General features: G+C 40.2%; 5 protein-coding genes across 11 annotated transcripts; 2 read left to right on the forward strand and 3 right to left on the reverse strand.

Moving 5' to 3' along the window:
• The first annotated feature begins 4,972 nt into the window (after nucleotides 1-4,972).
• On the forward strand, nucleotides 4,973-12,526 carry creb1b (cAMP responsive element binding protein 1b). The gene is made up of 9 exons (XM_026145165.1): nucleotides 4,973-5,161; nucleotides 5,237-5,332; nucleotides 5,641-5,766; nucleotides 5,889-6,035; nucleotides 6,135-6,235; nucleotides 7,275-7,429; nucleotides 8,035-8,217; nucleotides 8,398-8,551; nucleotides 8,829-12,526. Exons 3-9 carry the CDS (start codon nucleotides 5,662-5,664, stop codon nucleotides 8,971-8,973), a joined length of 990 nt encoding a protein of 329 aa, XP_026000950.1. The 5' UTR covers nucleotides 4,973-5,161; nucleotides 5,237-5,332; nucleotides 5,641-5,661; the 3' UTR covers nucleotides 8,974-12,526.
• A 3,352-nt stretch (nucleotides 12,527-15,878) lies between these two features.
• On the forward strand, nucleotides 15,879-26,435 carry ccnyl1 (cyclin Y-like 1). Its single transcript, XM_026145333.1, has 10 exons — nucleotides 15,879-16,896; nucleotides 18,643-18,717; nucleotides 19,375-19,418; nucleotides 19,798-19,898; nucleotides 20,255-20,290; nucleotides 20,401-20,452; nucleotides 21,118-21,237; nucleotides 22,105-22,271; nucleotides 25,580-25,742; nucleotides 26,137-26,435. Exons 1-10 carry the CDS (start codon nucleotides 16,737-16,739, stop codon nucleotides 26,251-26,253), a joined length of 1,035 nt encoding a protein of 344 aa, XP_026001118.1. The 5' UTR covers nucleotides 15,879-16,736; the 3' UTR covers nucleotides 26,254-26,435.
• A 2,952-nt stretch (nucleotides 26,436-29,387) lies between these two features.
• Nucleotides 29,388-34,227, reverse strand: fzd5 (frizzled class receptor 5). The gene has a single exon (XM_026145673.1). It carries the CDS (start codon nucleotides 33,547-33,549, stop codon nucleotides 31,825-31,827), a length of 1,725 nt encoding a protein of 574 aa, XP_026001458.1. The 5' UTR covers nucleotides 33,550-34,227; the 3' UTR covers nucleotides 29,388-31,824.
• An 8,552-nt stretch (nucleotides 34,228-42,779) lies between these two features.
• On the reverse strand, nucleotides 42,780-54,389 carry LOC113008142 (sterile alpha motif domain-containing protein 3-like). Of its 4 annotated transcripts, none has more exons than XM_026145332.1 (6): nucleotides 54,069-54,367; nucleotides 52,381-52,569; nucleotides 48,450-49,489; nucleotides 48,097-48,252; nucleotides 46,992-47,084; nucleotides 42,780-43,654 (listed from the first exon to the last, which is right to left on the reverse strand). In XM_026145332.1, exons 3-6 carry the CDS (start codon nucleotides 49,479-49,481, stop codon nucleotides 43,376-43,378), a joined length of 1,560 nt encoding a protein of 519 aa, XP_026001117.1. In that variant the 5' UTR covers nucleotides 49,482-49,489; nucleotides 52,381-52,569; nucleotides 54,069-54,367; the 3' UTR covers nucleotides 42,780-43,375. The 4 variants fall into 4 exon arrangements, with proteins under 4 accessions (XP_026001117.1, XP_026001116.1, XP_026001114.1 ...); XM_026145331.1 differs by having other exon boundaries at nucleotides 52,367-52,569; XM_026145329.1 differs by lacking the exons at nucleotides 42,780-43,654; nucleotides 46,992-47,084; nucleotides 48,097-48,252; nucleotides 48,450-49,489 and having other exon boundaries at nucleotides 49,496-52,569; nucleotides 54,069-54,389.
• Nucleotides 54,390-60,938: 6,549 nt separating this feature from the next.
• Nucleotides 60,939-105,591, reverse strand: plekhm3 (pleckstrin homology domain containing, family M, member 3). Of its 4 annotated transcripts, XM_026144671.1 has the most exons (10): nucleotides 105,535-105,590; nucleotides 104,472-104,603; nucleotides 104,236-104,368; nucleotides 101,358-102,440; nucleotides 92,221-93,327; nucleotides 80,054-80,199; nucleotides 79,382-79,575; nucleotides 73,466-73,529; nucleotides 63,700-63,857; nucleotides 60,939-61,971 (listed from the first exon to the last, which is right to left on the reverse strand). In XM_026144671.1, exons 4-10 carry the CDS (start codon nucleotides 101,878-101,880, stop codon nucleotides 61,809-61,811), a joined length of 2,355 nt encoding a protein of 784 aa, XP_026000456.1. In that variant the 5' UTR covers nucleotides 101,881-102,440; nucleotides 104,236-104,368; nucleotides 104,472-104,603; nucleotides 105,535-105,590; the 3' UTR covers nucleotides 60,939-61,808. The 4 variants fall into 4 exon arrangements, with proteins under 4 accessions (XP_026000456.1, XP_026000453.1, XP_026000454.1 ...); XM_026144668.1 differs by having other exon boundaries at nucleotides 104,236-104,603; XM_026144669.1 differs by lacking the exon at nucleotides 105,535-105,590 and adding an exon at nucleotides 105,202-105,516 and having other exon boundaries at nucleotides 104,236-104,603.
• Between the last annotated feature and the right edge of the window lie 10,141 nt (nucleotides 105,592-115,732).

Raw genomic sequence — 115,732 nt, forward strand, 5'->3', positions numbered from 1 at the left:
CTGACACTGACTTTAATTCCAGCTGTGTGCAAGAAGCAGCATTCATCTTTTGAATAAATCTATTCATGAAGAGTTTTCCTCTGGGACCTGCCTGAAACTTACTGCAAGAAACACCAGAACAACTAATGGATCTAAGTGTAATCCTCATGCTAAAAGTAGAAGAAAATGGAAGATAGATATATAGATAGAATTTTAAGGGCTTAAGTTAAAACTGCATATTTTCATTTTAAATGTTTTTCCTAATTTGTAGATCCCCAACGAATGAACGAGTGTACAGGCGTAGTTCAGTACATCAGACAGGCTCTTTAAGACAAACAGACTATCACAATGAGATGTTACAAAGTTGTAACTGGAGGCAGTAACTAGATAACTTGAAGAAACAAGACTTAATGTGCCCCAGGAAATATTCAGTAACACATAATTATATTACCATGTGGTAGTAAAAGCACAGACCTGTTACAGTCGAGCAGAGGTTTCATTAGTTTGAAAAGCAAGTTAAAATCCTTTTTAAAAAAATCCCCCGTGAAGTTAGATATTTAACCTTGTTATAATACATTTCTAATAATACAAGTTGTGATCTATAATCGCAGTACTTGATAAAAATTAATAAATATTTTTTTAAAAACCCCGCAGCTCCACTAAACTAACAAATCAATACAACTAACTGGGGGCCACTGGGAGAGGCAATCAAGGCTGAGGAGCGCCCAATGATGTATAAGTTTCAGATAAAACCACGGGGCTTCCAAATTAATTAGTTGACTGGACTGTGTTTGTATTAATACCGTTGAAAATATATATATTTTAAAAAAAAACATGGAAAAAAAATAGAAAGTAGCTTGTCTGTCACTAATATTTTACAGAATTTCTGTTTCCTGCTTTGTCATATGTCTAATACGGCTTTAGATGAACGCAGCGACCCTCACGTTTACAACACGCTTTTATGACCACCAGCTTTAGCTGACAGATTTTTATTGCTTTTGTTGTGTAATTATTGAATTGCAAATAAACCGCGTATTGTTTTTTTTAGTTATTTTGCCAGACGTTTCATGGGGCACGAGGGTGTCGTTGCTATCCGTTCATTCTCGGCATTTTCCGGCATTTTCCGTCTGCACTTCGTTTATTTCCGGTCAGCGTCGCCATCTGCTTTCTCGTCCTTCTCCAATCTCCGTGTTGTTGTTCCCGGTGACGCGGCGGAGGTGTAGCCTGACGCGGGCTCTTACGTGTCGGCCAGAATAAAAGTGGAGCTCCGGAGGCCTGGGAGTGACGAAGGGAGACTGTATCGGTAAGGACGAAGCGGTGTCCGGGGCTCACAGGGACGGGACACTGCCGTAGAAAGTGTCGGTCTGGTCGGGTTCGGCCCGAAGCAAACAAAGAGATCATGGCGCCGCGGTGTGTTTGTAGCAGGATGGAGGGAGGGGAGTCTGCGGCTGTTTGGGAGAAACGGAGCAGATGTGTGGCTTTGCTAGTGAACCAGGATGGGCAGAGTGTTAAGACACAACAAACGGCGGTCGGACTTTAGCTTTGTTAATACGCTCACATGTAAATGATGCTGTAGCTGACTGAGCTTTCTGCGCAAAGATTTGCGCTGTTTCCCTCCCGTTAAAGGCGCACTGAAAACACTAGCTACGATATTTGCGTTTTTCTCCGTCACTTGAGAGACTTGATTGTTATTCTTTTATATGTACATGAATATGTACGTTTACATGTATGATTGCATACCCATTTGTATCGACGCTCTTTCGTGGTTAGTGATTTTGCTCCGAGTTTGCGTCGATGTGCACACAGAAATGTGACATCGTAGGCCTCAGCGTTTGGTCGCCCGTTAAAAACATAACCCACGGGCCTGTGGATTTAACGCACATCGTGTGTCTGCGGTCTCATTACTTTTTTTAAAAAATTGCGGCACATCTCCTGGGATGTGATCGGTGTGCGTTGAGGGGGCGTTACCCGGCCATGTGGCGCTGCTGTCACACACGGAGCATCCGAGTGATTTTTGAAAAGCAGAGGGAGAAATGTGTAAAGCCAATCATGCAGCGGGGAGAAGCTACGCACTGTGTGAGATCACGGAGCTCAAAGAACAACACGTCCCAGATCAACACTCGCTGCATCGCCTGAAGTCAGGCGGGGATCACCTCTCCAAAGCTCCTTTATTAGAATCATAGTTAATGTGGGGGCTTTGGGTTAGGAGCAGCTAAGTTGAGTTTGAAGTGTGACCTCCTGATAATTGATCAGGATTTGTTAGGGAAGCCCAAGATGCCCTTCATGATCATTAACCATTTTTATTTTATTAAAGAAAAAAGAAGTTCAATAATTTTCCTTTCCAAAATAAAAGCATTTTGTGTGTGTTTGTTATTGAAGATGACGTGGGGCACGCCCATGTGTCCCCTTGGAATTACCCTGGATCACCTTTTTATGTGTTAATGAGTAGATTTGCATCTTCACAAAATAATTTCTATCCCATTGTTTGGGACATTTTTTTCTTTCATAAACATTTGTAACTTTATCAAAACCTGCCCATGCAGACAATGGTGAAAACACAATTCAGATGCACAATATAGTGTCTAGTGCAGGGATGTCAAACATAAGGCCCAGGTGCTCGAATTAGCACGGCAAAAACTCCAACCCAGCCCCCTTAACAGCTTTGGAAAATGTGAAGAAAAGCAATGATTTAATTTTAAATGTAAAAGTATTAATGGAATTAAAATAACATAAACCCTGAACATAAAGATGTCAGTTTTGATTCATCTTCAACTAACTGCTCGGCTCCAAACTCACCTTCCTGGACGTGAGGACAAGGTCGAATTTTTTTGCTGTTAGATCCTGATCAACCCTGTCTTTATTTGGGGCTGAATTTCTCATATATGAACAGTGAAGTTACTGCTCTTGGCGTGACTCCTTTATACATGCGCACAGTTGTCTCACTTTAAAAACAGAATTATTCTGATGCTTCACATATGTTATAAACAGCTGAAATAACTGTCTTAGTACTTAATAATTACTCATTTAAATAACAGTAATGTGAAAAAACAGGAAATTCCTTCTTTTTTTTATTTTATTACAGGACAGTCTTGTTTGTGAGCCCCCAGAACTTTTTCTGTAATTTTACAGAAATAATTTAAGCCCAAAAAGTTGTGCACTTCTTTCAGTTACTACAGCAGTAATTCTCTGTCTTGTAGAAAGACTGTTGAAAGTGCACTGCTTTCACTTATATTTGATATATAAAATGTGCAGTTAGACTTGTTTATGTTTAACTGCATTTTTTTGTCTTCCCCGCGCAATTGGTTAATATTGTTAACTCCCTGAAAATGGCTTCAGCAGCAAAATTAAGATGTTGATCAAGCTCTGATAATGTGGTCTGAATTACACAAACAAAATGAAATTGTTGATAATCTCTAAGAACAACCTAACCTGTGATTTGGTTATTTTTTTAAGCCTCTGTCACAGAATATGTCACTAGGGTGACCAGATGTTTCTCTGTTTTTATTCCTTATCCCTCGACCCACATCTTGAGACAGTGTCCCACATTTTCTAAAGGCTGATTTTTACTCTGTGTATATGAAGGAATGGCTTTTTTAAATTACAGTTGGAAGGAGGACGTTGGCCTGTCTGATGTCATACTCATCAGGGAAAGTCACACGTCAGCAAAAAGTCACACTCTTTGCAGATTTTGTTGAATATGATGGAAGCTACCATGAAGAAAATCAAGCGGCAATATGTCCTTAAAAAGAGTTTTTGTCTTTCTTTGCTAGTTATTTTTCAATTTCACAGAGAGGCAAAATACGGTGTGAAGCGACGATACGCGTGTCATAATTGGATAGGGCATGTCAGTCTGTGGATGCATTCAAACTGAAACCGAAAAACTGTTCCCAAACAGAAGAGCAGATGAGATAACGTGGAATAAAAGAGAATACAGGAGTGTAGAGATGATTTTCAGCCTCTTTTATCTTATTGCTCCTCACGGTTTTATTCATTGAGATTCGTAAGGCTATTGTGAATACTTTACCGTTTGACGTATGTCAACAATCCTGGCTGTGCTGTGATTTCAGCTGCATTTACATAATAACAGTAAGTGAAGTGATCACAAGTTTTCATCTGACAGGGTGCTCTGCTCTCTGTCACACTGAAACCTCTGCTCACTCTGAACAGAGCAGAGATAAAGTGTCGTGCCTGCGTCGGGAGAGTAAGGCCTTGTTGTGAAGCAGTGTTGTCTGTGGGTGTTTTCAGAGTAATGACATGGTAAAAACAACCTTTCCAGGGGAATGAATATTCAGTTATTTCCCAATGCATCCAGGTCATGTTTGTTATATGAATGTGTGCCAAGTGTTGTAGCAGATATGCGGTGTTACTTTTAGTCACTGAAACTATTTTTCCTGCAGTTTTCAGTTTTATTCTGATGTTGTTTTTACTAAAGCCAAAAATGTGAGCAAATAACAGACACAGCATTGTTATTTGGCACAAACTGATTGAGTTGTGCAGTCGGCTGAGTGTTTGACTTTTCCTCCAGTCAAACACTCAGCCGACTGAGTGGGCAAAGTTACGTGACAACACAGTAGTATGTTTGAAAGGGGATAGTACATAAAAGTATTAATGGAATTAAAATAATAAAAACCCTGATCAGAGGTTCTGAATGTCAGTTTTGATTCATCTTCAACTAACTGCTCAGCTCCAAACTCACCTTCCTGGACGTGAAGACACAGTCGGATTTTTTTGCTGTTAGATCCTGATCAATCCTGTCTTTGTTTGGGGCTGAATTTCTCATATATGAACAGTGAAGTTACTGCTCTGGGTTTGTTGGTATGTTATAAACAGCTGAACTAACTCAAAAACCTTTTTAACATTTTACTGTAAAGTTATATTTTACAATATTTACATTTGTAGTAATGTGAATAAGTTGAATGACAGAAACCTGCAGGGGAACCACTTAAAATGTATTGTGCTTAAATTTTAGGGAGAAAAGTCTTTTTTTTTTTAGATTAGCTCGGGAAATGTGAGACTGTGAAACCGACTGAAAGCAGACGCTACACTGAAAGCATGAGAGCTGAAAACCCTGTTGGCCTTTTCTGTTCTTGCTGCTGTTACCCAAAGCAGTCGTCTTTTGCTGAGCTGACAAACTCGTAGAGAAGCAGAAGAGTAGTAGCTTTGTGACGCCATTCTCTCAGAGGTATGCTGTGTTTAAATTCATGCAGAATTATTTTAAGGTCTGACCTAGTAAGTAATTGCAGTTCTGCCTTTACAGAAAAGTGACCAGGGTTTACATTCAGACATGAAGACGACAAATGCCTTCAGCTTATTGTAAAGCAGTGCGGGCTTTAAATACCGGAACATTGCACAGGTATAGAAGAAGCTCCAGGAGATTTTATTATTGATGATTAGCATCATAAAAGCCATATTTTTTTAAGAGAATGATAGTATGTTAAACCTCTTTACTCAGATGGCCAGTGGTTGACAACTGTTGTTATGTTTACTGTTATTGACTCCTTGGTGACTCATTCTGAGTCATCTAGTTTGGTGTTTTTATTTAAGTGGAAGTTTAAATTCAAACATATTCTAAGCTTCAGTCAGCTTCTGACACCTGGCGAGTCGTTTGCTGCAGCTCCCCAAAAGCTTCGTTTTAACACGTTCATTCAAATCTGTACCCAGGTTACAACATCAGGTTAGCCAATGAAGATGGAGTCAGCAGCAGAGGTTCAGCAGGGGGCAGAGACTGCTGTGACTGAGACGGAGAACCAGCAGATCACCCCGGCACAGATTGCTACTTTGGCGCAGGTATCAATCACGTGATGAAGATGATGTTGACACAATTTCCCCTACTTTCAGTGCGTTCAGTGCCCATCTTGAAGTGTGTTAAAATGCATGTGATAGCTCAGTCATATCGCCTCTGAATTTAGGTGTCCATGGCAGCAGGACATGCTTCAGCAACAGGTCCCACAGTAACACTGGTACAGCTGCCCAACGGACAGACGGTTCAGGTCCACGGTGTGATCCAGGCTGCGCAGCCATCTGTAATCCAGTCCCCACAGGTCCAAGCCGTACAGGTGAAGCTTGAGCAGTACTGTCTTTTTATTCAGCCTTAGCACAAGATCATTAGCCATGAAGTGTTGATTAATGTCTTGTTCTTTTGATTGATGCTCCAGATCTCCACCATAGCAGAAAGCGAGGATTCGCAGGAGTCTGTAGACAGTGTGACCGACTCTCAGAAGCGCAGAGAGATTCTGTCACGGCGCCCCTCATACAGGTAATTAAGACATTCAAGACAGTGGTGTTATGCCACAGACGAGTCTAAAGCTTTGGGGGAAAACTGTCAGATGGCCACTAAACCATTTTCATTTGGCTCTGTAAATTTCAGGAATCGAGAAGTAGTTCCCAAAAGTTAAATTTCTTCTTGCTTGATAAAATTGATAAAATTGTGCATATTGGTTGCAATACAATCTGCTAATTTTAGTTTGTGTGTGTGTGTGTGGGGGGGGGGGGGATATTGGTGTGCCTACAGCATGGATATGGGCATTTCTTTTATTTGTATTCCCCCAAAAACGAGTGCAAAGTGCAAACTGCATCCCGGACAGAAACAACTCCATTACGGTGCTAAACCAAGCTCCTTGCAAGCATCTACAGAGTCAGTGTGCTAACGTTAACCTAGCCTAGAACCCAAAATGATGTTAAAACTGAATGAATGCAGACCCCAGTCCAGCAGCCAGATCCTGAACTTGAAGAGCTAACAAAGGCAGTGATGAGCAGTCAGGCTGCAGCCTCATTTTCTATTTGTTTCTAAAGTAGACTCACTGTGATGCCTTAAAGTCTCTTTGTGCTGATTTTCACCTTTGCTTTGTGCTGATTGCTTTGTTTTTATACCTAAATTCTAAATAAAAGGTCATATGTGTGTCCACATTAGGATTTGTGTTGGTGTGTGGCCTCAGATTTATATTGTTAAAGGTTTATTATGAGACAAATAAGTTAAATCCAAATGTAATGTAACAAGTAGTAGTAGTATACCAAATTATGTTTTCATGGGAGCAATTGTAATAATGTAATATTACTGCATTAATATTTACAGGAAGGATACAAATAAGCAGTGAAAGATGCTTTATGGAACAGAACACTGTTTGATGTTTAAAGAGAGAGTTTGCTTTCACTTTGGTAGCTGATGTCTATTTTTAGATTTCACAGGGCACTGGCTGTCTCGCTTGCCCTGACTTAACGCTCATGCTAAGGCTGATACATTATTTTATATGGATAACTAGGATTGACAGTAAATCCACTTCTGCGTGTCCTAACAGGAAAATTCTGAACGACCTTTCGTCTGATGCACCTGCTGTCCCTCGTATCGAGGAAGAAAAGGCCGAAGAAGACTCATCTGCTGCTGCCGCCACACCTGCAATCACCACTGTTACTGTCCCGACACCCATCTACCAGACCAGCAGCGGCCAATACAGTAAGTGACATTTGGTTCAGTAATTAAATTATGTTAAGTTATTTTAGTAATTAAAAGAATATAATTAGGAATTAAAATATAAAATATTTATAATAATTAAAGCAATTTAACCATCAACCTCACTACTTCATGTGAAGTCTTAAATGATCTCCCCAGTAATACAAAAACCTTGATTACTTAATATAAATGTAAACATATTGAGGGAGATCACACTAGGATTAAAATATGTTATGTTTTCAGTGCAGTTTAAAGCAGTTTTAAATGACTTAAACTGGGTTAAGAAAGTAAAGGGCAGTTAATATTCCACATATTCATCACATCGAGGAAGACAATGAGTCTGACCTGTTTAGCTAATTGTTTTGTTTGTGGGGCAGTCCAAGAAATGTTTAACAGTTTGTGCAAGTTCATCACAGAAATACAGTTTGATGCTTCATGTTTGATTAAGCGCAAGACTCTAAAAGAAACAATAACAACTTCACAGCACATTCATCACAATGTTTTCTTTATGGGAAGACTGGGGAGCGAAGAACGATAAGAATGAAACAAATTTATAATGTGTTTTCTGTCCTTTTATTTTTCTCCCCTTTCATTTGTCCCTCAAATAGTTGCAATCACACAGGGTGGAGCCATTCAGTTGGCCAATAATGGCACAGATGGAGTACAGGGCCTTCAGACTCTGACTATGACCAATGCAGCAGCAGCCCAGCCTGGTGCCACCATACTGCAGTATGCACAGACCAGTGACGGCCAGCAGATACTGGTTCCCAGCAACCAGGTGGTGGTCCAAGGTAAGAGTGGCAGTCTATTATCCATGAGCACAGCCATTCTTCAAAGCATTCTTTTGTCTTTGGCAGCAAAGACAAAAACATTTGGATGTTCATCGTTAGTAAACAAGATAGTTAAACAATGAACTCGGTTCATTAAGAGGCCAAATTAAACATCTGCTTTCTGTCAAATTTTCCTGTTAGCTGCCTCAGGTGACGTTCAGGCCTATCAGATCCGAGCAGCCCCTGCCAGCACCATTGCTCCCGGGGTAGTCATGGCCTCGTCCCCTGCTCTTCCGACCCAGGGTGCCACTGAGGAGGTCACCAGAAAACGCGAGGTCCGCCTCATGAAGAACAGGTATAAAAAAGGAGGACTGTGTGTTTTTGTGTTTGTTTGTTTTGTAATGTCTTTGCAGTTTCTTCAAATACATTTCTACGGCTGCAAGCACCAGGAATCGCAGGGTATTCATAGCAAGTTAATAGTGATTCATAGTAGTGAGTATGTTTCAGCCCAGAGTTTGGTACATTTGAGAAGTGTTCACATTGCAGGTATTAGAAAGGAGGCTAATGAGTACCCATCAAATCCAACATGCAGAAGGAAACAAAAACCCAAATTGTGTCTTATCCTTCTACAGAGAGGCGGCCCGTGAATGTCGCAGGAAGAAGAAGGAATATGTTAAATGTCTGGAGAACCGAGTGGCCGTTCTGGAGAACCAAAACAAGACACTAATTGAAGAACTTAAAGCCCTTAAAGACCTTTACTGCCATAAATCAGAGTAGTTGCACTCCTGAACACCACACTGGGCCAAGTAGCATTTCAATACCTTTCAAATGCTTTGACTGTTTCTGTCCACCTGGCCTCCCGGTTTGCCCTTGCCTGGTCTTTATCCCCACCCCCACAAAATGGCTCAATCCAGAAGACTGTTATTACAATAAATTTAAAAAACAAAAGTTGTGTACTGTTATCAAGGTCTGATGAGAAAAACTGCAAAAGTGCTAACTGATACTTCATAGGCAATTACAATACAGATCGCAATGACAAGCATATGACAGTGGTTAACATGCTGCTTTGTGTACGAGCCTGAGTTTTATTGTCATAGTTTTGGCTGATGCCCAGATCATTTAGTCTAATGTTGCTTCACAGAAGAAGAAGAAATCCTGATATCTGCTTGTTTTGTTTTCTGTTTGTTTTTTCTTTGAGTAAATGGTTCAACTTCCAGACCAACTTGAAGATGCAAATCATTCATAATGGTTTACTGAGGTACTAACTTTTACTATCTCTCTTCCAAGTTCAAGTTTGTTTTTTTGTTTTTTTTACTTGAATCAAGGTTCAGTTGTTGAAAAACTGTTTATTTTCTGGCCTCACTGGACTCCCGTAGAGTCCTGCATTTACTATGTAAGCAATAATGCCATCTTTAAGTTGGCCTTGGAGTGTCACTGTTGTAGCTGTCGCTTGCTGTTTAATTTGCCCAGTGGTTTTGGTTTAATATCAAACTGTAAGGCAAGAACTATTTTCACTGTGTCCTAATATGTGAGTCAATAGAAACTTGCCAAAAAAGGTTTTGTTGCAGTGGCGCAAGATCACATTGAAGGCAGTCAGCTTTGAAAATGTTTACTCGCCAAAACTTTGACAAGAACACAAAGCTTGTTTTAAAAAGAAGGGGGGGGGGGCATTGGTTGATTTGTTTTTTTATTTTATTTATATACATATAAAATTATCTTGTCAATTGATATTTTTCCAGCTGTACTTTTTTTTTTTTTTACTTTCTGGAAAATAGCCAATATGTTGCTGTACCAGGCAAACCCAGTCAGTTGCAGTTAAAGGCTTTGAATGAAACATGAATTTCTACTTGATCCACTCGTTTATGTGAACCACGTTGTAAAGGGGACTCTACAGCTAATTAGGCACAAACAATCCTTTTTTGTCTTCTAAATATTTGTAATGATGCTACCAACTGCCAAAAAGGAAGAAAGTGGAGCTACGTAGGTGCAAGCAGAAAGTTGATTGCCGCAGTCGTATGTGTTATATAATGAAATGGTAATATTACAATTTTCTATTCAATGCTTTTTTTTCTCATGACGATTGTCGCTACTCCCGAAAGATCATTAGCACTGTTTTAAAGGCAGATTATTTTTGTTACAATCTAGACTAAGTTTTTATAGTTTTAGTAAAGATTCCTAGTAATTCTGGGAACATTTTACTCATTAGCTTAAGGAAAATTTTCAATTTTAGACATTAGGTATATTCATGGTTTAAATTATTAAAGTGTTGCATTTGCCAATGCACGCTCTTAATTTGGTGCGTAAAATACTCTCACAACAAAATTTTAGAGGATTAAAAGAAGAAGGAAGCAAACCCAAGTAACACAAGCGACAAACTTTTGTTTTGTTTTGTTCTTTAATCTTATTTCCATTTTGCAGTGTCTGTTAAATGATGGTAAAATCTGAATTGTGACACCACAAGATTGCGGGTCATTTCTGGATATGTAGCAGATTGGATCCTTGGTGAACTCTACAGAAGATAACGGCTACAGTAACATGAGTTTAACTCTAATAACCTGTGAAGATGTACACTCCATTGAGAGGAGATCACTTTGTGGGACTGTGTGTGGTTTTTGAACAGATATGTGTATGTATTTGTGTGTTTATTTTTTTATATTACTGTACATAGACTCTACAGCATGTGTAGAACTCATGTATTTCTGTTTGTTTGATATGGAAAAAAATGTTCTTATGGCTTGTATGAAAATCAACTTTGCATATTTGTAACATATATCAGTGTATAATTGAAAGAAATGTATGTGTGTATTCATGTTATCCACCGGGCCTACCACCGTCATGGCAGCTAGTGTATGAGAAAAGGCCTTCAATGGAGATGTTATATTTTGGAGTGTTCTTTAGGATCAGTAGTGTTTGTAGACAAAAACAAGTCTGTTGAGAAGCATTTGGGGTCCACAAGATATATCAGCTTCACAATTTTGTCATTGGAAAACTTTATTAGGTTTCCTAAACATATCTTTTGTCTATGCTCATGGAATTTGAGAATATCTTTCCCATTGTTTAGGGTGACTTTCAAAATAAAATGTATTTCATAAGAAAGCAATATTTGTTTTAACAGAACATAGTGGGGAGTTTTAGCAGTGATACGATATGTATATCAACTGTTTCTGTTCAAACAAATGTTATATTATATTGTTGTGACATAATTTTGTTATGAAAATCATTCTAAATGAGCAGAACCTCCAGCAGGTCTAAGTTAAGAAATTAAAGCACAGTTTTTATTTTTTCTTATGTCAATTCAATCTTTCATTCATTTCACCCAGAACATTACTGCAATCCTCTCTAATGAAAAGTTTGAGGCATTTTTAGTAGGAAAGATGCTGACATGAAAACTTCAAAAGCTAGAAAGGGAAATTTAAAAAATGTCCTTCAGCCCACGGTTGTGATCTTTATACTCATCAACAAGTCGTTTGGTCCACTTATTAGCATTTGGGAAGAATTTGAAAGCTTTGTTCAGAGCTTTCAAATGCTTCCCGCTCTTCATCTACACATTTGCACAACAGAGTGCGGACTTTGATTTAAAGCAATCTGTAGAATTCGTAAAGTCATAAATAATGTTCTTGTACTGCACTCCAGGGGATGATGATGATAAAGTCTGATGATCGAGAAAACCATAAATGGGCTAAAAATCTGTATTTAGTAATAAATGCATGGTGAGTGCCAGGGCTCTAACAGTGTGTTCAGGGATTGGTAGCAGTGACAACTTTTAGATACCAGTGCCATTATGATGCGACAGAGAGGAAATGCAAGAAAGTCAACCCCTTTGTAATTCAAACTTTCAGTGGTGCTTATATTAAAAAAAAAAAAATCTAGTAATAACTTTCTTTTCTGTTGATTTGATATGGTGAGCTCAACTTTGTGATGTGATTACACAATATCTTTTAAACGATAATTGTTTTGATTTCTGTTTGTGTGCCAGAATAATTTGTAACAACGGGCCTCGTTTGTGCATGTAACAGAACGATATCCATGTGTGTAAAGGTGTGTATATATAAACAGGATTTCTAGAACAGTAATAATGACATTTTTTCTAACTTTTAATGTGATGAGTTTGTATATTGCCACTTTTGCAAGTTATCAATTGAAAATGCCATGTATCATACGGTACCTTGTATAGACGGGGTTGCCAGATGAAGAATTCAATACTGTTTGTTTAAACATTGTCAAATTATAAAACTATACCAGCCCATTATTTCAAAGTGCTGTTACTCTGGCATTATGTCACTCTTTTGTAAACACTTGCTATGTCACAATAAACTGATACTGAAGATTATATATCCTATTGTTAATTGTATTAATTGTATTGTGTGTATTTTCAATCTGCTTGACTGCGTTGTGTTTAGTGTTCTATTTCTAATAAAATGGTAGCATGTCAGTTTAATAATCATGATTATCCAAGTTTCAACATGTACGAGGACATCGAGAAAGGGGTGAGGTGTGAGCGTTTCAGTGTGGCAGTGGTGTTACATCAGTGATCAGCTCTGAGCCTTGTTTGCAGTGGTGTTTGACGGGTTGACAGATGAGGTCAGGGAGGAATATGATGTTTGCAGACGATACTGTGATCTATAGTGAGGGTGAGGAGCAGTTCAAAGAGTGCCTGGAGAGATGAAGGTGGAGGTATGCACTGGAGAGAAGAGGAACAAACGTCAGTACAAACAAGCCGGAATACGTGTGTGAATAAGAGATGAAAATGGCAATGTAAGAAGCAAAAGCAGTAAAGACGAATGAGTTGAAATGCCTGGGATCAAGTATTCAAAGCAACAGAAAATGTAGGGGTGGGGTGGGTAGAAGTCTCAAATCTATTCTAACATGCATTTAAACCCATAATACGTGACCATGAACACTAGGTATGTGTAAGCCAGTTTAAACACTAAGCAAAAAAAAAAAAAAAAAGAAGGTTGTTTGCTATAAATTTAAGCTGATGGGTTTGGGGTAACTGTGGCTCAGGTGGTGGAGCAGGTTGTCTTTGGGATGTCAGTGGCTTGATCTCCTGGCTTACCGTATCAAACACACTGTAACTTAAACAATGGAAGTGGTTAGGGGAGAAAATCATTTGATGAAACAGCTGCAGTAAACAACTAATAGTCATGTGATCAGAACGCACATTGCCTGCATATTTTTCTCCCTCACAACACCAATGATCCCACACTTCTTTTCAGCATGTCTCAGTCCTTTGCATGTTTTGGTATCTGTCACTTCTGAAGCTGTTCCATCACGTTTTTGTCACTGCGAAACACTTCCATTGTTTTTCATGTGCTTTTGCAGTATTTTCTATTTGCATGTGCTTTCTTGATGTTCATTATGATTTTATTTATATAATCGCCTCAAGGCGCTTTATTTTGTAAGGTAACACCCTTTTAACAGGAAGAAACCTCTAGCAGAACCAGGCTCAGGGACGGGCAGTCATCTGCTGGGTTCAGGTTGGGGTGAGGGGAGGAAGACAGTGTGTAGTGTGTTTGACCTCTCTGGGTCACCGTACTGGCTCTTCCTGTCCATGTGTCCACCCCGAGTTGCCTATGACATATCTTTAGGGAGTGTGAGTATGTGTGTGAATGTTAGGCAGTGTTGGTCAAGTTACTTGAAAAAAGTAATCAGTAACTAATTACTGATTACTTTCCCAAAAAAGTAATCCCGTTACTTTACTGATTACTTATTTTCAAAAGTAATTAATTACTTAGTTACTTAGTTACTTTTTAAAAACACGATTTACAACCTGAAGAGGTGATAAAGTGATAGATCTGTCAGCCCAATTCTACTTTTTCTACATAATCCATCATACAAAATGTAATCAAATGGAAAAATCTCTTTTTTTAACTTGTTTTATCAGTTTTAATCTTTTAACTTTATGCATCAAGCAAAAATGTAATTATAGGCTATGCAACATTCTCTGACTGGAAGAAATTAGTTTAACATTTAAACCTATTTTCTGCACATTCCAGCACATAAAATAAAATATTTTTTGTGTTTACACTCAGTCTTTCAAATAGATGCAAGTAAAACACAGCAGAACATAAATAAAGTCAAAGACTCAGCGGTCCTGTTGCTCTATTTTCACCTATTAAGCAGCACCGCGGTAGGCGGAGGTTTACCCTGGTGCAGGTGTGCCACAGCGGTCAGTTGAAGAATCCGGGACTTTCTCTGTGAGTTTCCCATTACGTCGTTGCGCACTCGGTACTTGCTTGGAAGTTTAGGGGGTTTTTTTCGCTGTAAAAAGAAGTTTTCTTCCCACGCACGATGGACGCTAATGTTTTTGTCACTTTTTATGGAATCAAACTCAAAGTAAGGTCAGTACTTCCACGCTTTAAACGCTGCACGCTCATACTCTCTCCCACAATCGATATATGATCCATTGTTGATCCGCACACAGCTGTTGTCACTAACGGTGCACTCGCTTACGTCACTGTCGTGAGACATTCTCGCAAAAAATCACGGTTTTAGTAACGCAGTGTTCCTACGGGAAAGTAATGGTAATCTAATTACCGTTTTTGCAATAGTAATCCCTTACTTTACTTTAAAGTTACAAGTAACGCGTTACTGCCCATCTCTGGATATAAGTGCTTATGTATAGATTTGGGAAAAGAAATACTGTATAACTGTGTGTAATTGGGTGAATGAGAATGAAAGGGTTTTGAGCACTTAAAACTGAGGAGAAAGATGCTTATAGGTACCAGTCCATTTCCCATTTATAAGTAAATTCAAGTATATTGGGTATTTACTTAAAAAGTAGTTGAAGTCTGCTGAAGTATGTTTTTTAGTCTCCAGCATGAACTTGCAAAAATAGGGTTGGATGACTGACATGGCTTTCTTTGTTTGTACTTAGAATTTCATGTTTACACATTAAAATATTCAACATACACACACATACTGCTGGCAGATTGACACTAGTGTATGATTTATGTCATTTGCTTATTAAATCATTGAGCAAAATTTTAATACAGTCTGTGATTTCCCTGCTTCATCACATACAGCCAAGAGTGAGAAGGAAGAGGAGTCAGGAATCCTGTTTCTGAAACCAGAGAATGTGAATTTAAGTTCTGTCTGAGCTGCCACATTTTAATAAAAACTGTCTGACACTGGTTTTCAGTGGCCTGTAAGGAAATCTATCATCAGCTCACGGATTCATCTTTAAATATTTGTCAGGGCTTTGTGGGTTTTTTTATCCCTAAATAATAATAATAATAATAATAATACATTTTATTTGAAAGCGCCTTTCAAAACACTCAAGGTCGCTGTACACAGTAGTAGTAGTAGTAGTAGTAGTAGTAGTAGTAAATCTTCCTCTCACTCTTAGGCTTCACATTTAATTAAACAGCCATTCTTATTTGTTTAATGAATTAAGATTTAACAAATGTATCATGTTAAAAAAAATATACCACCTGACTTACAGTCCCTGCTTGCCTATCCAAATTTATTGCGTTGTTTGAATAACAAAAGATGCACTGAGTGACAGGTAGTGCAATAGAGGATGGGCTTCGGTTTTCACTGTCAAAAAAGGCTGTGGATCAGTGAAATAGGAGCGTTGTAATTACATTTCATGAGTTTAAATCTTCTTTGATAGACAGCCTTCACAACCAATTAGCAGGGTTTAAATGCTCGCCCATTGATTTATTAGCCAATAGTAATGCATGGAATTCCGAGGTGGGCGGGCTTACCACGTTCAGTGCCAAGGCTTGTCCGTTTGGGAGCTCCGGCAACAGATGGTGGCAGTGGCGTCTACCTACGGCACAAATCTGACAGGGAGGAGACTCAAATGGGGGTGTCCGGAATTGTGAATAGAGTTGGTTGTCTAACGATGGACCGGAAGAAGACTTTGTCAGTGCAACTCCATTGATGATTTCTTGGCTAGTCTTTTAGAATTTTATCCTTTTTTTCTTTGTTTTCCAAAGAAGGCCGCAAAAGCCTCGAACTGGATTTGTCGACACACTGGGCTCAGTTGCAAGAGGGCATCTCTGGGATTGCTCGGAAAGTCTCGTAAAATATGTCTGCTGGAATGTGACATTTTGAAGACGTAACACGGTCATTTTGAAGAGACTGTTTTATTTACTTGGTACCACAAAGTTGAATTGATGAGGAGCAGAGAAAAGTTAACGAACCGAGCTAACTAGTTAGCTAACATGCTATAATGCTAGTTGGCTACTTAGCATCGAAACTCTGGCATGTTGAATGAATGAATGGACCAGCTGCTTTAAACTAAGAGCGGCTTTTGTTAGGACGAGAATATATCGACTGTTACATACGCCCAGTCTGACTTTCCACTAAAAGGCAAAGCTTTTGGCTGTTTGGTCTCCGGCTGCTGCTCTACTTAGCCACAAATGGACAGGAATGCAGTTCCTGGGAATTGGTGGAGAGCAAAGATAATGTGCTTGTACTGAGTGCAGCCTGGTAATGTTTATGAGGCCGAGGGAGGCTAACCTCAGCTAGCTATATATATTTGCACTACTTGGATTTGGCTGCTATCGTGTGAAGCTTCCGCTCAGTTTGGAATGGGGAATACGGTGTCATGCTGCGTGTCTCCGGAGTCGAGCCCCAAACTGCCATCGAGACTGCCGGCAGAGCGGCTGGAGGAGTTCCAGACCAGCACCGAAGTGAGCGACGACACTGTGCCCTACCTGCAGCACATAAGCGACAGAGAGGTCCCTGATGGTAAGAGCCTGCCAGACATCCAGCACTTAACGATTCCTTTATAGCTTTAACTCCCGTTTCACTTTTCAGTATCTGGGCCTGTGAAACACTACACCCATATGTGTTTGTTTACAGGGAGGCTCATCCTAATCCACCCACTGGCACAGAGCAGAATGATCTTTGTGTGACTCCCAAGCACACACGCAAACTTTGATGACTGTATACAGGCTACATCATGTATGCACAAACTTCTGTTAATATTGACCCACGGGATGAATCGAAAGCGAAAGATCATCCAAGAACTAAGTAATAATAGTGTTTCACAACATGCACACACCACACCCACTTTGGTTATTGCCTAGTTACACCTTCTTTGTATTTATTACCATGCCAGTGGTAAAACTGGCCTTTTTAATTAGGACATTCTTGGCACCATTTATCCACTGCATTATATTGATCAAATTGGCATTACATACAAAAGTTAGACATCAAATGTGAAAACAAGCTTTTTGATATCTTGGTTACTTAGAATCAATTTCTGCAATCTACTGTGTGGGGAAACTTGAAAAGGTAAAAATAAAGAAACTGAGACACACACACACAAAAACAAACCCAAATGGCAACTGTGTTTAGTATTTTCTTTTTTTGCATGACATTTTTATGTTCACGCATGAAATTTACATATTCCTTAGGAAATAACTTCATCTTAATGTGTCTTTAAGCAGGTAGTGGTTGAACACAATGTTACAGAATAAAAAGTACATATTAAGTGTTGTACCCCTCTTAGTTTTGATGCCCACACTGTAATTTCATGCTGTGGTACAGACCCCGATCAGGAAAGTATCTCAGATATTTCTGTGTGATGTAGAGCCAAGCTCAGTCCTTATGTCGCCACTCTTTATTGATTCCCCAGCTTGCACAGTTTATTCCATTTATGAGGTTATGGACAGTTGTGAGTGCAGTTTGTGAAACCAGCTGTTGGCAGGGTGAAAGTGGGAGGGGGGAAACAGGCCAGCAATCTGTCGTGCATTCCTTATGGTACTCCCTTAACAAATGCTTCTATCACCTAATCCCTTGTATTTTATGTAATGTGCCGTCTGCATGAATTTGGAGAAAATGGATTTCTAAGTTGTGGACGTCTATGAACCAGTGCCAGCAAATCAAACTAATGACACTTGTGCTCTGTTTAATGTCTAAGTTGTTTTGAAAACCAGAGGTTTTGTTTTAAATGTAGTGAAAAGTTTTAACATAGTGCTTGTGTCTTTGATAGTCTCTGTATTTGCACAGTAAATTGAAAAAGTAATTGGACAGTAATGCCGTTGCATTTGCTAATAGTACTCGGGCAAATTGGATTTAAGGAGTAAAGGTCATTGTAATTGTAATGCTTTAATTGAAATTTTGCACACAATCCACCTGTCAGGCAACACGATTACATTTAGTTCTTCTAAGTCAGATGTGTTGGAGGCTTTAAACCTCCAACACATAAGCACAAACAGGTTCCCAGTCTCTCTAATCTGTTCTGAGCTTCATGTCTTGTTTGTCTTTAAACAATTAAAAGACTGTCTTTATTACATTATTCTCCACTATTTATGATGATGATTTACATAAATACACTGTGTGATCTTATAAGTGTTTGATGGTTTTGTTAGCTCACAACTTTATGGTTTTTCTTTTCTTTCTTTATTAATGCAGAAACAGGAGCTAAATGCTTCACACCAGCCACTAATAATGAACATTTAAATGCTTTTCTTCCTTTTGTTGTATCAGAGCTGGCCTTGGAGTCTAATCCATCGGACCACGCCCGAGCAAGCACCATCTTCCTTAGCAAGTCCCAGACAGACGGTGAGCAATCATAACATGACACTCACACAGCAGTGATTCACACAAACTGTCTTCATCTAAATCCCAGTTAACAGAAAACATGCACACATCTTTTCACTTGAGCAAATGTTTGAAATTCAGTGGTCTTTAACCTGCCAGCTCCCCTAGTTGTGAGATGATCGGCTACACCCTCAGAGAACAGCACCGGTAACTGTTGGGTGAAATTACAACACTCTATCCTGGCTGAGACCTTAGTTATAGATCCTATTGTTATAGCTGCTGCTCTGCAGATACATAAGTGTCTTTTAAAAATTCATCACTTTCTTACTGTAGAGTTTAAGACTAAGATGTATCATTTAAAAAACCAAGTTGGCGATTACTTGAAAGGGTCTCAGAAGATTTTTAGAATTTTATAAGGAAAATACAAAATAAATCACTTTTGATGGTTTGCTAACCTATGCATTATGAGTTATGTGTCCAAGACATAGTTGAATAAGTATATATGGTATTATATTTACAGAAAAATATCTAAACAAATGTAAATAAACTCTTCTAACTATAATTTATTTTACATGATTCTTGAGTGTGAAAAGGCTGTTAAGTGCTGTGGTATTACAATTAGTCTTCTGTGATTGATGCTGCTTTTAGTCTTTGTTGAACATTTTAATTCTTTTGCAGTACGAGACAAGAGGAAAAGCAACCACATAAACCATGTCAGTCATGTAAGTGTTTTGAAAATTTACATTAAATTTTTGCTTTTAATATTAAAAAAAAAATCAATCACACTAAGCTTGGTTTTTAATATCCTAATGGTGACTTTAATATAACTAATTAAATGGAACTTATGAACTTAATTTATGGGCTATTAGCTTGTACATTTCATATTGTAGAGGGCTTCATTTGCGTTTATTGCCAGTGAATGAATCACTTTCAGCGAGGAAAACATTTAAACAAAGATGATCCACAAATATTGTTAAAACAAAACAATTATAACACAGAACTTTCAAAAAATTGGAAATGTAGGAAGCATGCGTGACCGTCTGTCCCCTGAACACCAGTTAATTGTGTGTTGTATTTTTTTGTTTTTTTAAATGTGTGAAGGTGTCCCCTGGTCCACTCTCAAAGAAATACAGCTCCTGTTCAACCATCTTCATAGACGACAGCACCGTCAGCCAGCCAAACCTCAAAAGCACAATCAAATGGTGAGAATGTCTCTCAGAAACACAAACACACAGGGCTGTGTTGTCCAAAGGTCCCTCCCTCAAAACAAAGTCCTGTTACATCAGAGCATAGTAATCCTGGAGTGTTAGAAAACAGATGCGTGACTAAAGCTCATGTTGTTTCCCCTCGTTTAGGACAATAATCTGTAGTGACATTAGTCCAGTGAATGTGGATCATTATATCAGGATTATCTGAGTGTGATTAAATGAAGCCTTCTCGCTGAATGTGTCAGATATTTTGTCACACTATAAGCTCTAATACACATGCACACACGATGCTAGTGTCACACTGAGGTTGTAGCTATTAAACTAATCGGGGGGTTTTCTTTCTCTTTCAGTGTCACTTTAGCAATATACTACCACATCAAAAACAGGTATGTGTAAATGTTGGATTTGATTACTATCGTGTAACTTTTGGCAGATTATTTTATTAAAACTAGTGTGCCTGTGAAGTATATTGACTGATGTATTGCTTGTGCTGTAGGGACTCGGACAGGTCACTGGACATCTTTGATGAGAAGTTGCACCCCTTGTCGGTGAGCATGTTAATGAAATTAACCAGCTCTCCAGCTCAATAATGGTGGTAGACTCACATCGTACATGTTGATGTGAGTCAGTATGAAGACCCATCACATTTACATGTGTAGGCACTCTGCCCACTGGTCTTCTTTGGGCCACGTTTTTCTAGAAACTTCACAAGTTATTAAGAGTTGTGATGCATCACAAAAGGGATGTGAATCACTGTTTTAAAAAGAACCCATAATGAGGAAGAAAAACATCCTCTCTTGCGGTCTGCATTAATGACTTCCATTCAGTTGTAGATTTGCGATAAAGATGCAGAAGTGGTTTCTTTTCACTGCCTTACAGCGTGCTTTTGGCAGAGCTGAAGTTATCGTAGTGGAAAATAAAGAAATTTCACTGTTAAACTTATTCTACAGTTTCCATTAATAATGGATTTCAGCAGCTAAATGGTACAGCTTCTTTTTCACCAATCAATTTTCTATACTTAAGAATGTAATCATTGCATCATGCCTGACACATCCAGCTTTTTGTGGTGCGTTTCCACACAGCTTTTGGCTCCAGACTTTCAGATGAATTACTGAGCTACAAAAAAATAACCCCAAACAAACAAATGTGACCTGATTGTTGTTAGACCTTTGTTGCTTCTGTCAGACAAGTGTGTATTTTTCACCTCATGCAGAGAGAGCCGGTGCCTGATGACTACGCATATGTAGACCCAGAACACAAACTGATCTACCGCTTCGTCAGGACACTGTTCAGTGCTGCACAGCTGACTGCAGAATGTGCCATTGTCACTCTTGTAAGTGGTGTCTTGATTTATTTATCACATTTACAACAGTAATTGCATTGCACACTGCATATTTGATTTCACCCAGTGTGTTTATAATGTTTTAATTCTTTTTCCTTTTTTTATATTGTTTTTGATTTCTGTCTGGGTTTGTTTTTTGTTTTGTTTTGTTTTTTTGGATGGAGCTCATGCCATGGTGTACTTCTACAGTATCAGAATTTAATCAAACACACAAAGATCACCAAGTGGATATTAATTCAAGTTGTGCTCAGCATCGTGTTTGTCTGTACTGAAGATAACCTGAGTGACATGAACACAGCTGTGGAGGTTTTTGTTGTTGAGTACTTTGATGTTGTATTAAATGGCCACCAGATGGCAGTGAACGCCTGCATTTATGCTGTTTTCCCAAATAGCAGAAATGACAGTTGATCGTCAGTATGAAGACAAAAGACACTCTTAAGTCAGAGCTGTCAGAGTAGGATTCTCGAATTTTTCTAGCTCAATCCCTATATTTACTTTCAGTTTATATCATCCTACAGGCTGGGTATTTTGGAAAGTAGTGTTTTGCTTATTTATTATTTTCAGCTGTTGCAAAAATGAAAACTCAGTATTCTGTTTTCAAAATGGCAAAAAAACAACAACACATCTTTGTAGTTTTGCAGTGGTGCTGTTGTGGCTGTTGGCTTGTCTCATAATCATTGTTATTAGAACAGAAATACAGTGTGGTTACATACTGTAAAAGTAGTCTGGAAGGTGCATATAGGGATTTTGCTCAGTACAGATACACACACAACCAGACTATTGTTCCTGACTAATTGTAGTGAACTAGCAAAGGAATTATTAAAACCTCTGAAGCTTTTAACATTCTTCGTCCTCAAGGTGTACCTGGAGCGCCTGCTGACCTACGCTGAGCTTGATATCTGCCCCGCCAACTGGAAGCGTATTGTCCTGGGAGCCATCTTACTGGCTTCTAAAGTCTGGGATGACCAAGCTGTGTGGAATGTCGACTACTGCCAGATCCTAAAAGACATCACTGTGGAGGACATGTAAGTTGTACAAGTGATCTGAAAAATGAGAACATGGTGACTGTAAAAGAACCACTGGATTTAGTAACCTGTTTCCTGTTAATATAGTCACATCCTTGGTGAAGTCTAATTTCTGTAGAGAAGATCAATCAACTTGTTCAGAAAATACATGTTAAAATAGTAATGTCAAATATTACCAAGAATGTAAAGCAGATTTAGTGCTTTAAGTACACATATCAAGGCAAATCTTACTCAAGGGTTTAGAATAACAACAATTCAAATGAAGGAGTGAATTTATCAAGGAAATCCTTGTTTTGCTGGTGCTGACTGATCAAACAGCATACCGACTGTGGAACCAAACAGTCTTTTCATTCTGCTGTACTGGTATCTTGCAGGCCCGTGTGAAGCACCACGATCAGAGTGCATTCAGTCAAAACTAGTTTGCTAGCAGACATGCTAGAAATGAAATGTGGTAATAGCTGTTTCAAGCACTTGTAAGTGGAATGAAAAGCCAGAGAAGATGTGGGTAGAAGCTTGAATATGATGCACAATTTCAGAACATCGCTTCTGAAACATAATTGTGACATTTCACTTAAATTTGAAAGAAAGTGTTTGATAAATTCAGCTAGGAAGAAGAGCACCGTCCCCATTTAGCACCTCCTAAGGCCGTGGCACTCAGCCTGTGTACAAAGCTGATTTCCCCCTTTGGGTTTGGAAAGAGATGCCGCTGTCACTGAATCAACATTGTTCCAGATATCCTCAGGTCTGTTTGAGAGGTTGAGAGAACATACAAGTACCCAAAATCTTTATTGGGTACTTGTTTGGGTTTGTTCTTGGTGAACTCTGGGGTGCCAAAATGTGGGTTGTTGGCATGTTCAGGTGGGGAAAGCTCCAGGAAACGCACATGCAATGAGAAAATGAAGAAATGTGTTGATTTAATAATTTATTTATTTGTTTTTTGCTGTCCAGCTAGGAAAATTGTTTGTTAATAATGCTCAGTCCGCCCCACTACCATCATCACCAATAAATAAATAAATAAATAAAAGGAATACATCAACAAGGATGCACTTAAAGCAGACAGATGAAATACGGGGATGGAGAGAAGCCACAGCAATCTGTGCTGTCTGTCAGGCTATAAGAGTCGAGAGGCTGCACTTGGAAGACCCAGGCTTTATTTCCTACAATTGCTTTTCGTGTGTGTGCGCGCTCATATGCGTGTGTTTGTGAAAGAGGTCGAAAGTGCCTCCTTGTTTTTTTGTGATTTGGAAAGATGCGTGTGCGCTCTCTCTGCGAGCCCCCATCCCTCTCATACGTCTGACCTACCCTGTCTGTGCCCTGTTTTCATTGCTTCCTCTGAAGTGTCTTTGTGATCCCGGCCCGGTCTGGATGGAGGGATGGGAAGAGGAGTAGAGGGAGAGAGAGAAACAGAGACGGAGAGAAGTGGAGAGGAGGGTCTCAAGTGCTCTCACTGCTTCTACATAATGGTCCTGGCTCTCGCCCGCTCCATTAGTTGCCCCGGGAGACCAGACATCACACACACACTCACACACTCGCTCTCACCACCTTTGCTGACCAACAAAGCATCCTGGATGCTGTCTCCTTGGCGACCACCTCCCTTAGATTTTACTCGTGACTGTGATGATGAGGAAGGATGATGGAGGTTGTAGTCTTGAAAAGGATGAGCTGCGATACTCCAGCTAAGTGCCTGGATGTCTGATTACCCACGTGTGAGTGTGAGCCCTTTATAAAGATATATCAGATTCCATCTTCTGAGAGATGAGTTTTAAAGCTGAAAGCGACTGAATATAAAAGTTTGTGTAGAGAGAGGTTTGTCCTGTCTGCTTTTGTTTCTTCAAATCGTGTCGTCTTCACTGCTGCTTGCTAAACGAGCAGAACTCATCAAAATGTCTTGTTGAGAAGTTGTTTCTTACCTGTCAGTTGGACCCTGGTCCCCTTTTCTGTGAACAAGTACAAAAAGGAACTTTTGCAGTGGTTGTTTTGGGGGATTAGTTTACAGTGGCTTTTCACTAAAAAGATATTGTATACTAGGAACTTTCATATGTTGTGCTTGCAGGAGAAATTGTCTAAGCTAAATATTCCCTTAATGCACAACTGTAGTTGACTATTTACTTCAAAATATTACTCATCCACCTGCTACTAATCAAGGCTGTCGCAACAACTAGTGCTGTGTGATACTGCAAATTTTAATATTGATCCGATACCATCTAAATACAGGGCCAGTACCATCCATCCATCCGCTTCCACTTATCCTTTTCAGGGTCGCGGGGGGCGCTGGAGCCTATCCCAGCTGTCATAGGGCGAGAGGCAGGGTACACCCTGGACAGGCTGCCAGTCTGCCGCAGGGCTAACACATATAGACACAGACAACCATTCGCACTCACATTCACACCTATGGGCAATGTGGATTAATCAATTAACCCATCCCCATAAGCTGCATGTCTTTGGATGGTGGGAGGAAGCCGGAGTACCCGGGGAGAACATGCAAACTCCACACAGAAAGACCCCGGCATGATGGTGGAATTGAACTCACTTCATGCTGTGCGGCAACAGTGCTAACCACCGTGCTACCATGCTGCAATAATACAATAAAGGCAGCTTATGTAATGAAGAGACCGTGTCATGAGTTCTGGGATGAATCATCATCATTTTTGTGAATTCTCAACATAATTGTAATGATCACTAAATAACAGATTTTCAGTTTTCACAATAATTAAAAAAATCAAAACAACAACACACTGAAGTTTTTCATGAATTTTAAATGTGTCTGTCTTTAAAGCACTTCTGTCAGCTTCTGCTGTTTAGATGTGCTATAGTCTACAAATAACATAAACATGATAGTCCACACAAAAAATAGACATTTGTCATGGTTAATAAGTTGTGATTTTGTTTTTCTTTATTATATTACAATAAAAAAAAAAAATAAAAAAAAACTCAATTCAGTTGATACATACTGAACTTAAGCGACACAAAGTATCTATTCAATACCAAAACCACCAGCAATAGCAACAGTACTATTAATATTTGAATCGGTACGCCCACCTCTATCCATAACCAGCCGCTTGAAGTTTCAAAAAGCAGGTTGCAAAAACAAGTGTGATTCTGATAAATCTTTTCAAATGTCTCCTACTGTGTCACAAATTATGTAAAATGCAATTATTTTTTTTAACTTTGAGACTGGGTGACTAGGCTGTTCTTTCCTAGGGAAAAAATGGGCTCTATTTTTTACACACACTCATACCTTACAGTCCAAATTACGTCCCAGGTTTTGACTGTTGGGAATAACCCTAAGGTGTCTTCCTGATCTCTAGGAATGAGATGGAGCGCCACTTCCTGGAACTTCTGCAATTTAACATCAATGTGCCGGCCAGCGTCTACGCCAAGTACTACTTTGACCTGCGACAGCTGGCCGATGACAACAACCTCAGTTTCCCTCTGGAACCCCTCAACAACCAGCGTGCCCAGAAACTAGAGGTAAGCTTCCTTCCAGAGACTACAGAACATCCGTCTGTAATACTCATCTAACGCTGCCTCGGATTAGGAGTTGCTGGTAGATACTCTGTATTCTCAAGTTAAAGGCTGTTTATTTTGGCAACTGTTTCTATGGCATTTACAAGCAGGATTTAATTGAACTAATAAAAGTGTTAGTGATTAGTACAGTAGGAAGAACCACCCTCTGAAAACAGTCTGAGAAATTTCTTATGTAGCTTTTTTGCTCATGACCTGGATTTTTAAAGTGCAACAAAGGCTGTTTTATCATTTCCTAATCATTAGATACCTTTAATTCAAACCACCTGGTTAAATCAAAATGATCTAGTCCATCTGTGTGTGACTTTTGAGTAATTGTGCTTTGATAATGCTCCTCCAGGCCATTTCAAGACTATGTGAAGACAAGTACAAGGACCTCAGTCGAGCCGCAATGAGGCGATCTCTCAGCGCAGACAACCTGATAGGTATACGACGCTCCAATGCTGTGCTCTCATAGACTGCTGCCCTCTGACCTCCAAAGTTCAGCTAACCCACAGCCAGCCCCAGAAAGCATTACCCACAGAGTTATCAGGCAAGGACAAAATGCCACTGTATGACCTGTCCACACGGTAATTTACATTACAGCTGTAGACGTGCGTGATTGTTAAATTAAAGGTGTTTACCTTATCTGAAGCATTATCATTTGACTGTTGTTTTTACAAGTCCTTTATTTATTTGTTATGTCTATCACTTCTGAGAGAACACATTGAACATGAATGATTGAGTTCATCATCTGTCTGAAATACACTTTAGTTTCTATTTTTTTCTTTTCTACAAAAGTGTTTGAATTACTTCATGCAGCCTTAAAGGATGAAGAGAGTGGTGAGTTATATTTGTTGTTACTGTCACCGTATTCCACGAAAGACCAAAACCAGCAAATGTTAATTGTTCAGATGTGGCGAATTGTTTTTTTTGGGTTTTTTTGTTGTTGTTAATGAAGATTGAAATCATGCTTGAGTGCTATAGCAAGTTAATGTTGGTTGGTCATTTCCTGGGATTCCTTAACAGTATATAAATATAAACTTTCACCAAATGTATCTTTTTTTTCCTTTAGCCACAAAAAAAATGCAAAATGATCTTTGTTGTAAATTAGATTTAATACCAGAAGTTACTGTGGCGACTGTAACTCAGACATGTTTACTGTCGATATGTTTCGAGTACATTTTTCTGTCCATCAGGATTGAACATCCACCATGTCTCATATTACAAGACACTGAGCTGTTATCACTGTGTGGGAGCTGGCTGACGTCTTCTCAGTCAGCTGTTTTGTGACAGGAAAATCAGGAGTGCCATTTGCAATTTGGTGTTAAGTTGTGTATACCACGGGTGATCAAACAAGGCTGTTTACTGACTCTGGATCAGTATTTGAAAATTAATGGCTCCATATGGAAGTTGGGTATATGCAGGTCAGCCTCAGTATTAAGTTCCTTAGATCCTCATTCCCACCGCCCCACCCCCCGCCCCCCATCAGATCACCAGTGTTGTTCTTGTCCAAGCACCCATCCAGCCTAAGGTTTGGAACACACTACACAGATACTGAGGGGGAAAACAAACTGATGGATGCTCCCCTTCTCTTTTGCTTACTATGTAGGCTTCTAGCTGTGAAGTTTGTCTTGTTTTTAATTGAAAAAAAAAAACATTTGCAGATGGAGTATTTTAAATAAACACTAATCATGTAACAAATGTGGTTTATTGTCTTTTATATTGTGTCTTTATGATCAGCTAAGTTCTAAACATTGTTGAGAATATTGAGCCTGACTTCCCAGAGTTCAGTTTAAACACTGTGTTATAGCCGAATATTAGAAAAACACAACATGCGCCATTCATTAACCTTAGCTGGCATTATGATATCTAAATCAAAAACAGCCCACAGTTGTGAGGGAATCAGAGAATCGCTCCTATTGTAATTCCTTGGTTTTTACAGACATGCAGCTGCACGTCTCTTAACAGGTACTAGAAGCTATGAACACATCACTCCAATTTTAGCCAACTTACATTGGCTCCCTGTTAAATATGTAGATTTTAAAATTCTTTTGTTCACTTTTAAAATTATAAATAATTTGGTGCCCAGCTATCTTTCCGAACTCCTCCATTTGTACAATCCCAATAGAGCACTTAAGATCATCCAATCAGATGCTCCTAGCACAACCTAGGTGTGACCGAGCCTTTGCAACGGTAGCACCCAGACTCTGGAATAACCTCCCTGTTCATATTCGTACTGCTGAGTCTATCCAGTCTTTTAAATCATGTCTTAAAACATATCTTTGTACTTTGGTTTTTGATTCTAACTAGTTGGCTGTTATCTGGCTTGTTCTGCTGTCACCTATGGTTTCCTGCCCTGTTTTCTTATTGTTTTAATTGTCTCATGCTTTCACTGACTGTGAAGCACTATGGTCAACTTTGTTGTTTTTAATATGTGCTATATAAATACATTTTGATTTGATTCTAACCGTTACACAGAACGCAAGCAGTCCAAAGTAGAGCTGATACTTCGCACTAGGAGTACACTGAGAAACAGGTGTGGCTACATGGTTGAATTGTAAACCAGTTTAAGCAGTTTATCTACTTTTTTTTTTAAGGAAGCAGTTCAAATTGTAAACATATATATGAGGCTCTTTTTGTCAGTGGTGAAATTGAAACAAGTTTTTCTTAGTTGAGTTAGATAAATCATTCTGATTGCATAAATATCTAAAGATCATATGAAAGCACTTGTTTTCTGCAAATTTCTGTTAACTGTACTGCAAGTATAGGCAAAAGTTTGTTAAATGCATCTTTTGAATCTATCCTTTGTTGCTTTCAGTGGCATAACAATATACACTCACTTGACACTAAAGTACTACTACCAGGTTGGACCCTTTTGTCTTTAGAACTGTCTGAATTCCATATAGCAAAGATTCAACAAGGTGCTGGAAACATTCTTCAGAAATTTTGGTCCATGTTGACATGACAGCATCACAGGGTTGCTGTAGATGTCAGCTGAACATCCATGATGTGAATCTCCTGTACCACCGCATCCCAAAGGTGCTCTGTTGGACTGACATCCAGTGACTGTGGAGGCCATTTGATTACCGTGATGTGATGTTCAACAAACCAGTTCTGAGATTTGATTTTTGTGATGTGGTGTGGGATAAGATGGATTTGCTCATCAGCAATACTCAGGCTGCAGCATTTAAACAATGCTCAGTTGACAGTAAAGGACCCAAAGTGTGCCAAGAAAATACATTTCTCACACTATTACACCACCAGCAGCCTGAACCTCTTATACAAGGCAGGACTGATCCATGCTTTCATGTTTATGTTCTGACCCTACTATCCTAATTTTGCAATTGTCCAATTTTGGTAATCCATATAAATCATAACCTCAGTTTCCTGTTCTTAGCTGACAGCAGTGATACCTGGTGTGGTCTTCTGCCAGTGTAGCCCATCTCCTACAAGGTTGAAAGCTGCTCTTCTGCACACCTTGGCTGTAATGAGCAGTTATGGAAATTACTGTTGCTTTAAACTGTAGGTGGTCTTGACCATGTCTACATGCCTAAATGCTTTCAGTGTGTGTAACAGGACTGTGTGCATATTGAAAGTGAACAGATAGAATTCATACAATAGTAGATTTATTTATACAATAGCAAGTATCTTGCTTTTAGTCAGCTGATAGCTTCCTGGATTATTTAAAGACAGACATTCCCGTCAACTGTATTGTCTCTAAAGTTATTTTCACCCCCCAAAAAGTACCTGATTATACGTTGAATACTGTTGTAACACTGTATCTAAGCCACATCAAACCACACATGGTTTACTTCCAACACATTGGACTTCATTATTTTTCTGTTAAATTCTAATGTCCCTCAGGTCAAGTGCTGCATTTTCAGCTTGCTATCAGTAACAATTACTCACATACATCTGATATTTACATATGTCTGGCTGAAGGAATGAATGAAGAATGAATAGGTGTCTTGTTGTGACGTTTAACGATGTAGGGTGGTGCTACAATGTGACAACACATTCCAAGAGATCAGCAATCTATTCAAGGAAACCCTCTTGCAAGAAGTAGGTGAGACTTCGTAGAATAGTTGTGTATTTCCACAAATTTGTCATAAACAGGGCAGCAAATGGTTACACATCCACTATACTGCCATTATTAGTGAATGCAAGAACTTCCAAATCAGGTTACTGAACAACTAATTTCTTCCTAGTTGAACTTTGCGCTCTCGTGCGCACTCTTCAGCAGTCAGTTAATGTTTTAGGGCTTCATACACAGTCAAAAAGCAGTGCACAACGTTCAAGATCCAACACTTTTAATTCCATAACATGAATCAAAATCTACAGTATTTTATCAACGTCCTTTGAGGAGGTCTGTCAATGTAAAAACTGAAAAAACCCCAACATGTACTCTTTAATCTACACATCAGTTTTAGGAGCATTTCTTTTTTTTGGCATTCATCATCACTCATACAATCATTTCCTTCACACACATCAGACTAATAAATTAGAGCTATCTAGCATGTGGGACACACGGTAATCTAAACAACACAAATGACCATCAACAATGAATGGAAATATTACAGAACGTCACAGGTCCAGTCAGTTCTGCATTAGCGCTGCAGCACTCTGCACTGAGACGGATTTCATGTTGTACTCGTCCACCGTCATTCATTTTGTTGTCTTTAGCACTCTCTGTCTCTCTTTCCCATCCCCACCCTCCACACACGCACACTTTTCTGGGTAAACTGTACACCGTGCAGTGAGTGTGACTTCTGAAAGTCAGTTTTTATCAAGTTGTCAAACAGATAACTTACATTAGACCACAGATCCATTCAACATAGGAGGGTTTGGTTCTTACTTACATGAGAAAAACTCAAAATACAGGTACATTCTAAGTTCCTCAGTTAATTAACTATTAAGCAAAAGAGCTTTTAAATTGTGACATTGTTCAAAAAGAAGATTTTTCAAAGTGCTTGTTTTCTTCATCCAGCAGTCCAAATCCCAAACAGAACAAGATAAATAACAACCTGGGAAAATTTAAATTGTTACTTTTTACTTCTACAGATTTAAACTATGGATTAAACTATGTCTTGGTTATTTGTTAAACGTGGCTAGTTCAGTTTTCCAGAGTCTAAGGTGACCTTTACTGTACAGAGTCTAACCCTAACATCTGTTTGTTCTGGCAAAATACTGCTATAAAAATCACTTTGTGGTTCTCAAAGTGAGGTCCAAGGACCTCTAGAGGTCACTGAGCTGAGGTCAGGGCACCACAGAATAATCATTAATTGGTCATTTATGCTATTAATGTTTTTCAACAGCTACGAACAAAATTCAGATGGGTCTGTGGTCTAATGTTCATCTGTTGGGGGTGATGTGGGGGGTGAGCAGGTCCCCTTTGAACCAGCAGATGGGGCTGAAGTTTCATCCTGTATCTTTAACATAAACATTGTGCATTGGTTCACAATACATGAACAAAACTAGATTCCCCCCCACAGAAACTTTAGTGATTTAACGAGACAGTTAAAATGAGAAAAAGACTTTCAAAGAATTTCATCTCTGGTTTTGGGAAAAAGCAACATAATAAGGACCTTTTCCCACCTTCAGTTTGTAACCATACAAAACAATTCACTCAGACACTGACATACTACAGCACATTTATACACGAGTGTATACAGCTCAAATCTGATTTGTTTTTCTGGCGTCTTACACTTACGATTGTGGCAGTGGCATCAGCTGGTTAGAAACTAAATATATGGCATGTTATCTTTTTTTTTTTAAACACCAAATATTTGTACAATATATACATAAATAAATATGTGTTTTTTTCTCTCTCTCTGTCAGTGCTCAGGATGAGGAGAAGCATGTGGGACTCCATTATGGATCCATTTAACTCAAAGGTTAGTTCCTCAGTGACAGTCAAGTTCAGTCAAAGGTTTGAGCTCTACGTCCAAGGAAAGCAGTTCTAGCTCACAGTTCTGATATATGTCCACAATCCCAGTCTGTGTTTGGATACTGGGAGATGTGGCTGTACACGAGTCCTCTTAAAAGCTCATATATGAGGCGGAACAGCTTTATGGTAGATCCCTGATGTCAGCCCAGTTCCAGTATGTCCAGTTAAAGCAGTACTGGCCTCACTGTACATGGAGGGTGGAGCGGTGGCTTTCTGTGGCCAACAGGGACAGCATCGAGCCACAAACCTCCTCCAGGACTCTAAAGTTTTTCCCGACCAAATCCAGACTCCTGAGGTGATGCCCACCACTAAGCACATGAAATATTTGAGCATGAAGACGGCGTAGTCCGGGCCTAGTCCCAAGCGCTGGCGTTCGGACGGGCAGAGGCAGGCCAAAGCTCGCTCCCAGCCAGGCCGGTAGTGCTGCTCATACACCAGGCAGGCCACCACAATAGTGGCGGGGACAGTGTACAGCACCGTAAAGAGCCCGATGCGAATCATCAGCCGCTCCAGTTTGTCCGTCTTGGTGCCACCTTGCTTGATGATGCTCCTGATGCGGAACAGAGAAACAAAGCCGGCGAGTAAGAAAAGCGATCCGGTGAAGAGGTAAACCACAAGAGGTGCGAGCACAAATCCCCTCAGATTCTCCAGACTCTGGTTCCCCACATAGCAGATTCCAGCCACAGGGTCCCCGTCCACAGAGCTGAGAGCCAGCACCACGATGGTCTTGACGCTGGGGATGAGCCAAGCGGCGAGGTGGAAATACTGTGAGTATCCCGCGATGGCCTCGCTGCCCCACTTCATCCCTGCGGCCAGAAACCAGGTGAAGGACAGCACCACCCACCAGATGGAGCTGGCCATGCCGAAGAAGTACACCAGCAAGAAGACGAGGGTGCAGAGAGCGGGGCCGTTGGTGTCATAGAGGATGTGCAGGTGGTCGCCGCTGGCGCCACACGCCACTCGCTCGTGACCTGCCACCAGCCGGATGATGTAACCCAAGGAGACAAAGAGGTAGCAGGCAGCCAGGAAGATGATGGGCCTCTCTGGGTACTTGAAGCGTTCCATGTCAATGAGAAAGGTGGCAACGGTTGTCAAGGTGGAGATGAAGCACAGCACCGACCACAGTCCCACCCAGAAGCTAGTAAAGGCGTGCTCATCTGGCGAGAAGAAAGGCAGGTGGCAGGGCTGGGCGCAGTTGAGCTGTGGGCCAGTCTGGACCCGGCCATACAGGCTGTGAGACTCCCTCATGATGGGGATCAGCGGCTCTCTGCAGCGGCACTCCCTGTCGCACTGCGGGGGGCTCGGCGGTCTAGTCCTGCCCTTAGGGGTGGGCTTGGGGAACGGGGGAGCCAGGGTGGTGGTCTCGCTGCTGTTCTGGTCCATGCACAGGGTCTCGTCCCCTAGCTGTGGCAGCTGCTCACAGCTCATCCTCTCGGGCCACTCAAAGCCATACTGACTCATGAGAGGCGAGCAGCCCCGTTTGGCTCGTTCACACACCGAGCGGCAGGGTGGGAGCGGCTTGCGGTAGTCTGGCAGGCAGATTGGTGTGTACATGCTGCACAGGAAGAAGAGTAAGTCCGGGGAGCAGCGGATCCGGACCAGGGGCCAGAACTGGTGGACCTCCAGGCCCACCTCTTCCTGGGTGTCGTGGTTAAACTGATTGGGCATGTGGGTCAGGTTGTAACCAATGCCCCGACACATGGGCACAGTTATGGGCTCACACACCAGATCCTTAGAAGCACCTAATGTGAAGCCAGGGGAGTGGAGGAGCAGCAGCAGCAGCATTATGAGGGGCCACGGCATGTGTCTCACTGTAGATGCCATAAATAAATATTAAAATTCACAACGATTCATTTGGAGTCATTTAACGAAGAAATCTAATACAAGAGTCCTTTTACTGCATGGTCATCTCAGAAACCTGACTGAGAACTTTCTTCTTCTGGTGAATAAATCTGGACATAAACAGCCTCTTAATGGTTAAAGCATAAGCTGAAGTCTGACGGTAAATCCAGTTGATCCTGCGAGCAGCTGTCAATCATTCACCAGAGCTCCTGCAATCATTACGGAGAAAGTTCATCTCCGGCTGTCACGTTCCACTAAATTTAACATTTTGTTGTTGTTGTCGTTGTTGTTTTTTTGTTTTTGTTTTTACACCGTTTCCTTCCGATAATTCACAGACGCCAGAAAAAGTGGCATCATGAAGTAGAAAATGTCCGTGACAACGTGAACAAACACAGAGCAAAGAGCGGTTCTCCGGTGTACGACAAACGTGTGGCTGTCTCCAGCGCACGAAGCTCGGTGCGTAAAATCCACTTGTCGTGTCCTCTCGGGCTGGTTTATTCCGTCAGCAGCATTATTTTCAAACTTTTAAAAGTGTCCCCTCTGCCGCACCTGTTGCACTTCTCTAGGAGGGAAAACGAAATAAAACACGAGAATAATCCGCAAATGTTCTTCAGGGTAAAAACTTATTAGTGCAGCAGCGCGTGTCAGCCTCGCGCACTGAGCCCGAGGACGGAATAAAGTCCGTTTGAAACTGCAGCACCTCCTCACCGCGCCGAGGGTCTGCTGCATTCAAGGCTGTCGGAAATGTCACAATTTCTCCTTGAACACACCTTTCGAGTTTCTTCTTACTTGAAATGAAACAAAATCGGGTATTTCTGCCAAGCAAAGTCAGTACGGTGTCCGATTTTTATTACAGAAATGTGTTTTCAATTTTTAGACATTTTTATGTGTATAAAGTACTCCATTTAATAAAAACAAATACAAAATGAAAGAAGAAAAATAAAATTAGGTTACAAGGTTACAATTTTTGTGAAGTAGCTGCTACACACTGATTCTCGATATTGAATGGACTATTTTTAAGGGTATTTTTGTCGCCTGTCTATTATTATGCAGTTAAAAAACGTTCTTCTTGGCCAGGTTTTTATAATGAGGCAAAAACCTGTATTTCAGTGCTTTGTTTGGTCTCTAGTAAAACCCTAAAAGCACTCAGTTTTTCTTTTACAAATGAAAACGTTCTTTATATAAAGAAAACGCACACGTTGGCTTTATTTACGTATTTATTTATTAGTAAAATGTGAACTCCTTTATTTGTGTTTCCTTTTGTAGCGCAGCTCAACAAAGCGCCTGTGCGGTTAGAGCGCATGTTTGGGATTGTCCCCAGTATCGAGCAGCACATGAACGCATCAGTGAGTCATATTTATGACTTCCTGCATTAGGGGCTGGAGTTTACCGGGAGAGCTTGAAGGTATCAGATGATGGATAAGGTCTCTCCACCCACTCACACCTCCACCACAGGACCACACACACACACGCACTAAACGGACTTCTCCATTCATTTTCAGTGAAGCAGACACGTGCATTATAATCCACGAGGTTCATGCTTTATTATTATTATTATTATTATTATTATTATTATTGAATGCTCCTCCGTTTTGTTGACTTTGTTGTCATTCATTGCTTGTTTTTTCCTGACAAAACTGTAATTCTTGATATGTTTTTAATAAATATAAGTAAACTTTATATTTATTGTTGCTGTCAGTCACTTCTGTTTAGTCATTCTGTTTCCATTTATCAGAACTCACAGTTACACATATAATGTATTTAATATCATATGGCAATAAGAAAAACAAAACAGACACCAGGTTATAGTCAATAAATGATGAAATTCTCATTAATAGTTTGGCTTTTTGATGGTTTAGCATCCATTAAACTGTTTACACATTTAACTGTTATTGTTTGGAGTTGAGCATGTCATTTTTTTTATTTTCATTTTTTGTCTTGTCCTTTGTTACATATAATTATTTTTTGTTGTTCAGGTGTAATAACAGGTCTTTTGTTTACGGCCTGTTGTTCACTCCTTGCTTGGTCTACTTATGCTGAACATGCCATTAACTGTAAATGATGCACCGAAACAAGAACAACAAGAATTTACTGATCATTATTATTATTCATTTATTTTACCATGTTACAATGGACCCATATTTACCTTCCTCCCTGCCGCCATACTAAGGTGAAATTTACCCTAAAAGGACTTTTCAATCTGCACAGCTTACAATACCCGGCAACAGTGTTTAGTGTAGCAGTGTGTTTCAGTATTTCTTCATTTCTTTCCATTAATCAAAGAACAAAAATCAGTGTATGAGACAGTTTTCAAGGTGTATCTAGGGATGGATGCTTTAATTGCCTCCATACAAAGCTAAAGACGGTTAGGAGAGTGGAGCTGTCCTCTGCCGTGTGAGTTAAACAAAGTCTGCTTTATTTGGAGTTAATGAAATTAGAAGCCTTTTCTTGTCAAATAGACCAAATTGAATCACTGACCTGTTTAAACTCCAACGCCGACTGATGTTCAGGTCTCCTCACATGGCAGCACTGGGCCTTGATTAGATCTCAGAAATCATGTTGACGGAGATTTGCATGAACCTTGCATCCACGATGCACTGATCAGAGCAGACACATGAAGAATGATGTAAATGGTGCAAGTATAAAGGACACTGTTTGGAAGGAAGAAAAAATAAACACTATTAAAGTTTTTTTTTTAAGCTGTTATATTGTTACAGAGTTGTTACAGTATGTTTGGATCTTTTTCAGTCTTTTAATATAAATAACAATTTAATCTATATTTGCTTTATTAAATTAAATATCCTTTTTTAAATTGCCATCAGTTTCACACATGATGCAGTGTATCCACATCATCGCCTCAAGGTCACAATAGTAACATAAAAAATAATAATAATTTTTTAGTGAACCTATTGAAAGAATTTTTGTTCATTCTGCCGCGAAGTAAAATCAGTTCCTCATATTTGAAAGTTAAAACAAAGCAGAGCAGTTTTACTGAAGCTGATAGCAACAATGTAAGTTCTACTTTAAAAGGGGAAAACTCTGTGCGCCTGCTTAAGCAAGATAGTAATTCTAAACTGGGATCGTGGAGTACTGGACAGTTTTTTTGAAACCTGGAGTTATGGACAGGTTTCCTTGGTTATCAGAGCAGCATGCACGTGGGTGTGTAAGGGAGTGTAGGTTGCCAGCTAAGGTCTGAGAAATGCTCGCAATGAACGCACTGATATCTAAATGAAGTGGTAAAAAAAATCAGTTGTGCTCGATAGCAGATCTCCTAACGCTGCTCTCTCTCTGTAGCCACACTGTACAAAGGTCACAGCTCTGGCTGGGGGACAAAGGTTTCCAAAGGTGCGTTTGTGTGTTTTTGTGTGTGTGTGTGTGTGTGTGTGTGTGTGTGTGTGTGTGTGTGTGTGTGTGTGTGTGTGTGTGTTCAGCATATCAGCTGAGACGAGTCTTTCTGATTTACCCCTCCTCGGCTCACACTGATAGATTAAAGCAAACAATGAGGAGTTCATATGTAAAGCTGGCAAGGCATCAATCTGTCACGTATACCAAAGCACACACACAGACACACAAACATATGCATGTGATTACTTGTGCCAGTTGTGTTTGCCTAAGATTTAAGGGAGAACACACGGAGACGTGACCTGCATCACTAGATGTTCAGGTAACCACAACACACACACATCTGTACTTGTTTCACCCGCGAGGACTCTCAGTGCTTCCCACAGCCTGCTGAAGAATTTCTGTCCACAAGACAAAATTAATGTCTATTTAAGTGACTGCAATGAGGATCTCTAAGGTTGCTGTTCGATGCCATGCATCCAAAGCAGTACTTCATATGTTGCTTAGCTTGGCTTTGTATTCCTTAACCACAGTTTTCAAAGTAACCAGTGTTTTCCAAAAACATATCTGTATGATGAACAGCTAAAGTGAGGGAAACAATTCTTTGATCATCTGCTTAAAGTTTGCTCCCTTATAAAGAAATTCTCTAACAATCCTCTAATAATAAGTATTTGATTGGCTATGTGCACATGTGGCACACAGATTACAATCAGTCAGTCAGTTGATCAATTGCACATACTCCAGATCAAAATTCTTTTGTGTATAAAACACACCTGTCCACAGAGCCAACTTCTTCCACTGAAGAATCTCTCCACCACCATTGGCAAGATCAGAGAGCTGTCAAAGGATGTCGGGGACAAGATCGTAGACCTGTACAAGGCTGGCATGAGCTACGAGACCATCAGCAAGAAGCTTGATGAGAAAGTGACAACTGTCAGTGGGATTATCGGAAATGGAAGAAATGTAAAATGACCATCAATGCAAGATCTTGGCCCATGGGGTGAGGATGATCATGAGAAAGGTGGTGGTACCACAGTCACCAAGAACACCACCGGTAACACTCTCATTAATGGCACCATCAACTACTAAGTCATGTTTTGCTTGGGAATCAAGCAAACATGTAAATCAATTTATATTTTTTATGTAATGAGTTCTTTATGGATGTTTGGTTGATGTTCTCCATTAAAATGAAACAAGCATAAAAACAGGGGGTTCATTTCTTTCTAAGTGTACAAACTTCAGCAGGGGATCAAATGATGATTTTCCCAACTGTATGATCTATACTTGGTGCAGGGACCGAGCCTCAGGTCCCAGGAAATGTGTAATGACAGTGGGTGGGTTAGTGGATGCGAGGTGTTTTCAAGGAAGTATAAAAGGTGTTAAAGCCTTTACACATGTTCTCACTTTCTTCGTCTTCTTTTGTTTAACAACAACTGGATCAGCTGATCATCGCTTGATGTCAACTTTTTTTCTCAATGTGATTTTTCTGAAAACTATCGTTTTTTGTTGCATAAATGCAATGCTTTTGATCTATATATATATATATATATATATATATGTGTGTGTGTGTGTGTGTGTGTGTGTGTGTGTGTGTGTGTGTGTGTAGATATAGATATATGACAAGTTTCCATCAGAAAAATATGGAATTTCGTGACATTTTTTTTGTAAAGGCCTTTAAGCTAAAAACCTATGATAGCTAATCTGTTTTGTTTTTTTTGCTAATTCTTGTCTACAAATGTCACTTGCCAAGGACTGTAGCCATTGTGCATTTAATGATTAATTGTCTGTCTGCCTGTCCATGAATATAACCAACAATCAGTCCAATGTTTTTGTATGAACAGCAACAAGAACAAAATAACACAATCACCAGATTCATGGCGAGCCAGCAAGCAAACTGCTGTTATGTCTCTGTTACACAAGACGCAGATGCATTTTTGACATAATCTTTAATATGTCGACCGTTAATTTGGTTTATATTTGGTTTATTATCTTTAAAGAAAGACAGTCTATTGTTCTGTAAAATCTGCAAGGAGCTTGCACTTCATACCTCATAGACACAATTTTTAAGCTATTTTATCCAACTCGTTGTTTCCCCAAATCTTTAGAATTAGTTGGAAATTGCAAAGCTAGCGAATAATCCACATAACAGACCTTATAGAATAAGTTGCAATCAGCTGGAATTGTCTTTCAAAACCAATTCCCCAACAGTTTGGCAGCTCATGAAACCTCTTCTGCCTGGCTTGTCACTGGTTTGTTGAAGGCGTTCAATAAAAAAAACAACAACAAAAAAACATCTCATTAAGGATTTAAGTAGAAAACAGTGGATCTACCCTTTAACCTTGGTAAAAGCACACTGACAATCAGAGGCCTGCTGAAAGCGTCGATGTGGCCAAACGAGCGTCTGAACAACCAGGTCACTGGGAACACTGGGGCCCTGCCAGCTTTTGTGTAGCGGCTCGATAAATGTCGAGGGGGGGTACTGTGTATGTGTGCGTGTCAAAGCCATGCACTCTCCACTCATGTTGGGAGAGCAGAGGCCCGGTCCTTCCTCCTCTGTGACCGTTGTCCACATTCCCCCTCCTCCTCCTCCTCGTCCTCTTTTCCTCCTTAAACTGTCTTTTGTTTTCATTTTCGTTGGCATTTCTGCTCCGTCGTTGTTCAGTCCACTAAATGAGTCTTGACTGGCTCGCAGGCCACTGGAGAAGCACAAAGGACTTCGTTCTACTCGCTACAGTTGATCCATTGTGGGCGTCCTACAATGCACTAATTGGCGATGACAATTAAGCACGGTCGACACTCAGCTTCAATTTGCCCACTGCTCGACATACATCAGAGGCAAATGAGTCAGCCTCTGAGCTCCCAGCTCTCTCACACAATATCCATGTTCACTCTAGCAGGTTTACATGCACCTTTATTCACATGGATCTTGTTTTCTCTCAGCTCAGCTTGAGGCTGAGCTCATAATCTGATCATCGGCTGCAAACTGACACGTTATCGTTTTTCACCTCAGCAAACTGTGAATTAATTTGGAAATTGTTCACGTCACACGGCGCTTTTCGGCACATGGAGATGATCCACGTGTCACAATCTGTGAATCTTGTGCTCTCATTAAACTATTGCTCTGTAAAAAGAGTTTTATCTCCTGAGACTTTGGATGAAATACTCAAATGTGGTACTAAACTCAGCTGCCAATGCAGTGCGCAGTGTGAGAATACAGGCATCTAACATCTGGTTTAAGTTAAAGTTCAACAAATTAAATAATCCCAGTTTTAGGTTGCATTGTTTTCTACCTTATATGGAGTACAATAAGTCAGCTCAGTGAATCCTCCCTTAGTTATGCTGCAATAGACGTAGGCTGCCGGGGGATTCCCATGATGCATTGAGTTTTTCCTTTCCAGTCACCTTTCTCACTCACTATGTATTAACAGACCTCTCTGCATTGAATCATATCTGTTATTAACCTCTGTCTCTCTTCCACAGCACGTCTTTTATCCTGTCTTCCTTCTCTCACCCCAACCAATCACAGCAGATGGCCCCGCCCCTCCCTGAGCCTGGTTCTGCCGGAGGTTTCTTCCTGTTAAAAGGGAGTTTTTCCTTCCCACTGTCGCCGAAGTGCTTGCTCATAGGGGGTCATATGATTGTTGGGTTTTTCCTCTGTATCTATGAAGCGCCTTGGGGCGACTTTTGTTGTGATTTGGCGCTATATAAATAAAATTGAAATAAATTGAATTGAATTTCCAGTTTAAATGTTCTGCCCCACAAGATCTCTTTTCCACAAAGTACTGGTTTCCAATCTCTATCCCATCATGTTACCCCTCACACACCCCACACAAAAACAGATTATTGCAGGTTCGCAAAAGCTTTCAGTATCATGGCACCAGAAAAAATTCCTGGCCCAAATTTGGAATCATTCGTCGACAGGGTCTACTGCATGAAATTTGCAATTTCACAGGGAAAAATGTGCAATTATTTCATGATTTTCATTCCGGTAGAAGTTATCCTAACATCTCCTGTGTAACATTTTGTTGTGGGGTATTTCTGAGAAGACAGAACGTAGTCAAGGACTACGTTGGTGCAAAAGACATAGGATAGTCACAAGGTTAATTTGAAGGGTCGTGAGATGGTTATGATATAGAAGTTATGCTATAGACATTCACAGGTCACTTCATCAGTTAGACCCTACTAGTACTGGGTAGGACCAGTTTTACTTTCAAAGCAGTCTTAATTCTTTGTTGCATAAATTCAAAATGCTGGGAAGGTTCCTCTGAGAATTTCTGTCCATGTTGACATGATGATATCACACAGTTGCTGCAGATCTATGATGTAAATCTCCTGTTCGACCACAGTGAAGTCACTGTCATTCTCAAACTGTGACATAGTCATGTCATGTATTTACTCCAAAGTTCATTTTCACTGAAGATATACTAATGCACAGCTTCATTATCCATGGATGTATCTTAACACATTCTGAGAACAACCATATCTTTGTAAAAAATACTGTTAGCAGTTATCTTCAAGTATGACCCTTGAAGCCACACATTGATATTAAAGCCATATTAATGTCTACTGGAGGCAGGTGATGACAGGCATGACTTATGAACACATGATTTCAATCTTGCTGCATAAATACTTAAGGCATATTTGCATTTCATGTAATTTACATATTAGCAAATGTGTTCAGCATGTTTGCACACTGTATATTTATTCAGATGACTAGTAGGATACCTCTCTTTGTTTTAACAAAAAGTGTTTGCCCTCGAATTGTTTCAAGTTCCACTTTTTGTCAGTTTCCAATATTAACATCTTCTCAGACTTGTCTTTCTCCTTTCTAAAGAAAAAAAAATCAGATTGATGTCAGTAAATCAAAACTTTGCCTTCTTGCAATGAGATGACTGATTAATAAATTACCAAGTAAAAAATCAAGTCTACACTCTAATAAATAAAACATTGGTTCAAATAAAAAAAACATGTTAACGTTTTCCACTAGAATTTTTGAGTTAAGCCAACTTCTGGCAGAATAGCATTAATTCAAAGCAATATTTTTGAGTATGGTGAAGTAGCTTTTTTGGCCACAATTAAAAACATTCTTAAGTAAAATTAACTTAATAATTTTCGACTAGAACACAAAAATTTAAGTTGATCCAACGTGAATTTTATGTATAGTGAAGTTACTTTTTGGCCACAATTAAAAACATTCTTAAGTAAAATTAACTTAATAATTTTCGACTAGAACACAAAAATTTAAGTTCATCCAACGTGAATTTTATGTATAGTGAAGTTACTTTTTGGCCACAAAAAAAAACACATTCTGAGTAACATGAACTTAATAATTGTCAACAAATACACAGGAATTTAAGTTGATCCAAGATTATATTTATGTATGGTGAAGTAACTTTTTGAACAAAATAAAACACATTTATAATTAAAATGAACTTAACTGTCGGCATAAATAGTATTTATATTGGTCAAATATGATATTTTGGTTACAGTGTAGTAATGTTTTGGTCCTACAGGAGATTCTATAAGGGCATTTACCTGTTTCCCAGCAGGCTAAGTCGCTCCAAAATACAACCTTGATCAAAAGCTGTGTCTTATAACCATGACTACCGCGTGGGCAGGCTCATGCATGGTGGTGCCTGCCCACAAAGAAGTCAAGGTTCTAAGACCTTAGAAACTTGTCGATCACTTTTTTCCCCAAACGAAGGTCAGCCTTAACATGCGCTCTGTGTGCTCTTGTGTCATGACCTTCAGAAAAAGAAATGGATGTTGTGTGTATTTGTTTGAATGCGGCAGATGTGATGCCAAATACCTGGACATCAGCTAAGGGACTCGTACCTGGTGCTTAGAAAGAATAGAAATTCAGACAGATGTATTCCAATGAGTTAGACCCATTTAATTACAATAACAAACATCACAATTCTTTAACGTGTGTGCGAAGTGCAAGATTTGTGGGCTTCAGTTTCCTAGAACACAAATTGCCCGCTGAAACTTAAGGAACTGTTTATTGAAATTGTAATACAACCTACTACTTGAATCCTCTTTTTTTTTTTTTACTTTAACATGTGACAGTGAATCAAAACAAAAGATGACAGGCTGCTATACATTAAATGCACTAATTTAAACATAAAATGATCAAAGCTTCTTTCATTCAACTTTGTCAGCACTCTTACAAAGTATTCTTGATTCTCTTCTATATTTGACTTTTCACCCTCAAGATTAAGGCCAGCTAAAGAGGGTATTACACAAACTTTAAAACACACCAGTACCCTCAGAACACAGGTCATGGGAGAAATTAAACGCATTCCTTAAAAATGTGCAAATAACAGCATTTAAGACACGGCAAAACATTAACTCAGAAGACTTAAGAACAGCGCTTTAAAATTTAGTAAAACACATTCAAGTAGTGCCAGAAATGCAGGAATAATGATTTGTGAAACTCACTCACGAATGGTCTATCAAGTCTGCTCTAGAAAATACCAAACTTAAGATTCATTACTTTAGAGCTGGCTTTTTGTCCATCAAGCTCAAGGCATAGTTTTTGAAATACCTCAAAGGTAAATTTCAGCTGCTTGGGATAGGTAAGGTTCAGAGCGTAGATTACTCCCATCATCAAAGCACAGGATCTGGCAACATCAATCCTCTCCAGGATCTTGGATCCCTCAACGATGATGGTTGCAGGCCCATCACCAATGATAGCAATCTTCATGATTTGCATTGCAAGGTCTGCGTTGAGCTCCTCCTCATCCTTGTAGGAGAAATTAAATGTTAGGATGTATAAAATACATAGCTCAAGCACTTCAGGATGACGTGCATAAGGGAATGAACCACTATAGGTAGGAAAATAAGCTAAAACAGGTTGTCTTTTGTGTTTTTCAGTGATTTTACTTTGTCATTCTGTAAGTTTTAAAAGCTAAATTAAACCATAATCCACGTTTAAAATAAAAAATGTCTTGTTTTTCACAGTTTTGTTTTTCCACTTTGAAAAGAAAATCTAATAAATCATTTTTAAGGGTTATTCCACTTCTAAGTGAAATTTTATCTATTGCCATATTGTCACAGTTAGAAAGTGAGAAACATGCCTTTTGTAAACAGCACACTAATTCTCCTGATCCGGAAGCAATCCATTTGCTTTAGCAGAGCATAAACAATGTAAGTGAATAGCAGGTGCTAGCATGTTGTGTGCAAAAGTGATTAAAATGACTCAGTAATGAAAACAAATATTTCTTGGGAGCTCAGTAATCATGTTCACGGCAAATGAAAAGTGCAAAAGTAACACAGAAGATTTGCAGAAGCTGATTTAGACTTGAGACTACATTGCAGTTACGACAAACACTGCTGTAAACATCCACTGCATGGTGAATGGATATAACGCAACAGTTGAAAAAGCCTCCAGCTTCCATAAACAAACACACACAGCCACTACTATACAAGCATAGTAAGCTGCAGTAACAATGGATGGGTCTTTGATTTGTTGAAGAAATATTGCACAAATAGCATGTTGGTTTATAGACACTGGTCGGCAGTGGCTTCAACTGCTGTGTTATAACCATGTGGAGGCTTACAGCAGTGCTCTGTCGTAATGTAGTCCCAAGTCTAAATCGGCTCCTGAAAATCCTTCATGTCAATTCATACTTTTCATTTGCAGTCAGCATGATTGTTGAGCTCCCCAGGAATACTTGGTATCATTATTGAGTGATTTTAATCACTTTTGCACACAAAATGCTAGTACCTGCCATTCACTTCCATTGTTTATGCTCTGCTAAAGCTGCTGCCAGATCAGGAAAATGACTGCGCTGGCTACAAAATTTTTTATCCTGTGTGTTTATGTTGCACCTTATCACGGAAACAGGTTTCTATTCAGCAAATTATGTTCAATGACAATGGCAATAAACATCTTTGGATTGTAATTCTGAAATGCTTTTTTCTCACTTATACATGGCAATAGACATATCTTCACTTAGGGTTGGAATGTCCCTTAACTCATTCAGTGCCAGCCACTCTCAGATTTCATACCCCCCTCAGTGCCAGAGATATTTAGCATTTTCGCTGATTTTGAAGGCTCACAGAATATTTTGTTCTATGACTATGTGAATTCTGAAACCACCATGACAAAAATGAGTCTCTCTTCCCCACCCCACCTCCGAAGTGGCCCGAGTGAGCCCCAGGCTCCAGGCCCCGATAAGCAGCCGCCAACGAGTGAGCCGGTGTGTACCCGGACGCCCACCCCCAGATACAAAGAACCACCAACGCACCGACACCTGAGGGAGTCCGCCACCGGCAGGGGAAGTGGTGGTGGGTGGAGATAGGCCTCCAAACCTTGGAGGGCCCGAGATGTCCCCAGAGAGGTGGCGTCTGATACCCAACCTGACATATAGACACAAACATACAGGCACACACAGACACAGACATCCATTCCCACCCTCATGCTCTCATGTGCACTTCACACTCAATCGACGTGGAGACAGACATAAAGAGACGCTGTACACACGATCACACTCCCCAAGCGTACTCTACAAACCGGGTCTAGGTACCCCTGCCCCTGGAGGGGGGAACTGCACCCAGACCCAGGTGGTGTTACCCTTTTCCCTGCGGTGGGGAGAGGCAGACCGCCCCGACTCCGCAGCAGCAGGGAGGCCCCACACCCCAGACCGCAGTCGGACGGCCAACTCCTCCTAGCCCCCCCGCTCCAGCAGGCCGCAGAGAATGGGGGTGAGAGAAGACTCCAAACCTCCCTCCACCCGCTCATTGTAGTGTTGATGCATGTGTGTTCTAAGGTGCATTTAAAACCCAGGAGGGCATGGAGCTACCTGCCAGAGAGCAGCAGGTAAGCGCATAGTCCCTCCTGTTAGCCCTCAATGTCTACGTGTATTTAACATTGAGAGGTGGGCAACGACGCCAGGGGTGAGGTGTACACCCTGATGATAACTTGGACTCCGTGTATCGTGCCCACCCCCAAGATCCTATATGTATGTGTAATGAGGGTGTGAGTAATGTGAATGTCTAAGTTGTGGGATAAAATTGAGGCAGAGGTAGCCAGAAGGGGACGGGGGGGGGGGGGGGGGAGGGGGGGGGTAGCCTCCTCTGCACCCTAGTGACATACCCCTACTCCGAGGCCCTGCATGTGTGGGTGGTTGTGGTGGAGTGGGAAGAGGGAGGCAGCCGGAGATGGGGAGGGAAGGAAGGGAGGGGCAGGTGACCCCTCCCTGGGGCCAGCTCCCCCGCTGACCCCAGTAGGCACCCCCATACTCCGCGACCCGCCAGGGAAAGGGGGCCCAGGCCCATCCAGACCGGGGCCCAGCGCAGCAGCGCCCCCCGGCCCCACAGAGCCCGGGACAGTCCACCCAACCCCATCACAGAGAAAACTGCACCCACCCCACCATCCACTCATCTTCCAGACTACATGAGACAATAGACGCCCAGGGTGAGATCTTCCTCCACCTCTCCTGTATCTCCCCCTCCTGCAGAGAGTTCCTGAGTGGAGGAAAGCTCCTGCAAGGTGTGGCAATCTCCCCCACCGGTTGAAGAGCCCCACAGGCGGCTCGACACACCGGCGGCACCCTGCGCCAGGGATGGGCCCCCATGCACCCACCCGCCCACAACCCCGGCAACACACAAACCAGGACCCAAGGCCCGGCCAGGGCCCCGGCCCAGAGACGGATCGCCCCCAGAACCTCACGCCTTCAGAAGTTTCTAACAGGAGATACTGGTCAGATAAATCCGGTTCATGTTCACTGGAATTGCTAGAAAAACCATGACGTCAGGCTGCAGACACCTCAAGCTCGAAATGACGAGCTGGATCAAAAATCGTGCCACAATACTCGTTCTCAGTAGAGCCGACTGTCACGCTGGTGGGATTTTATCCATGTAATCAACTCCACCACCTTCTCAATTCAATAAAAAGCTCAAGAGGCGTCTATGGCACTGAGCGTTCGGATTCATTTTGACGTCTAAAGACGTCTATGGCACTGAATGACTTAAATACTCAACCCTGAACAGAAAATCCAATGAACAAAACACAAAGACCCTACAGAGACATGCATTCAAAACTAAACAAAAAATTAAAAACCAACTCAAGTACTTACGCTGTATTGTTTGAAAAGATCCTCCTCCTTCTCTCCAAGATAGACTATGAGGCAGCGAATAGCAATTTCTCTGCGCTTTTCAACTGTGTTGTCCTGATTGATAGAAAAAAATAGATGTGTTAAAAAAAAATCAGATGTAAGTAGCTTACTTCATATACTGAAAATTATATCCATAATGATATAGCATTTTTTTAAATTAAATAATAAAAAAGTTCATTTGGAATAAGGTGGAAAAGGTGATCTGGCTATTCTCCTGAGTTTCTTATTGTTTGGGACCTGCTTACTCCGCACACAGTGGGGGCATGGCTGTCTCACTCTGCGGAGACCTGAGAAACGCTGCGCTTGTAACCTGGACATTCCTTCTTCATAAGTAAAAACACTAAAATAAAGATACATTTTGTTGTACTTGTGCTCTGAACTTGTATAATAACAATAAATATCCATTCATTCAATTACAATGTAACTGGCACAGATACAGTCTTCCTCCATGTTATGTATTGTTAACGTTCTTGCGCGTGTGAAACACTTTATGTAAATCATAGAGCTTTATTTTAAAATAATAAAAAGTGTATATTGTACAGACGACATATTTTCTTCTTTTGCCCTGCCCTAGATGCAAGTGTAACCAAAATATGAACAATTTTGGAAAAAAATAGTGTTAGTATACAATGGACCTTCTTCAAAGCAGCCATATCAACATTTGAGATGGTAAATGGTAAATGGCCTGCATTTGTATAGCGCTTTTCTAGTCCATAGGACCCCAAAGCGCTTTACACTACATTCAGTCATTCACCCATTCACACACACATTCACACACTGGCGATAGCAAGCTACATTGTAGCCACAGCTGCCCTGGGGCGCACTGACAGAGGCGAGGCTGCCGGACACAGGCGCCACCGGGCCCTCTGACCACCACCAGTAGGCAAACACGGGGTTAGTATCTTGCCCAAGGATATTTGGCATGCAGCCAGGATGCAGCCTGGGATCGAACCACCGACCTTCTGATTAGTGGCTGACCTGCTCTGCCACCTGAGCTACAGCCACCCACATGAAAAAAGTAAGGCAGATGCAAATAAAGGTCTATTCATAAAGTTATTCATTATACCTGCAGAAGCATGTCCTTAATCTGCCTCATCCTCAGACCTGCAGCTCCTCCTTTTGACAGGGTCAAGGCCATCAGTTTTGGGGTGCATTGGTCAAGCCTGGCCAGAAAGGTTGATTCAAGGCTGACTGTTGTTATCCTCTTAAATTCTTCACATATCTGCAGGGCACACCAGAATAAAATACAACAAGAGACATAAGCATAAATAATTCCAAATCCAAATGTGCATTTGTAAACATTTAAATGTATTAGGTGTAAATATATGCATTTCTAAATTTTTTATTTATCTGACTTCTAGTTGTAATTTCATCAATCCCCAACACAAAAACACTGGTTTAATAAACATTTTCTCTCACCTGTACTTCGCTAAAAAGAGCAGGCCAGCGCTTCATGAAGTCACTGATGGCAGGGGCCTCTTTCACTATTTCCTCCCGACGAAGGCTGAACGTCTTGTCCATTTTCTGAGCTACCATTCTGGAGTTGTCCCTTTTCATCACTTCACTCAGTAGCTCGATTCTCTCTTTTTCCAAACTTTCACTAGTTTCACCTTGAGCATGAGGGGGTAGGTAGTTCACCTCAGCCTTCTTTGGTTTTTTGACATTCTTTGCCGGGTATTGGTCACATGTCATTTTCCTCTTAAGTGAGTTTACTTCAACTTCAGGGCAGCCGAGACCTCTAAGCTTGCTTCTGAAATTGTTCATCTTGTACTTTAGACGCTGCGCCCACCCATAGCATCCATTGAAGGACCCTGGTTCTTTCAGGCAGGGATGCTTTAGAGTCAGGGCCTCTGCAACCTCACTGATCTGCAGACTGGATGGATAAGCAGTATACTTATAAATAGCTTCTGCTAGTTTTCTAAGTATGTCAGGAAGCAGTGGAATTAAATCTTTTGTAGGGAGAAGAGTCCCATCTTTTTGGAAGCGCTCGTTGGCTGACCGAATTTGGATCTCTGTGAGGTCAGAAAACCTGGGAATCTGAAATTGAACAGGCCAGCGCTGGTAACGGTGCCCTGGACTATCTTCAGATGTGGAAAGAATCAGAGTGTCATTAGTTGACACAGATGAGGTGTCAACAGAGTCCTCCTCAGATGGATTATCAGTCACGTTGGTCACATCACTTAAGGTCAAGGTTATTGTAGGCTCCTGGTCCTGGAGAAACACAATCTTGATTGTGTCCTTGTCCTTAAGGTCAGTTGTCGAAACAAGGGTAAAAAACTCATCACCAAAATCAGCATCTTTATAGTGAAGACAGAAGTCTCTTGTAATGGAAAAGGTATCACGGATGGCTGAATAAAGGTCATCCACCGTTTCTGGGATTCCAGATGGTAGTACAACTTTACGGACATCATGATCTGCAAGGATCACTCGAAGTTGAGACGGTTGTGACATTAGGTAACCTGTAGACCAAATTTTTGACATGTTTCTGTAATTCTTAGTAACAGCGAAATAGTGCATAATATAATAAAATTTGATCTCCATGTATGGAAACTAGGAGCCAATTAACTATATGCCATCTCTGAAAATAGTAGAAAGACTGAGATTTGGGTTTGTCTTTTTTCAGCTGAAAATCTCCACACAAAGTATGGAAATCATTTATGGAACATAAATGCTGCACTTAAGAGTCATAATGGTTGTTCCGCCACAAATGTAAGAAATCAAGGGGACCGTGTCTGATAACTCAGCTGCCTCTATGACTTTCACTGTACCAGTTTTCTCAAGCACATAGCTCCTTAGATGTTCAATTGACCAAGCAGTTACACCTTTCACTATGAATCCCACATTGCCTTTCAAAACCACAATCTGGATCAACTCCCCAAAATCTGGTAGACCACCAGTGGAACCATAAGCCAGGATCATTCCACTAGTGTACTTGGTGCCTCTGTAACACACACTTTTGGCTATCTGGACACATGTCTCACCAGGAAACTTAGCCTGCAGTGCTTCTTGGATATCCTCTCGCAGCACACTAACATCCATTGTAGACAGTGTTGTAGCCTGTAGTAATGGTCTGACAGCTCTGGAATCATGTTGGTTATAAGCAAGCAACAACTGATGCTTCATGGCCAGTGACAGCAGAATATTTCTAAAACTACGAGTATGTCTGACAACACGCTTGAAAAAGCTGTGCTTTGCCTCAAACCGCATTGTCCACAGTGACACCAGAGGACCATAAGCCCTGATAAGTTCTGGATAATGTTCTAGGAAATGGTGTTTTGGAATGAGGCGTTGCTCTGGAAAAACCATGAGAAACCTGTGTTTATGCTCAGATATCTTACTGTCCAGGAAGCAAATGGTCTCCTCTGTGTGCACTTGATTCACAACAAGCTCAACAATGTCTCGAAGCACAAGAAGCAATTCCCATGCTGGGTCAGCCTCAGGGATTTTTGATCCAACCATGAGTGGCAAGAGACGAAGCAAAGCCCAGTTCTCGTGGGCATTGCCCCCCACACTTTTCCGTTGGGCAAAGTTCACAGGAACAAGCTGTGGTGCATTGGTTTTGTCCGACCATTTATAGGGGAACTCTTTGATGCATTTGTTCAGCTCTTCAAGAGTGAAGTATTTGTTGTGAATGAATAGTCTTAGGCACAGTGCTATTTCTAGGGGCACTACACCTTCAAAGAGATCATGCAACACATCAGGTGGATATCCAGACAAAACATGAAAATATTTAAGTTTTGCCGTCAGTGCACACTGTCTCTTCACTCCATAAACATGCATCAAACTGTTATTTTCCTGTAAAGCCTGGACATGCAGTGTGTGTTGTTCCGCTGTTCTGGGTGGGAATGCCTTATTTCTCACTTCACCATCTTGAAATTGTGACTTTTCACCAAGACAAAACCTACAGACATATGAACTGGAAAAGCTCTCAACAAATCCCCCCATAGAATGGGCACCAAGGTTGTCTGCAACTACACTAAACACTGTGCCTTTGACTCTTCTACCCAGTGATGGAACATACAGTCCTTCCTCCTCTAAGACCACAAGATCTTTGAGCAGTGGCTCTAACACAGCGCTGTAACCAAATCTCTTTACATCCTCAGCCTTGCAAAGAATTGCTAAGAAGATTGAGTTTAGCTCAGATCTGAGCAATGAAGGGACATCAGCTAACACCCAATATACAGATGTGATTTTGTGTTTTTTCCTGGATGTACCGAGAGGATTACAAATCTCAAAGTCATCCACATTTAGCGCAATTGTAAGGTCATTTTTTGAGAACAACTCGTTGGTTTTGTAAAAGGTGCCGTCATGAAATGAGTTGTACACAGTTCTCTGCACCTCTGCTTCACTCAAGATCAGGTCTAGTATATCTTTCCTGCTAAGAACCTGAAGTAAAGACTTTAGAATGGGAACATACTGGAAGCTACTCTCTCCAGTAAGAATATACTCAATCGGCTCCACGACAGAAAAGTGTTCATTAAAATACTTTCTTCTTTTGAAGGCAGAAGAGAGAGGACCACCATCACAAAGGGCAGCGCTAACAGGGTTAGCAACACATATGTTGTTCACCATTTCAGACACAATGGCTTCATCAACTTCACAGTTGTGTCTCTTCAAGCAGGACTGTAAAATGTCTTTCATGATGGGAGCGGAAGCTGAATGACAAATAAAATGCAATGACTCTACAAGCTCATCAATGCATTGGTTGGGAACATGAAATGAACTCTCTAATTTCAACATCAAATGAGCCAAGCTTCTTTCAATCAACTTTGGCAGTACATTCACATCATCATCTCTAAACTCCTCAATGTCAGATTGTTCACCCTCCTGATTAACTACATCGCTGCACTGATCTGTTTGTAAAGGCTTTTCAAACCTCTTTAAAACGTCTTCTTTAAACTCATCTAAAGAGTGGGGAGTGTGCTTGCGATGTTTATGTGACGCAAATGTTCCATAAATGTTAGTTTTGAAATTACAATTTTTGAAAACACAGGACACAGTTTCTTGCTTTTTCAAATGTTGACGAAGGTGTTCAAAATACTCTTTTTCAGTGGAAAATGTGCCCACATTACAGAACTGGCAACAGAAACTGAGTATTTCAGAGGTTCTCACTGTTGAGTGAGTTGAGTGTTTCCTTGATATGTGTGATTTTAGGCTACCCCATGACTTAAATGAACAAAAACAATCTAGGTAAGGACATGGCAGAGGCTGTACACTGGGGATATGGCGTAACCTATAATGTTTCATCAGCTCTTCCTTAGTGGAGGTTGCAAATTTACAGATTTTGCAAGGCCAATCCATACTTCATGATTCTGAATTACTCAATTCAAGCTTACTTGTTAAAGCTTACTTCAGAAGGTCCCTTGGTATTCGATACCAGGAGAAGATGATGGTTTGAGCCTTTGTCCTGGCAAGAAACACAGCAAAGTAACTGAATATTTTGGTGAGATTCCCACTTTCTTTAGAAGGCTGACCACGTCTTAACTGGAACCCCTAGATCTGCAACGCCAGGACAGTGTATAACACCAGAAAGTCGTGCCTGCACAAAAATACAAAAGATGGTATTTTCAACTTCACCTGTGAGTCTTCAATACAGTGAATCAGTTTCACCTGTCAAAGCTGTGTAAGCTAGAACCAAACATTCAAAACTACATAAACCTGAATACACTGGGTACTGGAAAGCCTAACGTGGCTTTCCATAGATCAAATATACATAGAGGTGACATGGACTGGGCCAGTCTGTTGGAGCGTGTATCCCCCACCGACCGCGATCTTGGAGGGGTCTCCACTCGCCCCCAGTGCATGTATTTCTACTGAGGAATATGTTAACTCAAAAAGACAAAACTACATACATACATGCATACATACATACATACATACATACATGCATACATATTTTTTTTTTTTTTTTTTTTTATCAACAAAAGCAAACATAAGGTGTGGCATGACAGGACAGAATCATTTCTGACAGTAAATACGAAAAAACCCCAAACTTTTTATACACAAGCTACAATGTCAATAATCCCACTTGATCTGTTTTCATTTCATTCTCCAAAACCAAATTAGAATCAGTGCTGAGTCAGCAGCTATGGTCATTTTTGTGCACCCTAGTGTTGCAAAAACTGGCATACTACTGAAACCATATGTGGGATTATTGACCTTTCTTGCCTTATCTGTTTGGAAAAATATTTAAACATTTTCCTTATTTACCATGGGTGAATACATTCCTCAGTAGAAAAAAAATGCACTGGCGGCGAATGGGGACCCAACCAAGATGGTGGCCCGCTATTGATTTTTTTCTTACTTTCAAACTTTATTGAGGCATATCAATGTTACAGCCAGTGCCAATGCACGTCGCCTCTACGTCTCTACAAAACACGGAAAGTCCCCAAAAATTAGGGACAGCTAACTACCCTACCATATGCGGCACAGTGCACTTTAGTCTGGTCTTTTACCTGTGAAAATAGGCCGAGCAGCCGGTGAAGAACCGCTCTTAGCGGTCAACAGACACACCGGACTAATAGCGACGGCACTTCCTGCGCAGAAGCCAATGGGGTTCAACTTCACCCCGTAACGTTACGAAAATTTAGAAGCGTTTCTTAACAATTACTAACATAAAATGCTTCCCTTCAAAAAATAAATTTCACATTTCAAAAATAAAATCACAGTGAACACAACTTAGCTTGGCTAGCTACGTTAGCATAGTAGTTTGCGCCGGGGCTAACAACGTCCGCTATCTTTTAAAAATTATAAGACAATTACAGTGGTCTGCATTAGAGTATACTCTAAAATTTAACACTGACGTTATAACATCAGTGTTAAAATTTAACACTGACATTATAACGTCAGTTTTAAATTTTCCAAAAAGAGCCCAACAATTTATGCTATCGTGGAATTAGCTGCTGTGTGTATATTAAAACACACAAACGCGGGGGCAAGCTAAGATGTATGTTATGTATGTTACGTCGTTGTTTTAAAGTAAACTAACAAAATCCAGAGCGACTGCAAATATGTGTAATTTCGCATAAAATTACTCACCGTTCGCAACGAACACAGCTCTTGATAAAACTTGAACACGTGCTGTTGAATATGTCCGCTTGAGTAGAAGAAGGGAACTGTGAGCTGTTTACACGTCATCAAGTTGTATTTTACATTGACAGAACTTAAAATTATATTGTTTTTTGATTAAAAGAAGATTTTAAATTCAGACAAATCACGATTATATATTGAGTAAAGAGGCATAATTTATGTGTCACCCGAACTCAATAAAATAAAAATTTTAATTAGGAAGTCTAACAGTATTTATGAACTTGATTTTTTATTTCACAACAACATATATATGTAAGTAATGACTAAAGGTCACATTAATTACTTTTTAGAGTGTAATGCTGCATATACACACACATATCTTTCACTTGAATCAGTTGCAGTACGCATGCATCTGACAGGGCAGATATGTTGACATGACAGCATCACACAGCTGCTGCAGATTTGTCAGCTGCACATTCATGATGCGAATCACCTGTTCCAGAAGGTTCTCTTATTGGATTGAAATCTGGAGAGTGTGGAGGCCATTTGAGTGCAGTGAACTCATTGTCGTGTTCAAGAATCCAGTTTATATGATCTGAGCTTTCTGATGTGGCATGTTATCATATGAGGGTACAATGTGGTCATAAAGAGATGGACATGAGCAACATCATGCAGGCTGTGACATTTAAATTGTTCTCAGTTGATAATGAGGTGGCCAAAGTGCCTCAAGAAAATATCCCCTACACCAACAGTGTCAGCAGCATCAGTCTGAACTGTTGATACAAAGCAGGATTGATCCACGCGATCATGCTGCTTATGCTAAATTCTGACTTTACCGTCTGAATGCTTCAACAGAAATCAAGACTTGTCAGACAACAGTTTTTTCCAGTGTTCTGATTTCCGGAGTTATTTTTGTCTTCCTATCAGCAGCAGGGCTGTTACCCCTCTGACCTCAGGTATCCACAAGGCATTTTTCACCCAGAGAACTGCTGATCACTGATTATTTCCTCTTTTTTGAATCACTCTCTGTAACTCTAGTTCTCTGAAGAACCCCAAAGTTCCCCACAATTTTTACTTTTTGTATCATGACTATATTTTAATGCAAAATTAAACTACACATCTGTAGCAAGAGTATTTCTACTACATGGTAATACCAATAAGTTCAATTTAAGCTTAGAGTACTTCTTCCACCCTCAGCTCAGACTCATAATTATCCAGGTTTACAATTAGAAAATACACCTCTTATTCTTGGATGCATCTTAGTACATTTTTTTTTTTTTTTTTCTGGGGGAAAGAAGGGGAGAAAGAAAGAGGGAAAGAGAAACAGCTGAGAAGAGGGACGGGAGAGAAGGGCAAAAGACAAAAACCAACAGAACGGGCAGAGAAAAAAAAAATGCATATATCAATCACCTGGATCACCTGCTGAGAAAGAAAAAAGAAAGCAAGCAGAAGAGAACAAGAGTAATAGAATAAACAACATCACAATGATATATGGGAATATGACAGTAAATACTAAATGTTAAACATTATTGTGCAGCACATAAGATCAACAGAACACAGTGTGCTTTGAGGTAGGAGCCAAAAAGGGTGTAGTTTGTGGGTGTGTACACCCGTGTGTACACCTGTGAGCATGGACGCGCTTGTTTTTTGTTTTTTTAAAAGGTTCCTTCATGTAATAATCTGCTAGAGGGTGTGGGGGGGCCACAGCCCCGTCCTCCAGGGCGTGAAGCAGGTATGGAGGAGATCAAAACTCCAGACATCCAGAGGCCCCCAGAACACAAGACCAAGGAAGACCAACAGAGGGGCAGCTGCGCCACTGTCCCGGAAAGAGCTGAGGAGAGTCCCAGATGAGGGCTCACTCAGCAGCCGCGGAGCAGAAGCCAGGGGGAGTTGCAGTGACGCGCCCGTGAGCTCCGCCGGCAGCCAGCTGCGCCTGAGTGACCGAGCCCCAGGCCGAGAGGCCGGGGGCACCCCACCTCCGAAGTGGCCCGAGCGAGCCCCAGGCTCCAGGCCCCGATAAGCGGCCGCCAATGAGTGAACCGGTGTGTACCTGGACGCCCACACAAAAGAACCACCAACGCACCGATGTCTGAGGGGGTCCGCCACTGGCAGGGGAAGTGGTGGTAGGGGGAGATAGGCCTCCAAACCTTGGAGGGCCTGAGATGTAGTACATTCTTACATTTTTACACTGTACTGTACACAAAATATTAGCAATCCTTAATGCAGTGAAACCCAAACAATTTCTCAACATGCACTCAAAACACTTTCACTGTTGAGAAGTTTGTCTTTATTGGCATCAGTGGCTAGCAGACAAACCTGAACAAAATCCAACAGCAGGAAGGGCTGATTAAATAAGACAGAAAAAAAAGTTCAACTCCCTGTATTTGCATCAGAATTTGGATGTGTAAACAAGGATAAACAAGGACAATAAAAAAACTTAAAAGTGCAAAAGATTTTCAGTCCAGCTACTGTGCTTAAATACTGTACAATATATTATACTCTAAGACCATACTGCAATGATCCCCATGTGCCTGAAACATAAGCAACATTTCAAGTCAAGTACCAAAAAAACAAAACAAAACTTCCTTAAAATTTCAACTTAGGCTTGAGCTGGAGGTTACTAGGATAACACTGCAGTCATGTAAAGAAATAAAAAAGCAGCTGGGACAAAAGACATAAGAGATTTGCAGATGTTGCAATATTGCAGTATTATTTAAAAATCAAATAAACATAGACCTGCACTTCCAGGTTGCAGTGAAACAACAGCATAAAATTAGCAAGTAATTTAATACATTTCTCAAAGTACACAATCAAGTAACTTTAGCTACATAGCGGCAAATTGTTGGGCCCAGCAGGTATTTGTCCTATATGGGTTTTCTTTCCATAAATTAGGTTTCTGCTCTTTAAAAATGCATCATTAGACTGGAGCAACAGAACTAAATGTCCCTTTTACCTTTTAAAAAATAGTTATGGTTGTACTTTCTATTATAGATCAGTAAAAATATGGTAAAAGTGAGGTAACAAGTTGGAAATGAGGAGATAAAAATTATTTATTAATTATATTATAATTATAACACATAATTATCTTGTATCAACAACTATAAAGAGCTGAGTAATATTACACTGACATTTATGCAGATGGGTAATAACAGGCCATATGCCTATGGAGCAAAACCAAAAGCTAATCATAGTAATATGTTGATAAAAAAATAATAACCTGCTAGCAACAAAACAGGAATATCTGTATTCAAATTTTTATACACTGACTTGCAGAAACTGGTAGTAACCTCAAAATAAGGTAATGTTGGTTGATGTTTTATATTTTAGAATACTATTATCATATTACAATACTAGAATTAATTCTGCATTATGTCAGAAACAACAAACAGAAAAACATCTGGGTCTTAATTGATTTTAATGTCACTTTTATCATTTTGTTTGGGGCAGATGAGGACAGGCATGACTTCTGGACAGATTCTAATGTTACTGTTTATGCAAACATGTCTTTTAAGACCTCGTCTGCATTTGCGTCAATTTGCATATTGGCTTATGTCTTCAGGATGTTTGCACACCTCTTGCTGTGTTTTATATATTTATTCAGATGACTTCACTTGTACAAATAGAGAAGCGTGCATCACCCCGAGGCTATACTTGTGCTCTGAGCTATTTAAGATGACAATAACTGATGTTTAGCATGCATAATGTTTACTATGTTTGCAATCTTAGTTCATAGCGTGCATAGTATAGAAATGTTTGATAATTAGGTCTAAACAAGTAACTACACAAATGCATATTCCACCCATATTTCACTCAGATTCACAGATATAGGCTAATGATAGCATTACAGTACTGGTAACATCATAAATATCAGCGTTGATACAAGATAATTACTTTGTAATTAAGTGGTAATAACTTGTAATTGTGCCATTATTAGCTTTTGTTTCTTACTGCCCCACTATTACTACATTGTTACCAACGGTAATATAAAGTACTACGGTAATTAGTATCCAGTTTTTACAGGTAATTGTTTGAATTCAACTTTTACTAATATATTTATTGTCTTTGAAACAATTGTAGCCAATTCACTTAGTAAGTCGGCCAAAAGTAAATGCATGTCTCTTGCTTCACACAGGTTCTAATTTTTCAACCCACTTTACCCACACACAGCTCAGTCGATTATACTTGTATGAAATTGTGGCTGACACAGACACACAAACACTGGTTAGTTAGATGTAGCCTCATTTCTTCAGTCATTTTCTTCTTTGAGTCCTTTTTCTACTGTTGCACTTTTGCTTGTGAAATTAATATTTTGGGGATAACGCCCCACATTTTTTTTTGCATATTGTGCAAAAATCATAATATCGAGTCTGTACTTTGTGTGTATAACTTTGTCTAAGCTGCCAGTTTCCACACACAGAAAACCTGTAACGCCTTTCACTTCTATAATTTATGCATCACTGGTGCTTTGTGTGCTTATTCAGTTGATAGTTTATGGAATTTAAAAGAAAAAAAGGCTTTCAATCTTTTGCCTTTTGCAGTGTGAAATGTTTTAGTGGCATGAAATCAGATTTTGTGGGTGATGTGTAGACTTGTAAAAATAGCCATAGTCTGAAAACAAACAAACAAACAAACAAACTCTACAATCTGGCAATCTGTAACAGGAATATAATCCCTAAATCGACATATTTTGATCCTCTGAGTTGAAGCTCTTTGTTGGGGCCAGGATGAGGATGAGGTTTGATTATGCTCGTTATGCAACTGGAAACAGATGAGCTAACTTTGTGTGGTGGGCTGGATTTGGACTTGATTACATGTGATTTATTCTCCCTGCAAAACTCTGATCTGTGTGATAAACAGTTAAATAATCTTTGACCTCTGCTGGGCTCCAAAGTACAAAAACAGCATGAGTTCACAGTCAAAAAGTGTAATAATAATAATAAAAAACTTCATTAAACAAAACAAAAACAAAAGGTTTTTATGCAGCAGGCACGATCAATTGACAACTTAAACACTGTTTTTAATATCACCCGACATGACTTCAGTTATGACCATTAAAACAAACAAAAATAAATAAGTAAAATAAATAAAAATGATTTAATTTCAGCTCAAACACCTATTTAGTTTCAACGCGCAGCATCCTGAGTGCTTCACAAACACGTAGAACTGTCACTGATCTCACAAAAACACATATTCCTGAATCAAACCAGAGCTGAAGTTTGTCACATTTCAACATTGATGTAATTTTATGGCTCAAACAAGCTGATGAAGAGGAGGTTAAGAAAGGACAGATGGGAAAAAGTCTGCACTGAGATTTCAGCTTGTTAGGAAGAAAAACAAAAGACAAAAAACAAAACATATTACACATTTTGGCATATTGAACTTTAAAGCTGCAGTCCTTGAGTCTTAAGACGTTGAGAAATCCAATATTTTCTGGTTTGCAATATATTTGAAATCTGATTTTATAGCAGTGCCTAAAAACAAAGAGAGTGCAGCTTTCATCGATCACTACAGGCAGACTTTACTATCTTTTACTGATTGGAGCAGTTTCATATTTTATGTAGAAAAAATAAAAGCTTACTGTATCTAACATTTCACTCTACACCAAACCAGAAAAAAATAGCAGGATTTAATTATTTACTCTTAAACCAGCAAAGAAGACAGAAAATTAATTAGATTAATTTCCTTTCATTATTATATTCTTAAAACTTGATGTAAACACAGCTCGTTCAGCGCTGTAAAGAACATGTTCCCAGACCTTTACACATCAGAGCTGTGGATTATAAAGGCCATCTAGGTTGCATAGAGATACTAAAACGCTAAAGCTGCTATCATGCTTGATAGATTCTGCATGAATAAAGCACAACAGGAAGTAGAATGACACAGGAGGGGGAAAAGGCAACAATAAACAATTAAGTTACAGTTTATATTATTGCCCCTTTTGTTATTTTACAGTCAGAGAGATGGAGGGAAGAAAACGTGCCCAAACACACTGACAGAGTCTGCACTAAAGAAACAGCGATCAAGTGAGTGAGTGAAAATCCACATGTTAAATAACTTATAAGTAGGAGAGAGGGGAAGGATTTTTATACTTTCATACACATAATTTTTTTTGTTTCTTCAGAACAGCAGCAGCTGTGGTCAGTTTGGATTTAGTCAGACTGTAAATGTCACTGCAGACACGTTGCCACAGTTTAAAAAAAAACAAACTAAATTACTGCTCATTAAAACAGCCCTGCAGCAGAATCCACTCTGCTGGGTTTATCCACGTGCTCCAAATGCTGTCAGAGTTATCACACACTACAGTAAAAATATTATAAATAATACAAATATTAGCTGATTTAGTAAATTAATACTGTCATTACGAGACAAGCTGAGAACATTTGAGTCCCGCTGAAAAAATAATCTGTCACTTACAGTAACTCTGTTCAGGGACTTTGAGCATCTCGACAACAATTTGTGGCACTATTGTGAAATCTGGTCTTATGATTTTTATGAGCCACTCTGCGTCAGCGCACCTGTGCTTTCAGAGAAGATGTGATTTTAGTAATATTATAGGAAATCTGCTCTTATGTGGGTAAAGCAGCTGATTGTGCTGCAGGACTGTTTTGAGAAGTTTTCCTCCTGGCACTATTTTCATGTAAAAACAGCTTATTTGAATCACGCCTTCCTGTCCTGCACTCGTCATTAAAACACACTTTTCTAAATCCTATTACAAAGGACACCGTTTGTATACTTCATTCACTCTAGCATGTTCTGAAAGTGATCTCAGGTTCAGTCTTGATTGCAGACTGAGGACTGTGGAGTTTTAGACCAAATAGCTTCTGTTAAAATGTTTTTTTTTTCTTATCAGTGGTCAATAAGAACATGGAAAAAAAATACAGCTTATAAAATGTGTTTCACTTTTGACTACCATTATAAAATTAATAAACTGATACCTTACCCTTTAATATTTGACTGCTGACATAAATACATGTCTCTTTCTCTCTGAAAGGAAAAATGGTGAAAAAAGGGTTTGAAGTTTTGAGAGCTCTATCACTTTAACATGAGTTGACGCATTTCCATTACACACAGATCTGTTTTCAGTTATTCTCTATTTTAGTCTGTAAACAAAGACAAAAACATTGCATGGTCTCGGAGGAGGGGGATTTCAAAATTTGCTTATTTCACCCAAAAGAGAGCAGCAAATTTAATGTTTTTTTACACATCCATTGCCGAGATTGTATACTAGTTTTCTGCCTACTGACTACTCATTTTATTGTTAAACTTAAGCTGGACTTTGAGAGCAGGTGGCTACAATCCACAACATTGTTTTTAAGCTTGAATTCCTCCAGTTGATCAGCTTCGATTATGCAGGTCTAACTCCTGCAGTTGGAAAAATGTAAAAGGTAGGAATGAGGAGTGAGGAGGAGATGGGATAGAGGATAATCAGAGGATAATCGGTTTGTGCTGGACTACAAAATGCAAGTAGTTTGATCTGTAGAGCCTGACTCAGCAGTTCTTCAGTTGGTTTTCTTCTTGCTCTTTACAGCAAACCAAAGGGTGCTCGGCTCAGGCGTGTGCGTTGGCAAGTCCACACACAAAAACACAAACCTGACGCTGCAACAAAGTGCTCCAAGTCCACTCCCTGGTCACTGCTCCCACAAGGTCCATCCTGCAGACACACACAAATCAGAGAAACAGGCCCTTGTTGTCCAGGGTGATGGCTGGGCGGCGGTGCCCTGTTTGTTATGGCTCCTGCGGGTATTTGTCTCAGGTGTCTTGGTAGGGCACGTGGAAACAGCCTGGGCTGTCGTCATCAGGTGACCAGAAGGACGATGGCCTCTTGTGGTGGAGTTCCCGGCGAACGCAGCGAGGACACGGCTGTGCTTTCTGTCGACACTCGGCGTGGAAAACGGCGCCGCAGCTGTCACACCTACAAACACACACATCGGTCAAGTTTCACCAGCTGTACAAGGACACTATCAGAGAGTCAGATTCAGACTCCATACCAACTGCCATGCATCAGGCGTCATTTGGCCCTGCAGGACTGAGTGGCGAATTATGTGAGGAAGGAGTGGATGGTGACTGTGTGGTGAGATTATGAGATTAGGTCTTTATGGTGCATATATGTGGCATGACCTTATGCTTTGGCAGTTCAGGGTAAGGCTAAGTAAACATATTTGAGAATGTATCATTTATATCTACTAAAGCATTGCATGAATCTGACTTCTAAATATATTTATTGTACTCAGATTACTGGTGCAATCCAATTTCATTCCCTTTCTTAAATAAGCCACCTGAGCTGCTCCTCCTACCTTGAAACCAGCTTTCTTCTGATTTGCTAACCCTTGAAAACAGAAGGTTTGAACTGCAGGTGGGTGTGGCTTTTGTGCTCAATGACATCATGCAGAGCTAGGAGTTGAAATTTTTTTTAAATTGAGTGTTTAAGGTAGTCTGAATTTGAAACTTTAACCAAGTTTACTAAGTGTCCAAAACTATAACAGAATTTTTGTAATTAAAAATAATCTTTTTAAAATTAAGCAAATCAGCCGCAAGTGTTTGTTATACCAGTGAAAGTGGCATCAGGGCTCCCACCTAAATTTTGGTTAGAAAGGAAACAACCAAACTTCCAAAGAAGTCTAACACTTTTACTACTAGTGATTAATAAGTGATACTGAGAAGCGCATATAGATTTGATAATGGGTCTTAAGTTACCTGCTGATTACACTGATCTGGTGAGTCAAGAAATACGAGTGTCTGGTTAACCAAAATGTCCAGGCCAACAAGCTCTTTCCTGTTTCCTTTGGCATTTTAGATGATTTCCCAATGACTTTAAGCTCCAAATAAATCGATAACTATAAACTGATAAAATGTAGTTTCCAAACTGTTAAGTGAAATGCATATTGCAATATTCCATAATATGATTCACTGTTAAAACCACAAAGACTACATTGTAATCTGATAGCAATAGATTGGAACTGTCCATGAAGTAGGATAGGCAATTAACGCCCAGTTATTGCTCATTTCCTGCATCTTCTGAGTATGTGTAACTAAGTCAACAGCTCAGTAAATCTTTACAGCTCTGTTCCAGTAAGGACAGCAGATATGACTGTTATCAGCTAACACTTCTCAAGTCATAAAACACAGCTCAACAAGTACGTTGTGTGTACGTCCAGAGCTCACAGTCTTTCAACTATTGGTCCTGATCAGCTCTTATCTCTGTGATATCTGTCACTCTGAATTTCAGTGATGGGGACGAGGTTCTGGACACTGTCGTGACAATCCCTGCACCCAAGACAGACACAGACACACACACACAGACACAGACACACACACACACACACACAGCTCTCATGCCAACCAGTGTTAGTAACAAACAGCAGACTCAGTCTTGGTGCTCAAAAACTCACGTACACGTTAGCGCCTCATTTCCAGATAGCAAAGTGTCAGCTCACCCGGCTTTCTCCCATGCAAACTGTTTTTAATCAATTTCTGGATTCAAAACAATTACTGAGTCAATAAAGTCTCCTGACTCCACTGAGTCAACTTTAAATACATTTATCTGGAAACTATCAGTTATGTGCGCTGATCTTCCATCTGATCTTCCAAATGTAAAACCAGTCATGTTTAACTTGTAGAAAGGTTATCGAAGGATGTGTACCTCCGGGTGGCGTTCTCCTGGAAGGGATAGATGACCTGCCCGTTTTGGCAGAGTTCACAGATGAAGCCTTTCTCTCGACACAAGCTGCAGCTGAAAACATGTGAGCTGGCAAACTTGATCACCTTGGACAGGAAAGGAGCGAGTTTTCCATCAATCACCTAGAGAATGATAAGAAAGCATGGACGGGTGTGAGGGATAAAAAAGATGAGCAGCAGGAGACATAAGAAATACATGAAATGAAACAATAAGTGTGACAGTTGCTATGTTTCTTCTTCTGATTTCTTTCATTATCTTTTTTAAGCCCACTAACTCCTCCTTTGTCTGTTTTTATCTTTTCCTTTTTAAGTTTTTTCTTACAAGTTGAAAATCTTTAGGGTGGCCAATAAAGTATTAGTCACACGCACCGAGGTAAAAACTAAATTAAAAGTACTAAAGCATGCATCATAGCTCAACATATACATTTAATGTTTAAACAAAATTCCTAATGAGTGTGTTTGATAACATTTAACTTAATATAACTAATTCAGAAAGCAATTTTATAATAAGCAGCTTAAACTATAATATTTTGACAATCAAGTCAAGTCAGCTTTATTTGTATAGCACATTTAAGAGACATCAAGTGTCAGCCAAAGTGCTGAACAGAGGGACAATGTAATCAAATAAAACAGGGGTGTCAAACTCAAATACACAGTGGGCCAAAATTCAAAACTGGAACAAAGTCGCGGACTAACATTAATATTTATTGAAAAATATTTATTCCTCCAGATATAAGAATGAATCTTTTCTTATGGACTCAAACACGTTTTGCTGAAAAACTGAATATGGAACAAGCAAAGCTTAATACTAAACAATATATATATTAGCTGTATAATACCACTAGGCCAGCTCTAATAATAATTTGGTATGGCTTCGCGAGCCAAATGTAATTAGGCTGCGGGCCAAATTTGGCCCGCGGGCCAGAGTTTGACACCTATGAAATAAAACATGACATTGAAGGCTTTATTATTATTATTATTATTATTATTATTATTATTATTATTATTATAGCAGTTTTATTAAGTCAGTCTACCAACAGAGAAGCATCATCCTCTTTACTGGAATGTTTGAAGGTTGCCAATATATGTGTCTTTACATGTCTGACTGACAAAGACATTTCATATCCTTGCTATGCAGATGACAAACAGCTGTACTTCTCTGCTAATGTGCCAGGAGCTAGCACTGTAGCTCATGCAGATTTGGTTGCTGAAAGGCAGGGGCATTTCTATGATCTAACCTTTAGGGGGCTCAGGCCCCCATCATAATATCATGCGTGCAGATGAATAATCACAGATTTCAGTATAATACACCAGTTTTATACTAGTGAACTCTTTAGTTATTAAACCAGAGGCAAAGGATCAGCTATGTTGACCAGACACTGTTTCAGTCTCCTAATCACATGCAGTAGAGACAATAGTAGAGCAGGGCGATATGACCAAAAATATTTATCACGATATACATTTGAAAATTTGCGATAACGATATAACTGACGATGTAATCGTAAGACAAAACACTTTACAACTCCTCAACTTTATTAGTGCAAAAAACCAAAACATCAATGTATTTTCACTTAAACAAGCAGCTGTTTTTTAAGTGCATTAAAGTTATATAAAAATTTAACAGTGCAAATGCAAATTCCTCGCTGACAGTTTAACCAAAAGGCATTTCCAGTGGAAACTGGCCGACATATCCTCAGCATAACCATGTATAATATCCACAAAACTTAAAAAGAGGTTATACACACACAATACGGTAATATTATGTTGAAGCACAGTACGTATCACTCCGCGAGGCTCCTGCCTACAATAGCCCTAATGCTCCATCAAGCGGTGCGGCTTCGTAGCTTAGCAAAGTCGTACTGAAACATTTGACAGATTTTTCGAGCGCCGTGCACATAAAATCGTTTCAAGGTCAGTAAACACAACCAGAATTCATACATAAGGCACACGGGATTATAAGGGGCTCTGTCGACTTTCAGAAAAATCAAAGGATTGATTTTAAGTGTGCCGTATTTTCCAAACAACACGGTAATAACGACGGCCCGCTAGCATGCGCTACCAAAAATAGTGCTTTGTTGTGTATCTGAGGGACAAAAGCTAAACCAGTTCCACACCACTGAAGTTGCAGCATTTTTACAAACCAGTTCTGGTTCATCTGTTTCATTCAACGATCCGCTTTTGCTCTTCTCATTCTGCGTCGCCGCCATGTGCGTATGTACCTAGCAGTACTTTCTTAAAATGGTCCCTTCAAATGTTTCAAGATCATCTTGGGGCAAGGATGTGTTGGCTTCCCCCAAGATTGTTTAGCAAATTCAGCTAAGTTTTAGAAAGTGCAGTTGATCTGGGGCAAAGACATGTCTGAAAGTAATATGGGGGAATGGAGGGAAATGACAAATGAGGAAACTAATGCGACGCCACATTCAAAAAGGACCAAAACAAAGTTGAATGCTTGGTGAAAAGGCAGCAAAACAAGACAGGAAACTAAAGGAAGTAAGGCAAACAGTGTATGAGGTGAACAACTTTTGATGGCAACGCTTGGCAAGTTCCTTAAAGAACTGAGGGATGGGGGGCTTAGCAGTGGGGGGCTCGAGTTGTGGAGTCGTGAATAGACGATGAGAGACTGCACAGAAAGGGTGTACAGACTCTTAACAGATATAACAACTCAACATGGCTTCAAGCTTTGCTGTACCTTGTTAACAGTGCAGACAGTGCTATAAGCTTAATAACCCAGGATATGTAAGACAGAGGGAGAAATTTAATCGAAAAAAACAGAGTAGAAAGTAAGAGAAAGAGTAGCAGATTCAATATACAAGAGAGATCTTGAGAGAGGGCGAGAGCCTGTATTCAGATAGAAGTGGTTCCACCTGGCAGAGCTCTGGACCTGCCAATTATAACCTCCTTCATGCTGTTTGTTAGACGATGAGGACGAGAGGATGAGAGACGTAGAGAGGAGGAAGAAACCACACTTACACAGAGGAAACCCAGCACACTGAGGTACAGTGATTCCCTCTGCACTGAGTCACAGGACCAAAGCAAAGACATTCATTAAGTTGAATGGATTTAAAAACCTATAGGGTACCTTTACAAACATAAAGAAAATACAAAATGATTAGTCTTTGGATGAAATCGAGCCTGATGCCTTGGACCAATATTTAACTAACAACAGGATTCATTCTAGTAATTTTACCATCTTAAAAAAAGGTCGAGAGGTAACCTCCAGGCCTGAAAAATGCCACCAAAAACTTTACTGGCCACTTCAAGTTATGACCAGTTGAAGAAAACTTCAAAACTTTAGAGCAGAAATAAACATCTTTATGCATGCCTTTTTCTCTTGTTGAATGTTTGACTGTATTAAAGAACAATATATGATTACAAAGCTCTAAAGGGTTTGAAGCTCCAGCAACACTTCTGGTATGAAAAACAGTTTTACTTGATCAACATGGTACTTAAAAAAAAACAAGACAAAACAAAAAACCCACCAAAAATCATGTTGATCAAATAATACACTATTATTTGTGGAGCTTCAGCCTATTTAGACCCTTGTTCATCTCTGCCACACCAGAAGTAGCTGAAGTAGTGCAAGAAGTCTCCATTTTGTTTCCACCAGCTGATAACCACCCAGCTCTACCATCCAAATATGTTCACATCTGGTTTTAAAAAACACAGAAATGCTAATTGTGAGGCTTGAAAATTGTAGCTTACAAAACCTGTGGGTGAGTTCACTGTGGCTTTGTCCATCGTTTAAATACAGTCCATGGGAAAGAGAACAAAATGTGGGTTATATGCAGGTGCTCGGCTTTTTGAAGCCATCTTAGAAAAACAAGTACGAGACTGGTGATATAATTTTTTGTGACCAGTAGACTCAACGGGGAGAACTTTAGATGTGGAAAAGGGAAAGAAAGAATTTAAGCTAAGCAGCACGAGAGGAGTCAAAGAATATTACATCCAAGTAAAAAAAAAAAAAATGTAAACATTAGGAAAATTAATAACTAATTTAAATACACTTTACATTATGACGATATCGACATGATTTTTAAAAAATGTTAAGAGTACCAAAACGGTGGAACCAAAATGCAGCCTAAGTTAATGTTAGGGAGAACGTAACAACAGTCAGAAAATAAAAATGTTTCCAGACGGACAGACGAGCGGACAGGTACCGAGAGTGGCACACAGATTTGTGTGTCCCTCTCCCCCCACACCAAACCTAAGTAGGCCTGCTCAGTCCGGTCCAGCCCAGTCCACATGACAAATGGCTCTCCTGATGGAGGCTGACAAGCTCAGTAATTAAGGCCCACTATAATTGCACTGGGCAGAATCAAACGACTGGCAGCACAGCTCTGGTGACTGGCTGGTTCTCTTGGGGGATGATGGGAAAAGAGGAAGGCACAGAAAGATGGATGGATGTAGAGTGAGAAATAAATATGCAAGAAGAAGAATATAAAGGCAACGTAAAGAAAACAAGGAAATCCATTTCTATTTCTTGCCCATAGTTTCTTCATTTAAAACGATTACTGTTTCAAATGAATTACAGCAAACTGGTTTCTCAGTGACTTTAATCACATTTAGGTCCCTGCTGTCAAAGCCTTCCAGAAATATACAGCGACACTTCTATTAGTTATACCGGAAGCCCTGAGACCAGCAAGGTCACTGTGGGGTAATTATTTAGACTAGAACTTCCAACTTGGGCAGAACAACAATGAAGCCAAATATTGACGACCGTCCAGAGTGTGTGGGTGAACCAGTAGAGCTGTCTTTAATGGTCGCTTAGGGACCGACCAACTTCTGTCTCAATATACAAAAAATATACTGCAGAGCAAAACAAACTGGGAAATTATTGGGATTATTTAAAAGAACATAAAGTACAGTACATTCAGTTATCTTCAAATCAAAATTCTCTAGTTTCCCTTTTCACCTCCTTACAAAAGAAACTAGTTCCTGAGTTTAGTTTCAATAAATAAACCTGGAACCATTCAGTTAAAAGTGCTGTCTAAAAATTGGAATTTGAGCATAATTCATACTTAAGGTAAGTGACATTAATAGCTTGAACTGCCAACTAGAACAATGAGACTGAATGGCAGCTCACAAGCTGCTAGTCCATCCCCCAGCAAGCCAGTCACCATGAACGTCTACACCAGTGAATGTGCAAAGGTCCTCATGATTATAGTTAACAAAAAAAACAACATGAAGCACTATCAGAATTCATTTCAGCATACAGAGCAATGCTGTAGAAGTATTCACCTATTTAACCCTCATTCCCTCCAAAAAACCCTCCCAGAAAACACACACACTTTTCACCTCCTCTCCCTCCATCCCTCCTCTTAAACTCCTCCCCCTCCAGTTGAACCTCTTTCTCTGCTCCATGCAGAGTCTTTGTGCTCCAAAACCTCCTAATCCCCTAAAACTGCTGTTAAACAGCCGTTCGCCTGCCCTCCTCTCTCACTCGCCCTCACACACACACACACACACACACACACACACACACACACACACACACACACACACACACACACACACACACACACACACACAACCGCAGCTCCATTGAGACACTAGAAAGCCAGCTGGGATTACATGGCTGGAAAGACCAGAGTGAGATCTGTTTGGATAGCACCCTCTCTCCTCTCTCTGTGTCACACACACAGAAAACCTGACGTATGTTGGATGTCAGTGTATGGATGGTAGAGTCTGTCTTCTCAGGAGATTCCCCTAAAATCCCCAGACTTCCAAGTAATCTTCTGGCTGAGCAGATGTAAGAAACGTGTTTCTCTGATGCTTTTATTTCTTTTTAGTTTAAAAATCCAACCTTAATGGCACAATAGAATACTTTACTCTTTAGTGACATCATTCTATTTATTTTCTACTAAGGCACACAGCGATAGTAGAAAAAAGATGATTTAGCCTCTTAAAGGATTAAAAATTAACCAAGCTACTTGATTTGCTCGTAGGAAACACACCTTGGCTTGCTGCGGGGACAAAGCCTCGAGCCCTTGACGTCATGAGAGGCACTAGACTGATCTTGCTGCCTTTGACAGCTTCGAAGACAAAAACAAGATCTGTGATCCCTCACAATCATCTGCTGTCTTGAAAGCAACTTTGGTGCATCAAGGCGACAATAAGACAGAATGAGTCTGCAACCAGTTTGTGACTGAATGTCTCAATCTGTTTGTGATTCATATGAATTACTTAGATTAAGAATCCAGCTACAAATTCATAGAACTGAAACAGAAATTCAGAAATTCCTCCAGCAATAGTCAGGTAGTTGGTGCGGGACAGCCATTTAACTGCAAAATGGCACAGGTGCTTCACAACTTTGCTTTTAAATAGGAATATGACCACAATACAAACAGTGGACAACCAAGTGAGATTGGACCTCATTGCTCCAAAGAGACCTCATGAGTGCAGACTCACACAGATTGCCAACATGTTGCACTCAATCTGTCTGCGTTTATAAGCTAGATGACAATTACTCACAAATCTAAAACTAAGCGTGACTGCAGTCAGCCAAGCAAGACCATTATTGTTTGTGACAGGTTGCCTCCTAACTGTGAACTGCCTTGCAATCTGGGCAACCAGTTGGTTGAGCAGGCAGCACCCTCAGCTACTTGCTGTCGGTCTGTCCCCCCCGTGATTGCATTGATAGTTGTGATCATGTGGCAGCTACCAATTCTAGTTGCAAGGAGGTTGCTGTCCTAATTTTACTCTAGTGTGGCTCTAGAGTGCCACTCGCACCGAGACAGACACCCCCTTACTTGACATGACTGACAGTAACCATGGACTATACGAAAAAAATAAATACAAAGACTTCCCCAATGTTGATGTGCAGGCCAGCATTAGCTACAGGTTATATTTCTGCTACACAACACACAGACGTCTAATGAAGTAACAAACATCATGGCAATCAATCATGGCTTAAAAACCAACAGTTTTACATACTGCATCTTCAAACGTATGCACACCATAAGTGATGATTGTTAAAGGGAAATCGCAACAGAGACAACAGAAGCCTTTAAAAATCTACATTTGTAGAAATTGTAATGGATCACAGTTTCTAAATTACCGCTAACCTTTTTTATTAGGAGTGTTTGGGACAACAAAAGCCAGATTTACCATGACAAGGGATTAATACAACTGCAGGTCTCTATGAAATAGGCTTTGATTGACATTTTAATCTCACAAGGAACAGCTAGATAGCAGCTGTGTTTTAATTACATACATTTTATCAACCTGCCCCATGGCATTGCCACTCAAAAACCTCCACAGACATCATAAATCGTCACATATAGTCTAAGAAACTGTATAGCGACCAGTATTAGCATTGTGCAATCTCTTAACAAAAATAGCTCTTATTATGTGGATTGCTTGAATATTTGAGGTTAAAGCTCCCCTTACAATTAAAGGCATGAGGAGAAATCTTCCGGAGAACATATAGCACTTCCTCAAGAGGCCTCTGTGTGCCTGGACAAGTGTGAGTGGAGAGGCATGCCTGGCATACAGGGAATGCCAGGGTGTCACTGTGGGAAGCCTGCTGTCTGCGTACACACAAGCATTTTTCTTTCCTAGAAACCATCCTTAAAGCAAGCAGAGGGATGGTGCAGAGCATCCTTAGACAAACACATATGGCTTCTACAAAACCAATGGGCCTCTAATAGGGGATATGGGTGGAGGCTATTTGTTGGGAGGTTTAAAAAAAAAAAAAAGACTGGTGTGTCCCGGGCTTTAGCCAGGGGAGTTGAGCCTTCACTGACCTCTGGGGTGGAACAAAAAAAGCCACGTTGATTAAGAGTGTCATTTTATTCAGGAGGCGAATCAAAAGAAACAAGCTTGTTAATATGGAAAACCAATTAAGAGGCAGAGTGCTCAAGAATCTGTGGGAGGAAGGGTGAGAGAGGGGGAGAGGGAGCAGTGCACTCTCTCCCAAAGACACACATTGTTGAAATTAATTCAAAATCCCCAGTTTAGAGTTTATGACAGAAAATCAGAGTTTAAGCAGGAAAAAGACACACACACACACACACACTCAACACATGTGTGCTGAGCGTGTGTGAGGCCAAGGCGATGTTTAGAAGAATGGAAGGATGTCACGCTTTGTTTTTCTGCCTGTTGATTCTGAATGTGACCAATTAGTGAAGCAGAGAGACACAGAGTGTGGGAGTGGAGGAGGAGGTGGTGGAGATGGAGGTGGAGGCGGAGGGGGGGCTCCAATCTCTTTCACCGTGAGAGTCTGTGGCCAAGCTCTGAGTAGAGCAGGATGAAAGAAAAAAAATGGGGCAGGGTACAACATAATGAACATAATGACAAACAAAAGAACTTTTCAGTCATTTGTGGTCGCTTTCCTCTGACCCCCCCCCCCCCAACTCAGTCCGGCAACTCTGTGCTAAAAAAGGCCGCAATAAAGAAAAAAATAAGAATCTATGCAAATCTCTTTAAAATCTCCTCATTGATAATTTCAAAAAGACATGACGACTTTTAAACTCATTCACAGATATAAGCGTTTGTAATTTAATGAGAAAATCTGGTGATTCACTAAAATGCCAAAGTCTCTTTGTTACTGCAGAGTAATAATGCAGAGTCATGAGGATAAGATGCCAGACCATTGTTTTCTCAATCTGGATACTTAAAGTCTCCAAATGAGGCTGCTGGAGGATATCACCCTTTCTTATCACTGTTATGACACGGACACTCGCCAAAGAAACAAAGGAAAGGTTGTGTTTACTTAAACGCAACACAACCTTTTGGCAAATCAGACGAAAAGAGGAAAACACCAATGTGTTAGTCACGTCCCTGTTTGCTGCTCTCAGCTGCAGTTCATCGACTCTTGCTGAGGTCTATTTTTAGTAGTGGATTAATACATATTTGCTGCTCTAGTAAATAGCTCCTGCGTTGGGAATTCAGTGTATGACTTTGGTAATGAATGAAACCCATCTCTGAGCCGAGTCGTATGAGCGGTGAACATGTGCAGACTTGATCGCTAAATGAGCTCCTTTTCACAGCTTCTATCTGCTATGACATTAAAATTTGCAAATGTTTGTGTGCTCTTGATAATAAAGGAACATACCTTCCAATGACTAAAGGAACAATGAATGAAGCATAAAAAAATAGTTTTTTCAAACACTGGTCACCATATTACGATTGACACAGACTGAAAATGTCATTTTTAGCATCATAATCTGTTTCTCTAACAGACACTGACAAACCAAATGCTGCTTTACTTGTTTATTTAAGTTTATTCAAGCCTATAATCTATGCTTTATGCCTTATTCTACGTTAAACCTTCAATTTGTATTCAAACACGAAAATACATAATTTAAAAACGTGGCAAGCAGCTCAGTTCAGCGCTGACATTTTAGGTGGCCTGTTGATGGACTGTATGCTTTCTTCTACTCAATTTTAAGTCTATTACAAACATTGTGGTTTAGTCAAATATACCACTATTGAACACAATCCAGAGTTTTAACAAAATATTAATGGGTGCTGAAATGATTTTGTAGCTTCCAGCTTCAAGAACACATTCTGAGTTTATCATATATCTGCAGCAGCAGAATCTATCGGCGAGCAGGAGAGCTGCGTGCATTTCCACAGATGGCACAGGAGTGGTAGCTTTTTTTGATTATTATTAGAGATACTTGACACAGAAACAGGACTGATCCAAGTCAAAGAGCAATGCTGTCACACAGAGTCACAGTTTATGCATCCTATTCTGTGTGCATGTAGCTCTGGATGTGTGCATGTACCTGCTGCAGGTCAGCCAGGGAGTATAGGTGGATGTGCTGTAGGAGGTATTCCCGGGGGAAAATCCTGTTGAAAGAACAACAACAAAAAACCATTTGTCCGTCACTTTCTATACAAACAGTTTATCAGGTTTAAACAGTGATGCTGATACTCCAACTCTTCTCTTTTGACCACGGAAAAAAGAGAAAATCTGGATTTAAAAAATGTTTGCTTTGTGATGAATCTCACAAAGATCATCCCACAGCAAGGTAGAGCCTGATGTTGTTTACACCGTGCATGAGAGATTTATGATACTTACATGCTACAATATACAAAACTGAGACGGGGTACCGGCGATTATACTGCTGACCCTTCAAAGTATTTAATATTAGTCATGTAGCATTTTGATGAATTATAAGATGCATGAATAAAACACACAGTATGCTTTGCACTGGAGACACTTAGAATCCTGCAGCATCATAAAAAAGCCACTGCCATGACATTAACCAACTATTGTTTATGTCATGGCAACAATTACTAGCATTACTGCACACAAACTGAATTCAAGTTAAATCTTAAACTGGCTTCTAATAAAACCATGCGAGGGAGTTTTACTGCAATACACTCAGTCATCTAAGTGTATAAATAAGAACAGAATGATCAAGCTCTGTGGGCCCATTATGAGCACATTTAATGTTTAACCACCAGCCATTCAGTGCAGTGATTGCTAAACAAAGTAATAATATTAATCTAGAGGCAAAAGCTTTCTCATTTCCTTCAGTAGTGTTTGACGAAACAGACGGCAGAGGTGTGGTGTGTGTGTGTGTGTGTGTGTGTGTGTGTGTGTGTGTGTGTGTGTGTGTGTGTGTGTGTGTGTGTGTGTTTGGTCCAACAATTTATTTTGGTTTGTTTTAGTTTAAAGTTGCTGGATGAGGAAATGTGAAATCTTTAAGATTAGAATTAGGTTGTGTTTAGTGAGAACATAAGACATTTAGCTGCAATGTTCAAGGTTACTGTGGGGGGCTACAGAGGGATTATGCCAACAAATGTCCTCACGAATCAGGAAAAACACACGAGTGTGCTATGAGGCCTCCTCTCAGACCTCTAAGAAGGATGGCACCACCTTAAATCATGTCTAAAGCTGTGCTGAGTGTCATTAAAACATAAGGTTGAGTGCATGGGTGAAGTAGACGCCTCATGGTGATAGGCACCACTGATAAACTGCTCTGTTTGGAACATTACCAATGGTTACCACATCAGCATTCATAGAAACGCGCTCTCTCTCTCTCACACACACACACACACACACACACACTGATTGTGTCGTCCATGTGCGGATGAACACACCCTCAAAGTGTGTGCTGATCTTGATAAAAAGACTTGAGAACTAATATGTTTTAGATTAGCAAGAGCACACACCAATTCATGTACACATATGTACACACATGCCAACAACTGACAGTATTTGTGCAAGACCTGATAGGATCTAATTCTATATTTTATTTCGATATCCTCTGGGCTATTTCCACTCCGACTGACACACCTTTTATTAAATTCTGTTATCCCTCAGTGATTATTATTGTGTACTGAAGGTGGGTCTGACCTGAGTAGGTCTGTGTACAGATGTAGGAAGAAGTTGTGCAAACGAGTATGTTCCTATGTGTAAGTAGTGGACAAACCAACAAATTACAACATGGAGCAAACAAAGCAGCATCTCGAGGCAAAAACAAGCTTATCTTTTAAACCTCTGGATGTCTTTTTATGTTGACAAAGTGTCAGGGAAGTGCTGATACAACTTACGTGAAGCTTTACATTTTTGTCCATCACACAGCCTCCTGAGTTACTAACGCAAGAACAGCAACCTGCACGTAACTCCATGACATCCCCACTGAAGTCAGGAAGGACATCACAATGTTGTATGTACAGACGGGAATTAAAGCACTTCTCAGACAAGCGTACTATCGATATGTTGATACGATAATGCCAGGCATTAGGATACAGAGATTCTATGTTACTTGATACAATGAAGGAAAATTATCTGTGTAACCAAAGATAAGCATAAGCTTTCACCTGTGGTCTGCATTTTACCCCTGTGAGTTTCTTCTTCTTCACCACAACTTGTTTAACTTTACATCACTCTTCACTGATAAGTGGCAGCACAAGGAATCATGAAATAGTGACTGGAACATCAAATCTATACGTGTTCTGCCATTTTGAGTTTATTTCAATGATTAACATATTTTAAGAGCAAACAATACCATTAGTTTTCCTAATCGTGTACAGACATTGGAAAAAGAACACACTGTCATGTCCACATGCAGTCCTGTGGAAAAAGTAAGCACACCCTTACTGCTTGCATACTTTATACTTTTATGACTGTTTATGTCTAAATTTTATCTACCATGTTTGTTATATATACATTTTTCTTATGTTTTTTATGGTATTGTTTACGTGTTACTGTAAGGTGACCTTGAGGGTCTGAAAGGCGCCTATAAATAAAATGTATTATTATCAAAAGAATACGTAGCAGCCAAGTGGTGCTAATCAAATGCATTTCATTAACTGATCATCAGAAAGTGTGATGATCTCTATAAAAGTAGTTTTGGCAGTTTGCCGGTCTGGAGCATTCAAGTGTGTTCAATCCCACAATCTTCTCAGGAGTGGACGTCCTAACAAATTCACCCCAGGGTAAGATCAGGCAACGCTCAGAGAAAATACAAAAGCAAGCTACATCTCAGAATTAATAAAATTAATTCTATTCAGTTTTATTAATATACTGTGCCAAATCATAACAGCAGTCGGAAGTCACTTTATGTTAGTAAACCACAGACCCTATAACAATACAGCAAAACCCAACAATCAGATCCCCCCCCATGAGCAAGTACATGGTGACAGTGGTAAGGAAAAAAACCCCTTTTAATAGGAAGAAACTTCTGGCAGAGCAAGAAGGGAGGGGCAGACATGACCAACAATTTAAAAAAAAGACTGTTTGGAAGGGTTGCCAGAAGAGAGCTGCTCTCGGAAAGCTTTGCTTTGGATCGCAAACTTGCATCTGAAGAGATGAAAGCAAAGTGGAGATGTTTGCTCATAATGCACAGCACCACATTTAGTGAAAATCAAACACAGCATATGAGCACAAACAACTCATACCAACTGTCAAGTACTGTGGTGAAGGGGTGATGATTTGGGCTTGTTTTGAAGCCACAGGACCTGGGCACCTTGCAGTCATGGATTCCACCATGAATACCTCTGTATACCAACGTAGTCTAGAGCAGCGGTCCCCAACCCCCGGGCCTCAGACCGGTACCGGTCCGTGAGTCGTTTGGTAAGTAGTTGAGGCTCAGGTGTGAAATGTATGGTTTTCAGGGTTTTTATCGGTTTTCAGCGTTATTTTGTTATCGTTTTTATCGTTAACTCTGTTTTCCTGGGTCTTTTCACGTGTGTTATTAATAAATCTTCTTTTTTCGGTACCGGTACTAGTTGTATTTTGTTGTATTTATCCGCGACACCTTAATTAAAGGCCGGTCCGTAAAATTATTGTCGGGCATAAACCGGTCGGTGGCACAAAAAAGGTTGGGGACCGCTGGTCTAGAGTCAAATGTGAGGCCATCTGTCTGACAGTTAAAGCTTGGCCAAACTGGGTCCTACAACAAGACAATAATCCAAAGCACAGACGCAAATCTTCAACAGAATCTCAGAAATAAAAAAATAAAATAAAAAATACAAATTGAAGAGTCCCAGTGGTCCAGTCAAAGTCCTTAGTTAGATCTTTACCTGACTTAAATGCTGTGTTGGGCTCTTAAGAGGATTGTGCATAAACAAATGAACCGGCAACTCAATATACTCAAGGCAACGCTATAAAGAGGAAATTAAGTGGGCCAAAGATTCTGGACTTCTTTAAGTTGCTTGAAGACGTTTCACCTCTCATCCGAGAAGCTTCTTCAGTTCTAAGGTCAAATGGTGGAGAGTCCCAGATTTAAACCTAGTGGGAGTTTCCCCCCACAGAGGGACAAAAGGACCCCCTGGTGATCCTCTAATTGCCTGAGCCAAGGTGGGAAACTGGGTGTGGGTCCCAATCAGCCAGAGTTTCGGGTGTGTTCATTGTGAAACCTGGCCCCACCTTATCATGCGAATTCCTGAGGTCAGATGGCCCAGGATGTGAGTGGGCGTTAAGGCGTCTGGGGAGGGAACTCAAAACTGGATTATAGATGGCAGAGAGTTGGGGTCGTAAACCATCGCCTCTGTTCAAAGATGGTCGCTCACAGTGGACATAGATGGCTTTTCTTTCCAAGCTCCTTTGACTACAATGACCTGGATGACTGAGAACCTTAACAGACATGGGCCAAAGATTCCTGTGCAAACCTCTCATAGTGTCCGAGAACCACTGCACAGGGCCACAAACACAGCTTTGAGGGCCCCGTGTGGTTCCTTGTGTGATTGTGTTTCCATAGCATATCTCTTCAGATCCCCTGAAATAAACTAATGACTACGGAAAGGTTTTAGCGCCATGGCCCTCATCAATCCTGCAGTGTTTGGAAGTGACGGGGCACTGGCCGGCACAAGCTAATGGGACAGAAGTAAACACAGAGCGCCACGATGCTGCTCGGCTTGACTACTACGGCATGACTGAAATGCTTTTTGGAAGTTGAGTTTGTGATCCCGATTTCCTATTTTAAAATGTTAGAAACAGATTTATATGAATGTTAGGCTTACATTGCATTATGGTGACTGTAGCATCCATCAAATCTAGTTTCTGCTCTAAATAATCAGCTAGGAAACTATAAGAAAACGCAGACTTGGGTTGATCACTATTTAAATTGCCCTATTAAAATATAAGTCATATTACAATTTCCTCTTGATTTTAAATGCAAAACTATTTATAGCTCACTTAATCAATGATCCGAATGCATATTTCAGTGTTTTTCTGCCCACTAACCAACTGATGAATCATGCATTTCATCTCCACATGTAAATATTTTTATAGACTTTCATCTTATTTGTTGCCAACATTAAAGTATGACAAATCTATGTGCTGCTTCTCCATTAGGAATGCTCTGTTAGTGAACCAGACCGGGGCAAGGAGCATCCATCACTGCACAGACAAGGCTTTCAGTGTGTGATCCCACTCACATAAACAGTCGTCCCCCCTGACCATCACACACATCGACATATACACACACAGACACATGTCTTTAATGTATAAACAGTCTATACACACACAAAGGAATGCATGCAGATAAAAGTTATGATAATATATACATATGGACTCAGACACACACATATGAGCATGTGCACGTCACGCAAGGAGAAAATAACAGTCAGTCATAAAGCATTATTAAGGTTTCTGATGTGGAACATTTATTTTTAAATAATCTCTGCATATTCATCTGAGCAGAGCTTCCTTAAAGGATCGTGTTTTGTCTCATGTTTTCCTCCTTCCTTTACATTTAGCCATATAACTTGATAAGCTTCTCGGTTAGTTCAAACAACTTAGCTCTTTCCTCCATAAACATGACATTTGACCACCTCCCCAGTTCTCATAATGATGAGTTTTGACAACTCAGGATATATTACATTAGAGTAGTTTCCAGGCTTTTCCGGGGAGAGACCACCCTCACTAACTTCTGATTCACAGCCAGTCATTTTTTTCTATAAGCTGGCCTTAAAAATGACAGAAACCACTCAGTTCAGAAAAAGGCTTCAAGGCTTTCTCTTAGTCGGCTTTCAAGGGGTGAAGAGTTAAGGCTGGGTCGGGGTATCGGCTTGTACTTGCATTTAAGAGACATTACATGAATTTAATTTTCTTGCAAAATTCTTCAGGTCAATCAGCACGAGACATTTCAATTTGTAAAATATTTGCGTACCTCCTCATTACTGCTCACATAAAGTAAATAACTGCTGGGCTACAGAAATGCATCTCAGTCCCACAGCGTTCATACCTTCGTCTGAGGTCCTCAGCAACGGTTGCTCGGCAGCTGAACAGGTAGGCCCGCAGTGACTGGAGCTGCTGACGGAGACGCAGGACTGTGCTCAGAGGCTCACAGTGTTCATACAGACAGGGGTTAAGCTGCTGGATGTCCAGCAGTGGCTCTTCATACACAAACTCCAGGAACTCCTTGGCCTGTTTGGACACCTGGAAAAGTTTACATTAAAATGACTGCATCAAAGACCACTGACATATGAGGGATAATCCTGAGCTCAGACTTTAATGCTTGACAAGATAGAACAAGATAAAACCTGGGTGGCTAATTTTATTTACCCCCCGCCCAGAGCTACAGTAGCCATTTTCTGCTTTTTCTATTAATTGCTAATAATGTGGGGGGCTGGAGTCAGTAAAAGAAGTATGGTTGGCTAGTTGAAAAATAATCCCATATTGAACACAAATCTAAGACCACGCTTTCTGGCAGTAGCTTAATATTTAGCGTACAGATGTGATAGGATCAATTTTTCTCCAGTACTTACTGGAAACCTGCAGATCTTTAACAGTAGTCTTACAGTATACTATAAGCTAAAACATGACAAGGCTTTTTAAGCCCCAAAGCCCCTCCTCTAATGATTCTGCATTAAAAATTTGTTTTTTCTTTCATATTTCTGTGTGTATGCTTTCATACCTTGTGCTTGCTGGTGTCCCAGTTGTGCAGCAGGCGTGCTGGGATGAGGAAAGAGTTGTCCTGATGGCAGCTTTGGCAGTAGTACCAGCCACTATAGTAACAAACCTTCGCCTTTCCTCTGGACAGACCAATGGGACGCTGACAACCTGAGGAGGAAGTCATTGATGAGTATATGTGTGCCTTCAAATTTGGTACTTTAGTGTGTCTGAATGCTATCAGGACAACTCAAAGTCACACAATTTGCTTTTCAGTCCCAAAACATTTTAATCCAAAAGTGTTTTTTTATTGTCTCTGACTCACATATCATCAAATTGCAGCTTCACTAAAGAGATCCATATCTGTAGCTGTATTTGTTATCATGGGCTAATTAGTATTGCACACACTTGGTGTTAAAAGTGCACTGAAGCAGACAAAGACGAGCCCTGAGAGAGAGCACAAAGGCTGTAATGCAAATTGGTTGGTGTTAATATGTATCGGTTTATTGCCCCACACTAAATGCCATGCTAATCCAGCCAAGTAAACCTGTAGATAATAAACAAGATAGCCTCTATTTGACAAGATGCTCTGACCCCGATAAGGTAATCCATTGGATCAGGAAACACAGATAATCAAACTTAAATTATCACCTTGCAGGTTTTATACCTCTGACAACCAGGCAGGCTTATATCCATGCCTGTTCACTCATAGTATATGTAGTGAATACCTTGAAAGCAATTAATGGGTGAGGACCAAAGATCAGTGTCACTCGGTTTAACCAAATGTGAAATATGGTCACAATCTCTTATCCATCCCTGAATTATGGTTACATAATGGTCAAATGTTTTTCTTGCAAAATAATAAATAATATGATGTCACAGTGAAGTGGACCTTAGACACAGTTCATGAACTTGTCGTTCCTTTTTTATGTTTTTTATTCTGACATTTTGATGTTGTGATGTTTTGAGGTTGTGTTATCTTGACAAACCAAAGCCACTCTGAAGACAACAGCTGCCTGCGAGTGATCGCAGACCTGGCCCTTGGCTTCAAACCAATCGTTCAAAAGGCATCCAGATCAGAAGCTGATTGCACACCGTCATTATAACTTGGGTCGTGCTGTGGTCCACAACCACCGTTTTCTTTAGTGTGACTAGGGCATAACAAAGTGGGTGTGTGTGTGTAGCTGTGTGTGTGGACAGACATTGTAGGGTGGGGCTAGCAAAACTGAAATAGTTGTTCATGCAAAGTTCATGCAGTGCCTGTGTTTGGAGGTACGCAAATAAACAAGCTCTTGAGCCAGACTTTCACTCTTTCACTCATTACACAACCGTTTGTCACATTTTGAATAAACACTGCGAGCAGCTTCCAGAGAGACTGCCTCCATATTTATGCCACAGTGGGTATAATGGGTGCTTTTTATCATGCTTTCCAGTGACTTTTCAAAACAAGTATAAAGCCACTGATGGTGTTCACAAATGTGTGTGGAATGATGATGAAAACTTCTTCTCTGTATGTTTGCTCAGCTTTGTAAAAACTTCATACACACTAGTTTGGTTCCTGTGCCTTTTACTGCTTTTAATAGAAGAATTTCATCTTGAAACGTTTAATACATTTGGTATTTTAAACTATATTTACGTTGTAGTGAAATATCTTTAAGCGTATCCACAGAGCCTAATGTAGTATGCACTACAGCAACAATATCCCTCTTGTTTTTGGCTGAGGGAGCCTGTGCTGATCTCCACTGCAACACAGAAACTCCTGAAACCACACATGCATTCTTCAGAAAGATGATCCTGATAGTTCCCATTTAGTGCATCTTCTATCCAAAATCTTCACCTCACTGATTTGAGGTAATCCCTAGATAACAGAATCCTGGTTCTCCCAGTAGCCACAACACAGCAGACTCCATTTACAAGGAGCTCTGCAGACCTAAAAGACCAACAGATTCTCTGCTCTATTCAGCCTGATAGCTTCCACACTCTGCTTTGTCTTCCAGGCTCTTTAAAGTTCATTCTTCACCCAAACACCCGGCCCTGCTCTCTGATCACGCGCACCCAAACAGTTGAGCGCTGAAGCAGTTCAACAGGTGTCTCTTATCGCACCATCTTAGCGGACACAGAGCCTGGAGGAAAACAGCAAATGAGGAGAGGCACAGAAGAAAAGATCCTGAAGATTGTTATCTAGGAAAACACAGGCTTAGGAAGCTACGGAAAAAAGAAAAGGAAAAACAGTGGAAGAGGGACATGTGTCAGCGTGTTTGTCAGCTCTGCTTTAACACAAGAAGCGCAGGCTGAATGAGAGGAAAACAGGAAAACAAAGACATAATAAGTAAAAAGCTATTGAGAGATGAGAGGAAAGAAGGGACTGCGTGAAAGAGAAGAGTAAGATCAAACAAGCGCAGATGATGGCAGACAATAAAGACAACTATCACAGACAATAATCTGAAAAAAGGCAGACAATGGTTCAATCAGCATTCAGAGCTGAGCTCCTTCTTTATCTAACCAAAATAAAAAACATATTAATTTGGGAGCTTCACTCACAAAAAGAATGGAAAACCAGGCCCAGCTAGTACTCCACTAGAAGCTTTGATTCTGAGATCAAAATAATCTTTTTTTTAAAATATATTTTACTATTCAGTTCATTTATTGCTTAAGTTTTCTTCTCCCTACCTTTAAGCCAGCTTTCTTCTGATTGGCTATTATTTAAAGAGCAAGTCAGAGAAGAGGACATCCACTCTCTCTGACATCACACAGAGCCAAACATAAAAAAACAAAACCGTCTGAAACCCAGTGTTTAGAGCAAGTCTGAGACCTGGGTTATTGCTCAGTGGGATTAATTACACATATGCCGACCTCAATATTTAAAAATTCTTGCCATATGTAATATGTAAGTGTATATATGACAGATAAGAAGAATAATGCGGCCTGACGGTAGGTGGAAAGTTCTAACATTTTCAAATTCTTAATTTTTTTATGCTTTGAATGTGATGAAATGCTAAACTTTGTCACTGTGAATCAAAGAGATTAGTAACGGATAAAAGAGAATCGTGAACAACTCTGTACAACGCTGTATCCTGTGGGACGATGTACCAAAGCTCACAAAGATCTGAACTACGGAAGAAAAGCTTCCTATAAGTGAGCCTATAAGCGAGTGGCCAGTGCAGTCCCTGGATGTCAATCCTTTTGCCTTTAATTAAAAATGTGAGTAAACCTTACAAAGTGATTTTCCATCTGTCACATGTATGACCTCAACATGAGTCAAAGCACCGTCAGACGTGATTTGCCTGTCTTACTTCCTGTCCGCTGTGTCTCTAATTCATATCTCTAATTCTAAATCAGCATCCATTTTTAAGAATTTATAAAGTTTAAACAATGTGCATTTGTTTTTCTTTAATCAAAACCACTGTGCAAGGATACAATCCTCGACAAAAGACAACGATAAAGTCTTATCTTACTGAAGGGCCAACAATTGAATACATATGTGTAACTCACTTCTAGTTAGGCTTATTACAGCAATGAGCTCATGCTGCTGTTTTGGTCAATGCTCTTTCCAAAAAACCACAATCCGCTGGTTGGCAGCCAGCAGGCTGAGGGGATGGTTAACAATCAGAGAAACACTATGTCACTTCGAGGAAACGGCTGACCACCAGATCAGCTTTCTGGCCAACTGTGGTCTCAAATTTGGTGTGCTGCTGTTGGGACCAGAGGAACAAAGACAGATATGTATGTAGCCTGAAAACATTTGCAAACCGAATAACAACCTTTAACCTAACCTCAAATTCTATATCATGAGTAAAAGAAGAGAACACACCCACGCTGACTGGTCACACGGTGGCGAAAGGACCTCTACAGCAGCGGGGGCACTCTGTAGTGTCCTTTGCTCAATAAAACAAAAAGCAAAGTCAACAGCAAAGGCAATGTGGACTACAGAAGATGACAAATATCAAATAACACCATCCGTATAAATCTGATGCTGATCTGTGCCTCTTCCAAACCTCGAAACTGCAGCAAGACAACTGCAAAACATACACACTGCAGGAATTCTTACCAAAGAGCAGAGAGATCAAAGTAAGGACAGGTGGCACTTCTGTGTTCTGGGAGCAATGAGAAATATGTATGCTTTACGTCACATTACTCACTCAAACTAAGGTTGGACTTTTAGGAAGTTGTGTTTTTAAGAATATTTACTGTCATAAAAAGTAAATCAAGTCTAAGCAAGTATTTATATATAGATATACCTGCGATTCTTATCCAAGCCAATACAAAGTGGACACTTAGTGAATGTAAAGTATAGACACTGTGGGTTTAGAAGTATATATCATGTAAATAAACTGTAATAACACACTAGTGACTATACATAAATATGTAAGGACTTTATAAAAGTAATTATATAAATTACAATTTCAATACATAGAAATAGCAGCACTATTTCATCCTTGACAGTCAACTCATTCTCCCATTAGGCACTTTTGTCAGCAGTTTCAGTGGGCAGATTGGAGCATGATTGTGGTCAATATCTTTAACAAGGATGCATATTTTCATCACTGTGAAGCATCTAAATCCAGGCCGAACGAATACCACCCAGCGGCACAACTGCAGCTTCTTTTTATAGCTACTGTTTGTGTGTGTTTGAAGTGTTTGTACATTACAAAGCTGCAAAATCTCAGCTAATTTCCACCCAAACTACAAAGTACATTTGTACTTTTTGGTTATTATGAAGAAGAAAGAAGGGTGATCCCAAACAAACTGTCCACCTAGGATGGTTATGTGGAAGAGTTTCATGTAGACATGGGCGATAACAGTTTGAAAGACTTTACAACCATCCAACCGGTGTAGGTAAGTGTGTTTCTATTTCACTTAGAAATAGAAATTTGTTAAAATACCTGCAGCGAGTGTATGTGTTAAAAACCTGCAACTTTTGTTGCCTGCAGGACACAAGAAAAAGTTCAACCCCACCACACCCAAACCATTTTATCCATCCTTAATGGAAAAAAGCATTTAGTGAAATAAAGGTCCGCATGACTCCATCTGCAAACTTGTTTGTTTACTTTCTCTACATTAATAGCGTTCATCCAGCTTAGTTTCACTCTATATTTTTCCTCTGGCAGTGGCTCTATGCCCACCAGCCGGGTCCGGCTCACAGTTTGAGAACCAGGTGGTGTAGCTAGCAGGTGGCAGATGAAAAGACACTAATTATGCTTATTTTAACTGAAGTATTAAAAAACAAAATCTCTAGTGGAATAACTGATTACTTAGTAAAAAATAAAATTCATATTGATTTGAGGTTTTAATTAGCCTCTCTAGCATGGGGATTTGCATCTTTCCTCTCTTGTATTATTACAAATTTAATCCATTTATAGGTGCTGTTGAACAAAATAGGCAATAGGCGAAACAACAGTCTGGGCTCATAGCAGGGGTGTAGCCAATTAGTGGCCCCCTCCGACCCACCCCGCACAACCTATACTCACAGAAACAGAGTTGCATCCACTAACTTTTATAAGTTCAACAAATACCGTTGTTTCAGATGCATTTAACATCACAACCACCCATTTATACTGAATTTATCTTATAGGTCTATTAAAAATAAACAAAAAAAATGACATTGGCAAATATTCTATATTTTATTATTTGAAGGTACAAGAAAAAAAATCATAATCATGTGAAAAAGAAAGTGAAATCATGTGAAAAAGGCTGTTGCTGATGATTTACATTTACTTACCAACTTAATTCCTATGGAAGTAGAAATTGTGCACACCTCTAATAAAAGCAGAGGTTTTATTAGTTTGCTGATTTGGCATTCAGGCATACAAGTGTGTGTTAACCCACAATTTTCCCAGGAGTAGAAGCAAATTCACCCCATGTTCAGACCGTGCAATGCTCAGAGAAACTGGAAAAAAACCCCAACAGATACTAACTGAGGCCTGTAGAGTCTAAGATGTATGTTAAAGTTCATGACAGCATAATAAGACCAAAAGACCAAACAAGTATGGCTTGTTTGGAAGAGTTGCCAGGAGGAAGCCTCTTCTCTCTAAAAAAAAAAAAAAAAAAGAAAAAAAAGAAAGGAAGAGCATGGCAGCACCGCTTAGGCTTGCAAAGTTACATCTGAACAAACCACTTCTGGAACAATGCCCTTTGGAAAGATGAGACCAAAGTTTGACCATAATGCACAGCACAATATCTGGTAAAAACCAAACAAAGCATAGCATCACAAAAACCTCATTGGACAGATGTGAGGTAATCTGCCTGACAGCTACAGCCTGGCCCAAACTGGGTCATCAAAGAGGCCAATGATCCCATGCGCATTACCAAATCTAAAAGCAATTCAAAAGTCCCTCCACAATAATGTGAGAGACTGATAAGATCATACAAAAAACTATTAAGCATATTATGCTAGACGTTACATTTCTCAGCTGTTTAGCCTATTTCTTTTCCACAATAGCAGAAATACTGTAATCCTCTCAAAGGCTACTTTTAAAAAAAATGTCCAGAGTAACTATTAATAGTTTCAGCTGCTAACTACTTCCTTCATTATCAGCAGAGCAACAACCTCGTTTTATTCGCGTCTCTGATCTTTTATGCGTCTTTTTGGGATGCAGAGAATGAGAGACAGAGGGAAAGATGAATGGGAATTCAAACATAGCTCAAAGGTCTACCGATTGTACTGCGGCTCTCTGTAGTGAGAGAGGGTCACTTTGACCTGCTAGCAGTGAGAGAGAGAGAGAGGAAGAGACACAGAGCTACAGAGAGAGCGAGAGAGAGAGCGATGACATCAGGGAAAAAAGGGGGCTCATGCTTTCATCTGCCCGCCAGTGGTTCAAACAACCACACCTCTGACAGGACACCCGTGTGTGTGTGTGTGTGTGTGTGTGTGTGTGTGTGTGTTATGTACATGTGTGAATTAAAACTCAAAAGACGAGAGAAGCCTGAGCTTTGATGTGTCCCATTCACACCAACCAAACACTCCAATGAAAATGTGGACAAATGGAGAGTACTATGAGTAAGATGGCGTGTGTGTGTGCGTGTATGAGAGAGAGAGAGAGCGCAAGAGAGAGAAACTGTTTGTCTTTTGATGTGAACCCACCTCCTACTTCCTCACTTCTCTCATATCTACTGATTCCCACTTCACCCAAAGCCCCCCTGTCCCACAGATTCACATGGTCTGTGGGGGCCTGAGAATGTGCTCCAGCGCAAAAACAGGGGTCATCTAACCTGAGAGCACACTCTGCACAATGTGTGTGTGCGTCTGCACACTCATGCGTGTGCGGCGAGGGGTTATGGGGTGATGGAGAGTCACAGCCTTCAAACGAACACTAACCATTTCCTTCAAAAGGAATCTAAAATGCAGCAGTTCCCATATGTAATTAGCTGAATATATTTTACATTTTAAACAACGATTCACTCGATATGTTTATAAGGAAGCAGCCTGCATATGCAAAGAGAAGACTTGAAACAAGTTCAAAGGGAAAACGGTGAAAGCTGAGGTAGCATACCGAACATGAGGTACTTATTACCGTCTTGTAGTCGCACGCTAAACGATTCTCCAAACCTACTTTCAGCTAAAAATGTAAAGGTCAATGTCTTTTGAAAAGATGGAGGTTTGATGCACATTTGCACAGCGGATGGCTGGATTCATTAATAAATAAATTTTCTATTTGCACCTAAAGTGCAAATGCATGCATCCAATTGTTGTCTGCTTTTGATCCATATATACAAGTATCATCTGAAGATACTATGAGCAAGTGCTTAGCCACAGTGAAAAGGAAGAACTTGCTAACAGGGTGTTTGACAGAAGATGGATGGACGAATGAATGGACAAATACTGTTTTGAGTGAAAGAGTGACGCTGCCAGGAAGAAGCTTGATAATGAGGACCCACACTTGAAACCACCAGCTGATGAACTGTGTTCCTTGTTATTGTCTTATCGCTTTCCTTGTTTTCCCTTGACAGCGTCATATCTAATAAAACAAGTCAAACTTAAAATGTAAACAAAAGAGGCCCAGAGTATAAGATCTTTGGTGACGTCTGATCATGTGCCAGGGGAACAACTTCGCTGGATGTCTGCTGGAGCAGTGAGCAGCTTTCTTCTCAAAGCTATACCACTATTTGGAGTTTGATGGTGATGGAGAGTGTTGGAAATCTATCCAGCTCACGCCAACGTTTGTTGATTTGTAACTTTCTATCCTCTGCTGCTTCTCTTCAATGTGGCGTCCACAGGGTTCAGTTTTACGCCCCCCTTGGATCTATCTTCAGGAAACATGGGATTTCTTTCCATTGTTATGCCAATGAGTCCCAGATTTATTTTCCTCTTAAAAAGATAAATGGTTTAACAGCAGACTCCCTGTTCAGATGTCTTGGTGAAATAAAGGTCTGGGTGGCTTTGATGAGCAAAAAATAGAAGTGAGGATTTTCGGTGACACTTCTGAGACACTACTATGGATCTTGGTTCTTTGGCGCAGTACGTTCAACTGAACATTACTAATCTGGGAGTTAAAATTGATGCGGATCTTAAACTTGAAAGCCAGGTCAGGGCTGTTGTAAGATGTAGCCTTTTTCATTTGAGGCAGTTAGCCAAAATAAAACCTATTTTATCAAGGCTGCTTTTTGACACGGTAATCCATGCCTTTGTTACATCTAGGCTGGATTACTGTAACGCACTTTATTGGGGTGTTAGTGATGTGTCCATTAGGCATCTGCAGGTTGTGCAAAATGCTGCAGAGCGTCTTTTAACTGGCACAAAAAAGTCTGAGCACATTATCCCCATTTTATTTCACTCCACCGGCTACCTGTACATTTTAGGATAATTTTGAAGTTATTTTATTTGTTTTTAAATCTCTTAATGACTCTACTTTTTCCTAATTCTCTATTTTTAACATGTTTGATTTTATTTTCTGTTTATGGTATTTGTATATGTACAGCACTGTGTGAACTAGGGCTGGGCCATATCACACCATTCACAGTAATACCGGTATAATGTTGGGCAACGATAAGAAAATGAAATATTGCGATAGAATATGGGTAAAACGCGCACGCGCAGTGCCTTTGTTTACATACGCACATGGCGGAAAAAGCATGGCGGCGACGGAGAATAAGAAGGGCGAAAGTGGATCGTTGAATGAAACGGATGAACCAGAACTGGTTTGCTGCAACTTCAGTGGTGTGGAACTGGTTTAGCTTTTGTCCCTCAGATACACAACAAAGCACATTTTTGGTAGCGCATGCTAGCGGGCCGTCGTTATTACCGTGTTGTTTGGAAAATACGGCACACTTAAAATCAATCCTTTGATTTTTCTGAAAATCAACAGAGCCCCTTATAATCCCGTGTGCCTTATGTATGAATTCTGGTTGTGTTTACTGACCTCGAAACGATTTTATGTACACGGCACTCGAAAATCTGTCAAATGTTTCAGTATGACTTTGCTAAGCTACGAAGCCGCACCGCTTGATGGATTGTCGGAGCATTACAGCTATCGTAGGCGGAGCCTCGTGGAGTGATACGTACTGTGCTTCAACATAATATTACCGTATTGTGTGTGCTTAACCTCTTTTTAAGTTTTGTGGATATTCTACATGGTCATGCTGAGGATATGTCGGCCAATTTCCACTGGAAATGCCTTTTGGTTAAACTGTCAGCAAGGAATTTGCATTTGCACTGTTAAATTTTTATATAACTTTAATGCAAAAAACAGCCGCTTGTTTAAGTAAAAATACATTGATTTTTTTTTTTTTGCACTAATAAAGTTGTGGAGTTGTAAAGTATTTTGTCTCGTGTCAATTATATCGTTATCGCAAATTTTCAAATGTATATCGTGATAAATACTTTTGGTCATATTGCCCTGCTCTAGCGTGAACCCTGGTTTATTTTAAAGTGCCTTATAAATAAAGGTGGTATGGTATTAACAGAGAAAATGTCAAACTGAAACCTGTATAACATCCCAAAACCTACTTCGATAATTGACTGTATAGGGAAGAAGACGAAGAAGACGAAGAAGAAGTGAAGACTGAAAACATTTACATCCATAGAAATCAGGATTCCCACTTTAAGGGAAGGGAGGGAAATTTTAAGACCAATTTCCACAAAAGAAAATCTTGAAAATGAAAGCTAAAAACCTGTGAGAAGACATAAGACCTCTATAACAAGGCCTTGAATTCAATGGTTGTAAAAGACTTCAGGGCTTCTAACACTGTAGGAGACCAAGAAGGGATACAGTCAAATAAATGAGGCGGTGACAGCAGGAGAAAAGGGAGACAAAAAGAGGGAAAGGCTACGAGTGTGAAAGAACTGGTGAGCGGAAAAGTAAAGAAAGGGAGGACAGGAGGGAAGTGAATGGATCGAGAGAGCAGAGGTGTGCTCTGTATAGAAAAATGGACGTATCCAGCTGTCCCGTCCTACCCAAAAACCCTTCAAACAAACAACTACAATCAGGGCTGACCACTGTAGCATCCCCAGGCTGCTTTTATTCCCTCTCATTCATTCATTCATTCATCCATTTTTCCTCTCCTCCGGTGCTTTAAGCCTACCAATTATCATCAGTTGCCCCCAGACGGCCTCTGTCCTTGTTCCTGTTTCAGCTGGCTTTTCAAACAGCTCTGCATTAATAAGCCAGTTGTTACAAATAAAAAGGGAGGTGAGCGGTGATTATTCAAAGCCCTGCTAAGAGACAGAAAGAAAGAGAGAGAGCGAAAGCCCATGTTTTACACCTAGGGTGAGTAAATGCAATTTATATGAATTGGTATGAAGAGTGATAAAAAAAATAACAATAAAGGAGAAGAAGGCTGCGATAGACCTGGAAATGAAAAATCATTCCTGCTAAATACTGAAAAACATCCGGTGATCCTGACAGAAGAGTTAGAATCATCACAGAAGACATCATCTACAGTGCAGCTAAAGAAAATAAACTACTATGAACACCAGCTTGGGAAAAAATAAGAATGAATGATGAACATGTAGCTATATGAAGGTCACAGCAGATAGCTACAAGCAAACAGTTAATCCGAGCCGGACATCTGCAGCTCACAGCCTACATGATGAACATGGAGTTTTAAGCCACTTAAAAAAAAATAATAATAAAAATAAAATAAAAAATCGCATTTTGTAGTTTTGAAACCATCAGCTAATACCAGCTGGCATAATAAGGTGCATTTATAGGCATCCATACAGATACCTAGAAGATAGTGCTAACATACATCTGCAACAGTGTTAAACTATTTATACAAAACAATCAAAAACAAGACCAAAAAGTTTTTCGAGCCATCCTAATGGATCTTTTTTATATGACTGTCCTGCAAATAACGTAACAACAAGCCCTTTTCTACCTGACCCACTGTTCATATTTTATTCAGTAATAAGTGCGCCATTTAAAATGATTTACGTCTCTGTATTATATCATTTTATTCTCTAATGAGCATATATTGGGTCAGTGGGCATCATATGCAATTTCAACTTCAAGAGCCCCAGCTGACCGTGTACCTTTCTTGCCTCTTCTGTTTACATTAAAGCCGGGTCCAGTCGAGTTTCCTGAGAACTGCAATAATCAGTCACACTTTGTTGATGAGAAGACTAAACAAGCAGGCCGTGAATAAGAACAAGGCTGAAAGCAGGCCAATGGGGGTGAAAGGGTGAAGGGAAGATATTTCTGTATACCTACAATAATGTCTTGGGAGCCAATTAGGCAAAGTTACTTGTAATTGTAGAGATTGTTGTTGGGACTGAAGAGGAAAATGTGCAAAAAGCCTAATTAAACAAGAAATGAAAAATAAAGAAAGTCACAAAATCACAACTAACAGTTGTGATTAACTAACAGTGTATATTAATCACCAAATTAATATACACTTTCCTGTGCTTTGCATCATCACAGGAAAGTGTATATTAATTTGGTGATTTCACCTCTAATTACGATACAGGAAATAAAAATTTAATGATCCAGCTTAAGAGCTAGCTCATATGTTCCCCAGAAAATAATTTATACTTAAAACACATGCCGTAAATACAAAAATGGTCAAAATGTGGCACTTGCAAATGACTTAACACCAAAACTCTGCACATAACCTGCTCCAGACCAGGTTATGTGTTTAGCCTAAGATGCCACAGTGATTTAACCAGGTAAAATAAAGAGCCACTTTTAAGACACAGAAAACTCAGCCTTCAGGATGGTAATTTTCTTCAACTTGTCTGTGTTTGTAAAAACCACTCACCTGCACACCTGAAGCTCTGAGCAGTGAGCCCCTTCTCCACAGCCAGACAGGTGAGAATACTGAGGAAACTGGTGGTGACCGACTGTCGCTTTGCTCTCTGTGCGTCCCTGTGCTTCCTGTCCCTGGATGGATTTGATCTCAATAGCACCCCTTGGAGACCAGGAGGTCCTACTCCTGGTTCTGTCCCTTCTTGTGCAGGCCTCTGTGTTCTAACTGCCTCCCGCAAGGTCTCCACCCACTCCTGGGCCTTGAGGTGACCATCAGCACGAAGTTTGAGTACCTCTGTTGGGAAAACAGCCTGAAAAAATTCCCCTTTCCCCGTCCATGGCTCTCCATTCTCTAACTCATGATCATGATGAACAGCAATGCAGGACGCCAGCGAGTACTGGAGAACAGGTTGGGACACAGACCCATGGCCTTCTGTAGGGAAGGCCTGGAGAACAGATCTGGTGAGGACAAAAGTGAAAGCCCGCCAGTTGTTCTGATCCGTCAGCTGGTACAGTAGACCGACTCTGAGAACGTCCTGGCACGACTGCGTGAACAAAGGCAGGGTGGTGGGTCTGCTCAGGACAACAGAATTAGGTGGAAGACAGAGCGATGCCTCTGCTGAAGTCGGGGTGTCGCTTTCGCCATCAGGCCTGGTGTCGAGCCCAGAAGGAGAAGGCGAAGACGAAGGTGACATGGGTGCAGGAAACTTCACAACATGATGATTTTCTACTCCGCTTTTATGCTGACGATTCTCCTGCCTCATGGGTCTGGCTGCCTGCACCTTCTCCCAAATCAGCCGTCTCCACTCCATGGCTTCCCATTGGCTGGCCGTCCTCAGCTGAAGACGTGTGCTGTTGAAGAAGACAGCCTGGATCGTGCGTTGGTCTGCGGGCTGGGTGATCTGGCCGGGCTGGCTGCAGGGTGCTGGAGAGATGACGCTCTGGCAGTGTGACAGTGAGTAGGCAGTGCCCAGCTGGCGGTTGGCACTGCTGTCCAGAGCGTACAGGCGGAGCTCGCAAGGCGTCAGCTCAACATGGCAGGGTGTCCAGCGGCCTCGCGGCCCCTCACGCTGCTCCATCTCACACTGCTTCACCACACTGCTACTGCTGCTTTTATCAGCTGGACAGGCACAGAAGAAGAGCAGGGGAAAAAGGTAGAAATGAAACAAATGAATAATATATATGTTCAGAACAAGCAGTTGTTTTAACAAGGGCCTTTCCGTTGGCAATTTACAACCATAACCATCCAAGTTTTAAATGGGGATCAAAAATGTATGTTTTTAACAATCCCCTCACCATCTGAGGCATGTGACTTTAAGAAGTAAACATCAACCTAGAGGTTCCTGGCTGTCAAGGAACTCTTGACAGCCAGATGTTAAGTATAGATACTTAACATCTGGCTGTTAAGAGTTCCTTTTGTGGGTGTTGGCAGCAGTATTGTTTGCATGGTTCAAGTTTAGCTTTTCATGCACATAAAAACTTAACATTTTTCATGCCCTACTTCAAGATTAGTAATTTAGTTTCTAATATTTTCTTTTATGTTCACGTTATGTTCCTTAGTTACTTTTTAACTACCCAATTCGACACTGGTTAAAACCAGTCAAGTGAAAATTATTTACATGGGAAACATCTCATGCAATAAGCTACTTAAACTACAATAAAGTTTTGCAAAAAAAATTCTGTAATGTGTGTTTCAATACCATTTGATAATCTTTTGATAATCCACTGACATTTGATCATGTTTAGGACTAATTAATAAAACAGAGCTCAACAATGCTATCTCTAACACAGCATGACAAGGTGATCACAGAAATAGTGTGTTGAGGCGTGCTGTTGAGAAAGTGAGTGGCGGGAACATATGGATCGACGCCAGAGGAGGCAATTGAGTCCACTGTAACTGCTATGAAGTCAGCTACATGCACACTTTAAAGACTAAAGGTTGGGAGAGATACTGAAAGTGGATTCTTTGTGGTTCTCCAAAAAGTTGATTCTGTTCATCTGGACGTAGCGTTTTGTGGGAGAAACATTTCATCACTCATCCAAGTGACTTCTTCAGTCTCAGCTGACTGCAGGTTTCAATCTTATAAACAGTACATTTGCAATGACTGAAACCAGCCCACTAAAGGAACAATGGACTGGGAGGTCAGTTCCTTAATCTTAATTATGCAAATTCTCATGACCATTGATCAACAACCACTGATCAAAACCCACTGATCAAAGACCACTGATCAATGGTCATGAGTACCATTCACAGAGAGTTGGGGAATGGCTGCAATCACAGCATTGTAAGATGGTGACAGATGTACCCCCTTAGGCCCCCTCCTCGATTCAGAGATGGTCTTTCCCTTTTTACGTAAATGGCCTCCTTGACTTCGCGCTCAAACCAGCGTTCCTCCCTGTCCAGGATGTTACATCCTCCACATTGAAAGAGTGTCCACTGGCCTGTAGGTGTAAATAGACTGCAGAGTCCTGGCCTGACGAGGTAGCTCTTCTGTGTTGTGCCATCCGCTTTGCCAGAGGTTGTTTGGTTTCCCCGATGTATAAATCCTGGCAATCCTCCTGCCACTTAACAGCGCACACAACATTACTCTGTTTGTGTCGGGGGACCCGATCCTTGGGGTGGACCAGTTTTTGGCGCAGCGTGTTTTGGGGTTTAAAAGCCACAGAGACCCGGTGTTTAGAAAAAATGTGTCTCAGCTGCTCCGATACTCCTGACACATATGGGATCACTACAGGTTTTCGCTTGGGCAGTGGTTGTCCTTCTCTCCTGGATCGGCTGGAGCTTTCTTTAGGTGCCTTTCCAACTTTGTCAAAAGTCCAGCTGGGATAACCACATTTACTCAGGGCCTTCTTGATGTGCCGTTCTTCTGCCTCCCTTGCCGCTGTGTCAGTGGGGATGGTGAAACGCTACGTCCAGATGAACAGAATCAACTTTTTGGAGATTTACTTTCCTGGATGATTGAGAATGCATCAAGACAATTCTTTGTGGTGTTTTCCTTTTATGGACAGCATCTATAGTGTGAACTCATACTGATAAAAGACCCGGGAGTCTTCAAAGCACTTAAAGAGACGTGAAAACTCCAAGCCTAATTCCAAGCCAATGACCTACCTCCTACCTTGACTTGCTTATGCAGCTTTTTCCTGCCACATTTGTTACAAGTCTAATTGACCACTGGACATATAATCAGGGCCGGTCAGTTTCCTGAAGGAGGTCGCTTATCATAGCCTGACTGCTCAGACCTGAGCTTTTGTATTTTGGTCAGAGATAGCTATCCACGGGTGCTCCTCTGGAAACGTTTCTTGTAACGAAGGCAGGAAGAAACAGTATTGTTAAAGAGGCCAGTGGGCAGTCTGCCCCACTTTCCTAATCTGAAGGCTGGAGCCCACATTTTCTCTCAGATAATCCACTGTCTGTTCCTCAGAAAGTTGGTTTCACACTCGTTTTCCTTTTCTCTTTTTTCTCTTTCAGTCTTGCCCTGTGATTATCGTTAACTTTCTCATTGATTAAGGAGGGTTCAGATTAAGGCAGATTTCAGGGACCACAACATCTGCTTGGAAAATGCACTTGACCACAATTGTAGGGACTTACAGCAGATATATGGAGCGCTGTAGTGACAATAATGTTCTTGTCCAGACTTTGCCCTTATATCCAATTTCATTTCTCTAACTGTTTATAACCCAGTGTTAAAACTAAACTAGACTTTAAGCAAAGTGCTGCAAACTGGCATCTACACTATAAAAACAAACTCCAATCCTTTCACATCATTAAAAGAAGCCAACATCAAGGTGAAAAAAAAAGCATATATATTTAGTTTTTTTAAACCTACACCCACTTGTCCTCCACTAAAAGAGGAACAGAAAGAACCACTTGCTATACCGAAACTGGTGACAAAGAGGTGAACTTTCAATGAGGCAGAAAAGATTGAGGACTGAAAAAAACAATGATTTTATACTGCACCTGTGATTATTTGATATATTATTACAAAATCCATACTGGCTGTGCCTCAGGAACTGAAGCAGGTTATCCACTAATTAGAAGGTTCGTGGTTTAATCCCTGGGGGCTCCAGTCTGCGTGTCAAAGTGTGATTGGGCAAGATACTGAACTCCAAGTTGCTCCCAATGCGTTCATTGCAGTATAAATGTAGAAAAAGTGCTTGTGTGAATAAGTCATGTTGTATAAAGTATTTTGAGTGCTCAAGTGGAATACAAAAGTACTATATGAAAACCAGTCCATTTACCTTGGTTACATTTGCATAGAAAGTACTTCTTGTCCTTAGCCATTAAGATGTGGTCGGGACCTGCTTCACATCAAAATTAATTACACTCTTGCAACAATGGTTACTTACACACGTTAAAACTGACTATTTTCCAAGTGGAACATGCTGAAAACTCAATTTAAACATTGATGTACTCATGCTTTTTGACTTGACACACTTTAACTCGGTAAAGTGTGAAAGACAAGTTTTCTAAATAAATCTGACAAATTGATTTAATTGCTAACCCCCGCCACAAGCAGTCTAATTGGTGCATACTGCATTTTGGTTGAAAAAAAAGCCAATTCTCTTAGAGCCCCTGTTAACTTAAGGGTGGCAAGTCCAGTGCCTCATCAATCTTATCAAAACAGCAGCTGACAGTGTCACTCTAGGTCTCTGACTTTGCATGTTAACAAACCTTTTTTGCTAAGGGAACAAATGAATATGCAAATGAAATCAGGTCTGGCTGATTGGCAGTCTTCACGCTTGGGAGGCTCGAGATGAGAATTAGGCATTGTGGTGAGGAAAGCTGCTCTGTTCAATTAGCCTTCATCTCTACCTGGTGGGTTTTGACATCACACACAATAATAGTCTAGCGTACACATTCAAGCCTTCAACCATAATTAACATTTCACTCTGTTGTTAAGTAACACTACTGCCTTTATGTTCATCGAGGTACAAACTCCTGCTTAAAACTACGTGCTGTTTCCAAGTTTCCGGCTATAAGTGAAGACCTATCCTACAAATGTACAAAGGTATACACCCTTGACCTATTTTCTAGATCATAGAGCTTATCCTCATTGAGCCAGTACTAGCCTGGAGAGCACTTCAGCTATCGTTAGCCTCTTCCTTTAACCTGGATTTAACGCTTTTCTTGGACGTTCAAGTTCAAACTCCCTAGATTGAGAAAGGGCAGAATTTCACTCGTGTGTCAAAACTAATTGACATTTATAACAGGAACTGAAACACAGAAAGCATGAATGTACACAGTCAGCAGAAGGCCCAACTAAAAGTAAACACAAGTAGGAATCCAAAGGCTGTGGCTCAAATGGCCAATCTTGTAATCTGTAGGGATTGTCATAATTTCTCAGTACTCTAATAGTCCTTAAAGTAGAAAGGATTAAAAAAACAAAAACAAAAATGAGGTCTGCTGCAAACTCTGCAGGGTAAACCTAGCATGTCACAAGTCTGCCATGACTTTGTGCAGACATTTGAGTGTGAATCATTTGTTTGTGCCAATGAGTTACCACTAGAGATGCACCAATCCATAATAATAGATAACGGACAACAGTCCAGGGTTGACTCTAAAAGCTGGATCAGGTATCAGCAACAATCAGCCAGTCTATTTAACTCAGTTCTATGTTGATCTGTTTTTACAATGCCACACGTCAGAAGCACTGCACAGGCTGCTAGGGGGGGAAGAGTCAACATAGCATGGAGGAATCCGTTTCCAAAGAAACTAACACAACCAAAAGGGGCTCCTAAGACAATACAGTCTCTGTTGTTTCAGTGCTTGAGTCCTGTCAGCTCCACTGTTTGTGTGTGTATATAGAAGTGCACTCATAGTAAGCTGCCATAAACAGGGAAAGTTCAGTTTTATTTATTTAGCACCAAATCACAACAACAGTCACCTCACATATGTATCTTATATTCTAAGTTTAAGACCCTGTTAGAGAGAAAACCCCAACAATTAGAAGACCCCATATGAGCAAGCAATTGGCAACAGTGGGAAAGAAAAACTCCCTTTTAATAGGAAGAGGGGAGAAAGTCAGGACAAAGACATGCTGTGCAAGAGAGCCAGGGATGAATAATAACTAATGATTAAATGCAGAGCAACGTATTAACACAGAGTTAGTGAAAAGAGGTGAGTGAAGAAGAAACACTCCCAGCGGCCTAGGCGTGCTGCACCGTAAGCAACCTTAAGTACCCCTGACATGTTAGGTGTACAGGCCGGGGTAACTCAAGGTCTTACCCATTTCTAAAGCTCTTTTGCGTGGTTGTTTTTTTTTACTATTACTGCTGCATTTCCTGTTAAATATTGGTGACTTAGTATGAATGTGTTTATTATTTTAAAAAGCATACAGCATAAAAAATACACCTGTTGCCAATGTTTGTTTGTTTTTGTTTTTTTTAATCAATGCAGCTTTTCTAGTTAAACACAATAGAACTTAAATAGAAGCAAAGCCTATGTGGTTACATATGCATGTATATTGTGTACATAAAAAGGCGATAATCATATCCATTTAGCACCTAAACATCCCCAGCTGTCACTAATGGAAAAGCCAACAGGCTACTTTTCTTTTTTAATGTGAATGAAGACACATAGCAAGGCGAGCTAAATCACTGTGCCTTGTGCTTATTACCGTCCTTTTCCTCCTCCTCTCTTTTCAATACACATCGAGCCAAACTAAATAGCCTGATGTCTTTTCACACATATGCTAATACTAAATAATCCTGCCAGTATCAGGGCCTGGGTAATTGGGTTGCCTCTTCTCTTGCCTCATTTGAGTCCATTTGCTGACAGGATTACAGGCTATTATCCCTCAGGATCCCTTAGGATCTCCTTAGTCCTTTAGATAGCCAAAACACACAAACAAATGCTGTGTGTGTGTGTGTGTGTGTGTGTGTGTGTGTGTGTGTGTGTGTGTGTGTGTGTGTGTGTGTGTGTGTGTGTGTGTGTGTGTGTGTGTGTGTGTGTGTTGGGCTCTCTGCCTGAGTAAGGACTGTCATAGCACAGCTGTGTCATTTCAAGTTATCATCATCTTCTGTCATTATTGCTTTCTCTGAGGATGCTTCAGCCTAAGTACAGCACACGCCCCGATCCGCAGCACAAATAGTGCAGGACTTCTGTCCTCCCAAAGCCTCTCAAAGGCTGAGAAAGCTTTTCAGTGAATGGACGGTCGATAGGAGCAGAGGAGGAGGAGGTGTGCATATTTCTGGCAGGTTCAATGAGTTGGTCACCAGAGGCCATGACATCATCTTCAATGAGTCAAAGCAACTCTCCATGCCACAAACGCCCAATTAGGCAAATTCAATCTGATTAAAGGGTCAGTTAACTCAAATTAGAAAACACACACAGATGAGAAAAACGGTGTAACCACTGACTGAAGTGAATAATATTGATTACCTCGTAACAATTATGGGCAGACGTCTGGGTCAGAGAATCTGACAGCTCGAGTTTCATGGCGAGTGGCACGAGCACAGATAAATAACGAAAGCTGGGTTTTCAGGTACCTGCGACAGTTTCAACTCACAACTTTATCATTTCTGCTAACCTCTCTGACACGAGGTGGTTTAGAAGCTACTCCTCAGCAGGGCGAGGCATGCAAAGGGTCAACACTGTATTAGGCAAGAGTGTTTGTAACGTTTTCACTTGCAGCTACACATCTCCTCACTTACGTCAGCTTGACTCAATAGCATGAAGTTAATTTCTGGATGTAAGTGATGGTATGACTTTTCAGATGATCTCCTCAACACAGTAAAGGCGGATCTATTTATTTATGCTGCTGAAAATCAGTAAAATGTACATTTAGAAATCTGAACTATAGTCTTTCCAGAAAGAATGTCCTTGTTATTCTGCACAACTCGTAATGCTCTTCCAACCTGTGTCCATGTTTACTCTTGATGAATACAGTCTCAAGTCTCAAGTCTGTGTCAAAACGTATTCTTGATTCTAAAGACATGGTTAAGTTATATCCACCATAGGAAAAATGCTTTTGAAAATCTGTGACCTTGGTAACACATGAAGCGAAATAAATAACTTTGCGTATCAAATTTATTAGGTTTCATAAAAACAAGAAAACATGTATTTAGAAATCTGTCAAAAAAGTTGTTTAAAACTAAAAATTATTGAACCATCACAGTGGAATTTCTGTTTAGGAATGCTAGTAAATAACTGTAATTTGGCATCTTAATCCAAAAATAAAAATGTATTTTACTACTTTTTTCTAATTTTTTTTTTTAAACAGTACGTTTAAAAATTCATGGATGGATAACACTAATTATATTTTATATTATATTTTAGTTATTTTAGGTCAGCTGTGGCATAAATCTTACATTGGTTGGTGATGTAAAAACTACTGGTGATTTAATAGGAAAGCATATACCTGTTGGCTCCAACACTTCATGTACAAGTACGTCACACTGAACTGTAGAACTACAGTTTAAAGTTTGGGTTCACCTGGAACTTTTCCACTAATCCACCACATAGTTAAAGAAAGCACCAACCCCTGAACAATCATGATATCAGATCATGCATATCAACATGTACCAGATTATGAATAAACTTCATTTGCACGTGAAAGACACATTTAAAAAGTTTACTTGTTATAATATTAACAAGTAAACTTTGCAAATATTTTTGCAAATATTAACAAAAATATTTGCTACATATTTTTACATAAGGCAAAGGTTAAAATATCAATACTACAATCTAAATATCAGGAGAGCAAATCAATATGCTTTCAGATGTGTGGCTACATGTTGGTGACCTTTTCCTGGATTCTTTCCCCGGGCTCTCTGTCCTGGTCGTTGTGTTCTTGGGCAACACACTTTACCCTACTGGTGATGGCCAGAGAGGTCGATGGCGCGTTATGGCAGCCTCGCTTCTGTCAGTCTGCCCCAGGGCAGCTGTGGCTACAACTGTAGCTGCCTCCACCAGTGTGTGAATGTGAGAGTGAATGAATAGTGGCATTGTAAAGCGCTATATAAAATCCAATCCATTATTATTATTTTATGTAATATGTAGCAAATATTTTTTTAAATTGCTGTTCAAAATCCATTCTGTCAATTAACTTATGAGCAGTGACTCACCTTTTCAGCTCTGCCATGGAGCTGGACTAAGCTGTTCACATTAGCATATATATTATATTATCCACAGTGTGAACATGAACTCACCCTCCTGCTGGTGGTTGAGGATCATGTTCTTCAGGGTGTTGCAGTCCACTGTGGGCAGACCATTGTCGGTGCAGGCAGACGGACGGTAGTGGACATCTGACCTGGACCGGCTGTGTCCCTTCTTAAACGCAGAGTTAGATGAGGAGTTGGTGGTGTTGTTGGTACACTCGTTGGTATGGGCAGCCAAGTCATTGGTGGAACGCGCTCGGCTTCTCTTGCCGTGCCTCAAACCCACTCCTAGCCCCAAAACACTGACGTTATCGGCCCAAGCTAGGCCTAGAGGCCCCACCTCCGGCTGCTCTCCAGCTAGCAGGTTCCACACGCCACTGGAGCTCAGCTTGCCCAGCGCTGCATTAGATACCTCCTGCAGCTGCTTCGACTGTCTGGCAGGCTGAAGGTTCCCTGTTTGAGCCTGGCTTGTACCTTGGCCTTGTATCCTATCCATGCAGTGGATGAAATCCTCTGTGGCCTCCAAAGCTGGGCTGATATCACCCACCATGTCCAGCTGCTCAAGACCCTCCATGTCTGTACCAGGACAGGCTTTCCCTGAGCTGGAAATCTTACAACTAGACAGCTATCCAAAAAGGGTTTAAAATCCCTGTTAGCAGAATCTGCATGGCCAATAAACAAAAATCAGCTGTCAGTTGGACAAACGCAGGTGTTTTAGGTATGCTGACAAGCTAGTAACAAAACAAATCCCACGCAGTTCACAAACTTCAAAAACTGCTGCCTTAAGCTGCGATCTGCCCTCTGCATGAAGACAGTACCCTCATCCAGGCTACAGTCTTCTATTTTTTAATGATGCTCCACTAGCTCTGCTAGGTGAGTCAGTATATTCTCCGGGGAGCTACTGCGGTTTCATGCCAGGACTGGCAGGAGCTGGGACTTTCCAATCCAATCTGGGTGGCAAACTACCTTACGCAGCCAGATACACTCACATTTGGGCGCAAAAAGCAGCAAAGTCCTTCTCCTTTGTCTCAATTGCTGAGGGACTAGAGTCAAAATCATACATCAGCTGATTTACACTCTTCCGGCCAATCGGGTGACGGCTGGGGCATCAGCTGGATGGTGTTTGTGGCTTGACTGTAACAGAAGGGAAGAAAGAAAGAGGAACTTGTAAAAGAGGAAGTATGCAAAATAAGCACGAAGACTGGAAAGACAGCTGACAGTAAGAAAACTTGCTGCTCATTCCAGGTGCTTTTGTGAAATTTAAATAGAGTCTCTGTCAAGACTAAAATTATGAAAGAGGGTAATAAAGCATCTAGTTACAGTTTAAACATCAAACCACCTACCCACCTACAGGATCTTCATCACACTTAGGCCAAAAAAAAAACCCAACTTCAGATTCCGTCTCGGCAAACAGAAACAATCATCATTCCTCGTACTGGAATAATACTTGACTTCCTCCTCAGCAGATTATCTCTGGACTGAGCGGACAGAGAGGAAACAGACCTGGGTGGGGTTCCCATCCATCTGCTTGACTGCTTGTCTCTTCTGATTGTCTCCACTCCTCTGTCTCTCGCTCCCTCTCTCTCCATATATACACACTTCTTTCTTTCTCGTTTGTGCTCTCTCACTCTCATTGATTTTCCCCTCCTCCACAGCTCAGCCTCTTTTACTTTTGTCCACTTATGAATTATTTAATGGCCATTGCATCATTGAAACTCATTTTCATGGAGCAATTTGCCGGTGATAATTTGTTGAAAATAAAAAAAACCCAGAACATTATCATGGGAGGGAAAATGTCAGGGATTTTCTTAGCTTTGCATTTTTACGTAAGATTTATTATATGTAGCACATGTAAGCGAGACTATACAGTCGACTATCACAAAGTCCTAGAACATTTGCTGCTGGTAAACACTACATTGCACAGAAATGGCTGAGCCCTGGATTTTCTTGATTACTTTTAAAAATTATTATTAACTATCTAATCTGACTTAAAAGTTTTCTCACAAGAAAGAGAAAATGCTTTAAAAAACTACATTAATAAGTTGATGACATTTTGCCTTTAGGTGAGGTAATGTCAAAATCACCATTAATATTCCTTGCGATGCAGTGATAAACACACTGGGATCAAACATTCATATTTGTAATAAAACGTGTAGTCGCTCTAAACCAATTCTCCAACACATTTGAAATCATCATAATTTTAAGACTATGGGTGGCAAAGTGAACACAGTTAACCAACTTTCAGTGAACAATTTCACTGGAAGAAAAAGGTGGTCAAAAATCTAATCAGAGAAGCTCGAAATATGAGTCTCACTGATTTATTGGTGGGGCAATATTAGCTATTTGCTGATTTATCAGTGTTGGCATTTATAACTGCAAATAAGTAACAATTTAAAAAGAAATGGGAGAAACATCCTTCCTCCATCCTACAAGTGTTGGCTTTGCCTATTTTGTCCATCAGAGGGCTCTCTGCAACGTTTGAAACGCCACAAACACAACACCCAGTTGATTCAAGCAAACCCAAGCACAGTAAATAAAGAACTACCCATAGCAAATGCTATGACAATCTGTTTAGGTTGTGTTTTTGAAAGAAAAAAAGCTATAAAAAAAAAAACAACAACAACAAAAAATGGATAGATAGAATTTAATGATCGAAGTTGGATTGCACCAAGAATTCACTGCTGTGTACATCTAGCGAGCACTGACCACCTTGTAATCCATTTAATTGGCAACACTATGTATCATCTCTTATGAACATATTTACCATGACATCATCTGCTTGCAGATATAGCTGTGAGCTAATACTGCATCGTCATCAAGGTTGATTACTCATCGAGCTTCCCACTGAACTCCTGTTGACTCACACATGCTGACATAGCCCTACAATCAGCTTAGTACAATGCCAAGAAAGCAAAAAGTAAAAACCAACCTTTCTTTAATGGTGGACGGACTTTGGTAGTGACACTGTTGGCGATGTATGATGAATTCTAATCAGCAGAGTAACATAATTCTTCAGTGACCCAACATCCCTTCAGGTTCGAGTTCAGTTGGGGGAACACCATCTGCTTTGCGGGAGGATAAAAATCTAAAAACACACCTCCAGGCTCTGTAAGAGTTGTCTCACCGAGATACAAACTGATGGAGTGCTGCAGCACATGGCCTCACATCAACAATCACCTGACCTCAACCCAGCTGAGGCGGTTTGGGATATGTTACACTGCAGAGTGTGGAAAAAGCACTCTCTGTGGCACCTCCTTTAAGACAGCTGGATCGTTTCCAGATGAAAACATCATGAACCTGACGGAGAAACAGCCATGAGTGTGCAAAGCCGTTTGCACAGAAACAAAAATGAAAATCTGCCAGAGATGAGGTGCACATCAGGTTCCCCTGGGCTCACTTTTGTCACATCTTTAATGTTATACTGAGCTTTTATTTCGATTGAGGCTGCAGATTTAAACATTCACAACTGTAGAACCAACCTAGGGATCCAATTACACAAAAACATGAGTACTGTGTGAATGACTGCTTTATTGCTGAGTGTCAATCCTTCCTCTCAAGATTTCATATACGAGTTCTAAATTATTTTATATAGAACTCCCATATCCATATTTTAGACCAACGGACTTGAACACACCAGCATATTTAACTTTTTAATTTAAAAAAAACGCAAAGCATTTCATAGATGCTTGAATGCATCACATCTATAAGGATATTAGCTCCTCGTTTTAAGCAGCTTTCGACAATAATTATGCTGACATTTAACTGGGATAGCAGGTACAGATGAAAAACTATCAGCCTCAGCCCTGTGCACTTCAGTTCACAAACACACAGTCAGCATCACTCAGCTGGAAACACTGACAAAGGTGAAGCCACAGTTAGACATTCCGACACTTACATGAATTTGCTGCCCATGTCAGCTCCCCTAACGCGTCTAGTTCATCGTCTAAATTCTTTCGAAATAAATGTATGCAGAAAGTCGATGGAACACTCCTAAAGCTGACTGAAAAAGGCCCGTGCTCATCCCCAGCTAAAGTGATGTGAGCCGGGGCTAGTTAGCTCCCAGCTAACGCTAGCCTCTCTCCATCCTTGATCAATGTCATTTAAAAACGAGATAAAACGGCTCACTTTTTCAAATGTGCACCATCGCATGGCGCTAGTGCTTTACTGGTGTTTTCAGATGGAGGAACTGGTGCCCTGCACAAGCTATATCACATAATTCTTGACTCACCTTACTGTGTTTACCATTATGTCATCTGACAGTCCGTCAACGAAACACTCCTCTGGGTGCAACTCGGGTTAGCGGGATAAAGGTTCCGTGTAATATTTGACTATTGTACGCAGCATGCGCCACAAATACACACATACAGATACACAATGTAAACATTAGTGAAAATATAATATGAAAAAAAAATTATTGAAAGAATTTGAAGAATTTATTACATAGTGAAATCAGCAACAAATTTAAATCCAACCTCTTACTATTAAGTTATAAGTTATATGCAAAACCAGGTAAGTGTCTCTTTTGATCAACATTTATTTAACCCCTGAAAAACAAGCAAACCAATAAACAGAAACTTCTTCATAGTAAGTAGAATAAAAAAGCAAATACATATTTTAAAAACATTTCCCTGAAAAAATATACACATACACCAAAAACAACTTCAGCAACAACAACAATGATAAGTGCTATGAATTGCAAAAGGCCCTGAGCAGCAATTTCAAACCGAACAATATGAACAATATTTCCAAATGCTTTCCTTTTTACTTTTTCACACCTTGGCTTGCGTGATTGGGTAGAGGATCAATAGGGGGTCCATGTCCCTCTTGGGGGGACACTCCACCTTAGAGTGGAGCTTAGAACTGAAGAAACTTCTCGGACGAGAGGTGAAAAGTCTTCAAGCACCTTAAAGAAGTCCAGACACTTTTCTTTCCAAGCTCCTTAGACTATGACCTGGATGAATGAGAACCTTCACAGACATAATTTTCCTTTTTCCCATTATTTTGACATTTATTTAACCAGATAACACCATCGACAGAACAAAGAAAGAAGAAAAAGCACAGAAATATATTACAAAGATGTGCTAAAAAAAAGAAAGAAGAAGAAGCCACAAGGCAGTGTACTCCTATTCGTCCCAAGCCCGGATAAATGAGTAGGGTTGTGTCAGGAAAAGCAAAAGGTATACAATCTTTGCTAAACAGAACATGCAGATAATAAACAGGGGGGAAAAAATGTGGGCCTACGTTAGTGCCATTGGCTAACGGGTTGCAAGTGGAATCTACGCTACTGTTGGCTGAGGGCAAAGGAAGAGGAAAGGAGAAGAAGAGCGCCCAGAGAGGTGGAGGTATGCTCTGGAGAGAAGAGGAATGAAAGTCAGTAGAAGCAAAACAAAACGTGTTTGAATGAGAGGGACACAGGTGTAACACTGCAAGGAGCAGTGACAGTGAACACAGATGAGTTTAAGTATCTGAGGTCAACCTTCCAAAATTTGGACAGTGCACAAGAGAGGTAAAAAAGAGAACGGAGGCAGGATGGAGTGGGTGGAGATGAGTGGCAGGGGTGAAAGATAGCATATGAAAGATAACATCAAATTGAAGGTTTACAAGATGGTAGTGAGACCTGCTGTGATGTATGATGATGGTGACAAGAAGACAGGAAGTGGAGCTGGAGGTAACAGAGCTGAAGATGTTAAGCTTTTCATTGGGAGTGACCAAGATGCACAAGATCAGAAAGGAGTTCATCAGAGGGACAGCTCTGATTAAGCAGTTTGGAGACAAAGTTTGAGAGGAAAGGCTGAGATGGTTTGGCCATGTGTAGAGGAGGGATGGTGGAAAAGAGGAAGACCTCAGAGAAGATGTAGCGAAGAAGGACATGCAAAGTGCTGGTGTGACAGAGGAGGATGATTGGAAGAAGGTCAGACGGAGGCAGATGATCCTGTATGGTGACCCCTAAAAGGAGCGTCCAGAAGAAGAAGACAATGCTGAAGATTAAAACCATAATAATCACGATCATCGTCATCATCCGGTCGTTAAGTCTGACGTCACTAGCCGTGCCTGGGCCTAAACTCCGCTGCAGGTCCATATATCAAACGATCACTATGGCATTACTGAGAGTTGAAAAACTGTCTAAACTCTTTGATCTTTAATAAAATGATCAGCGTTCTGCTCTACCAGGTGTAACAGTTGAGTTTAACATCCAGGCATCCATGAAAATGGAATTTATGACATTTAACGGCGTTAGAAGTTAGCAGGAAGTTAGCTTGCTAGCTTCTATCTAAATACAATATAGCATGTCCTGACTGCGGGGTTTTGGAAACAAATTAAAACATACAGCTCTGTTATCACTTCCAGCATAAATGAAGACAGAAAACTAAACAGCAGTGACGTTTGTAGGGTTACTGAAGTTTGGCTAGCTGGTATATAATGATGTGCTACGTGACCGCTAGTGACACAGCTATGTTAGCATAATATAAACAAGCTAACTTTTTTCCACTCGATAAAAGTTAACGTGAGTGTTGTCGGTGGTCAGGAACAAATGTAATCGCATGGCAGGATGCTGTAAAAGGACCAAACTTCAGCCAGGAGAACTGAGATAATCCATCCACAATATGAGGTTAGTCATTCATATACTGCTGCATGGGCTGGGCTGTAGTTACATGCTAAGGTTTTAAAAACTGAGCTTAAATAAATGATTAGCGGTAATAAAAGCCGAGGGAGGTTAACAGTGATCACTGACTGTTTTAGGAGCTTTTTGAGATTAAATAGAAGAAAATACAAAACATTAAACATGTTAACAACACAAAAGCCATATTAAACGCAGACTACCTGTTGTACAGTGTCCTTGGGTGCTTTGAAAGGCGCTATTTTTAAATAAAATGTATTATTATTATTATTATTATTACTACTTTAGGCCCGGAAGTAGGATTCGTCACGTCATCGCTTAACGACCGGATTAAAACACTAGAATTACTTTGCATTTTCTAACATAAAAGTTTCATAACATTTCTTTAAAAAAAAAAACTCTTTTCCTCATTTCGTTGCTATTTGTAGGTTTTTGAGATTTCCCCAGCAGCCATTCTCCATCTTTCAGTGACGTGTTCTGCATTAAACCAATTCTGTTGCACACAGGGCACTTCCATTATTTTCATTATCATGAAATGGGATAAAAATCCATAATAGGTGTGATCAATACCACACTTAGTAGCAGAAGGTAGTGCATTTACTTAGTCTTACAAAGAAAAGTTCATGACATGCGTCTACACACACAAATCTGACCAAGATGGGGAGAGGACCAAAGAGAACAGGACAAAGAAGAGGTGGAGAATGGTTTCCAGCTAATGGGGTGCTTGAAGCTGACCCAGCACCCAAAGTGTCAGTCCAACAGAGAGAAGCACAGTAATTCTCCTCCAACCCATGTTTCACAGGGGCTGAATTGATGTATGGGGCCAACACAAGATGCTTTATTACAGACACATTGAATCAATATTGTCCCTTTCCAAAACCATTGACATGTAGTTTCATGTATATTGTTTGGGGGAATAACTGACACTCTGGCTATATGAATACTTTGACTAATGGTGTGTAAAACACAAAGATAGGTAAGAGGTTCAAATAAATGCTTATAGAGCGACAGACAGAATCATAACTGTACAAGGATTCAGGGACTTTTGGGTTATGCAGGTAAAAAATTTGTTAATTTTGCCTTTTCAGTGCTGGTTGATGATTTGTTTGTTAACCTAAATTAAATTACCTTGAATAAGTTTGGGCTCTTATTTTGAAATAAAGGCGAACAGTATGAAATATGTGGAGTTAATAAACCATGTTTAGTATCCGTATGACTGGTTTAATACTGGTTGTCATAAGGAAAGAACCCAGCATGCTCTGGGACAATTGACTCAGCTGAGTGTGTTTCTGCATTTTCATTGGTTACTTTCTTCACAGTGTTACTTTGATATCTGTTGAAAAAATTTTTTTTATCACCAATGAATATTACATACAGTGTATCCTAATGCTGGTGCATAATAAGTTTAGCTGCATAAAAAACTGATATCGTGTTTTTATTATGCCATTTTCCTACTTCTGTTTGTTTAGAATGTGGAAGGAACCACCCTCTTCAGATGTTATCAGTCCACTCAATGGACTTTATTACCTCTAATAACATCCACTGGATGATAACATCCGAAGGGAAGGGGAAAACATACATGCTAAAAAGAAATTGTGTTGGGGTTTTTTAAGCATGTTTCAAACATATATTCAGCTGTTAGATGGAAAGCTGTTTCTAATACATTGCAAAACCCAGTCACACTTGGGCAGCACCAATAGTTAAAACCTATAACACATTTATTTAAATTTACATCAGTAATCAAAGGATTCTATCAACCAAATATTTACTTTTATCAGTCATGTTTCTGCTTGTGTAACATCAACATCTCAACAAGTTTACACCAAAACCTTTTGCAGAATTTCTGATTTGCTTCTGGAACATATTCTTGAAATTATGGCCCCATCAGATAAATAAACTACAGGTTCTAGTGTTCAAAATTGTTTTGAATTTCATCATGAATGTTTATAGGTAACTCTGGAACTTAAATAATTATTTTGCAGAAACAGTCACAATCTTCTTTCTTTTTTCACCTTCAAAATAGTCAGTAGACACACTTCTATTAAAAACTCATAAAAGGAAGTTATTTGGTTCTAGATGGGGGAGGGCAGGTTTACTCAGGGTACTCAGGTTTCCTCACACAGTCCAAAGACATGCAGGGTTAAATGGTGATTCTATACTGACCGTGGATGTGAGGTCGATAAAGTGATTGATGTGCATGGAATAAACAACTATTGCTGAAATGAGACTTGCACTCTAAAGTTCTTTGAGTGGTCAGCAGGTTTAGTAAAGTTCTCCTAATGCAAGTACTTTATCTTAGACACTCTACTGAGCTTGTGCAAAATGTAAAATAATGAAAATAGGATGTTAATATTTAATACAGCTGCAGTTGTGTTAAACACTATTATGGACATAAGGCAAGCTTTCAAATTTCCCATTTGAGAAAAAAACCCAGTCAGACTGCTTCTCTTCATTTTTGCTCCAAAATGCTTCCTGTATAAGTTGTGAGGAAGGGGATCAGGACTAGGAATGGTCTATTCTAGAAATTATTGCAAAAACAAAACAAACAAACAAACAAACAAAAAACCTTCATCTCAAGTTTTAATTAAAGTTTTTGACATTCTGGTTTAGAAGCCTCTTCATGGACAGATCGTTTTCTGCCTTAAATGTCAACACTAATAATTCAGATGTGAATATGACACTTCTGCTTTTGCTATATTTCAACTGAGCAGCTGTAATTCCATTTGTAATACCAATAATAGTAATATAATTATAGTAATAAGATAATAGTAATAATTTTGCATTTCCTAAATGGATGATTAGGCATCGTTATTCACACCTAAGTCATCTGTGTTTGCTGCAGTGTATCTGAGCATCAGAAATCCTTTTAGGCTAAGTGTTTGTTGCTGAATATGTGGACTGAAGCAACAATTAAGCATCATCTTTAGGAATAAGACCGTCTCTGTCCATCATTTTCCATCTGAGAGCAATCTCCCGTCTCCCTTCCCTTGACTTATGGACTCTTGTCTCTTGCCGTCCTGTCAGTCTTGCCTATTTTCTTTCTTTCGAGCATACCATCTTGTACTGATGACTAAATTATGATTAGATTTAAGGATGTGCAGCGCTTTCATCTGTCTAGTGTGTTGTTTAATACTGCTCCCCCTAACCCCTCTCGAACCACCACCCTGACCCCCCAAACACACACAACACAATAGACGTCTACCTCGACTCACTCGCGCGCTATTGAAAAGAAGAGTGGCTGATTGGTCCCCATGGAAACACTGTGTGCGTATGTGTTTTGAGGTAATGTTTTTCCCTCGTTGAGAGTAAGCTGAACATGCACTCTCAACAAACATAGGACAAATTTTCTATGCAAATAATCCATAAGCAGCACACTGCACTGGTCTCATTTTAGTGAGAGGTTTGTTGGTCAGATCACCTGAAAGACTTCAGGCGAGTTGAGCAATATGCTGCACACGTGCTGGTCTGTAAGAAAGAGCAACAAGTGTATGTTTCAGTGGTGAAAAAAAAGGAAGCTCAATCTCAAGAATATGTCTGTGAAGGTTCTCAGTCATCCAGGTCATCGTAGTCAAAGGAGCTTGCAAAGAAAAGCGTCTGGACTTCTTTAAGTTGCTTGAAGACGTTTCACCTCTCATCCGAGAAGCTTCTTCAGTTCTAAGGTCAAATGGTGGAGAGTCCCAGATATAAACCTAGTGGGAGTATCCCCCCACAGAGGGACAAAAGGACCCCCTGATGATCCTCTAATCGCCTGAGCCAAGGTGTGAAACTGGGTGTGGGTCCCAATCAGCCAGAGTTTCGGGTGAGCTCATTGTGAAACCTGGCCCCACCTTACCATGCGAATTTCAGGAATTCTGAATATGAATATAGGAATTCCTGAAATTCGCATGATCTCAAGAATAATTCAAGTAGCAAAGTAGAATGACATCAAAGCAGCAAATGTGCAAAGTGTCCTGTGTTTTCGAATAAAACTCACTCACTGTCTTTGCACTGGAAACAGCTTCAACAGCATCCTAATAAAAATAATAATAATAATGGATACTTTATTGATCCCCATGGGGAAATTACTTGTTTTTCTCTGCATTTGACCCATTCACTCAGTGAAGCAGTGGGCAGCCCACTAAGCAGGCGCCCGGGGAGCAGTGTGTAGGGACGGTACCTTGCTCAGGGGTACCTCAGGGTAGCCGTTAAGTGGATTCGAACCGCCGACCTTCCGATCATGGGGCAACCACTTTACCTACTGAGCTATCCCTGCCCCCAAAAATGGCTGTGACACAGGACCCTCACACACACGGGTTATGCTTAGTGTCTTTTTATTTTGACAATAATCTGCGGGGGGTTTTTGGGACCCGCCTCGGACGCAGCCACTCTGTCTCTCTGCCAGCATCATCTGCTCCATCTCACTGTGGGAACACAAAAAGACATCTCCCTCATTAACGCAGTCCCGTACACCTGTAAAATATTTTCAAATCAGCTCTTCATTAAATGTGTATTTTTTGCATGAGAAGCTGGACACTTTGACACTGATGCTTGTTGTCAAACTGAAGAATGTCTGCTTGTGTTTAATTTTTACTTGCCTATATTTTGAGCCAACCACTATTTTTTCAGAAACCAACTGAATAATTATTTTTATATTAAACTAAGCAAATGGGAAGCTTACAAGTGTTTTTTAAAAAAAAACAAAAACTTTTTTTCTTTTTTAAGGTAACAATAATTTGTTCTCTTAGTTGCTCAGGAGGTAGAGTGGGTTATCTGTTGGAAGGTTAGTGGTTACTCTGCCTGTGTGCTGAAGTATCCTTGGGCAAGATAGTGAACAACAGGTGTCCTTGATGTGCATCCATGTGTGTGTGTGTGTGTGTGTGTGTGTGTGTGTGTGTTTGTGTGAATGTTTGTGAAAGTGTGTGTAATTGGGTTAATAAGTGCTCTGTTTAGAGCAGAAAAGTGCTATAGAAGTACCAGTCTATTTACCATTCACTTGTCAAAGCCAAACGACCACATTAACCATAATGCAACAGGGTATCTGGCGGTTTAGTCAGAGATGTAGGTATGCATAATACTAGTGCTTTGAGTTGTTAGGCTGAAGCAGAGATTAACTACAGAGGAACCTCTCAGATACATTTATTCTAATTTAGTTTACTAATTACATTTTCCCCATAAGAGGACAAAGACACCCATAAACAGAGCTGTCACAGTGGGTGAGCAACAGGTGAGTGTATATCTCTGTATATCGACTGGTTGTCCTGGTGAAGCTAAGCCTGAAAACTAACCAGGATGTTTTATGTGAATACCTTCTTTGCAGCACAGGAGGGATTTATCTGAGTTTGCTGCCACAAACACTGATTTTCTAGAGTGAGGCCTGTCCTACCTGGTGACCATGAAACATCCCTCTTCACTGTGTACTGACAGTAATATTATGATGGAAGATGGCAGCAATGTAATATAGAAATGCTGTTCTGCTATTTGTTTTTTATATTTCACTGCTGTGGAGATCTTTTACAAAATGATCTTAAAACACATGAGGGCTGACGATTTCTGACTAATCTGGATTAGCGGGCACGTGTATCACACACATACAATACCAATGTGTGTCTGTGTGTACGCATATTTGCGTGGGGTTGTGTGTTCAGCCCTCGAACCACATGTCTCATTCACACCTAATGATCGCAGCCTCTCACTGGTTGCCATCTCTCCTCCCAGACCAAATCCAATTACTGGGGACAATAGAAACCAGCTCTGGGCTCAGGACTCCATCAGCTCCTCTGTGCTGCTGCTCCCTGCTCCAAGACTCCTGCTGGACACCTAATCATGTCAAGGGTCCACAAGGGCCACGAAATACACCTGTCTGCACACACACAGCCTCACAAACACCACACACACAAAAGAAAGTAGAAAAACACAAATACAAATAAAACAGGGTACAAAAAAAGCCTGATCTGATCTGAACAGACAACAAGAACACAATTAAGCAGAGATATTTAAAACAACAAGAAAGCACAAAAAACCTAATGTGACACAAGCAAGATACAGGGTGACATAGGGCACTGCTGATTAAACAAACCTTTCCTATTCTTTGCAATGGACACACAGTTTACAGCATTACAAGTTCCAGTGGCTCCATCTAGTGGTCCTGACTTTTTCCTATAGGAGCACTTTTAATGTTGAGGTGTCGTTTTGTTTTGTTTTTTTATTGTGTATATGTGTTCGTGCCTTGTCATTATATCTATAGAGAAAGAGAGGTTCGAGTTACGGTTGCAAAAACAACAGTTGAACAGTTTCAGTATACAAAATGAATGTCTATAAATCATTTTGAGTCAGTAACCTCTAAAATATCCTGACAAATTCTATTAGCATGGATACTTTCGATAAGTGAAAGGTCTTTGACTGAGGTTCAGATCTTTTATGTGATTTCTTTGATTAAGGAAGTTTTTCAGAGAACTATGAACAGAAAGAAAGTTTAAATTCCTTTTGTTTTTCTTTTGAAGATCACAGCAGAGGTGGGACCAAGTCATTGTTTTGCAAGTCTCAAGTAAGTCTCAAGTCTTTATCCTCAAGTCTCAAGTCAAGTCTCAAGTAATGTCAGGCAAGTCAGAGTCGAGTCTCAAGTCACTGGTGTAAAAGTCCGAGTCAAGTCACAAGTCTGAAACTTTGAATTTCAAGTCCTTTCGAGTCTTTAAAAAAAAAAAAAAGAAAAAATAATGTTGCAGTTATGCTAAATGTAAATATTAGACCATGTAATTTTAAAATCTGTGTTTTTCTCAACACATGACAAAATAGTGAACGTAGAAAATATACACAAATTGTGAAATTGCACCTCTATAAAATGCAGCTCAATTAAACCTAGCTCCAAGAATAATTTTCACCGACAGTTCTGAGATAAGCTGCATGTTATTCTTGGATGCGGTTGTAGGACCGGCTTTAAAATCGCATGACAAAAATATCATACACATTAAAAAAAACTGTATCACCAACGTAGCCTGGACAACATTTGCTAGTTAGATGAAGTCAGCTATCTCATCGTAGCATATTTATATGCATATTTATAATTATACGGTTCTTGGAGTGAGTGCATACACTCATGAAGTTTAGTAACTTCAGGTCACTGCAACAAGCCCAGGTACAGTTTACCGACGGATGGGTGCAGGACCTTGAAATGCACCGTGTAGAACGAAAGACCATCGTACGTATCATAAGTTTACCAGTCTCACAAATCGTCGTCATAAATACACATTCCTTAACCGTTTATTAATAGGACCTTTGAGCTCAACGGTAATTAATTAGTAGTGGAAATAATTTCTGGCAGCATCACAGAAATGTAGCAGTGACAATAATATTGTATGCTGTAATCGTACTGGGCAATTAGTGATACAAAAAACCTGTTTTATCCTGTGAATAAAAGTATATGTTTTTGTCAATGTACCATAATAACAGAGGCGAAACGCAATATTGTGTCAGGACAATTCACTATTTATGCACAATAAATAAAGGAGCATAGCGCGACAATTTCTGTTCAGCGCCAGACTTGCTTGTAACCTATATCACCAATTATGTTATGAAAATGACGTATTAACTACTAAAAAACACTGACCTTTGTGTAAATGCTTGGAGCAGACTAACCTGTGAGCTGGAGTGTTCTGGGACGTTATATTTGATCTTTGAATGGCTGCAATCCAGGCCATCCGTCGCGTCTTTGTTACTTCGGAAACATGGCTCGAACAATTTCTCTTCAACGACGTAATCCGATAACAACCGATCTCTTTACCCGTCGGCTTCCCGTGGCTGTCATGCGACCGGCTATTGCAGTTAATAATAC

This window comes from Astatotilapia calliptera, chromosome 16 (assembly GCF_900246225.1).
Source record: "Astatotilapia calliptera chromosome 16, fAstCal1.2, whole genome shotgun sequence".
Classification (NCBI taxonomy): Eukaryota; Metazoa; Chordata; class Actinopteri; order Cichliformes; family Cichlidae; genus Astatotilapia; species Astatotilapia calliptera.

What these genes read in the sequence shown, in the direction of transcription:
- plekhm3 (XM_026144670.1), bottom strand. Translation starts at nt 101,880, where the DNA reads ATGGAGGGTCTTGAGCAGCTGGACATGGTGGGTGATATCAGCCCAGCT. An exon ending in GGGACACCAGCAAGCACAAG is followed by an intron (nt 79,576 to 80,053) that starts GTATGAAAGCAT and finishes AAACTTTTCCAG; the next exon opens with GTGTCCAAACAGGCCAAGGA. An exon ending in GCTGAGGACCTCAGACGAAG is followed by an intron (nt 73,530 to 79,381) that starts GTATGAACGCTG and finishes TTCTTTCAACAG; the next exon opens with GATTTTCCCCCGGGAATACC.
- creb1b (XM_026145165.1), top strand. Translation starts at nt 5,662, where the DNA reads ATGAAGATGGAGTCAGCAGCAGAGGTTCAGCAGGGGGCAGAGACTGCT. An exon ending in CACAGGTCCAAGCCGTACAG is followed by an intron (nt 6,036 to 6,134) that starts GTGAAGCTTGAG and finishes TTGATGCTCCAG; the next exon opens with ATCTCCACCATAGCAGAAAG. An exon ending in CAACCAGGTGGTGGTCCAAG is followed by an intron (nt 8,218 to 8,397) that starts GTAAGAGTGGCA and finishes TTTTCCTGTTAG; the next exon opens with CTGCCTCAGGTGACGTTCAG.
- ccnyl1 (XM_026145333.1), top strand. Translation starts at nt 16,737, where the DNA reads ATGGGGAATACGGTGTCATGCTGCGTGTCTCCGGAGTCGAGCCCCAAA. An exon ending in AGAAGTTGCACCCCTTGTCG is followed by an intron (nt 20,453 to 21,117) that starts GTGAGCATGTTA and finishes CACCTCATGCAG; the next exon opens with AGAGAGCCGGTGCCTGATGA. An exon ending in GACATCACTGTGGAGGACAT is followed by an intron (nt 22,272 to 25,579) that starts GTAAGTTGTACA and finishes CCTGATCTCTAG; the next exon opens with GAATGAGATGGAGCGCCACT.
- LOC113008142 (XM_026145329.1), bottom strand. Translation starts at nt 52,331, where the DNA reads ATGGATTGGCCTTGCAAAATCTGTAAATTTGCAACCTCCACTAAGGAA.
- fzd5 (XM_026145673.1), bottom strand. Translation starts at nt 33,549, where the DNA reads ATGGCATCTACAGTGAGACACATGCCGTGGCCCCTCATAATGCTGCTG.